This window comes from Nipponia nippon, unplaced genomic scaffold (genome assembly GCF_047370975.1).
Source record: "Nipponia nippon isolate SJK-2023a ecotype South Korea unplaced genomic scaffold, ASM4737097v1 scaffold_2, whole genome shotgun sequence".
Lineage (NCBI taxonomy): Eukaryota > Metazoa > Chordata > Aves > Pelecaniformes > Threskiornithidae > Nipponia > Nipponia nippon.
Window position 1 is genome coordinate 55,331,184 of NW_028262336.1, and position 144,179 is coordinate 55,475,362.

The 144,179-nt window shown below is 37.7% G+C and overlaps 1 protein-coding gene across 1 annotated transcript; it reads left to right on the forward strand.

Moving 5' to 3' along the window:
- The first annotated feature begins 25,810 nt into the window (after positions 1 to 25,810).
- PRKX (protein kinase cAMP-dependent X-linked catalytic subunit) lies at positions 25,811 to 87,474 on the forward strand. Its single transcript, XM_087758635.1, has 9 exons — positions 25,811 to 26,315; positions 56,366 to 56,534; positions 60,674 to 60,937; positions 67,434 to 67,553; positions 73,433 to 73,528; positions 77,499 to 77,556; positions 79,647 to 79,724; positions 82,752 to 82,900; positions 83,408 to 87,474. Exons 1-8 carry the CDS (start codon positions 26,129 to 26,131, stop codon positions 82,875 to 82,877), a joined length of 1,098 nt encoding a protein of 365 aa, XP_087614761.1. The 5' UTR covers positions 25,811 to 26,128; the 3' UTR covers positions 82,878 to 82,900; positions 83,408 to 87,474.
- Positions 87,475 to 144,179: the final 56,705 nt, after the last annotated feature.

The following is a 144,179-nucleotide window of genomic DNA, read 5'->3' on the forward strand; positions in this document are numbered from 1 at the left end:
GACCAGAGAGACCGGTCAGAATGACATTCATTTTTCTCTTGCCCACATAAAGCCAAGGGTAATCACTGCCAGATATACCCCATCCACCTTGCCTAGGTCTTACTGCCAGGGAAGGTGTATAATATAATTATGGACCTGTGCACATTGCTGTACTCTGTCAGATGCTTTTTTAAACTGCCATCTTCCAGATTCATGATTTATATTTAAAACATCTCTAGTCCCAGTGCTTTAAAACATAAAATGAGTGTGTAATCAATGCAGCGATGTCTCTCTGAGTTTGCAGTCTGGAACAATGGCTTGAAATGGCATAAATTGCCTCATACTTCCTGGCAGGATATTATTGCTGAAGTTTGGTGACAATTCTCTTAACATCAATTATTTCAATACTGATTCTACTAGATCACTACTAGGTAATCACCCACACTGGATGTACCTACAGCTTTTGGCAAATGGTTGCTGTGCAAGGTTAAAGACATTCACATCTTTTCGCTGCATGTTTAAAGTAATTCCCTACCTGGCCAGCAAAGTCAGGGAATGAAGAAATATGTCTCTTCCGAATCAAAATGTTCACTTGATACTGAAAACCAAACATTGTCTTATGCTGTTTTAGGTGCCCGAGGACCCAATTACCCTTTCTCTAACTACCAACCTTCAGTTTTCTTTTAGCTTCTCAAATGTCTTCTGTTGTTGAATTTAATTAAATTATATTTAATATAAATGTAATACTAGAGGAACAGATACCTATTCAACAGGACTGTGCAAGAAAGTGGAAAACAAGAAAGAAAGCACACTGAGTGACCCAGCTACTTAATTTCATGGTGCCTACCATACATTTCAAATCCAACGTGTGTCAGAAGTCATTGTTTATCTGTTGTATCTAAATTGTCAGTGATATCCACGGATAGATACTGCTCCAAGGAGAGATTATTGCTTGGTCCACAGACACATCTAAACCTTCCTCATCTCCCCAGAAAACTTTTCAGCTTTCTAATAAACAGCAATTACTGCACCATGCCATTAATGTGCCACAGTCACCTTTCTGTTTTCTGCCAAATTTATGACCACACTTTCCTCAAGAACAGCTGAATAGGTTACTCTATAATGTGTTACTGTGCCTGTGGGAGAAAAAAGCCAGAAACAGTTTTATTTACTAAAAACATATGCTGCCTTTTTCTTGAAGATCATTTGGTTTCATTTGGTTAGCATAAGGGAAAGAGGGGGAAAAGGAAGGAGCAAGCAATGTAGAATAAACTGTGCCCTATCCTCTGAAAGCAGCATTTGGCACACAAACTCACTAACAGTTTCTTAGTAGTGATAATTAGCAAGTCAGCTTCTGTCTGTTTGTCTGTCTGCTGTTCAGTTGTGTTTTGCTATCACAGTAGTTCCAGTCATCTTCTTTCTTCCCACACAGCAAATCTACCAGTAGATGAATTATTCTGGCACTATTTAATAATTCATTTTTTTTATTGTCCACAGGGTTTACATGTCATTATTTTTGTAACATGAGTGAAATTGCATTACACAAAGCATTTTTGAACATTTGCCCTGTCACATCCTTGGCAGCTCTTATGCTTGTGGAGGATGAGTTGAACAAAGTAGTTTATGAGCTAGATATAGGCACCACTAAATGAAGGACTCACTCACGATGGGAGCAAACTTTTGGGATTACAGTTACAGTCCTGGGGCAGCAGTATTCCCAGAGGGCAGAGGGACGTTCAGCTTAAAAAGGAGGGAAATGAGCCTTGGAAAGGATGACTTTATACATCTTCCAGAGACAAGTTCTTTTTTGCTAAACTGACTCTGATTTACCTGTACTGTCACAACAGTTCCAAAGATATGTGTCATGACAGCTTTTCGTCCACTTGTGTACAGAAGAAATGTTCAGAAAAAGGTAAAGTTGCATGCTGCAAATTTTGAGGCCTCCAGACACTGAGTCAGAGTCCTTCAAACTCTTCTTTTCCTCTTTTTCTCCTTTCCCCATGAGACACCTTCATCTTTTCACCAGGTTTCTTCCATCTTCCCTTCTTCATCTATACTCTCACTTTCTACTTGTTCTTACTAACATTTTAAGGAAATTTTCATTCAGTTGCTGCTACTTCTTCCTTCAGTCAACTCTATTTTTTTCAAATTTGGGGGGGGGGGGGGAATCTTGAGGGACTTTTTTCCCTAAATGTAAAAATAGATTGCTTCTCACTCCCATGATGTTAGGAGGGCAGGTCAAGGAAAATATAAAGGATAAAGAACACAATTGAATCAAAAATTCTGCTTTGCATTCATGAACTGTTTATAAGAATAAAATCTTGCCATTGGTTGTCTAATTACAAGCAAGATGCACATCCTAAGTGTGACTAGTAAAAACTCTATGACCACAGCAATAAAGCTGCAAGAACAATACAAATCAGGCAGCAAGGCACAACGACTCTGCCAGATAAAGTGTTTATAGCTTTCTTGAAAAGCTTTACTGTAGGTTGGTTTGGAACAGAGAGAAGGGAAATAGTGAAAAATATCAAAAGAGAAATAATAAAACTTTTTGTATTTAGAGAAAAATATTCTCATGTCACAATACCAAGGAGACAACGCACTGCAAAAGAAATCTGAAATCCTGACTGAAAAAATACATATATCATAAAAATGGAACTCTCTAGAACCATCATACTATCAAGCAGGGATGAACATAAACAGAAAAAGAAATAATCACAAATAGATGAAAAATCTTGGTATAAAATTGCCTAGAAATGAGGATGAGTATAACAAGCTCCAGTGAAACTTGGATGAGAAAGCAGCTTTTGAAAGCCAACTTTCCTCTTCAGGGTAAACAAAAACCAGTTAGATTGCAGAGAGATATTTACCCATGATAATTCATACTTTTCACAGGCAATTTTAGAATGCTGAATCAAGGCAAGGAACAGCCCAGACTAGAAGAACTCAATGGACAAAATCAAGCTCTTAGAAAAAAATCAAGGAACTAAATTAAGGTTACCTATGCCACCTTGATTCAGGCTTCCACTATATCCTCTGCATTAGCATGGATGTTATTACATGTTCCTTATTCTTTTGCTACATTCAGTGAGTAACTGCAGTACACAGAGTAGATGGTGTTTATTTAATAGAAAGCGAGACACTAATTTTTCAAAGGCTCCAGCTGCAGTGAAATTTAAACCACAGGTACTGTCATTACAATCATCTCCATTGTAAGAGCAGGCCCATGGAACCAGGTCCTGTGATCATGCAAATAAAGGTAATGCTATAGCATAAGAGGCAAGCTTCTGTCTGGCATTTCTTAATTTTGAGTAATCTGAAACTTTATATTTCCTTAATATGTCCTTCTCTGTACAAATTTTCTAAAATGTAAACTGAAGTAAAACAAAATAAAATAGAAAATATTGTATCATGGTGATGGTCTGTATAAGTTGTCAGTAAAATCAGGAACTTCAACAGAAGGTAGATGACACTCAAGGAGTATCTACTTCAACCCTAATTTCTGAATTTGGTTCTGAATGTGACTTTGGTCGCAGAGCCTTTTGCAGTTTTTACCCACTCTTTTCCATCTTCTCCAATTTGTACCACATCAGGTTTTTCCCCAGTTTTTTCCCTTTTCCATTCTTCTTGACTGCACAATGATGATTTTCCCCTTTCAGCACCTCACTCCCACAGTTTGTCCATCTTGTCTCAATACTTGACTAATAACCAGATTTGTCCCTGATGATCCCAACTGCCAAGCTTGGATTCCTCCCTCCTTGTCCCAGTTCTGCTGAGCTGTATATAGTGGCCTCCTCCTTCACTTCCAGCTGAGAGTGCAAGATTTTCCACCTCTATATTTGAGGCAGGCACTCAGAGAGATTTTCATAAAAATGATCCTCCAGTTCAGGCAAGAGGCCTCATTTAGAAGTCCCTCTCTCTTCATGAACTCTACAGGATTTTAAAACAAAATGGCTTTACAACTTGCAAGCCTAATTTTAGGTGGTACATACATCAACTATAGTGTCTGGGCAGTGACAGCAGTGTTGGGAGTTCCCTTATTTATCCTGGGATATAATCTTAAGTTTTTTACTGATGAAATCTAAGAAATCTACCCACTCATTGTATACAACAGTTCTTCAAAACCTAGAATGGCTGAATTTCAAAAGGGACAGCAAAATATGATGGAAAATTAGCACAGTGGGCTACCTCTGTTTTCATAAGCAAATGTTCAAAAAGAAGGAACATTCTGAATATTGCTATCATATCTGAACAATCAACCATACATACAGATTGAGTTGCTTGTAAGAAATAGATTTCACATCAATTTAAGGACACATCTTTTCTTCCTCCTTTCACAGCCTAGTACTAATGAGTGCGTTGCTTTTAAAGAGATTCAGTTATGTTATCATAAAAATAAATATCCCTAGTATTTTCTTCTACATAACAGAAGTTAATGGGAAACCTATTCTAGATAGGTATCTTAGTGTGATCATTCACAACATCTTATACATTAAGAGTACATTAATATATCACTACTTGCATAAAAACCTGCCACGGTGTGGCATTTTTGTATTTATTCAGAGCAAATCGACAATTTGTTTGGCATTACACTTTGCAGTTTTGTTTTCCATTAGTAATGCAATGTTTACTGTTGGTTTATGTTGGCTTTTCTTTCTTTTCATAAGAAGTGTTGTAATTGGAAATGTGTTTGGGTGACACCTATTTTTCAGGAGCAAAGTTCTAAAATATCTTGTAGTCAGGCAGCATCACTGGACACTCAGTGTCAGAACCATAAAAATTGCTAATAGGAAATTCCTGGGTAGCAGCTCCGACCCTCTCTAAAAGCAGACGACGGTCTGAATGGACTATTAAATCATTGTATTAATTATAAAACTGGTTATGTGCTGGTGGCTTCCATTGTACAAGGCTAGCTCTTGAGTGATGACATCTCTGTAATTCATGACTGACATTGACTTGATAGGAAGATGTGAGTAAAAGTTTCTTTTTACACTGAAAAAATTTAAGATGAGGAAGGCTCTAGCATTCACATTTTCCAAGCATTTTGTCGAAAGTCAGTGTCTCTTCAATATTTAAGGTAGGTGAGGTTTTTTTTTATTTAGAACATTATCTGATTACCAAAGGTATAGTTTCATTTGGATTTATTCATTTATTTATGTTAATTTCTGCATTTGCTCCCAATGATTCAAATAAGATTGGTAACATATCACTCACAAGAATAAAAGCTTATCAGAATGAGTCAATTATAATGAGAATAATAATTTGAATCTGAAAAAAGGCACTCAAGTGGAAATTATTTTATTTTAAATTGTTAGCATCAATCTGAACTCCTATAATGACAAAAATTTCAAATACCATGATGTAGCTGAGCTATGCGATTTCATACTACACACTCAGTGTATTTTCCATCTAATTATTTAGTTTCGGGGGATCATACACTAAATCCTGTGATCCAGTGATCCAGTACAAAAACTGGCAAGAGGTAAGGAGGCATAAATCTCACTCATGTATTCTGCCATTACATTTTCCATGTATTGAACCACATCCTTAACTTCCTAGTCAACACAGGGTCCAGCTGTAGGATACCAGTTTTATACCACTTTGTAGCTCCACTCTTAGCCGCAACCAACTCATTTAGGGCACAAAATCCTCTCCAAAGTCCAAGGTGCTACTGCCATTAATTTAAAAGAACGCTGGAAATGTCAGAATGGCATAAGAACAAAAAAGTTACTGAGTCAATCTCCCTCTACTGAGGCAGGCTAGACCATTCTTAATAGATGTTCACCTAGCCTCTCTTTCAAAGCCTCCAATAATAGAAATACTATTTTTACACTAGGAAGCTTGTTTCTGTTACTAATTATCCATGTGTTTTGAATATTATCTTTTTGCTTTTAACTTAAACCTCTCCTGTTGCAAATTCAGCCAGTGTTGTCCTTGTCCTCCAGTGGAGATGGAAGATAACTGAATACCACTATGTAACAGACTGTATACATTGGAGGATGTATCCTTTAAGAGTCCTATTTTTCTAGGCTAAGTTAACTCAGTGCTTTCAAATTCTCCTCAGAGATCACATTGTCTAAATCTTTTAGCATTTTTAGCTCTACTCTGAACTCATTCTAACTTGCCTACGTCTTGCATACAGAGTAATTCCTAAAATTAGACACATCACTTTAGCTGAGGCCTCACTAGACCTGGCAAAAGCAGGATAATTACTACCTGTGTTATGTATAACACAGCTGCTAATACCCCCCAGAATGAAATTTACATTTTTTTAACCACATCACACTGTTGATTTACATTTATTATGTTGCCATATGCTATAGCTCCAAAATTCTTTTCTGTAATTCTTCTGCCTAAGGAATGATTCCCCATTTTGTATTTGTGTAATTTATTAAATTTTTTTTATCCTGAAGTGCCTTAATATGCATTTTTTTTCTTTATTGGATTTCATCTTATAGACTTCAGATCACTTTTCTAACTTATCATATCATTAAATTCTCACTCTTTTTAGTATTGAGATATTTTGCTGTTGCAAAATTTAATCAGCTCTTTAGCAGAGTTATAACTTTCTACCCTGATAGTTACCCTTCTTTCATTCTATCTTCCCAAAACACCCTACCTAACAGCACTTTGAATTTGCTATCTCCTTTGTAGAAATATACTTCTGTCAGTCTTTATCCATCCTCTTCCTAGAATCCCAGATATATCATAACCACTTACGTCAACATGTCTTCTGTATGATTTTCAAGTGGTATTGTTTGGCTAGTTAGAATTATATCTAAAACTGCTAGTACTAACCATTTATTCAAATAAAAATATTGTGTCCACCTGACAAGTTATTATTCCTTGTCTGAAAAGCAAAATTAGTCTTGCAAAGATACAAACTTAATTAAAACCAGCTATTACAACCCTGTTATTTCAATGCATTACATAGCTACACAAAAATAGCCTCATCCACCTACTCCTTCTGTTTGGCAGTTTATAGTAAGTCTCTACCATTAAATTAACCTTATTCTTTTCCCCTTTCATCTTCACCCAAGTGTCAACCACACTGCCTCCTTCTGAACTTCAGAGCAGGTATGTGTACATTCTTGATCCACAGAGCAACAGTTCCCTCTGTTTCTCCTTCAGCATGGGCAGTTTTCACCCTGTATTTAAACTAGACATGAGCATTGTAACTATTTCACATAAACGTTGATTTATAACCTGAAGCCTCAAAACTTGTTTGGGTACTTTTCAGAGAAAACAAAGGATGACCCATTGTAGTGACCTGCATGTGTACCAGCTCAAGAACAATGTAGACTAGAAGTGCATATAAGGAGAAGCTGGCTGAGTAGGGATTAAAATGTATGAACATAAAAAGGCAGTATTTTATTAACACAACAAAATGCCGCACAACATAGCCAAGCGAGTAAACAAGAAAAATCTGTAACAGCCCTATAATTATCATGTAAACTGAGATTAATAATAGCAGAAATACTCATCCCATGCTCTTCTAATCAACAAATAGTAGATTACAGGGTAATTAGTACGGAATTTATATGTGATTATTAGGCTCTAGATTACATGGTGACTAATTATAGTAGCAATCTGAAGGCACGCTAATGACCATGGAATCATCTGGCAAAAAGTACATAAATTAAAGGTGTAGCATGTCCTAGAATTGTATACACAATCAAACATTGAAATAAACATAACAAAATATTTTTCATTATTTCTCCAAAATACTGAAAAATAAGTCATGCAAATAATATTTTTGAAAAACCACAAGGTAGGTTATCAGCACAGGATTTAGTAAAAAATATTATTCATGATTTATTGAATGACCACAACCATAAAAATATCTGTATCATTTTCACTAATTTTGAAAAAGGACAATTCAGAGAAAATTTGAAAGCCTAAAAAGTATGATGGACACATGGTATCTTTGTGACTGTCACTCCTAATTAATTCCAGTGAGCAATGCATAGGACAATCTCTGTTCTTTCAAATGAGAGAATGTCCTTAAAAACAAAGTGAATTCTTCCTGAAAATGTAAAAATAAAATTCACGAGATTTTCTGATTCAACCAAATATAAAACTGGCTTCCTATGTCCACACAGGGACACCAATAGTATGATTTTCTGATGTGGCAGGATATGCAGCAACAGTCTGGGGTGAAACTACCAGAGACTAAGCATTAATGAAACTTGGACATTAATTTAGGAGCCAAAAGTGGACTTTTGGTCTTAAGTTTAGACAGCCTTACAAAAATCCTCAGAAGAAATTACCATCAAGCACTATTTTTGTATGATTATTTTAAAACAATGATAATTTATTTCCTGGGAAAACCAGAAGAGTGGGTAAGTTCTGGGCAACAGAGGAGAACATTTGTACAGCCACTGCCATATCCACTCCTTCATTTATCGATGTCTGCTTTCTACTGCCATGCAAAACAATAACAATTATCTTTAAAATCGATAGAGGCTCTGAAATAAGCATGAAAAGAGAGCAAGAGAGGTAATGGAACAGAGCATACACTCAGCAGAATGCAATTAGAAGAATGGAAAAGTTAAACATTATTAAAAAGAATAAAGTGTGGGAGAAAAAACATCTAATGAGAAATAACATGGAAAGAGTGTGGACCATACTGTTGTAGCTGCCTAAACCAGCTTGACTTTTAACATCTAGTTATAAATGCTAAACAAGATCAAAAGACTTGTTCTGAAGTGAACAATTTAGCACAGCATGCTTCATTCTTATATTAATAAGGACTTGGGAACGTGCTAGAGAACGTTAAACTGTCCAGTGCTGCTTAGCCCTATGGAAGATGCTTCAGAAAGTCTTTCTTACACAAAGGCTGAATTCTGCTTATCAATTAGCAGTTCTCATAAACTGTGAAGAGCACTTATAGAATCAGGACATCATCATTTTATCTGTGAATCTTCCATTACTCAAGGCAGGAATTATTTCTGAAATGCTAGAACTCTCTGGTTTCTTTTGACAGTCAGCTTGGGAGGAGACCTGGCATGTACAGTTCTTCCCCCTACAGCGCAGAAGACTGCCTTCGTTGCCCCTTTGGCACCATCCAGCCTCCTTAAGCTGGTACAGAAATGGCATGGGCCTAGAAATCACACAAAGAAGAAGTGGTTATTGAATAGCCCATTTTCTGGAGCTAGTGATGCAGGGATCAAAAACAGAGGGCTGTTCTCAACCTCAAAAAAAAAAAGATTAGGAAGCCTGATGCTATTTCTTTTCATTTTGTGCTAACATTTTACACCTTCTCTGTAGGGCTTTTCTCCAGGGCCTTTTGCAGTGAAGTGACTGCAGTATTGCTGTGAAGAGCACAGTGAGGCCAGAGGTGGAAATGGATACCTTGGCCTGCAAGATGCAGTTAAAGCAGCAAACATTATAATGACTCATATAGCTTATATCATACTCTGTCAGCATGTTTCTCCTCTTCAGCTGAATTTTTATTTCCATATGGTACTCATTGATGTTTTCTTAAAAATGTTCCCATGCTAAGGTCACAACTACAGGGCCCAACAGCATTAATATATTCACCTGGTACAACATAGAAGCAGCATTGCTGCATTAGCTGTCATTGCACCTGAGTTAAAAAGCCCTGCCAGCTGGGTACTTGCATGACTTCACTGCTTACAAAGTGAGGATAACTATGGACTCTGGTCCACCCTTCACTTCACAGTAAAATTATATTCTAACTTTTTCCTGATTTGCTAACCTTTTTAAGGAAATCCAGCTGCTATATTTACCTTATGCTCATTAATCACCAATCATAGCAACAATTAATCAACCCATTAATCACTCAAAGGGAATTTTTGCGAAACAGATGTTGAAAAAAATTAAGGGTTCAGCTGATAAAATAAATATATGTGAAATGGATGAGAAGGGCAGAGAAGAACAACGGCATAGGAAATCTGCTACATATTTATATTCCTGCAAAATAAGTAAAAAATTGAATCATTAGAGATCAATACATTTTTAAAGACACGTATGCAAGACATCAACAGACAGAAGTGCAGCTATGAAAAGTGAAATAAATCTAAAACCGCAGTGGGGAAGACAGTTGTAAGTGAGAATGACTGAAATATGCCAGAAATTGTTACATGTTTTACAGAAATGAAAATCAGATAGAATGGAGGGTAAGTAAGTTTGTAGGCTACTAAACAACAAAAAGTAGCAAGAGCTCCAAAACAGATTGTTTGTATTCCAGAATGATGAAATAGATGAAAGATAGGGAGAAATACGGAGAAATAGGAATGGTAAATATGTCATGAGGAAGAACAAAACCTAACCTAAGTTAAGATGTATTTTAAAGTAGTGCAAGGTCTAGTCTTCAAACTAACAGCCATGACAGATTTCACATATTTTATATTATAAATGGTGAGACACAATTATAGAAGAAAGAAAAGAGATTGTTAAAGACAGGAAAAACAGAGATGTGAAATAATGGAAAAAGGAATGACAAAATGTCAAAAATCAGAAAAGATAACAGCACCTTGATAATAGCTGTTGAGAAATTCATGTGGGGACCTGTCCAATATTTATGGCAATGTGTTTCAAAGGAAGATAGTAAAGAACTATGAATGATAAAATGAAGTCAAGATTGGCAAGATCTTGGGCTGAATTTGGCTCTGATGAGACACTGCAGTAATAAGATTACAACAAAACAAATAGACATTAGAATGTCAGATTTCTTTTTCAACTGCATGAAGATGTGTTCTTCCCAAATACTTGTGAGGACAAGGCCAAGAGAAAAAAAAAGACAACAAAAGACATGTCTATGTTATAAAAAGTAGATAATGCACTATAGAAATGCAAAGGCAAAAGGAATACAAAAGAAATCACATCACTTGGAATCAAGTCATGGAGTATAGTGTCAAGGACTACAGTTTAAGATTCAACTGTGAATGCAGTGCAAAGAATGCTAGAAATCACTAAAGACTTTGTGTCTTTTCTGACTATTCTCAATTTTGATGAACCAGATTATTTCTTAGGTAAAACAACCATTTTCATAATTAAATGTAGATAAGCAAATGTAAGCTGTGGTTTTTTTGTTTTTTTTTTTAAGAACACCAGTCTTATAAAACAACTTTAATCATGGAATCATAGAATCATAGAATCATTAAGGTTGGAAAAGACCCTCAAGATCATCGAGTCCAACCGTCAACCTATCGCTGCCAAGTCCTTCACTATACCATGTCCTCGAGCACCACATCTATCCGTTCTTTAAATACCTCTAGGGATGGAGACTCAACCACTTCCCTGGGCAGCCTGTTCCAATGCTTGACCACCCTTTCGGTGAAGAAGGTTTTCCTAATATCTAACCTAAACCTCCCCTGGCGCAGCCTGAGGCCGTTTCCTCTTGTCCTATCAGTCGTTACTAGGGAGAAGAGACCGACCCCCACCTCACTACAACCTCCTTTCAGGTAGTTGTAGAGAGCAATAAGGTCTCCCCTCAACCTCCTCTTCTCCAGGCTAAACAACCCCAGCTCCCTCAGCCATTCCTCATAAGACTTGTGCTCCAGACTCTTCACCAACTTCGTTGCCCTTCTCTGGACATGCTCCAGCACCTCAATGTCCTTCTTGTAGTGAGGGGCCCAAAACTGAACACAGTACTCAAGGTGCGGCCTCACCAGTGCTGAGTACAGGGGCACTATCACCTCCCTGGTCCTGCTGGCCACACTATTCTTGATACAGGCCAGGATGCCATTGGCCCTCTTGGCCTCCTGAGCACACTTCTGGCTCATGTTCAGGTGGCTGTCAACCAACACCCCCAGGTCCTTTTCCGCCAAGCAGCTGTCCAGCCACTCCTCCCCCAGCCTGTAGCAATGCATGGGGTTGTTGTGACCGATTAGATGATATCTAATGCCTTTAGATGATATCTAGATTCAGGACGAAATACATGTGTTGTGACTCCACTATATTCTGTAGTGAGTAAATGGCAAGAAATAGTTTGACAAAAATACATCTGTGAGGTCATCATCTTATGTGGGTTTCTTCAGCTGCAGCACCATCGCACATGGCTCACATACATCCTCTGTTCCTGACTACCTTTTCCATTTTTCTGGGAGGTCTATTTTTGCAGCTGTGTGGTGACCCAAACCAAGGAACTGGTGAGGCTGAAAAAAGCCCTCTCTTTTTATTACATCAGTTTTCAGCCTGATGACTTTGCCAGGACAGTTCACTGTGTGGTTGTGCAACTGAGGGGACAAGCGGAAGGGGCTGGGGGAAAATGAAACAATCAGCTGAGGGCTGCTTAACTTGGCCTGAATCCCATTTTGCCCCAATGGCTGAGGTGATAAAGCACCTGCATTTCCATCCTGATTTTGTATACTACTAATCTGCGTATCAAAGGTAAAGTCTTAGCTTTGCCCACACCGCACTTGCCCTTGCCTCCTCTTGCCTCCACTAATTCATGGATGACTAATAGTTCCTCACTCAGTGCACTGGGCTCTGCAACTCTGGTTTCAGTATTATGTTAGTGTAGTTAGCAGTGCTCATTCTTTCTTCTTTTTATGCCACAGAAATAATCTAATCCTTCAGGGAGAAACAAAGAGAATTTTGCAGAGTGAAAATAAAAAACAGGTCATTCCCCTGCACTCACAGAAATGGAATTTTGTCCAGAAAGCTGTGTGCTATCTTGAATAAATGTGCCTGTTTTCCAAATTTAAACAGTGAAAAAACTCAATTTTAGATGAGATTTCTAAAAGAGAATGAAAGACACAGCATGGCATTTTATGTTGTAATTATATGCTTTTGAGAAAGTGCAAAGCATAACTGTCATAGAGGCACTCAAGTAATTATCAGATGTGTCTCTAGAAGAAAAATGTTAGACCTTTAAGCAAGGTTTGGTTTAAATTTGAAACATTTTGTTTCAAACTAAAATATGACAATACAAATTCTGATTCTAACCTAGTTTTAAAGTTCCCTGCATCAGGTAAATGAACTACTCAGAAAATGTCTGATTTTTATTAGCATAAACCTAGACAAAAACAGGAATACTGAAATAGACTGAAATAAGTGGTAGACTACTTTATGTTCATGTTTACATGTTACAAAATAAAAAACTAAAGAATAAAATAGTGAGTTAATAATTTGAGTTGTTTTTTGGAGGCAGCGTATAAAATTCTTGTAAAAGTTTTGATATGGACACTTCCTTATTGTAATGATATGAAACTTTGCTAAGTAAGGACAAATAGATACCATCAGAAATCTTTCTCTGGTATATAGCAAGAGGCCTTGAAGGGCTCCAGAGGTCATATGGTTTTCCCCATCTTAAAATAGTTCCCTACTTAGACCTTACCAGGGTTCACTGCAACGGAGGTATTCTCATGGCCTTGAATGATTGCCACAGCTTCAGCAGGACCACTTTTCAGAAGAGAGACAGACCTTCCTCTCATGTAAAGAATAATCTTTTCAGGATATTTATATCATTGCAGTTTTATTTTGAGATGTATAATGCATAATCACTTCTAATGACAACTTATGGTATTTCTGTAATATGGGGGAATGCAGTTCTTTAGATTGTACTAATGCGTGTGGACTAACAGAAAATATTTTAATTCTTTGGAAGGTCTTAGCACACAGGCTTACTTGTGTCATTGACTAAGACTTTACCTTTGATATGCAGATTAGTAGTATACAAAATCAGGATGGAAATGCAGGTGCCTTATCATTTGCTAGCCTTTTATTTCCACACTGCACTGTAGTGTAGTGCTCACTGTAGTGAACATTTGGCAAGAAATGATTTCATATTTTCAGCAAATGTATAAAAACACAAAAATGTACATTTCTAATATCATATTTCCTTTGCATCAATAGTTCCACTTTTGACACTTTTACTGCTTTGTGAAACTAAAATTTAGTACGTCTTCAGAAAAGAATAAATTGAGGTGCTAAAGAAATACTTGAAAGAGAATTTTTGAGTTTTCAGCAAACCTATGTCATGAGCTCACCTTTTCCCTCTGTCAAATCATTACCCACTGTCAGAAACCATCAGTGTGGTACTTTATTTTTATGAGGTATTCTTTGCTCTCTGCTTATTTCATGCTTTTGGATTAGCAGAAAACAATTTCACACTCAGTGAAATTAGTGTTACATGTAATAAGAATGTGTAGTTTGAAGCTTCATGCTGCTGAATTAGCCTGATTTGGTATAAATGGTTCCTAGAGACCCGTGCCTATAATTTAAATGGTTCAGTGAGATCAAAGGTAATTTGGAGAAACTGGAGAAAACATTTAAATTATAAGAGTTTCAATATAGTAAACCACTTACTGTTAAGTATGTGCTTAGGTTTTTGTTAGTCAACAAAGCACTTTTAAACATTTCTTGCATTCCTACTGACTTCAAATCATATATAAGCTTAAACAGAAATACACATATTTGCTTTCATGAAACAGGGCCAAACTGAGAAATAAATTTTAAATGTACTTATCCAAGAAAAGCTTAAAGATGCCATCTGATTCCATTAAAATTCATTAAAGATTTTATCCTTCTCAAAATCCCCGAGTATAGCTGGGGAGATTGAATTGTCAACCTTTGAAGCCTTACCTAAAGTTAAAACCTTTCTGTCAAAAAGCTTTAAATAAGTATCAACGTTGTCATATGATGTTCAGCAAATAATTACTGATTTTTAAGAAATAAAAATATCTATGACGTAATGAGATTAAGATACGCAATATGTATAATATTGCCAAATAAATGCTATTAGTGCTTTTCAAATTATCTAGTGATAATCACCTCTCACTGAATCTCAGAAATAATATCACCAATTATTCTTGCATCTCTTCCCAAACGTGCAAGTCATCTTTGTGCTATCTTTTTTTTCCCCATCAAATATTATCAATGAAATAATTTTGGTAGAACAGCAGACTACACTGTTGAAGATCTTGAATATTTATAGTGAACAGAATAGCTCTTAATGGTCAGGTAAGAGTTACTCCACCCCACATAACAGAGTAGAAGAGTACTGAATAAACCTGAAGAAACATTTGATGTCTCCATCTTCCAATTTAGCCTTGTTACTCTGCTATCATCTGTAACATCATCATAATATGACACTCACATATTCAGCTCTTGATTTCCTAACTTCTGAAAACCTGCCTGCATGTCCCTCTGTTAAAATCCTCGCTCATCCTACATGACATCCACTGAGGACATATGCTGGCACAGTCAGGTATTACCACTGACCAAAAAATGAGGTGGTCAGCTGTCCAGTCTAAAGAGCATATGCTCATTCAGAAACACTTTGCCAGGTGTTCCCCTAGTCCCCTGTACCCTAAAACTTGTACCTCTGCATTTTCAGAGAAGCACTTCTGTCTCTTCACCACTGTTTCTTTGTGAAATCCCTGTATCCCCTTACCTACTTTTCTTTCTGAATTACAGTAATTTTCTTCTTTTCAATATTCCCCAAGTTCCAGCTGTTCAAATTCAGATACTAAAAACAACTGATGAACCCAGCTAGCTCATCCCCAAAGAACATCATTCTTCTCCCATTAATTTTAAAGTCAGATTCATATCTGGAGTCTAAATCAACCAAAGCTTACATAAACTACAGGCAGAACAGATGCCTTGATATAAAAAAAGTCATGTGCTACCATATGTGCATTTATTGCCCATTCCACCTATGGGATTTGAAAATGACAGAGCTGGCCAGGGAAGTCATGTCATGAGCCATGGTATGTTCTGATCCAATTTCTCTCTTCAGCATTTTATATAGACTGGGCTTCTTAGTCCCCAGTGAAATGTAAATCTGCCATTCCCCGCTAGAAGTTCAGAAGTAAGCTGAAAAAGGAAACCCTGCCAACACTCTCCTTTGAGAGGCTGTCTCCAGGGCTTAGAAACCCTCTTCAGCCCTCCTCTTTGGCAGCTCCACCTGGAAGTGCTGCCCTGATTCCCACTACCCCTACCCACCCTGCTTTTCACTTAGTTTTCAAACTCTTTCTCCTTGGCCTGTATGTCTGCTATGATTTATTATTTACAGTTGTCATTTTTCACATACTATGCTTGTCTACAGTGAATTTGGGTATCCTTTTTAATGGAGAATATGAAAGAGATGAAGCCATCTGGCACAGTTTTCTATTCATTTTCGAGTAGTAACCTTCTCAGCTGTGTAAGTGTCATTGGGAGATATGAACCTTGTTCCAAGCAAAGAGACTGCTTGGCTGTCTGATGAAAGGGTGTGTAAAAACAGAAGTAGATAAGAAACCCAGAGTATATAAACACGAGGAGAATAGCTTCTTATAACATGAAAGCAGCACCACTGATAAAGTGGTTAAGGCAGTAAAGTGTCTGAAGAATAACAGTCACAAAAAAGGAGTAACCAAACAAAGATCAAATCCTTATCCCCATGCTACAGGGCCTACCAAGTAGTTAAATGCAGCCCAAGTTAAAAACAGAGTTAACAAAAAATATATTTTTAATAAAATACATATAGTTGGGTTTTTTTAGTAAAATAGGTTATGTAAATCTGTGTGGCTTCCATGACACGTGTAACATCCAGGGAAGAGAAAGAAGGAATATAGAACTGTTCAAAATGAAAACAATTTGATTAAATGCAAAAACATTGATTTCTAAAATAAGTGCAGAGGGAACATTATTATGTTTTTTGTTCTCTCTCCCACCTCAAATCCTACTTTTTCCCCTTCCATTTCTAGTTTAATAGGTTGCAGAGACACTCAGGAACATCCGAAAACAGAATAGCAACAAGAGCTAAACTTATATGTGGAAAAAAAGTGAGCACAGATATAATAGATAAAACAGATTACAGATACATTATGTTAAATATATTTTAAAAATTAATACATAATATTAATGGTGCACAAATAAAAAAAACATGCCATACCTTACACCATACCTAAAAGAAAAGTCATTGCCTTATTCTTCTGTATCCGTTTATGCATCGCAGTATCAGACCAAAAGGAATAGGGGTTCTGGGGGACTGCTGTGTCCTCTTCTGAAGCATGGCTAGAAATGGAGAAGCAGGATGTTCATCAGAGGCTGTGGACCCCAGTGTTTGCTTTGTGATGCCTGTCTGGAGCAGCTGGGGACTGTGAAGAGACAAGCCATGGCTGGCAACAAACCCTCACCATTCATTCCAACAGAAAACTAATGAGAAGTCTCTCTTCCTCTGTGGTGTGCTGATCAGCAGTCAGCTCCTTGCCTCAAATGGTGAGCCCAGTGAAATCAATGGCAAAATTCCTATTGTTTTCAACATGAGCAGGATTACCCATCACATTTATAAAGCACAGCAGCAGCAACAAAGGGTTATCTGCAGTCCCAGTACAATCTCCTAAACATCTCTTCTACCTGCAGTTTCCTTTACCTGCAAATATACCAAAACAGGAAAAAAGCCACAGCCAGAGCCAGTGAGAGCCTTCTGCACAAGGGGAACGTCCACGTGCATGTAAAAAGGTATCCACAGCATTTCAGACAAGCTTAAAGTATTACAAGAATTATCTATATTAATGGCAAGGAAAACACTTGGTATGTTTAAATGGTAATGTTTAAAATTGGATTACAAGTTACAATAATCTAAGTAATTTTGATACAACTTGAAGTTGTCATTTTTTTAGATAGATAGATAGACAGACAGACAGACAGATAAATACACATCACAGGAAATGTGAACAAGCACATAATACCTTTTGAGAAATTTACTAAAAAGGAGAGAGGGAAACATCAGAACTACAGACCCTTTTTCTGTAAGGTGAGGCTCCCAAAAATAATTTCTTTTTTTTACAAAATCATGTTATCTACTAATCTTGGAGATCCGTAAGTGCAAGATTCATGTTAATTTCCACTAGGTTTGAACCAGTGTCTAAACAACCATCTTTTAATACTTGAGGTGTGTCATTATTAACTAATCACAGCAAACAAACCAACCAACCCCAAGTGTATGTAGATTATACCTGATACAAAGCCTCTGTCATCACAAAAAATATCCCTGTGCCTATGAGGAGTAGATGGGTGGATGAAGAAAAATAATGATGGCAAAAGAGAGATAAAAATGTTGAGAAACTTTCCAAAATACTGGGTTTAAGCCTTGACAAAGTGAATTTGTTAATGATGAGAATAACTTCTCTGCGTCGTGATGGACATGATCTGATTCCTAGATATACTAAGCTCAAAGCTGGCAAAGAATGCTTCCATCTATTTTTAGCTGACTTAAAGCATTTCTTCTTCCTAAATGAATTTTTACTTTGATTCCACTGTCTTCCTCATTCTCCTCGGACTTGCAGGAAATTGCATTGACAGTGTGTCAGCTGAATGCAGTTACCTATCTCCTGAAATGCTATTAGCTTCAATTCCAGCTGTCGGATTTTACATTTAATTAAATAATCCTAATTTCATCTGTATAAAGTTTGTAAAATTACATCAGTCTGAAACCTGGATAACAGAATGGCTGTGTACCAAACCTTGGCTTTCTAAAAGTTCTCATCCTTAACAGAACTATGAACAAGCGATCCACTCCAGCTCTCCAGAGAAATGATCCATTGGCTTCCAACAAACACAAAGACTGGAAACAAGATCAAAAGACAGAGAGCAGCTGCTAAGTACAGTAGAGGAGTTATATAATTAGGTATTTTGCAAGATCAATGAACAATGGTCTGCTTACATGTTGCTGAACTCATCTACATTAATGTTCTTTATTGCCCAATGTTTGCTGCACTATATATTTGTTATGTTGACTATTTTGCAGATTTTATACTACACAAAAGCAATATACAAGGAAAAACAAATGCACCATAAATTTGCAAAAAATGTGAGAGCACTAAATGAATTCACTTGTGAAGCCCTTGTTGGTAAATTGTCCTTCTTTGGAATGAATGTGACCAGCTATGCAGTATATATGCTTGGACATAACCTAGGGTTTGCACAGATCTATAATGATCATATATTAGCTTGACTTTTCCAAAAAGCCACAATGTTTTTTTTTGCTGAAGTTCATCGTTAAACGGGCAAGATGCCTGAGTAAAATGTATTTTCCTTTTATATTTGAATATTTTATATTTGAAAATAGATTTCTCTTCAGTTTTGTTGCTTGAAAAGTTTAGGGTTTTTTGGTTTATGCTCCTGTTCATAAAAGCACATAAGTGCATGCACGACTTTAAGTATGTATGTAAACTCAGCTGTAGTCATTGAAACGTTGCACCTTGTGACTAATTCCATTGGCTTTAACAGAATCTAGGCACTTGCTTAAAACTAATAGAAATTAAGTAGGTGCCTAAATACTTTGTTTAATGAGTCTGCGATGACTCTCATGCATTGAACAGTTCATAAACTAAACTGTAAACAGAAGAATGAATCACAGCTATATCACTTTATATTTCTTTGGTAAAACATATATTTGATTAGCAGAAAAAGAGTTAAAAAATCATACATAAATTTTATTTCATTTGTAAGAGTACAAAAACTAATTCTAAGAAACCTAAAATCTATTTCTTCACCTTCAGTAGTTGTCAGATTGTAAGAGTCTCAGCAGAAATATTTTTAACGCTTTTCTATCTGCTTTAGCTCATGTTTCTATAAGGATATTAACTGATAGTGAAAGATAAAAGTATAAATCAGGCCAGCTTGAAGCGTTAAAGTGGTAAGTGTGCCATTACAGAATGAATTTACAGAATTTATAGTATTTTAATTAAATTAAATTAATGAATTACAGAACACCAGAGAACAGATTAAGAAAAGAATATATTGCTTCACAGCAGAAGATATTAGTTATGGATAATAAAGGCGTAATTAATGTTGCTGGATTCAACTGATAATGTCCTTTCTTTTCACAATTCTATTCCATTTTTAAAGATGTACCTATCACACATGCAAGCATTTTGGTTTCAAAAAATAAGTAACAAGACTTGCTTACATTTAGCCACAAATATAAGTATTTATAAAACATCTTTGCATAGTATCTGTAAAACTTTGGGGACTGTGGTGTCATCTTCATTTTAGAGATAAACTGCAAAGTTTTGTAGAGATTTGCCTAAACTTGGAGTAAGTAAGGGTCAGACTTTGTTTAGTCGCTTTTAAGTGTTACAGAAGTAACAGAGAGAATGCCAGCGTCTTGCCTGGAGCTAACTACATACTTCTTGATAGAGCCAGGCAGATACCTCCAGAATACAAGAAATCCTGCTAATCTAAATGAGGTGTCCATCTCTTTCCTCTGGTTTTATGGCCAGCCTCAATGCCACTGTGAAGTGATTGATTCATCCAGAACACTGAATGAAGATCTCTTTAAAAACCATTCACGGGAAACACTAACCTCAGCTGCAGCCACGTACATCCACGGAGCGTTCAAAGTGCTGATTTTTTCTTTCAAGGGGCAATGAGAGGGACAGAAAAGGCATAAGCAGAAGAAAGTGGAGGATAAAGCTGAACCATCTTGATGGAAACACAGCCTGCCTCAGAATTCCCCACAGCTGAGTGATTAGGGCACTGAATGAACCCTAAAAAACCTTGTGCACGGCAATGGTTTGGGAACTGATCTGGCTAAAAACCCCTAATAACTTTATTTAATAAATAAATCCCTGAACTAATCCCTGAACTGGCTCACCAGGGAGCTACCTAAATGTCAAATGCAAAAGCAAAGGCATGGGTGGGACTGCTGATGTGAGAGAGGGAGGAGGATGACAGAATTGTGGCAGCCTGGATTTGGATCAGCTTAGAACGAACCACACCTTTCGAAGCCTGAAGCCCACATAAATTGTGAGATGGGGAAAACCTGACACTAAATCAATGAACATACAATGGACTCTTAAGCCTGGCATCTTTCTCACTTTGATGCCTGTGATTAAAGGAAGATTTTAGCTGTTTCTTTTTCCTCACACAAGTCCTTAGTCTTGGATATGAAGATACCAACATGAAACCAAACAGGATTTCAAAAAATGTTGAAATAAAAGATTTATTCTGTTCATGCATTAGATGTGTGTGCCTTAGAAAAGACATTATATGCAATCTCACTTTAGAAGTCCTTTAACTATTCTAAATATAGGGGGAAAATGGTTTGGCACAGAAATTTTATATTTATCTAACTGAGGCTTAGTTCCCTGAGGTTGGTAGGTACAGATGGGTTTTATTATTCTGTTTGATTACCCTGAATGTTATAAAGTTTACGTAATGCATGTCTTGCTACAAAAAAAAAAATATTACAAAGCTCATACCAATTTAATAATTTGTGGAATTTATTATTTTACAGTAATCTTTGCAGAACTTTGATAAAGCTTGTAAAAACACACCACAGTTATATACCATAAATTGTATAAATAAATGTAACTTATACTATATTTAATTTCTATGACTTTTGCACCATTCCACAGAGCAGTGAATCAAACACCTCATCTCATGGGCACAGTAAAAAAGGAGTGTTTGTGAAGTAGGAATACACAATATGGGAGAATATGTCCTGCAGTTGCCTCCGGTAATTTAAAGGAAGGAGGCTGGAATGAAAACTCCTTTGATACAATTAAGATCAAAAATGCTGGATGTTCCATTTGCTGAGTGACTGCTATAACCAGCATGCTATCCTGAGTATTCAAAATGAGACACGCTAGTATGAATATATATAACTAGTTGGGGAAAAGAATGAACAAAAAGATGTCCTAGTGCATTGCTACTCTATTCTGTCTTCATCTGAAGAAAATATCACCATCTATCTTTGAAGAGCTTGACCCGCGCACTGGTATTTCAGTGTCTCCTATTAGATAAGACAGCATTCCTCCAACATTTTTTTCTAAAAAGGTGGCTGCGGACTTAACTTCGTGAGGGGAGCAGTTTTGCATATGTGTGAGATACGCTTTCAGAATGCTTAACAGAACAAGTTCCTCAGCAAACGTAGGCAAAGCATTGTCTTGTTTCCAGATCTCAGTCTAGTTTTGGCAGAAGCTAGGCACAAACTTGTTCAGACTGGGCAGAAGTCTAGACACCCTAGAAACGGCATTTCCATGTTTGAACTGGCTAAGTCCATGCACTTCCGAAGCGAGGCATCAACTCGGCCAGACTCGACAGAATCACAGTTTTGGATGTAAGCATCTACGTTATATTCTTGGTGCTTCAATTCTCATTTGGATTCAGACGCTATACTCATAATCATTTCAATGCTTTTAAAAAAACATCAAACATAATAATATTAAAATACAAGTGTGATAGTTGCTTTAGGAATGTGTAGATACAGTCACATGATGTGCGATTGTTCATTATACAAATGGTCTTATTTCCATACTATGAAGGAACTACTTCAGATGGGTGGAACAATTTCCCCCTTCCTTTGTCACAGGCAGGGATTTCTTGCACAAAAGGGTGCTGGTTTACTTCATAGAACTTGCCTGATCATGAGCTTCTTTAGCAAAACAAAACAAACGAAAAACACGTACCAGTACTAATTATCTTTACTAGTTATTCTTCCTCCTCAGAGTAGTCCCACATTTTTAGGCACCGTACCTAATGTGACAAAAGGAGAAGATGTGGAGCTATTTATTAGTAATAACCACCATTGAAGGACTTCTCCATTTCCTCCCTACCGGTTTGAACAGGTTCTTTAGCAAACTTGTTGTAGTAGTTTTACTATGACGGTGATGATAAAGATATGCTTTAATAAGATTTGTAAGGAAAATTATTTATTTGCAGGGAAGAAAAAAGCACGCTTTCAGGTAGACAAACGCAAACCTGCTCTCAGGCCACAGGAGAGCCTTTTTTGTCTGCAGTTATGGAGACATTAAAATGACTGATTGCTTTCTCAGAGAACCAAAAGACCAAGAGTTAGGTGCTTAAATCATATTCCATTTGCATGATATGTGTATCACAATGTCCCCTCAAAATGACAGAGAAATGATCTGTTATATCAATTCATAGATAGCCAGGTAGAAAGTCTGTAATTCTTTACATTAGTTTAAAATTGTTAACCAAAGGTTTCCTGCGGGGAAATAAAAAACTTGCAAACAAAAAGGAAGGAATGGGAGGTAGGTTAGTAATTTAGCACCTAAAGAATCATTGAACTACTGGTGTGGCTGTACGTGCAGCAAACTGAAGTCTGGCAAACGTACCGACATGAAAGGCAGCATGGAGTAACCAAATTGACACCTGGGACCCTTTTGGCCCCTCGAAATTCTGAGCTTAAAAACGAATATGAGTACACTGAACACTTTTTGCAACTGAATTGGAAGAAAAAAACCCTCACCTAAAATCATGAGTATTGAGAAAACTGCTTAAACTACTGTACTCTATATTTAAAAAAAAAAAAAAAAATCTCTTTTAGTAAGGCATTGACTGTCTTTGGAAAGAATCACCTGTAACATCTGGTACTTTTAAGGGAAAATGAAAACAGAGCTAACCCCTGGTGTAAGGACTTGCAAGGTAAAGGAATGGAAATGTAAGGCATTAAACCCTGCTTTAAGCTAAAGGAACCTGGCTGTAGGCATCTACTGCATGTGTGGGGAAAGTGAAAAAGATGAGAACTATGAATTATCGAGGGCAAGGGAAAGGCTAAGATTATTTAAAAAGTACCTGTGACTAAATGTTCACATATTAAGTTAAAATAATGGCAAAAATGAAAGACAAAAGGAGAACAGGGCTGCAGACTTTCCTATGAAGTGTGGCCAAATTGGGCAAGAAACTAAGTTTCAGATCCACTATTGCAACCCAGTGGCCAGCTCTACTTCCGCATGCAGTTTATGTAGTTATGAGTTTTGATTCTCAGCCTCATTGTATTTAGAGAGAACGGCATTTTCTTTCCCTGAAATATTGTGAATAATAATCAGAATCTGCAAGATAAATTCTAAGTAGGTTATACAGAGGTGGTAAAGCACACTAATAATATGTTGACATTCTAAATATAAACATTGCAATTATATTGCTACAACTACAGCTAGCGAATGCTTTGGATGCCAGTCTGGCAAGGTAGGAAGCTAACTTTAATCATAAGAAAAGAGACACTGCATTGAACGGAGCTAATCCCCTGCTTACGAACCTTCCTGAATCACAGCCTTTTTGAATGTATGCTGTCATACAGGCCACCAACTGCTGAAGCACGGCAGTAGGAGGCTCTTTAAAGAAAGTTTTAAGTTCCTGAACAGAAGTCATTTAATCACTAAGTAAAGTTTGTAGCATAAATAGAAATATCAGTTGAAAGTAATCAATACCTTCTGTAAAGTATTTTATGTGCTTTTTAACATCTGAGCAGTGAAAAAAGGCTGAAAACCAAAGTTACATTTTTGTATACACCGAGATTTCTTCAATGTATGACGGTTTATTTTTCACACTGTTATCTTAAACAAAATTTTCTGTTATTGTTAGGAGAGGTTTGTTGGCTTGCTCATCTTTTGACCAAGCAGGAACTAAATTTACAGCCTGCCAGAACATTTACAATATGCAGTTTAAGGAATCTTTAAAATATTCCATTCAAGGCATGAATCACGATAACTTTTTGTATACAATGTACAAAACATAATACAAAAGGAAATGAAGCAAAGTAGAAAGCAAAATAGAAGTGCCAAGCTTGCACTCCAAAGAGTACACACATAAAATTTGAAATTTTGTAGCTAAAGTGATGTCATCCTCCTTGACTGGTGATTCTTTTCATAGGCTGACAGGAAGCAGAGATGACCTAGCATTTTTCCGAATTAGTCATAACCCTTCACGTCAACAAGTTAAAAGATAAAAATACATGTTATATCCTCTGAGTATCGTGACTATAAACAAGACTGCAAGAATCTCTTAAAATTCAGGAAAGATGTACATAAATTTGTAATTCTTATATATAATTTATATGTTTATACTCATTTTTTGTATACACACACACAATTATTTCTCATTATTATTGAACTTACTCCACACAGAAACTAGTAGGCCTTATATATTCCCATGTTTTCACATTTAATAAAAAGGAGATGCAAAAGAGCACCTGTGTGACTTGATTTCCACATCAACTTTACAGATACCCTGCTTATTGGAGCAGAGGGTAGGAGCTGTGAACAGTGTAAAACTGGGCCAGGACAAGGCATGGAAAAAATTAGGGTTTCCTTCCCAATTTTGACACAAACGCTTCTCAGCAACTTGGCTCACACACTAATTTTCCCTGTCTTTCAGCATAATCGTCAACAGTTTCTTGGCCGCCGTGGAAGGAGCTATATTCAGTACTCGAGTGCTGCTACATTAGGTGCCTTCTCAGTTTAGCTCGGTGCAGCTCAGCTCACCCACCAGCCAGCCATCCCCAGTCACCTAAATATTTTGCAGGCTCAAGCAGGGAACACGGAGGGGCTGTGGCCGGCGCAATATCTACACCTACGTGAAAACGGAGTAAAATAACGCGTGAAAAACCCTTTGAAACGTGCGGGTCAGGGACACTCGCTAGCCCTGAAACAGCCGAGCTACTCCACACGTGCCCCCACGCATGGGCAACGACTGAGTCTTCCCAGAGCTGTCAGTGCGAAACCAGGTGGGCCAGGAAGCCGCTTTGCAAGGGCCCCATCAGTCATTTTTAACTTTCCCTGGGGAGCGGACGGGCCCTTCTCCCGTCCCCCGGCCGCCGCAGCACTGAGGGAGCGCGGGGGCAGGCGCGGCAGCCGCCGGTGCCCCCTCCATCCCCCGCCGCGCTGCCTCTCAGGCGGGACGCGGGGATGGGGAAGGACGAGCAAAGGGCACTGGCGTTACCAGACCCCCCCGGCCTGTGCCCGCGGCGGCGGGCGAGCTCCCCGCTCCCGCCGTGCGGCGGGGCCGCGCCTCCCTCCTTCCCACCCCCTCCCCCTCCCCCTCCCCTCCCCTCCCCTCCCCTCCCCTCCCCGCCGCGCCAGCCCTCTGCGGGACCGTGCCGCAGCGGCAGGAAGGCAAGCCCCGCCCCTCCGCCCCGCGTGTGGCGCGGCTCGGCTCGGCTCGGCACGGCACAGGGCGGCTCGGCCGGGCTCACCCTCGCCATTGTCTGCGCGGCGGTCCCTGCTGCGAGTGGCGGGCGGCGCGGCGGCTGGCCGCGATGCTGAAGGGCTCCGCGCCCCCTCAGAGGCGGCAGCGGCAACGGGCTCCAGCCCCGGGGAGCAGCCGCCCCGCCTGCTGAAGACTGAAACTTTGCGTCCCCGCCGCTCTCTCTCCTCCCCCTTGCCCTCGCCGGCCCGGCTCGCCCTTCTCCATGCGCTGAGCGGCCGCGGGGCGCCCGCTCGGCCCTATGGACGCCTTTAGCGCCGCCAAGGCCAAAATGGGGGCGAAGAGCGGCGGCGAGGCGGCGGCGGCGGCGGGGTTGGTCGCGCCTCAGCCCGCCGCGCCGGCCCCCAGCCCCGCCGGCCCCGGCTCTCCCGCCGCGCCCGAGCCCGCCGCCTACAAGCTGGAGGACCTGGAGACCCTGGCCACCGTGGGTGAGTGCGGGAAAGGGTGAGGCGGCGGGACCGGGGAGGAACAAAGGAGCTGCCCAGGTGCCTGCCTGCGGCCGTGCCCGGCGGGAGGAGGGCGGGCAGCGCTGCCCGCCCTCCTCCCGCCGGGCGCGGCCCCCGGAGATACCCCAACGGCCGTCAGCCCCCTTCCTCTCCCGGGCGCCCTCTTTTTTTTGGGCATCCCCCCCTTTCTTTCCCCCGCCGCGGCCCGGAGCCACGGCCGCTGGGCGCTGTGGGGCCGTTCTGAGGCAGCGGGGTTGGAGCGTCGGCCGTTTAACGGCCGGCAGGTGCCGTTGGGGGCGACCGGCGAGGAATCGACACAGGCAGGCAGACAAGCGCGGCGCTGGGGAGGGGGCGGGCGGCTGGTGTTCAGGCTGCTGGGCGGCTCAGGGCTGCCTGTGGTGGCTCTGCGGCGCTCAGGAGGACGCGCTGCAGCCTTCGTGTAGTTCGGGAGCGGCGCTCGGAGCCTGCGGGAGGCTGTTGGCATTGTCTGTCCCCGGCGTGGTTGTGCGGGAGCGCTGACGAGCCCCGCCGCTGCCGGTGTCATCGTCTCTGGCTGCCAGTGCAGCTGAACGAGCCCGTAACCGGGTTTGGCCTGTCTGTGAGGCGGGGGACAGTCACTGCTGAAGCCTAAAGTCCTTTTAGTGTAAAAACCTGATTTATCCGGTTTAACTTCATTTACCTGCATCGTGATAAAAAAATTCATCATTTAAATGTAGTTGTCGGGCCAGTGAAGAGATCAAACAGGTTAACTGAATGCAGCTAAGTATATTTCAGAACCCCAACGTGCTGTTGCCCTGAATATTGATGCAAAGATGCCTTGCGCGTGTAGAATTTTGGTGGAGGACAAGGTTGCGTCTCACATCTACTACACTTACTAAAAACTGCCAGTAATCAACGGCGTTGCAGAGTAAATGCCTGTGTTTAGTAAATTGGCATTTTAGACATCAGTGATGATGTTCGTTGTGTTCATATCCACTGTATCTGTCTGTGCATTGTGTTTGAACATACGTATGTGTAGTTACTTGCATTTTTGCACCTCTTTTGAAAGATTTTATGTTCAACTATATGGAAGTTTTATTCTTTTTTTCTTTTTGTTCTTTATTCTGTGAAATTATTTTGGATAGATTTATTCCAGTAAGTGCTGTAAATCTCAATTTCCCCTAAGCTCTCTTCAGCAAAAAAGGTGTGATTTAAACCCTTTCTTAGTGAAGTTGATGTTTTTAATAGGTCTTTAAAAATGGAGTTGGAGAGGCCTAAGAATGTTGTGATCAGTGAAGACTATGTTATCATCTCTTGAAGTGCATTGTTTTTTAAGATAATTTTTCTAACTTGAAATGTGAACTGGCATTTTATTGAGAAATTAATTGACATTATTAAGAGACTGCCTGAAATGTTTGTGATGCTTTTTTTCCACCAGAAGTGGTTGATCTGGTTTGTTACATCATGACAAGTTGCTGTGTATACAATTGTCATCACAGAGGATTATGACTTCAAGTGAAGCATAGAGTGCAGAAAAATAGTAATTTTTAAAGAAGGCATAATAGTCATGGAAATGTTCCTGAGGCCAATGAAGAAATGTAGAAGTAATCCTCTTGTCAATTCTAAACAGCATATCTTTTTAGGGTGTTCTTTAACGTGCTCCTTAGAGGTTAAGGAAGAGGAAAGTCATGATTCCACAAGGAATAGAGACTTAAAAAAAGAGAGCTTGCTTGATATGAAGACACAGAAGGGAATAAAATGTGGAAGGAGCAGATCGCTGCCTATCAGGGCACTGACAGAATACTTAAAACAGTCTCCCTTCCTTCTCTGTCTTCCCCAGCTTGATTCTCCTTCTCCTTCATCTTCCCAGACAGAGCTATAAAAAAAAAGAAGTTCTTTGCATCTCTTATGAACCATGGCATTGGTTGTTTAGTAGGGAGAAGGAAGGCAAAACACAAAACTTGAAGGGTATAAAAATGCGCACAGATCAATACATAAGGCCTTACCTTATCAAAGAAGCTGAGCTGGCTTACTGTAAGTTTGTTTTAAAATGAATTTATGACATGCCTATGTGCCTCAATAGAAGGCTGTGAGGAGGGAAGGGATCTAGCTCCTGACGAGGAAGTGATACAGCAGCCTCAAAGTGATACTGAAACTAAACACATTTATACCTGCCTCTGAGCGGCAGTTTGTAAAAGATGCAGTGCCCTGCCCCTGATGTCTGTAGTGCTTCTGAGATCTGAGCCAGTAACTGCATGAGGTTGCGCTTCTCTGTACGCATCTACTAACATGCTACATTGCATTCCTGAGTTGGATGGGCTGCAAGTTAAATCAGTGCAGAATACTGCAGAATACTATGTAGATGTGTCGTTTAGCTTGAAAAGCTCATTTTTGCTTGGCTTAAACCTTTTTTAATTAAGTTAGTTAAGTACAGTTTAGGTTTATATCACATGTACTGAAAGAGTATATCTACATTTTTTTTTAGCAGTGGTTTAAGTCAATATTACCCTATCCTCTGTTTTGATCTCCCTGCACAAATAGATGAGATTAATGTATTGTCGTCAGTTTCACTACAGCAATTTAAAGTCATCTGCAGATTGATTGCTGTGATAAGAATAGCCATTTTCTTTCTGCTGATGTTCTCAAAAGCTATGTGCCCTATCTGAGATACATGGAGATGTTTGTGGAGGGGAGGGGGATACCCAGAAATGGCGAGACAGGAAGTTCCGATATCTTCTCTACTAGCATCGTTGTCACTTATAGACATAATCAGGCTTAGAAAAAGTATGGTCTTGGAAACGATCAACTTAAGAAAGTGGCAAAATAGGGAGGTGAGCTCCATGCTCTTAGAGACATTTATGAGTGATATTGAAGGTAACAAAATGACATTGGTGTCTGTGAGATTGTGGCCATCCCTGACTTTAGGCACCTTCTCTTGGAGGATGGAATAAAGTTCATGTAAAAATAAAAAAAAATAATTGGAAGCAGTACCTGCTTTGAATATAATAGCTACTGTTTTAAATATCCTTCACAGTCTAAGACTATTAAAATCTCTCTGTTAACCCAACCACCATAATGCAGGCTGGATTGGATGTGTTCTCTGTGATTTCTGTTGGACACTGTGCCTGGTTTAGCAAAGAACTCGCTGTGACAGAAGAAAGAGCAAAAGGGGAGAAGAGTTTAGCATAATGATTGGGAGGACACTTATCTCCCCCAAACATCTCAGGACTCAGCCTTTGTTTTGGTGTTTGTGGGCCCTTTGATGAAAGGCATTGGGAGCAGAGACTAGAGTACAGGTATGGTTTTGGGGGAGGTGCCCTAATATTTAGTCGATAAAGCAAAGGTATGGGTTTGGGGAGGGCGCAGGAGTGGGGTGCATACTGGTTTCTGGAACTAAGAGAGGTTGAGCAGGAAGAATATTGCTTTGAGGGTACTTCCCGAGAGGTTGAAGATGTGGCTTTGAAACTTTGAGGTGTGGTTTTTTTTTTTTTAACTAGTCCTCTTATATGAAAGGTGAGCACTCTTGCTCTGAAGCTGTTGAAGGTGCTTGGTTGTCCACTTCTGTTTTGAATTAATTTTCCTTTCAAAGGAGGTTGAAATACGAATGTTTTCTCAGCATGCTCAGAAACTGCTGCTCAGACTAGGCTGAAATATTCTGTGAATCTCAGTTGAAGTTACATACTCAGCTGTGCCAAGACTGAGGTAGTTCTGTGCTGCACAGAAGCAAAAATTTATATGCCATGACCACCATGTTCATTGAAGCTTGACTGCTGAAAGTTCATGGCCCATCCATGCTTATCTGAACCCATTTCAAAATTTTGTAGGTCTGGTTGGTGGAAGAGAGCGACTATGAACATTAGTGGCATAGTTTCTGAATCATCCTTGTTTTTGATGAGCATGTAACAAGAGCAACCTTCCTATTCCAGTAGCCAGAGCAGCTGCAGTCAGACACCTGACATATATCCTGAAATGGAGATATTAAATTTGAAGTAATTCAGGTAAACTAGAATAATAAATACAAGAAAACCAGAAGATAGTTCTTCAGTTTTGGGTAGGTGAAGTTGGGAGAACAAATGTTATGTTCCTAAATGAAATGTATGGTAATAGGGAAGGGGGAAGGAGGAGAACTCCTGGAGGAGGAATATGACAAACTTATTCTTCCCCTCTCTCCTGCAAGGTCTGTTTCTTGCCTATTTTTCAAAGTGTAATGAATTCCATAGCAGGCTTTGTAAATGTAAATTGGGTTTTGTAAATCTATTCAATTGATTGAAATATTTTAATAATAGTGTTTTCATGCGAAAAGATTCTTTTAAACAACTGTTCCCATGAAGTGCTTTACACTAAACAAATGCAGAATAAAAAATTGGGCAAACCGGTATTTTAATTTTTATGAGCATGGGAAAATTTTAAGAAGTACATGGGAAAAGTGAGGCGCAACATATTTTTAAATACTTAATTCCACTGTGTTCACACATAAAATATGGTAGCCAAATATATTTCAAATGGCATTATATCAGCAGGACAGTGGGTACAGAACTGTAGTCTAATGCTGTAAGAAGATAGCTGCTCCTGTATAGGACATTACAGTAGTATTTTCCCCTGCGTATAGTCTTACGTAAAAAATTCTGCACCAGAATAGCCAAGGTCTTCTTCACTAGCAAAGAACACTGGTGGCTTGGTGGGGTTTTTTTTGTTGTTGCTTTAAAGGGGCTCAGATCAGTTCTGTTTCTTACCAAGTCTTATTTTTGGTTTCACTACTGAGGTCCTCACCTGTTTAAAATACTATATTCTAAGGGATGTGTAAGCATATTTTTCTTGTTTTGTTACCTTTTCTTGATACTGAAATGGTACATAATAATCCATGATTTCACTTGGCAATGTCCTTAAATACCACAAGTTTTGAAAGAAAACATGGTCTGAATGTTGTGACTGTAATGGTGACCTGAATTCACCATTACATTTGTACATCTTTGAGACTTTAGTCATAAAGCTAAGTGACTTAGATTTTGTTTTCACTCTCTGTCTGTGGAATGTCTTTCTTACTTCATTTTTCCCTCCCACAAGATCATACTTGTCCCAAAATAAATCCTTAGTATTGTTATAGCTGATGTTCTAGAGAGAAAATGACCAGGTGTGACTCAGCTTTCTTCTCTTGTTTTTCCTGTGATCCACTGCTGAGGTGAATTTCAGGAGCATAGTGTTCATTGTGGAGTAGGCAGCAACAGCTCCTTTCCCATGAGGTTCTTGTTCTCATTAGGCTGGAAAAAATGGATTGAAACAAATATGCTCTTTTACCTTTCGGAAAGGTCAGAAAAGTGAGAATATGTGGAAGAAGCCTGAACATGTGAAAACTGAAAGTTCACATTTCTGTTTTTCTGTCTTCAGTGTTTAAAATCAGTGTTCAGGTAAATGGCTAGGGTTTGCCTGTCACCTGTTTCTTTTGCCTTAATCTGATTTAGATATCTAACTGATTGCGGAAAGAAATTCAGTATTCTTTGTCCGATGTTGTGAACTTGACGTGATGTTATAGAATGAGCTTTGACACTCAAATATACTTCTTGAGGATAAATAATATGTTAAGTCCTATAAATAGCCCAGAGATGCCCAATGTACAAATATTAGAAGAAAGGAAAGGGGGGTGGAGTTTATGTACCACTTTCGTTTGCTATGAGGCATAGACATGTATACGGCAACAAGAGTGAATTTTTGTGAAGTAAAAGATGGGAACTTTGTGTTTACCTTGCAAGGGCTTGTCTGGGCAGAGGCCGTTCTTAACCAAATTAGTTTAGGTTAGACAATACAATTCTCTTATGGTTGATACTTATAAGTCTAAAACATCTTCAGCATTAGCTTGTACTACTTGGGAGTAGTTTAACACTATGTCTTTACTTGGGAAAGCATCCTCCCATTTCAACACAGTTTTAGAGGTTTTTTAGCAGTTTCAAAGATGCTGGTAAGTAAAATTTTGCTGAGTGCTGTGTGTTAGTGTGCATCTGGGATATTCAGGTAATAGGAAAGAGCAATTCTCAAAATTAGACTGTATTTCTGTTTTCCCACAGGAAGACTATCTTTCAAATAAATGAAAAAATGTTCATTTAAAAAAAGGGGGAGGGGAAGTATATGATACAACATTCTTTTAACTACTGTTTGCACTTCACGTTAGAGCAGTGGTTCAGTTTTTATTTGAAATACGTATTAATGCTTTATTATTATTATTATTATTATTTTAATACTGAAGGTGTATCAGAGATTTGCCCTTAGTACAGCCTCTTCTTTACTATAGAGATTGTAAATTTAGAGTGCTAAGGAAAGTCACCTGAGAGACAGGTGAGTAAGTTGTGAAAGTAGTTACCAAAACACATTATATTTGGAAAGTGAGTGGAATGTTACAGAATGAGAAAATATTCAGAAAACACTTATGTCAGTCTCATTATTGTATTTCCGTGGATAACTGTAGTCTTGCTTTGTTAACTTTGGTAAAAGATGATTTGCCTTTTGTATTATGTTTACCATTTGGGTAAATAATATATTTCAAGGGTAATGAAATAATTTCAGTTGTGATGGTAAAACTGTAAGTTGGCAAATTAAAGACTTCTTTCTTGAGCGGTTTCAGGGAATGTTGTTTGAAAAGATGTTACCTCTGAAACAGTGAGTGATGTTTGTCTTCTTCTTCTAACGGCTTAGAGGGACAGGGTGTAAAATAGATACAGTGTTTCTGCGAGCAGTTTTGCCCTGAACCCATTGATAATCTAAAAAAAAAAAATATTCTGAGAATACGGATTTATTGTTTTGGAAAGCTTCTTTGAACTTGAAGAAAACATCTTGTTCTACTCTGAAGAACATTCTGAAAATATCAAAATAGCGATCTCATTATGAGGGTTAACTTAAACTTTTGTTTTTACACAGTTTAAAGGCCACAGTCTTAATGAACTCTGAATTTTGTGTTTTTACAGTTCAATTTAAGCAACTTAACTGTTCTATATAAATACCTAAACTCTTTCACTGAAAGGCCAAAAGATGACTGGAGCAGGGAAAATAGTGTTGAAACTGTAAGTCCTAGCGTACTAGAAGTATTCAGAATGTACTGTTCTGGACATATCTACGTTGTAGAATATACAATTACAGTTCTTCTTTTTAGACATACCTAAACTAGATTTAAACTGTTTTCACTTCATTTCAATACAACTGCTAGTTGTATTGTTAGTAAAATAAGCTTGCCTGAGCTGCTGTGTAATGCTCATACTGAAGGATTTGTATTAATATCTGTACCTATTTTGAGGTAGTTTGAGGATGTTTGCATTGCAGAGTTGCTCTTCAAATGTGTGGATGCTCAAATTTTCTTTTGGTGAATTGTGACAGCTGCCCTGTCCAGCCTTAAATTGTGGTGATCTGTGGCATTTGTTCATGAAGACTTTCCACTCGGCTGCCCTCTGTCTTCGCTCCCGTCCCAGCTTAGAGCAGCTGATAGCTGGTCTATTAATTGATTGAGAGTAACTTCTGTATAAATGTGTTGTCATTTTTCTCCAGGGAATCAATTGGTCAGCTTCGATGCACTTCACCTCAGACAAATTGCTAGTGTGTGTGTTTTATTTATTTATTTATAACTGAAACACATTAGAATTAATGAAGGAAGCATCATTTCCACGTGACTAAACTGCACGGTATAACATATCTGTATAATACCAATGGCGATGGAATGTTAGGCTTGTCTGGTTGGGTTGATCTGGTCAGTAGAACCATTCCCGAAGTCCTGCTTTGACCTCAACTTTCTTAGTCTATTGGGGGAGCAAGGAAGTCCAGCTCAATTTGACCTACATAATACTTAAGTAGATCTGAACTGCACCTCTCAGGCGATTTGAGTACTTTGTGAAGTATCTGGATTTCTAGTCTTGTGACTCTCTTTATTTGTTGGGGAGTGTTTATTTAATACCAAAGTAAAAGTAGATTGGTTATATGGTTTTGTTTGGCTTGCAATGTATTTCATATCCCTTATGCCAACAAGTGTCTAAAACAGACTAATTTTTATGTAAAATCTTCTTTGCTCTTGTTTCTTTTCTGGATATTCAGTTTGAATATCACCTACAGCTTTCTCCATTGGATTATAAATTTTATATATGTATACACACATATGCATATATATTTAAAATTATATAAACTCATAAACCGTAAGTTCTACAATTCTACAGCTTGATGTAGGAAGAATGAGAATATGGAAGAGTTCTGCTCATTTTCTGTCAGCAGATACAGGACTTCTTAATTGCACTTAGCAGATCTTTGTTTCTACAAACTATTCATACAGTATCTACAGCATGTAGCTCTTTTTTTTTTCTTTTTTTTTTTTTTTCTTTTTTTAACTAGGATATTTTTTACTTCCCTAAAGGATTGATTCTGAGCTAATTTTTCAGGAAAGGTCACATATCTGGTATTTGTTAATTTGATTCTACCATGCAATTTGCAAGAATTCAGGTGTAATGATTTCTATTTTGTATTTATTGGAGTATGTGGGAAAGGCAACTCAAGGCAGAAGAACTATATAATCTAAACTATTATTAGCAGTTGTAACGTGTGATTTAGACATGCATCCGTTTTTCTTGTGTACACTTGGCATTGTCTTATGCATACTTCTAAAAAGTACTAAAGCTATCAATGTAGTACATTATTTTGCCTGGAAAATGTGACTATATAATCTCTGACATTGTCTAATGCAAGAGGAAAGCATGTGAAGCTGCCAAGGTTTGGGATTTTTGTTTTCCACATGATTCTTACAAAGGAGGTAATGGTTTGTTACCACAATGATATAAAGTGACCATTTAAGGTGCCCACTACGCTGTATTTTTTGAGTTTTGGTATGGTTCTTAGTTAAAATGTAGCTTCTTAGGCAGTGTTCTTGGCATTTGCTTAAGTGTTGTTCTGTTTGTATTGGGGAATGTGGGGACTTTGAGCAATCTGAAATATTTACGGTACTGACACTGCCATTATTGTTGAAGGTGCAGGGAGCTCTCTGGATTAAAGCAAAATGTCTATGTAGTATTGCTTTTTATGCCTCTTAGGTATTGTTTCAGTCAGTAAATTAAATGCTCCAAAATTGTTTAGGAAGATGTTAAAAGAGCTTTCCCTCCATAGACTCTTCAAAAACAGGCTAAACTGGGTGTAAGATTTTTACTTTGCAGATCTACTAATTAAGATGCACTGTAATAGCTATATGGATGGCGAATATAAAAAATAAGAAGCTGAGAGCTGACTGCATTAATGTGAAACTTCTGGGTGCTATAATAGCAGACTTCTCTAGCCACCTGCCCCAAAACTGATGACAGACTTCTAGCCTCAGACCTCTTCCTCCCAGCTTGGTATTGGCTTCTTACAGCTCCATGGGTGCAGATGATAGCCTGTACAGTTTTAATTTGTATGGCCTGCCAAAAATAACTTCAGAGTATGCATTGTAAAATTTTAGTTTGCTTTCAGGAAGATTAGAAGGTAACTCCTTGTTGTCCCTGGAGAAGGAACAATGAGGACAGCTGCTGGTCAGTTTCTAAACTGGGATTCTTTTCCCCTCTTTCATCAAAATGTTCCAGGTTGCCTGTCAGTATGCTGAACTTGTGTTCTGAAGCACTAAACTCTCCCTGACTTTTGTGACTTTCAAAGGCCTGTGAAGACTTCTGCAGTATGTCTTTATTTGACCCACCCAGTTGTCACACTCAGAAGTGATGGACATAGAAGTTATACTGAATTAACAACATTGTTCTTCCTCCTTTTTTAGTGACTGACATAGTTCAATCTACTCAAAATAAATTCATGCTAGCATCCATATATGTAGAAATTGCTCATTGATTAATATCTTTGTATGTCATTTGTGGTATAATAAATTTAAAAGTATTTCTAAAAGTTTCCCAATATTGCAACTTCATTCAAATTGTTCTGTTTAAAAGCTTTCTGCATGTCTTCTAGTAATTTCCCAGTGAGTAGCAGTAATTCCTTGGATCTGTTCATGGAAAATTTTCCTTGATTAATGTTGGTTTTGTTACTTTTTTTTTCTGCTAGAAAAGGCATCTGGGAAGAAGCTGGGAGAAAGACAGTATGTCCTACAAGACAGACCCATTAGAAGGAAAACAAAGTAACAGAAGAGATTTGGAAAGAATCTGAGAAAAAGAACTAACGCCAAAGTTAATGCAAAGTATTTTAAAAGACATGGAAACATATTTCCTCTTGGGGGAGAAAAAGGTGGTGTTTTAATTTTTTGGATTTCAGTTGTATACACTTCATCCTTCATCAGTTGAAAAGTAGAAACAAATTGGGGCACATCCATTTCTGGTGCTGTAAAGCCTGTGAAAGCTATCCCTTTTAAGTGTTCAATAAAATAAACTGTATCCTTTGTTCTAAATGTCTAAGTGGAGAGAGGTTCTAGAATTATCTCAACTCTTTTTGTCTGCAACACTTATTGTATGCTAAAGATTTATTTTGGTGGTGGTGATTTTTTGCTGCCTTTGTTGTTAGGTAGACCTAAATTTTTTCAATGCTCCTACTGCACTGTTGCGAGTTAGGCAGAGTACAGCCTTGTTGGCTTGATTTGGGCTAATTCTGGGGAAACAATGCTCTGGAAATCTATGATAGGACAATTTGAGTGGGTCATGTATATTTTGTGAAATAATAGTATTTGACATTTGAAATCTAAAAGATATTTTGGAATTTGACCACCCCCACCCCCCCCCCCAAAAAAAAAAAGTATAACATGATTTAATTTTGTGAGCAGAAGTTGAGCATAAGATGTGGCTAGGGTGTAATTCCATAAATATTCAACCTGACTGACATCAGAAGCAGATTAAGACATAGAATCTCAAAATCCTGTTTAGCAAGGACTTTTAATATTCTTTTAACATGAAATATGTATGAATTGTACTATACTGCAGGTTATGTTACTTATCAGTGAATTCTTTATTTGTTGAGAAAAGCTTGCGATACATGCTAATAGTAAATAGAGAAGCAACATTGTGAAATGGGAAATGCGGAAGACAGCTGGCTTTGTGTCTGATTAGCCAGTCCCTCAGCAATCTGTATTTTTTTCTGACAGGTCTGCAGGTAAACCCATCTAACTTAAAACTAAAACAGGAGTTGGTTGCATAGTTATTGATTTCATAGCTTAGATTATGCCTGTTTCACATTGCTTTTAAGAGTTTCCTAGGAGTGTACCTTGGTGATAAAAGCTTGCAATATAAATAATTTTGTCTTTGAATCTTGATCTTACATGTTTAATTGCAAGTGAAATGCTTTGACGCTATGTATTTGGAGACAAGGGTTCACACCTATGTCTTAATTTTAAACATTATTTTTTAATTTTACTGACTTTTTTTTTTTGCATGGTTGCTATTGGTATTTTAATAAAGATGGTTCTTAGTGAAATGGGGACTACCAAAGTGGATGAATAGTCAGAGAAGGCTGGCGGGCAGTTAACGGAGATGAATGCGTAGGTGAGGCTATACCTTTGGTTCAGAATGTTGGAATCCCTATTTAAAAATTATGTTGGAAAAAGAGAGTAGGGTAAGGGGACTTAATGCAGTTTTTGAGACACTCTTCCATTTTGTTTAGGTAGGTTTGAGTTTCCTCGATATTGTTTCTTTGCAGAGCAAAACAAGTAGAACAGAGTGAAAGTCGGGCTAGGAGCATGATTGGGTATTTTAAAGGATTGTATGTGAAGAAACAAATGTTACTACTGCTTGATTTGGTAGGTGTATCTGAAGTTGTAGTTGTTGCTAGTTAATACTGAGTGTGCAATGTTAGCAACTTTATGTGGAAATAAGCCAGCTATGGATTCACTGGTATCTGAATGTTGGGCACTCCTGCATGAAATATTGCCAGTTTATCTCCTGTAATAAAACACGTTGATAAACCTCTCTCTAATCTTCCCGTGTTTTGGCATCTAAAATATTTGTAGGAGGAAAAAAGTCTCTTACTGGCAATTGGATGTGACAGCTAAGGAGAGATTCAGAACTCAAGATACTCCCAGACCAGTTGTGATTTCTAGCCTAATTGGCTTTCATTTTTGATAGAGATGTTAGGAGCTGCATTGTTTGAGAGCAAACACAACTTTGTTGCTTGGCCTCCCTTGGTTCTCTGAAGTATGATTCTTGAAATAAAATTAAGCAATGATTGTAGTAATAGGGAAAAAAAATAACAAACCCAACCTAGAAATGCTAGGACACTTGTGGGAGGGGGAGAGCAGAGAGAAGGAAAAAAGCCGTACTGTTTGATCACTTTGCTTTGGAGATCCTTCCATAGCATAGTTGGTTTAGTTTTGTAAGCAAGAGAAATCCTTTTTTTGGGTGCAAACTATTGAATAATTTACCATTAAGTACAGTCATCTCTAAAGAGTTTTGCATGTCATACACAGACCTCATTTTAAAGACACAGAAACTCAGTAAACTCGACTTGACTAAAAAGGGCAGCACAGTGAAAATAGGTGCTTAGGGACTCTTTAAACATTGATGGCACTTAACTTGTGTACTGGCAAATCCTATTAAGGATAACATTTAATTCTTATGTCAAGAAGGAAGATATTTGTATTAGTCATTGGCACAGCTTTCTTCTGGTACCTCCTGAGGAGGTATATTTTGGATAGTGCAATGCTAGTTTCCTCTTCAATCAGTGATGTAGGAGGACCTCTTATATACGAAATAATAATTTCATCTGTCTCTGTTCTGTCTTGTGAGACTGTTACTTGTTCCTAGGAAATGTGCAAGCATCTGAAACAAACTGCAGTTCACTTCATAGAACATACCTAATATGCCTAATAATTTTTCTTGTTTGGCATATTTCATCTCTCTTCAGGGCAGAAGTATGCCTTTTATCTTTGCTGCTGAAAACTTAACATGCTTCAGCTTCTGTAAAAAGTGTTACTGGATGATAAACTAATAACCGTCAGGTACCAGTAACTTTCAGTTACAACTGATTTGGGTTATAAATGAACTGATGACCCGGCCCAGATAGACTGGTTTTGTGTTCACTTCTGATCCTTATATCTGACCCTGCCTTCTAAGTTTAGCACGTTGCTTGTGTGCTATTTCTTTAAGAGTAAGTCCTGAATTATAAATTATATTTAAACGCTTATTCTTTAAAATGAATAATTTAAAATGCATTTCTGTTGAAAGGTGTGCTCTGTCAACTATAATAGCGAATGAACCTCTTAGTAAGCAATGATGCTACAATTTTGGAGAAACAGAGTCTACAAGGGCATGTCAAGTACTCTTGGTGTGTGAACTACAGCTCATGAATTCAATTAGCTGTAATATAATCTCTCCTATCAAGGTGGTGTTGGATTTGCTATTCATTGCTCTCTCTACTGCAGACTGTGATCCTATTTTTAAATATGTCAGACTAGGTTCATATAATTAATTCTGAGATTTTATGGGGCAAGAGAATGGGAGAGAGTAGAAGTGAGAAACAACTATGGCAGTTAACAAAATAAATTAACCTGTGGCTGGGTAAATGGGGGGGGGTGTGTGTATATATTATATATTAATGTATCTACATCTATGGGTATGTGTTGCTAAGAAATTTGATGTATGATGAAGACATACATAGGATAGCACAGTGAAATAACAGAAAATCTAAAAGAAAATATTTATTCTTATGAGAAAAAGAGAACTTGATTTTATTGTCAAGATTTGGGTATTAATGACTAACTGCTTTTGAGTGACTGGAAGGTGAGAACACTGGGGACATAAAAAGGGCTCTGTACAGCTGACAAGCTCATAACTGTAACTGTGATATGATGGGTTGGAAATTGTGTTTCTATTAGTAAGGTCTATCTAGTATCTTCACTGTTATTACCGCTATATAATACACTTGGTACTCTTTATGACCATACAGAGCATTATGAGTTAAGATCTGGGAAATAACTCCTCAGGGCCTGTGGAATAGAGCAATTGATAAATCTTTAATGCTGAAAATTCGTTTTCATGCAGTATTCTAAATACACTATATATAAAAGTTAAACTCTTGTGTCTAGAGTAGCGAGTTTGTGAGAAGGGGTGTAAACAGGTAACACTAATCATGGACTGATCAGTTTTAGATCTCAAGGTTCTGATCTCCTGATGCTTTTGACCATCACAGATAATGGAGAGGGGTTTTGGGATTTTTGTTTTGTTTTCTTTCTAAAGCTTTGTTTTCCATTTGAGGCATTGTTTAGATTAGCCGGTCCACTTAGGATGGAGAGCTGTTCCTGTGTATTCAGTCAGTGTATTGGCCAAACAGTTGTCCTGAAATGCAGTTTTTAACATCTCAATTGACTTTTCTTGTGTACACAACTTAAGTGATTTGCTGCTCTACTACTTTGAGCTTAGTCACCATCAGGTTAGTGGGTGAATCCAATGAATTGTTAGGCTGAGATTCTGCAATTTGAGGTGAGTCTTGAACACTGGGTCATTAGTAAGGATGAGATTTTATCAGCCCAAACTCAATACCTGTGAAGAGTAATGTGGTCTTTTCTTCTCAATGCATTTAAAAACTGAACTAAATTTGTTTGTCAGTGTTTGAAGCGGTTTCAGATTTTATGGCAAGTTCTCAGATCTTATTGAAAGATTTGTGTAGGGTATGTGCTCACATATGTGCCTACTGTTTTCCTTCTTCTGCATTTATATGGATTATTGTCTGTGGTGGTGTTCAAATCCTGCAACATGAGGATGAGGTGACTTTTTTTTTTATTTTAATGGAGCCAGTCCTTGAATTGACGGATAATATTTAAGAAAGGCCTACTTGTAAATAAGTTAGATATCATAAGTTTAAAACAATTGCCATCAGAAATTACTCGAGATCTGTTATTTTGAAAGATTATATGCAATTTAAAGAGGCATATACTGTGCCATTAATGGGACTTAGTAGTGTTCTGTGACACAGGTTTTGATTTTCTTAGATTTAAGCTACACATACTGTTTTATATTGGGTAAGTAGGTCATTCTATAAAACTGGCTATCAAATAGTATAAAATCAGTCGGAAATCACTTACCTGCATTTTGATATAAATATTCCAAGAAGTAATGAGCTTAGCTCTTCTCCAGTGTTTATATTAGCTTGGAAATTTAGGAGTGAATATTGCGGCTTGGTAAGTGTAAATCAAGGTAAGCAAAATTGTGCTCATCTGTCCAAACAAAGCATTCTTTTGGGAATCTTAACAGCCTTGGCCTGTGTGTGATTGAAGCATATGTACTGTAGGATATTTTATTTCCCTGTGTCATTGGTGTTTAATTTTGAACCTTATCCTTCTCTTTGCTTTTCATGTGACTGTATGAAGAATTCTCAGTTTCATATTGTGACTCATGAATAATTTTGAATCTGATAAATTCTTTATTATATATTTACTTTTTAAATATTTTTGTTAAGGAGCAGCTAATAGTCATTGCCAATGGGATTTATTTCTGTAACCTTGTATGTCAAGCTTGCTTTTGGATGGGGAAAAATTTATTGTTTAGGGAGTTCACCTATATCATTGCCTGTTCGTGACATACTGCATCTTCCCACCTGTGTTTTCAGATGTATGAAATAAGCACACTATATTTAATGAAAATGGTGTTAAAATAAATATTGTACCTTAGATGATTTTATGCCTTTTTAAAAAAAAAAAAATTAAAAAAAAAGGAAAAACTGTACAGAAACAACGTCCAGCACAAAAATGCCATCTCGTATCAAAAAGTCTATCCTTACTGTTGCAAAATTAATTATATTGTTATAATATATGCCAAAGCCTCTGAAACTTACTTCAGTGTTGACTGTAGCGACCCACTCACCTCTTGACTTCCATTTTCTTGTACAGTTTGTTTCTTGAGAGTCACTTTGAAAATCAAGGTTGTTTCATGAAAGGAATGTATTTGTAGGTTGTTTGGGTGTACTCTTTCATAAATTCTCAAGTTTTCTCATCCTGGTTCATCTTTGTCCATTTAAATAATTTTCAATTATGTACAACCTTCTATTTAAAGTCTTATTCATTGGGTTGAATGTGTTTCTTGGGTATGATATTCAGAGGTATACTATTGGAGAGAGACTGGATCCCAGTTTGGAGACGGGAGGGAAAGAAAAGTGTGTATATAAAACTAAAAAGGGCAGTTGGCTTCTAACTGTGGAAACTTCGTAGAGTGGCTTTTCTTTCCTATTAAGAAGCTGTATAGTAAAAATAGAAAAAACGAATCTATCCATTCTGTTTTTCAGTCACATAGTAGGCTGAACTGAAGTTAGAAAACAGAGCAGAATTTTAATTGAGTTTAGACCTATGTTTCTGCATTATAGAGGAAAAAAACTGTGTAGTGGTATATACAATCCTGAATAGCGTGAAAAATTACAGACCACAGTCCTTTTCTGCTAGAGTATTTAAGTGTTTACACTAGACATAACTGTTAAAATAACACTGGCATGTCTTCAGTAACATTAGGTATTAATACAAAGAATATTTTCAGTCTTCTATCAGTAATGTAATTCCTGGGCACTGCAGAGATTTTCTTCTGAAATGTTTGCTTGATATTTGAGAATGGAATTTGGAGACTGGGATTTTGAAACTTAATATTTGTGTTACTGCACTTGTTCCAGTTCCATATCAGATATAACCTTATTTGGATATTCTAGACTTACTTCCTCTTTCTCACATAATAGCTCTTTATGTGGAGAATATTATGATGTCCATTCTAGTGCCAAACAACAGTGATTTCATCACCTTTCCTTGGACAGTGTTACACTATTTTTTTCTATGGTGTAGTATGAGAGAATTTGGAAAGGTAATGAACACGTGAAGTAAATTCTAGACACATAATGCATCTTTACTCTGTTGTGTCTCAGGAATATCAGTTGATACAGCCTTATGAATATAAACAAAGCCTTCCCTTTGAGGAATACTTTGTTCCACTCATGAATTCTCTCTGTATTAACCTTTAACCAAAAATAAATCCATTTGCAGTGCTTGTTCCAGATTGAAATAGTGTTTTAGGAGAAGATTCTTATTGGCTTGTAGCTTGATTTTGTTCTGTAAAACTTGATTTACGGAAGATAGACTACAGGGTCTCAGTGGCCCAGCACACTGTTCATAGCTTATAGATGCAAAGAAATTATTTGAGTCTTTCAAGAAGGTATTCATTTTGCTATAGTTACAACACTAAGTCCTTTGTGCATATTATAATAAAATCTTTAGTACTCAGTACAACCTGTTCAAAACAAAGATCAAACTAAATAAAGTTTTCTGAAAAGTGCTTAGTTGCATCAGAAATCTTTTTTTTCTGTTTTTGTCTGCATAACAGCTCAAGTGTAACGTAAACATAACGATAGTTTCAAGTACCTCCTAAGACTCTTTTGTGCTGTATAAACTTGAATAGCATACGTGAATTTACAGATTATGTGGGTAAATGCAAGCTTGCAAATTGGATGTGGTTTGAGCTGTGATTATTTGTAAAAACTGCATCTCTTCTTTCCTGTGTGTAATCTCTGTTTGTTAACTATATCAGTATTTAAAAAAATTGCTAGATGAATGAGCTGACTTTTTTTAGTAGCACATTCATGATGTTGTGCCGGTAAGTTTTATTTGGGTCAGTGTTGAAGGTTATAAAGTTGTATAGGTATCATGTGGCATAGTTTGTGAGACGTATGAAGAATTTAGTGAGTTGCTAACAATTCTTTTTTTAAACCTCCCAAATGTATAGTTCCTTATACAAATTAGCATATTCTGTATCAATAATTTCCATGTCATGAAGTCCCACGTGCACTTAGACCATGTAACTTCAGGGTCGGTTTCATCTGTCTGAATGTAGACCTATGCAGTGTAAATGACTATCAAACCTACACATGTAGAATCACTTTATGTAAGTGCCATATATAATCAGCAGAAGGAAATAAGTCCTTCTGGGTTCATAAATTGGATGTGTGAAACTGCTCAATTGAATATAGAAGTGCCCTTTTTTCCCTCTGTTTACTTGGAAAGGTTTCCACCTGGCTGGTCCAAAGGTAAGCTCTGTAATAAGCGAGGAAGTTCCAACTCAAGGTGTCTGGGGAGGCTCTTGGTTGTTTGCCGAAAAGATGGAGAAATTCTCTCTCAGCTTGTGTTTGGGGTAAAAACAAGCTGGTCAGATACTGCTTGTACATGGTTAGCCTGCAACTTTACTACTTCTGTTTTTTTGTATTGTGAAAAGACTTTTTATAAGTTCCCACCATAAATTGCAACAGGCCAAGAACAATGGCAGCCTTTCAGGACATATATCCATTGTATCTTTCAATGTCCAACCATAAAGAGATGATATGGGGCTACATGGTCCTCTGTGGTAATCTTCTATATTTGAAAGAAGAAAGAACTCTAGTTTGTCATTTTTCGAAAATATCAGTCTTAAGGTTTGAAGGTATAATGTGAAGAACGAACTTTCTGATGCTTCAAGGCCTTTAACTACTACTCAGTGGATAGGCTTTGTCTTCAATGTGAATGTCCAGAGGTTTGGCTTTTTTTTTTTTGTTATCCTGAGTTAGCTTTAGGTCAGTGAAATTTTAAAAATGAAAGTCAAAATTCTGAATGAAAAAAGGTTAAACTTAAAAAAACCTGGAAAAGTAGATATTGGCCACCACTGAACTTTAATTTCACTGCTAATTTGATAGAATTTGCTTTCTGAATATTAGTGTATCTGGATTTCAACCTGGCCTTTCTAGCTAAATTGCAATTTTGCTGGTATACATGTGCGTAAATAAATAATGCAAGTGTGTTTCCAGACTAGGGCCTTCTGTGCTTAATTCTGGGGTAACCCACAAAATAGCAGGGAATAGGTGATCTTGAACAGTTTTCTATTAGTTGCCTATTTAGCTATTGCCTGAAACATACAAGAGAACTAAAATGTGCTGAGTGCATTTAAATTAAGTCAAAGTCTTTGATCTGTCTCCATCCAGGAGCTCTTCAACATAATTTACTCTTCAATCTTATACTTTAAAAGCATTGTAGAAATACCATATTAAGTAGTGAATATATAATCTGTTTTAAAAGTATTTTAAAATGCAGTCTTTGTGCACTATGTGAAATGTCCCCCTTGATTTGTTTCTCCTTTAGCACTACTTTAGATGAAGATGGAAGTAAAATGTAATTAAAAGGAATGTATTATAAGAGATACCAGTCCCTCAAAGGCTTCTGTCCAGCACTGGTGAAGGAGGAAATCGTTCAAGTACAAACAATGTGGCTTTTATTACATTCATTCAGCAATAATAAACCTTTGTACTTTAACAAGATTTTTTTGTTTGCTTTTTAGAAGGACACAGTCAAGGATATGAGGCCTGATATTTTCTTTGCATTAATATGGGACTGAACTTGCATCAAGTAGTTCTTTTGGAGAAAACAAAGGAAAAAATCTGCAAAAGCTGAGTTTCGGGACAGACAAAAATATGCTGATTATGTAAAAGTCCTAGAAGTGTGTAGAAGCACATATTTATGGGTTGAAAAGGAAAGTGGCTAATCAGGTGTTAAATACCTACTAAGTACCCCTATTTAGCCTCACATAGTTCAGAGGAGACTGCTGTTCAAGTTTCGACCCATGCTGCTGCATGTATCTCTGGTCTTTGTGAGACTACATCCAACTTGTAACTTTTACGGAACAAAGCGGCTCTTTAAATCCTTTACAGATTATTGCATTTGTAAGTGTTTGTTTCTTAGTCATAAAAATGTTATTTTTATTTATTTTTCTTAGATGAGAACATGAGTTTTGGGCACAGCCATGTTTTGTAGTTGTTTGGCTGGTTCAACTTTATTTTAAGGTTTTCTGTTTCCTTTGGGTATAATTATAAGCTTTGTCCATACAGTAGTTTTGCAGCAACATATAGGACCTAGTATGTTAAACTGTGGCAATTGACAGAGCAAAAGCTACTGGAACAATCTATTAAGTACCTGAACTATGGTGTTATTTTCTACAGAGGTGCTGTTTTAAACTTTTAGGACCTTAATGACTGTTTCCTTTAGTTGAAGTTACTTGAAAAGGTTTTAAGTCTGTCCTTGACTTTGTGACACAGCAAATTTTTGTTGTTGTTGTTGTTTTGTTTTGTGGAAAACTGAACTAAATGACACAGAACTGGGAGGAGCCGTTGACACTCGAGGGCAGAGAGGCCCTGCAGAGAGACTGGACAAATTAGAGAGCTGGGCAATCACCAACCGTATGAAGTTTAACAAGGGCAAGTGCCAGATTTTGCACCTGGGACATGGCAACCCTGGATGTACATACAGACTGGGGAAGGAGAGGCTGGAGAGCAGCCCTGCAGAGAGGGATCTGGGGGTTCTGGTCAACGGCAAGTTGAACATGAGCCAACAGTGTGCCCTGGCAGGCAGGAGGACCAACCGTGTCATGGGGTGCATCAAGCACTGTATGGCTAGCCGGTCGAGGGAGGTGATTGTCCTGCTCTACTCTGTGGTGTGGCTGCAGTGCGGCCTCATCTTGAGTACTGTGTGCAGTTTTGGGCCCCACAGTGCAAAAAGGATACAAAGCTACTAGAGAGTGTCCAGAGGAGAGCCGCAAAGACGGTGAAGGGTTTAGAGGGGAAGCCGTATGAGGAGCGGCTGAAGTCACTTGGTCTGTTCGGCCTGGAGGAGACTGAGGGGAGACCTCATCACGGTCTACAGCTTCCTCACAAGGGAAGGAGGAGGGGCAGGTGCTGATCTCTTCTCCCTGGTGACCAGTGATAGGATCCGAGGGAATGGCAGGAGGATATGCCAGGGAAGGTTTAGGTTGGACATTAGGAAAAGGTTCTTCACCCAGAGGGTAGTGGAGCACTGGAACAAGCTCCCCCGGGAGGTAGTTATGGCGCCAAGCCTGACAACATTCAAGAAGCAATTGGACAATGCCCGCAGACATATGGTGTGAATTTTGGGGTTGTCCTATGCAGGGACAGGAGTTGGACTCTATGATCCTTGTGGGTCCTTTCAAACTCAGGATATTCTGTGATTCTAAATATCTCCATGCTGATTTTGACTAAAGCAACTAGCCAAATCAGTTTTGTAAATGCTTCCTGTAAACAGGGAAACTGAAGGTGAAGATAGAAGTGCTGACAAATAATGAGAGAGAAAGTTTTACTGTCCTCTTGTATAAAGATTTGATTGTGGGAATTAAACTTAGCAACAGAGCTGTTTTTTTCCAATTTAGTATGTCCCTGCATAGGTTTTACTCACCATCTTTCTTCTTACCTTCATTGGGAGAGGAAAAAAGTCAATGGGGAAGTACTTCTAGCTCTTCACCAGAATAGAATAAGTAAAAAATGGTGTATTAATGATTTACCAGAATTGATTCTTCATGCACTACCAGAGATAAACTGCAAGTTATTATTCTTCATAGAAAATTAGAGGTCAATCCCTTTTGGCTTAGACTGCTTATGGGACATTGAGTTCAAAATTTTGAATGTAGTACTAATCCCAACTCAAGAAGTAGGAGCCATGTATTCACAAGAGCAGACCCAAAATTAAACAGTATCTGAAGAAAGAAAGAGAGATCAGGATTCATTGTTTTGCATTATAATATAAAATGTTTCTGTCATAGCTTTTGGGTTTTTTTGTTGTTTTTTTGTTTTTTTTTAACCAATCAAAAGGAATCTTGCAGCCTAAAATCTGGGATTCGATGATACCTAGAGTAATACTAGACTCATATTTTCGGTTTTCTTTCTCTTTGCCTGAGTCTGGTTACTTTGTGAGGCATTCATGTATTATTTTGTTTGTTGTAAGCAAAAGTGTAATTTAATTAAAAATAGTAACTTTTAGCCTAAATGTCCATCAGTTTGGTTTAGGTTTCATTTTAAGGAAGCTATTTCATAGTGGTTTTAAACACTTAAAGAAAAAAATAATTAAAACAATTATAAAAGATTAACTTTGAGCACAAATTCATTTAGAAACAATCCTGAATTACTCTAAACTTAATGGGAATGTTGAGCACTACTTAATGAACAGGAGGTGGCTAGATGTTGAGTTTTGTATGTCTGGCTTTTGTTGTTTGAGAGGCTTTTGGGGGGAGGGGGGAAACACCACAAAAAAATCCTTCTCTTTAATACTTGCATTCCAAGAAGCTCTCGGTTAACATGCTTATTTTAATCTCTCCCTACTTGAAAGAAGCAATTCTGTGAATAGGATTTGAATGATGGTTTATAACTTTAAAAAGTCCAAAGGTGGCCTATCTTGCTAGTATACTTTCTAATTTACAGATTCTTTTCCAACTATTAAAAGGTGATGCTTTTTGATAATGCTTTAATTGCCTGAAAATCTTATCAGATGAAATATATAATTTAATGCTTTCTAGTGTTTTAACTTGGAATGTGTTGCTAGCCAGACAGGTACCCGATTCTTAGCTTAAACTGTACTTGTCTTTTAAAATGTGACAGACCAAGTCTTTTTTAAAATCGGGTCGATACAGATTGATATGCATTACTTTTAGGAGGGGTTTGGTATAATTTAAAATACACTGTTTCAACAGGCCTCCTAAATTCAGTTCAGCAAAAGTAGTATAGAGCTTAGTTTCTAGGTGAAAAAGGAGTACATCCTTAAAGGTTTCTATTTGAGCTGTTTTTATAAAATGCTTACATCTTTACAATGTTGCAGTTGAGGTCTATCAGCGCTTCATGGGCAATATTTAAATAGGTAAAAGTAGGAGTAATAATGACTTTACAATGTCCTATTTTCAATACGGAGGAAAAACTTTTCATCCACTCATCTGTTCATATTCTTTATATCAACATGTCATGAATCACAGGTAGCAGAAGGCATGGGAAGAGTTACAAAAATACCATTGAAGAATCAAGTGGGGAAATACCAGATTTATGAGAATTGTTCTGAAAATTGTGGATGTTGAAGTTTTGTGAAGGGACATGGACATGCATTTAAATTCAGTGTTCCAAGAGCTGTTTAGAAATAGAAAGTATTAAGGGTTATCTTAGCAGCAGCAGGCTGGTGACTTTCTGGTGTCATTTATTTATTGGTCCCTGGTATTTCAAAATAAATAAAGACTAGAGAGAGAGGAGAAACTTTGAAGGATTCTGCTTATTTTGTTTAAAGACACCCCAATAGTTACAGTATTTTTATAGAGACCCAATAAGTTGTGAGCCAAAAAAAAAAATTATCTGGAATTAGAAGGGAACTCCCATCATGGGTGTTCTGTTGAATGGCACTTTTTGGAAATCAGGAAGCTGTATCTGAACTATGTGAAAAACAGGAAGCTTGACTGATAGGTGTTGATTAGCCTGCTGATTGCAGTGTTCTTAATTCTTCAGGATTGTAATTCAGTATGATTTAAACGAGTCGGTCAACAACAAGAGTTGTTGACACAATTGCTTGGTATTCTCTGGCATATCAAATCTTGTGCGAAGTTGAAAAGAGACTATACCAAATTCCAGGTTGTTAAATGTAGTTTTAGTGGTGTGTTATTATAGGCTCCTTGTATACCAAGTAAGAAAGAACCTGAAAGTATGTCAGATCTTTGGAATCTGGAAGCAGCAAAGAAGTGGAAAATTTTTGCAGCAGCATGTTTGAGTCAAAAGCTAGGCTATACTTTGAACATGCATTGCTACTTTCTTTTCAGCTGAGCTGGGATAAAGAATTAATGATCCTGAGCTTTCAGTTGAAAAATGGGTTGACAAGGGATGAGCCTAGAATCCGAAACAGAAGTAAGAGAGAACCACTGGTATGCCACTGGCAATAAGTTTCTGGGACAGGTAGTCTGAAAAGTGATGATCTTGCCTGGAATGTAGTGGGCATATTTCTTGCTGGGTAGTATCTCACATTATTGCTAAGTAGAAAGACATTTTCTCTATCCAAGGAGTTCCTGGTGTAAACTGAATCATAGCACAATGGGTGAATGAACAAAGTCATAGAAGCAAGCTGCTCTGGCAGAGTTGCACGTGGTGAACACTACACGAGGCATCTCTATTTTATATGCTTTTGAGCTTTTTTGATCAGACTGTCTCCTCAGATATATGATCATTGAAGGATATACAAAAGCTTTGCAAAAAGTATTGTCTGACGTTTACTTCTTACATTCAGTAATATGAGATACACAGTTCTAGGCAGAACAATAGGCAGCCTGTAAAAACCTCCTCTAAATTTCTTTCTCTGGTGTGTTTTTCAGGTTTAGATCAGAACCCTGTAGAGTGGTATAGAAGTACAGATGCAGCAGTCTAAGAGTTACAGTGATCAATCCACAGCTTGTTCGTGGAATAGTGTGAAGACACTGAATTTGAGAACGTTGAGTGGTAGTCTGCAAGGCATTTTCAGTTAGCACTGGTCTATGGGTTTAAAAATAAAAAAAAAAGTGAACTTGGCTTCTGTGACGTCCAAAATCATCATCGTCTTCTATGTTGCCCTGTTCATGTGCCAACCACATCTTCTGTTGTAGAAGCCACAGTTGCTCATGTCGTGTGGTTTCCCCATATCTTTCTCTCAAGTGTTAATCTTCTCATTACCAGTCTGTTTGGGCAGGCTGGTTTCCTTTGCTGTGCCACTTCTTCCCCTTCTTTGTCAAGAATTACTGACAACCCCCACTCCTCCTTTTAAGACATGTACTTCTAGGCTGTTCAAGTTCCATCCTGAGATGAGACAGAGATTAAATGGCAGTCAAACTCAACATTTAATAGTGAGTTTGTAATCTGATACAGTTCACCTAGTTTATCTCTGATATTCAACAGAATTCAGCCTGTCATGCTTGGCTACCAACAAAGACTAATATGTGGTGCAGTAGGAAACATTTCTTCTAACTGTAAATAAAAGCAAATACATTTGATGCTTTTTGTAGGCATCTGTGGAAGTCAGGACCAACCCCGTTGGGACTCAGAAAGCAGCCCTCAGGGTTATGGATCTCACATGACCTAGTTTATTCTTCATTAAAACAGATGGTATCTATCTAAGCAAGGCAGACTTGGTTTTAAGAAAGAGCTGGGGATTAAAAGGATGGGAAGCTGGAACAGCTGGGCCTAATTAATGAGAGCAAATAAGAGGCAAACTGAGCATTACATTAGTCACCTACATCAATAGCAAAATAGTCACTACATGACTACTCACTCAGTTGGTTTAGCTGATCAAAAGTTACAGGATTGGTTTTCCTAGCATCAAAAGTATCTAAAATTGCGTCAGAAGTATTCCCACATTCTTTATTCTTTTTACCAGGCTTCAAAGAGAGTAAAATCCTGGAAGCTGTGTGTGGTGTTTTGGCATGGTGTTAGGGAATCCAGCTTGTCTTGTAAGGCTGAGAGTGCTCTTCTTGCATTTGATACCTAGGCCAAGCTGGTCCTCTGCAGTTTTTGGCCTCCTCCCTTTGTGCATGTTTAACATGAGAAGGTTACCTAATTGAGAAGATTGCTGGCATTCCTTCAAGTTCTGCAACCACACTGAATTTGCAAAGGAATCCAAAAATTTTGTTTCTGTTGTAAACAGATTATACTGGATTAGTGGTTAGCATTTTTCATGCTTGTTCTGTTTGCCCATTTAGTCCTGAAAATCTTGAATTGTGTTGTTGCATGTTGCAAATAGCACAGGCACTCTTCACTTGCTTTTGTTACTGGTGGCCGGAAACCTCCATTTGCTATATGTCTTAGCAGGGAGAAGGGGACTGTGCCAATAAACTACTATTACCTTCTAATAACAACTGTTTTCATGAGGTGTAATTTTCTGATGTAAGTGCATTTTTGCTCTAAAACCCTGGCATTGCATGCTATAATAGAGACAGGTAGGGATGTGCGTGTGTGCGTGCATGTGTGTGTGTGTAGCCATTGCTCTTCCTTCAGCAGGATAGTACTTGGTAGATCCCAGGACTCATCCAGAACAGTGCACAGTCCCTGAAGTTCTCTTGTTTTGAACTAAACATTAAATAAATGCCAGTAGAATATTGTGCAAATCTGTAAACACTGTACTTGCTTTAATTATTATGTGTAAGATGGACAAGTACAGAATATTTCTATTTTAAGGTAATCCTAGGGAATGTTTGCTTACTTGACAGGGGTTCACATTTAGCTGGTTAATGCAGCTGAGCTCTGAGGTGATCACGGAAAAAAACTGAACAATTCTTTCAGGGGGATTAACAGAAACTGTTCCATGAGCTTAGTGTCTCTTTCCTGGAGGGCAGGAGGCAGTGGTGCTTTGATAGAAGACTGGTAACTTTGCCTTTTGCTGCTTCCAAAAACATTTTCTCAAATGTATGGAGCTGGGCCTCCATCTTACACACTGCCACTTCGCTGCTTCAATTTTTTAGTTTTCTTTCCATAAATGTGAGGGGCAGAATTTCCACCTAGTCACAACAATAAGACCTGTTTTTATAAAACAGCTAGATTTTTCTTGACTGTGCTAAACAACGATAATACCTTGTTGCAACCTCCCACGTTGACCGTTGTGTCCCATCCCGTTCCTCTCTCCTCCCCCCCCATTTGCAAGGAAGAGAATTTTAAAAATCTTTGCAGAAATGGCTAAAAGCATGATCAGGAGATCCAGACCAAATGTTTGAAGTGAGATATTTGAATTGTAGTCATCTTTGTATGCAAACTTTATCTGGTTGTCTGAAGACTGGCTAAGCATTGAAAAAAAAGAAAAAAAAAAAAAGGCTGAACAATTAATCCTGTACGTGGCCGTGCAAAAGCATAAATTAAACCCCATTTGCATACTCGTATACAACTGTTCTTAAGTTTCAGCAAGTTCCCCTTCTCCTCCTTGTTAAGGGCCCCACATGGTTTTTTTCCGTGGTTGAAAAAAATGCATAGTACTCACCATGTTTGCTCTTCGCCTCTCTTTGCAGTGAGAGGAGTTTAACTGAACAGCTTAAATGGTGTAAGTAATTTCCAGAACGTCCCTTTTTTTTTTTTTTTTTTTTAGGGCTTTAAGAGAGCATATTGTTTGTCAAAAGTGCTGGAAGGGTGGTGGTTGTGTGTCTGGGTACTGTCACTGCCAACTGATGTAGGCCTAATGGATTTTCTGAGAAGACTTGAATGGGAGAAGATTCATATTATGAGAAGAGATGTCTGAAAACGTCTTGGTCTGTATTGTCGTCTTGATTTCCATAATTGCTTGAAACTGGGCTAAAGATCTTTGAAAAAAGACTGCCTGCAATCAGTTCAACAACAAAACTGGTTAGGGAGGTTGTATGTTCTAGCCTGTCTGTGTGGTCTTCTGATTTTCCCAGAGGCTCTCTAGATTAGGTGCTTGCCACTATTCTGGAATATCCTGCCAGGCTTTGCTGCTGCTGGCAGAGACATTTTTAAAGAGGCCGTGTTTCTAAAGTTAGAACTATTGCTAAATAAGTCCCCGACAGGTCCTTCTTTGAAAATAGATGGAACTTGTGATTGCTATTATTATTACTATGGATATTTTTGAGCAGCACCATTTGTAAAGTTAGACCAATAGCATAATGAAAAATTAAAGCATTCTAAAATAAAAATTTCTAGGACAAGTAGAACAAGTCATGAAACATAAGATCACTAAAGCCCTAGGGACAATTAGGTATGTGTTCACTTATGACTTTCGTGTTGAATATGTCTATGGAAGCCCTTTGTTCATTCAAGTATTTAAATGCATATAAAACCAGCATTTACTTACGGGGTTGGTAATGTTAATTTCCCCAAGTCCACGTTTAGAAGTCTTAAAAATGCAAGGTGATTTTTAGTTTCGGTGTGCAATACGAATATAGTTATTCTTGACAGTGGTTTTCCAGATACTCAGAACTTAAATTTCAGCTCCTAATTTTGAAATAACCTAAGTTTATTGAATGTATAGACAAAATATTAAGATGTAAATAATCAGTATTTTAAGTAGCTTGAACAGATGTCTCTACTTGGAAGCTTTTGGGCCTTTTTTTGTATGGGTTTTTTTACTGCAGAACCCCATCCCCATGAAATTGAGGTTGTTTACAGGTATAGTCATGTAATGTGACTGCATTGTTGAAGGATTTAATTGCACGATAAATTTTCTAGGGTAACCTGGTGGCTCACTTCACACTAACAGCAGGCTTTATCTGAGACCTGTTTACAGTTTTCATGGTTAAAGAGCTCTAACTCGGGACAGGTGGGAATGTAAAACTGCTTTCATAGAATCTTTTGTGCTTGGACAACTGTAATCCTTGGTGGGTTTGCGTAGTGAGAAGTTTTATCTCAAAAGCTGGTTTTGAAAGCTGTATTGGTAATGGAGCTGCAAGTTTCATAAAACTGGATTGCTGAAGTTGTTGGTTTCTAGTTTGAAATATGAGTATTTTGTTTTTAGTAAACATGGTGCTCTTAAACAACATTACAAGTGACTGGAAGGAATAACTGTTAAATAAAATGAATATGTTTTAAGTGAGAATACACATACAGAACACAAACACTTTTTTATAAATTCTCAAGTTCTTGAACCTACTGGAAGCAAAAACTCCCTTGTTTTTTCTCCCCTCCTCAAGTAATGCCATTTTGGAAGTTCATCTTTTGGTCTCTCCCCCCACCCCACCTCTCTCAAGAATCTATTTCCTTTCACGTACATACTTAGCTCCCTCTACTACATGTCTTAGAAAGTTGTCTTGTAGTATAGGTTGATCATAACTGGTCAGCACAATCTGAAATCAATGGACGTAACAGTTAATAATACTGAAACAGCTCTATGGGCTGCCTTCCTAGAGTGTGTGCAAAGAAGGGGATGATTGTGAGCTTAAGTATAAGATTTTTATTCTTTTGGAAGGTGTTTGTCAACAAGAGAGTGACCTTTTACAAGTTAGGCAATTTGTTTGAATGCCAAGCATCCTTTATAATGGCACATATTTCTGTCGGAGAATAGGATTAAAGCTATCTGGTGTACTGTTCTAATGGAATCTACATGGCATTGTGTAATGAGCGAAAAAACAATGAGCAACCACCCAACGAGCTGAACTGTGTGTTCGTCTTCAAATGTGTAACACTGTGCTGCAATACAAATAGCAAGTGTGGCTAAACGTGCTAGTTTTAACTTTCATTTCAAACTAAAAGAAATACTCAGTTCAGTTATGTATAATTGTCTTGAGTGCAATGCACTTAAAAGGAACTTTAATGACTACTGTATTGAATAGAGAAATGCATAATACATGATTTAAAAGACAGTATCTTTTTATTTTCCTTTTATATTTTTAAGAGTGAATTGAAAAAGGAATACATTAACTACAAAAAAAGAGTGCCTGAAATCTACTGTTTCCATGTAATATACTGATGCAGCACTATAAGGAGGTTTTTTTTTTAATTTGTTTTTAGAGAGGTCAGCAACTTCTAAGTATTTTTCCCATCACTCTCTTATCCTGCTGAATCACTTCACCTCTCTATGCACATTTAAGGGAATAATCTCCTCACCTGAATAATTGCAGACAGCTGTTCTCAGTCACTGAACCTTGGTAGATGAATATTTTGAATATTTTTTTGTTGTCGTCATTATTTTTGTATATTCTGTACTCTGTGTTACGAGTTCCTACATTTTAAACCCTGATAGATTTTTAGCTACCTTGTTTTAATAAATAATGTATGGAAAGTTAAGGAGTTTTTCATGTTGAGGAATTATTAAATCCATTACAATTGAACATTACATTCTTGGTCAGTGATGATTTTTTTTTTTTTCCTCTTATGCCACACACTGTGGGTATAATAAGCTGAATGCTACTTTTGAGTTTATCCCTCCCCTCCCCACCCAGTCTAAATGAAAAACAATCTCTGAAATTTAAGAGAGTGTTTCCCAGCCTTTCTTCTGCACTTGAAAACAGTTTTGCTTGTTCATTCATATTGGTTACATTTGAATCTTATATATTGTGTACTTTTTTTTTTTTTTATACTTCTCCCTTACCCTTTCTCAGGACCACTTCTCTTCATTGCAAGAAATGCTTCCAGTATCTATCCAAAGAGTGGCAGTATCACAATACCATTATTTTTATTAAATCAGTGTCACTAAAAATTGAGAAATCCCAAGAAAAAAATTGTGTGAAAACAGGTAAAAAATGTAATACTGATATATTGATGAAGGAAAAAAAAACAAACAAACCAGGAATTGAGTTCCTGTAGGTGTTAATTTAGTAAATTATCTTTGCTTTTTGTCTTTTTTACAATAAGTTGATGTTTCTTCTTTGACTTTTCAGGCACCGGTACTTTTGGGCGTGTTCATCTGGTGAAGGAAAAAATGGCCAAACGTTACTTTGCACTGAAAGTAATGAGCATTCCTGATGTCATTCGACTGAAGCAAGAGCAACATGTGCATAATGAGAAGTCAGTCTTGAAAGAGGTCAACCACCCATTTTTGATCAGATTGTAAGTTGTTGTATTTTTTAATTCATTTAACTCGTATATAAAGAGCAGTTAAAGTGTTCTGGAGTCTCGTTGCAAGTTCTTATGTACTTAATCAACACCAAGCATTTAATTTCTATTATGTAATCTAGACTAAAATAGACTTCAGACTAAAATATTTATTATAGAAGAATCAAGAATTTAAAATCAAGAGGCATAATTTAAACATTTAAGCAATAATTTATTATAAGCTTTACTGTGTCTCTTATGCTGCAGAAGAGAAATTTTCTTAAGTGAGGGGAAAATACTAATGAAGAAATGTTAGGATTGGCTCATCAAAATGACTTCTAGAATGATTCTTGATGTTAGAATGGCGAGAAAAGAAGTATTTCTACATATATATTTCCTGTAGATATCTAGATAAAGATATAATTAGATTTAAGTGTCTGCTTTTTGAAAACTTTTGTGACCTTTACTTTTGCAAACTTTATTTTTAAAGAGTTTAAATGACTGCAGCACTTCTTGGGCTTTGTTATTCCCATATTTGAGGTTAAGTGATGGAACCTATTGAGAAATATGATTTAAACACAGTTCATGAAGAATACTCTTTTTAGTGGAATTGTGATGATTCTACTAATCCATTTATTGAGGAGAGAAGGTGTCACACTTTTCTGTTCACAGTACCACAGTGCTTTTTGTTTTTCTGAGTCCGTATTTATTAATGAGATAACTAAACCTCTGGGTAATTGCGTGGTTAATTTCCATTTATATTTTCTCATGCAATGGATACAGGGCGATTGACCAAGATTTGTTTTGCATTTACCTGCCTTAATCAGTTTTACATAAAATTAGACAAAATTAGCCTTAGTTAATCTCTAGCTGCAGGGAGTGCTGCCTGCCCCTGTGGCTGAGAAAGTATCAGAGGGAAAAGAGGCAAAAGCATGGTAGTCATCCGAAAGATGGAAATAGTGCCGCAGAAGGAGGCTTTTTCCTTGGTATGCTGTTGCTTTTTGCAGCATCATGATGCTATTAGTTTCCAGCCAGCGTTCAGTTATTGTGCGTGTGGTGTGGTATCAGTAAGATGAGTTCTAGAGTATGTGGAGTTTGAGATGCATGCGGGAAAGCAAGATGGAGAGGCTGAGTACATCTGGTTAGACTGGTTAAAATATGAATGGAACAGAGGGAACAGGGTTTTATATGTATATCTATGTACATACATACATTCTTTAAAAAAACAAAACCAAAAAAACCCTACCAAAACCAACTGACCAAACAAAAAAAAAACAACTCAGTACATCTGTGCATCTAGAACAGTGCAGCAAATGTGGGAATAGAGAAACTTGGGTGAGAAGTCAGAGGAAGGGATGTGAGGGTTTGTGTCCATACAGAAGTGATCAAAAATCCAAACTGCTAAGTTTTTTCTTGGATTTCGTTCATACCTTATTTCCAAAATGTCAGATTTGAAACTTTCCAAAGGAAAGACACAATTCAAATGGAAGTTCACTTGTGTGCAAGGCAAACATTCTTCATGTCTTCTAGCTCTCTGCCTTTTCTGTTGACGTGTTCAATGAGATGCTGCATTGGCTATGCTCATGTAGTTGTCCATGTGCTGCCTTTGTCTCTTGGCAAAGGAGGCTCAGAGCAACCTAGATGAAATGAGGTAGTTAAATTTTAAGTCATGTTAATGTTTGTGTGTTTTAGGTTGCACAAGCATTTATGTGCGGTTATCAAAGGGGAAAAATTTTTCTGCTCCAGTGCCTTTGTCCTGTGTTAACTACATGGTCTGTTTTTTATATTTTCAATTAGCATCACTGCCTTAAACGTGGATAGTATCTTCCTCTGGTTGCAAAACAAAGAATATGTGCCAGTGCAGCATAATATGGTATTTTTTAGCACTTTATGTTGGAAAATTTTAAAGTAATGCTGTACATAATTTATTTCTGGTGTTCGTCCTTCCTATGTAATCCTATATATAAAAACTTTTATATATTTTTTTCTTGTTACTTTTAAGAAATTCTCTGCCTGTGTGTAAGGATGTCCTGAATCAGTTTTTCTGTAGATACTGAAGTTATTTATCTACTTATTTTTTAAACTGTTTTTTGGAAATACTTGTTTGGTGCTCTTGCAACAACTGGTCACTGGAGACTTCTAGGCAATCTTTACTGTCATTTTTGAGTGACATGTCATAACTGTGGGTGCAGCAGTTCATATTGTGCTGTAATTTTGACATGTATCTTTGATTTTTTTTCAAGAGAACAAGAATTAATAAAATTCAACCATGTCTTATAGTCTTATAAGCTAAATAGGTTATTTGTCTGTAAGAGTTCACAATGGCATCCAAAATTTATGTAGTGAAGCTGAATTTTAAAATTACCGGACACCATGCATATTATTTTAATCACAGCTTCTGCAATATTTCCCTTTTGTGTATTAAAATACCATTTAAGGCAATCTGTATTGCAAATACTAAAGTTCTTTTTTTTCATTACTTTTCATGTATACCAAATAATGTATTCATTTTTCTGTGGATAGACAATCCTTCAAGAGTCAGTTCTTGAAGAAATTAATTCCAGTAAAAAATACTGTGTTTTAATGGTCTAGGTATTCCATTTTTTTCTCTGTATTCATTATCAGATTTTGTTCTTCCTCTCCCCTGTACGGGTTTCTTTAAATATGTGGTTTGCTTAATTTTGCCCATTCCTGTTCCTCTTTCTTTGTTTATTGTAGGTGCAACTTTGCCTAACTCCTTCAAAATACATCTCAAGAGTGTTTTTACATAGTCAATAAAGATACTATGAACATCATCAATAGTCAATTAATGATGCCGATGACTTTGTGATAGGGAAGTAGTGTCATAAAAGCAAAAGGCAAGCCCTGGGCTCTGCTTTCTTCATCACTTCGAAGGAATGGAGGAGCTGTTGCTTATGTCTGATAGTGTTTCTTATTTTCTTGGTTGCTCTCAGTGCCAGTATCAAGAAATAAAATCTTACTGAGCAAAAGTCACTCATAGGTTTGGGAGTTCAGTTTGCTCTGCTAATCTTTCTTGAGACACTCTGCCTTAATTAGGAACCAGCTAATGGGGGGGGGGAGAAAAAGGTACTTGAGCTTTCTTTCTTGTGATACTGAAGAAGTAGTTACTAGAAGCTAAAGTAACTTCTATTCTTGTATCATTAAAGTTAGGTAGGGATACAGGGTTCTTTATCTGTTATCATAGTAATAGGGACAGCTGTTTGTTTTAAAAATGGTAGAATATTCTTCAAGACATTACCAGATACTTATTTTCTTCTTAACTGTTGAGTTACACCTGGGTGTGTGGTATATGAGTTCTTTAATGTGGGTAGAAAGGAAAACAGCTTAGTTTTGGGAAATGTGGAAGAGAAGATTCCTGTATTTTGTAATGAAGCATTTGAAAGCCACGTGGAATGGTTTTTTTTCTTCCTTAGGTGCTCTTTACTGCACTCTAGTAATGAATGTACCACAATAATAGTTCTTAAATTAAAGGCAACAGTCTGAGGAATGGTTAATTAGGTTAATTCTGAGGTACAGAAATTAATCTTGTTTTGCTGTCATTTTTGCTTTTCTATTGCTTTTGTTAAAGATACCGTAGAAGAGCAAGCATTGTGATTTGATGCTATCAAGTAACAAGTCACTTCAGTTGGGGTTGTATATTTCCGGGGAGGATGGGATAGGAGAGGGGAAGGAGAACTCTCTGGTGTCCTGTTTTTGAACATATTGTCCTAAACCTCTTTACAAAAGCAGATTCTGCTCACCTCCCATCACTTTGGCAATATCCAATTAAATAAAATGCAAGGTGTGTAACAATTGTCTGGTCTTGGCAGACTGGCAGTATACTAAGTCAGTTACTGGGTGCTTAGCAGAGACCAGTTTTGTACAATGCAGTGGAGTCTATCAATTAGATTTTCTTCCTTAGCCTGTGCTGTGCGCGTCCTGAACTATCTGTTTTACTTTCCAGATTAAGTCAGCTACTTGAATGTCTGTTACGTAATCCTGCTAGATTCTCAGGTTTTTAATATTTGCGGAATAGGAACCGTAAATTAATTATGTACATAGTTGGGGCAACAGAGATTATTTTACAGAAATTTACTTCTCAAGCAAATCAGAGAGATAATTTGTTTATTGAATAAATAATATTTTTATTACAGATTTTGGACCAACCATGATGAACGTTTTTTATACATGTTAATGGAATATGTGCCAGGAGGAGAACTTTTTAGTTACCTGCGCAACATGGGGCGTTTCAACAACAGCACAGGACTGTTTTACTCAACAGAAATTATTTGTGCAATAGAATACCTGCACTCCAAAGAAATAGTTTACAGAGACTTAAAACCTGAAAATATATTACTAGACAAAGAAGGACATATCAAGCTTACTGATTTTGGATTTGCTAAAAAGCTGGTGGATAGGTAAGTGGGTTTTTGTTATGGTTTAACATGCAAAATGTAATGACAGTTGGAAGAAAAAAAGTTTGATTTCAGAGCTCAGTGTTTCACCTAATATTCCATGTTGTTCACACATGTCAAATCCCTTAATATGAAGGAAATTATCATCTTAAAATGGCTGTATGGAAGCCAATATTACACCTTAGGTATAACTAGGAGCAATATCACAGATAAGCTACCATAGAAAAATATTCTATATGAGCACGTTTGTAGATTTGTCAGCAGTCATCTCGTATAAAGGGAGTTCAATGAAGTAAAATGAGCAAATATTAAGATGTGCACATCAATATATTAAATGGGACATTAATCTTCCATACAAGTTGAATTGCTAAATGTTTTGTACCCGCTGTTTCCTTCTGCTTTCCTTTTAAAGAGATTTTTGAAATGTGGGAATAACATTTTAAAACTGGATACTGTGTTTTCACTAGCCTGTTGCTAAAATGAAACTGAAAAAATCTAGACAGAAACAGTAAGGCCAGCTTCAGCAGAAGTATTTATTTAACTGTAACTTCTACAATACTGTCAGCCTTATGCCTGTTTTACTAGCGTATGTAAGCTTTTTGATAACGCAGAGTTTTTTTCCCCAGTGATTTCTCTGTTCTCTCTGTTTGAACTACCCTTCCAATATTATAATATATGTTCTTAAAAGGAAGGAAGAGCTGTCATCAGGATTGAAAATAAGGGAGGAAAAAACTAGCCTGCCATATCAGAAAAGCAGTGTTAAAACGTTTGGTATTATGCCCTAGGGCCACCCCTTGAGGGAAACCATATCTGATTGTTCTAGTTGAGGCAGCCTAGTAAGCAAGTTAGGCTTACATAGGCGCTCATCCTCTTCACTCATCTGTTTTACCTGTTTGATGTTGCTTTTGCAACAGTTTGCGGGGGGGAAGGAGGGGGGCGGCAGGGGCAGAATTCTACAAGACCAATTTGAGATGATGGTGGATCTGAGGGATCTACTTTTAAAGGATCTCTTACGAAGTACAAGTCAGATGGGACAGATCAAGTCATGTTACAGAGGTCATAAAGTTTGCTTCCCTATGGGTTACATGCTCCCAGTGCTGGGCCATCTTGGTACAAAAGAATGGTAGGCAACTAATAAGTACACTGGTTCTATTCACCCTTAAGGTCTAAAAGTCTGTTTTAAAAACAGTGTATTAATATCAGTATGTTTGTTTGAATTCAGTTTCCACTGGGCAAGCAGATAAGTCTACAGATGTTGACTTTTTTTTTTTTAATATTTTGTTTTTAAATCAAAATACCTTTTTACAGGAAGAGGTAATGCTACTTCCATGTAAAAAAGTAGGATGATCTCTTATAAAGACCTTTTCATACAAATTCTTACAACTTCTTTTTTACATGTAGATACTGCCACTTAGTGGTTATTCTTAATTTGGATTTTTGTGGGTTTCAGGCACAACAGAAGTAACCCTTGATTAAATAAGATGATAGTTCACATCAAAGTATATTTTTCAATCTGGAAGAAGAATCTATAAGAGTAAATTTGTTGAAATACATTGCGGGACATCAAAAGAAGTTACCACTACTTTTTTAGTTGCGTTTTCTGTGTCCTGTCTTGCTGGGGGTGGGGAGAGGTATGGGGGGGGGGGGGGTGAAGTTGATCAGTTTGTGTTGAACTGAACCGTAGAACACTATAGTAGTTTGATATTAGTACCTGCCTTACCTATAAATGTACAACAGGTAATATAAAATGCAGAACACAAAGTTGGAAGGAGCGAGGACTTTATCAGTTAGAGCATGGTAGTTAGCTATGCATGTCTGATTCCCTCTGCCCCCACCCCACTATATAGTGTTCACCCTACTATTTCCACAATGCTCTTTTGTCACTAAAAATACACAGTTGCCAGCAATTTATCCACTAAAGCACTCCAGTAGGTTATTTTGTTTCATAGACTATTTGACCTAAAGTATAGCATAGCATAGGAGATGTGTTGTCATTTTTATGCACGGCAAACATCTATACATGTGAATCTTACATGTACGTATGTGTATATATGTATACATATATACAGTGCATATGAATTGTGAAAATAAAATACCAAGTATATATGTTTTTCAAACAGCTGTGAGGAAGCGTGCCTCTTAGGACCAACAAACGTTTGACTAGAGAAACATGACGTAAAATAAAACATGGTCTGCAGAAGACCTTCAATACGAGTACACATTTCTTGATACATATTATTTCCTATGAATGATTCTGTAGTTGCTTAACTGAGATTTTTCTGTAAGCATTTTCCTTTCTTCCCACTATCGTGTGTGAAAGGGTGAAGTGTTCACCATGTCTGTCTACAATTAAGCTGCTCTTTAGAGAGAGTGGCTGGCTCGTAGCTCGTGTTCCCACTGTGGGAAGCAGCCTGCACATTTACCTTCTTATTAGTAAATTTTCTGAAGGGCTAGACTCCTAATATTTTTTGTAGAGAAAAAGGAAAAGGAGGAGGTTTTCTTGTCTCCTTCTGTTCCTTATTGATATGTCCTTCTGTTTATCCTTGTTCTTCCCTTTTTGGTTGTAGTGTACTTTTAAAAATTGTAAATTTTCCTCCAAAACAGTGTGTCTTTGCCTCAGCTGCTGTTTATTTCTTCTCTTTTCCACCTTGGTGTTCCTTAACTGAAGACTTAATAACGTTTTCAGTTTCTTGTAAGTACATTCACATAAAATAGATGTGCCACTACTTTAAAAAAGGGGCAGTGTCAAGAAAATAGGAGGGGCAGGGGGACTGGAATAAATTATTGTTAACTGAAGGATGTAGAAAAGATTTGCTTTGAACTTTATAGCCATTACATTTTTAGACCCTTCTTTTTCTAGAAAGCATACACCACTTTTCAGGTATAATATATCCATTAAACATGTTTCTGATCTTTCCTACTGGGTTTTTGTTGTTGTTTTTTGTTTTGGGTTTTTTTTCCCCTCTTGTGTTCTTTCAGAGAAACTGAAAACAAAAGTTCATGAGAATTTTATATTTTTTATGCACAGATTTCACTCAGTTTTATGGAAGTTTTAAGTAAACTTTTTTGAGGAATGTTATTCACTGTTAATTTTAGTTTGCTCAGTTTAAATTCCTTATTAAAAAAAAAAATAATCTTAAAGATTTTGGGGATACTTCTGCACTGTTGCTTAAACTGGATGTACCTCATGACTATTCTGCAGAGTAGACTTGAAGAGAAGGAAGAAAACAAAACAAAACAAGATGTAGCAAATCTTGTTTGTAAAGTGTATTGTGTGTCACTGTAGAAGCAAGAATGTCTTGCAGAACAAACTTCTGTGGGCTGTAAACAAAGCAGTCTCCATTGAGTATAATTATGGAGAAACTTCCAGAAGAGAACACCAAAAAGGGCATTGTTGTTAATCTGTGGCTCGTATGCTAGAAGCTTGTGAGGGACTACAGAGGTGGATGCTGAATAGCGTAGAACGCTAAAATATGTTAACCATCGAGACTTAACTTCTTCAAATAATACTATTAACAAGTCCTGTAGATATTATTTTATAGCTTATCTCTGTGACCAGAGCAGATTCTTTGTTTCATTTTTACGTTTTAAAATTACATGTTCAACCTTACCGCCTGTTGCTTACCTGTATTTCAGCATTCACCTTGAAAACCCAGAGCAGTGGAATTTTTGTAGCAGTTTGAAGGAAACAGTCTATTCTTGTTTTTCTGCTTTATAATTTATCTTCAAAAGGATAATCTGGAGTTTCAGATGAATATGCAACAGTCATGAAATAGTGATGAAAAGAAAAATACTTAAGACCATTTGAACATTTTATAGAATTTACTTGATGTGTTTTCCAAATATGAAATAGTTTCATGGCCAATAAAAGAGGAAATACAAGGCATGATCGTATGGCACAAATATACAGCTTGACAAAGAATTTGAGCTTCCTCCAAGTTTTTGTGTAGTTAGTAAACATAAATTTCTTGATTGAAATTAAGAGAAGTAGATGACCTGCTGGTGGTAACAAATTTTATTTCCTAGTGCAACTAGGGGACTTCAAGTTATGTTGGCCTCTCCTTAATTTGTAGTTTTCCTTTTACTTGAATAAAAAAGATCTTGTTACTAACCTCAAAGGTAATCAAGGGTCATTTTCATTACATTGTCAACAGCAAATTATGTGGGTCCTGGAAGTCATGGTCAAGTGTTAAGCTGATTTTTTTGTATCCTAAATGACCTTGATAAGGGATGAAAACCACCAAAATCTGCATCTTTGCTGAATTTCTGCATTTCTGGTGTTGGCAATTTTGGGGGAGGAAAGGATGACCACTGTGGGACATTGTTCTGCAGTGTCCTGGCTTGTCTATTAAAAAGAATGCGCTTGCCATGTCTGCTTTATTTGTACAGCCTTTCTTCCCAAATACAGTAAAACTGGTAGCTGCTTCATTTGCAGAGCTGATTAAATCAGTATGAGTAAAAATTCATACTGTGGATTGTAATATGGCTTTTTAAATTTGGGGGAGGGGGGATTATTTTGTTTTAAAAGACGACAAAGCTTTGTTGTGTTTTTTTTTTTTTTTTTTTTAATTACCTAGTCCTGATCTAGGCAACTGCTAGATGGCAGTAGTGTGTAAAGCAGTGGTGTATGTAAGAATTTTCTTGTGTGTGCTTGATTTGAAAAATGAGAGTTTCTATTTTCTAGCAATAAAAATTATGCCATCCTTTTATGATAAAAATTGAAGATGTATTCTTTACACTAATGAACGTAGTTTCAAGAACTGTAGAGCACTTGGGTGCATAGTGTGTCTAACAATCTGACAGTTTAGCTGGGGTAAATTAGCTTTTGCCATATTAAAATCAGGCCTAAAGAAATTCACTTCTGGGTATCATAAATCTTCATTTAAAGTCTTGACTGACTGTACAGCTCCTCTTCCTTGATCTTAAGTATTTTCATGAATCAAGGCTAAGGCCTAAAAAAAACCCCCAAAAAACCAAAACCAAACCAAAACAAAAAAAAACACAAAACAAAGGGGAGGAAAACACCTACAAGCTCTGTTTAAAATAATTCTGCAATCTCAGAAGATTGTATTATTAAATCTTTAAAAAAAAGTAAATTTTACGTATCATACATGCATCTTGAATATCCATTTATGGTTTGGAAAAAGAAGCTTTGTTAAGTTTAGCAGAACAGTGGTAGGACAAACTGTAGAAGTTGAAAGAGGTATGTATTACTTCTAAAAGTGATTGCTGTTCATCTTAATGATGAACCAGTTTGATTCACGCCTTGGAGAAGATTCTTCCTGCACTCACAAATAAAACAATTAGAGTTTCTTCTGCTGCAAGTTAGAAATTGTGTGCAGTGACTATTTTCTGTGTCATTTCTTACTAGAACTCTTCTTAAAATGCAATATGCTTTTTTTTTTTTTTTCCCTTATTGTCTGCTGTAGTTTCATCATCTCTTAAATTGATGAGCAATTTTTCAGAGTTTCCTCTGCTGACTTGCTATCAGGGCAGTGTAATTTCTTCAGAATGAAAGCACGCTTTTTTTCTCTAGCATGTATTTAAAACATAAGTCAAGGTAGTGAAACTAAGCAAATTCTGCATGAGTATTTTTACAAAGCAGATCTCACATTTCTGAAAGAAATCATTTCAGAATATTCTGTGTTTCAAATTGTAATTTGGTCTTTGTAAACATTAACTGCTTAGCTTCAATTCATTTCATGAATTTATAGAACTTGAAATAGACATTTCAATTAGGTAGCAATATAACACTTTTATATCCTGAACTTATATTAAGAAAGATGTGACTAAAATGACATTAAAATATATCAAAACCAGTATTACTTACATATCTCACACTTGCTTAACTACACCTTGTAAATATTTTAAATAATAAAAACCACAAAAAATTTTCCTTTTAATGGGTATTGTGGGAGTGATGACCGATTACATTTCAATACTATTTGAAAAACATTACTTAGATTGTAAAAGGAATGTTACTTATATCTGCAGCTATTTACTAATTTAAACTACTATTTTTTTATCTCCCCCTCTTCCCTTTGTTTTTTCTAAAAAAAAAAAAAATTTTTTACTTTTGCTGGAAAGTGGCAGTAAGCGTGCCTTTTGCTGGGCCCGTCAGTAGTCCATGAACTCCCAGGGTCTGCAGCTTACAGGATGAAAACCACTGTTAATTTCAAAGCAATGTATAACCTAATGGATAGGGTACCACACCAGCAGTCGGGAAACTCAGGGCACAGGTGTTTCCGGCAGCCAAGAAGTTTCTTAACTTCCATGTATCTCTGTTATGGGAGGATTGGAGAGCATCATCAAAGCGTCTTTTTAGATCTTGTAGAGGACTTTCTTTTTTCTCTTGTTCCTATGTACAATAAATACATAGGCATATATTGGGTACTTCCTATCTGTATGTTTTTTCTGTTACAGTTATTTCAGTTTCACTTCAGTCTAGTTTTGTTGTTTGTGTGTTTTTGTTCCCCCCCACACCTTCTTTTCCTCCCAGGACATGGACGCTCTGTGGCACCCCGGAGTACCTTGCACCAGAAGTTATACAAAGCAAAGGCCATGGAAGAGCTGTGGATTGGTGGGCCCTGGGAATTCTTATATTTGAGATGTTGTCAGGGTAAGTGATAATGATTACTATATCACAGCAATATTATATATATATATATATATATACAGGATTCTTTAATAGTTCTGTTTACAATATTTGGAAGAGCAAATTTGGGCTAAATTTATTATTGATATACCAGTTTCATTTCTGCCTCTGAAGAAAGGAATTGGGAAGCTGTACAAAAGAAGATACTTCACTGTTGTTACTGGAATTTTTTTTGGTTTTTGAGTTTGTTGGTTTTGTTTGGGGTTTTGTTGTTGTGTTTTTGTTTGTTTGTTTGGTGGTTTGGTTTTTTTTCATTTAAGGCTTTTTTAACAGTTGCTCTTTTCCTTCTCCATTTTGGAAATTCAGATTTTGTTGACGTTTAGATTTTTTATACATAAAATTGTTTATATTTAAAGAGTGAAGAAGAGGAGTACCAGTTTTCTTTGAAACTTCTGTAATTTTTAGCACAGTGAAATAATATTTGCAGTGGGAGCTATAGTCTGTAAAAATGCATAGTGTCAAGTAGGAAGACTTTTATTAGTACAGCTTGTATTACTACTGAGCACTGATTTTCTTTAAACGAAAGAAAAAAGAACAGGGAAAAGCTTAAAAGGTCTATTTGGAAATCAGTTTGCTCAAACACTACTTCTGATGTTTTAGCATTTGCTTGATAAGCAGTGTTTCCAAAAGATACAAATGAAAACTGGAGAGAGACTTTCTGCCATTAATACAACTGTCTTAATTTGCTCTGATTTAAAAAAAAAAAAAATACTGTTTTCAGTAAAATAAATAACTGATTTAGGGACAATGTGAAAATCTGCTTGTGTACTGAACAAGGCTTCCGTATGTTTTTCCTTGGTTTTTTTGTTTTGGCTATATCTTTTGAGGATACTTGCAAAAAACAAAAAAAAAAAAAAAAAAAGGGAATTTTGAAAGAAACTCATTTTGCCATGGTTGGTGCAGTAGAACAAATGCAGGTGAAAGCAAGGCTTTCATAGTTTCAGAAGAAACAAGGTATATTTCATCTGTTTTGGGTTCATAGTCATTAGAACTTCTTTTCGGTACCAGGCCCAGTGTGCTCTGTGCCTTCTCGCTCCTTGAGTGTGCGTCAGGTTGCCTCTATGGCCTTTCATTCTGGATCTGCAGCCTCATAGAGTGAAGTCAGAACAAAAATATCCTTGCATGGATTTATTCTTCCTTTTCTCTGTACAGTATTGTCAGCTCAGGGTAACTTTGGTGATTCTTCTGGTGTTTCGACAAGCTCGTCAGGTTGCCTGAGCAGACAGTTCCTCTGATGGATGATCACTTCAGAGCTCCAATCCATCACATGTGTTTGCTGTGAAGAAGTCTACCTAATAGCATCAAAACTTTATCCCAGGACAGCATTGCTGCCCACTGCTTGCTTTCTTAGTGTCCTGAAGGCTTGCATATGCATTTACTTTGAATCTCAAGGCAATTTCTGGACAGAAAAAGCATAAAAATGTACTAATAGTTCCCTTCTGACCCAGGTAGGCTTGGCTGACTGGTTTAATAAAAAGTTGTTATTTAGGCTGATCTGTGCAGAGGGCAGGCTTCATCTTTCTTCCACCCCTCGCTGTAAGGGTGAGCGGCCCAAGTTGGTAAAGGGAATCCTTCTCGGAGGGGTGAAAGGAGCAAGAGATTCCCAGCAGCCTTGTTGCCACTAATCGTAGTCCTAGACAGCACGAAGAGCGTAGATAAATGTGTCTGGTGCTGCAACATTAGCGCAGGTGCTGCCATCTCCCAGCTGTAGTCTGAGTGATTTACCTTCCTGCCGTGAGTTTCGGTGGGACCACTCTCTGTTTGGTCTGTGTGGTCTCAGTGTAAGTGGATATTGGGCGTTTTTCCTTTCTGTGCCTTACAGAGGTGTTGACAGGATTCTCTCTACTAGAGCAGTAATAGAAACATGGTTTCCAAAGTTAACATACTGACTACAGGTGATAGTCAAGCAAGATCTTATCTCTGGAGTCAGTGAGACCTCAAGACTGCAGGGCACTGAACTATGACTGATATATATTCTTCATAAAAGAAGAGAGCAGCTGCAGTCATTTCTATGCAGGATCATCTGTGTCCTGAAATTATCTGGCTCAAGTGATGAGATCTGGATTTCCCCAAGCTCAATATAAACACTTTGGCTATAGAGACTCTTAACCAATAGAGATAAATTACACATTTCTAAAAGGCAACTGAGATGTTATATAGGCTGCTTGACAGACCAGCTGTCTGCTGCAAGTGATGTTGAAATGGTTTTTACTACAGTATTTGTGTAGATACGCTCTTCATAATGATTGGATGCTGCTTTTTATTTTTTTTTAGTGTTCGGTGGAGTCCCTATCTAAAGCTGGGATAGGGACTTCACCCAAGTTTGGTTGGTTGGTTGGGGCAGGGGGGGGGCATAGATTGATACTACGTGATTAGGATTTTTAAGATTCTGGGATTTGAGGGGTTGAGAGGGGCAGGGCTTGGGGCTTCTGTGTGCTCTTAAGAGGGCAGGTTGTCACATAGGGCATGTGCTTTTAGCATTTTATCAGCTTTTCGCTGTTGATGGCCGTAGTGTTTTAAAACGCTTTTCCTCACCAACTCAAGATGTGGCTCAATATTTACTATCAAAGCTATAAATGCGAAAACAGTCCTACAAAACTTTATCCCTTGAAATTCAAAGAAGATTTAAGAAATAGGAAAATTATTTGAAGGTGAACAAAACCTGACTTCAAGACTAAGTTATTGTCTGCAAGTAAATTACTTAAGACATTTGGTAGTTATTTCCTGAAGTTACTCTCTCTGAACCCCAAAAGCAATTGAAAAGAATTGGTAGATATGTGTGTAAGGAAATGGTCTCTCTAAAAACAAACAAACAAAACCACACTTTCCTGTTCTGCAGTGTCTTATTTCTCTAACTTAGTCTCTAGAGGCCCATGGAATTCTAGTTCTGCACATAATAGATTTAAGGCAAGGTCCCATTTAGGTTTAAGATAGTAAAACATAGGAAGGGGAAAGAACAGGGAGAACCAGGGATGAGAAGAAATCTTTACAGAACAGATTAATAATATGGAGTTCATTGAGTTAATCTAAACAAGCTAAACAAGCTGTCACTAGAAACAGTTCAAAGATCTATTTGTTTTGCCTACATGTCTTCTGTTACAATCTACCGCAGAGGAAAACATACTTGCTATTTAATGTTAGATATGTTAGGTCATAATTGTACTGTCATCAGATGTATAGCTAACTGAATTTTCTCATCTAATGAGGGCTTCGTGTTTTCTGTTTCTGCTTTGGTGGTCATATGTGATGTGCTGGTCTATTGTTTTAGGTAGCTAATGGTTCCTGTCCGTGGTTTCATATTCCCAGACCTGTGTGTTTTCCCTTTAGGTTTTACAACTTCTCTTCTTCAGTGCTAAAACTATCTGTTATCTTTGAGACCAATGTCAGTGCCATTGTTATGCATCAGTTAGCAAAAGGAATGGTTTGCAGCTGTTGTCCCACGTACAGAGATTTTTTCTTTTTTAGCTTCTTTCTCTTTTCAGTCGGTGGAAAAAAGGCAGCTGTTTGTATTTGGGTTATGGTGTGAAGGCAGTCTGAAACTCAAGGGGGCTTTTGTTGATTTATTAGGTAGCTTCCAGCACAATACTTGAGTTGTTTGGTCTAAAATCTGTGCTGTGTTGCAGATTGACATTTGCAAGTAGTATCAAAGTCAAGTTATTAGGTTTGTCTGTAAGAAAACTATGTAATCTTTCAAAGCTATTCTCATTTTGCATACAGTTCAAGCAGTATTTAAGCAGTATTGCCATTAAATTATTCTATAGCCAAGAGTGATTTAAATTTCTCTCAAGAATTCCAGACATAGTAATTTTGGATTTTCCAAGTGGGAAAGCAAAGAGCAATTTAAACATATGTAACTATGTAAAAACATACACACACTTCTTTTTCTCCTTGATTTCATAGCTCAGTAGTGTACAGAATGTTTGGAGATAGAGGAAAAAAACCTGCATTTCATATCAGTCTGCTTACTGCAGCTGGTACCTTTGTAATACATTGTTGCAAAGTCTGATTCTAATTGCTTTATGCATTTATAGATGCTAATATGTAATAACAAATACAAAGTTAGAAATTGAGTGTACTGTTTGTCAATTTGCTTTGGAGAATGTGAAGGACATAATGTGGCCTGACTAAAAAAGAAACTATAAGATCGTCTCTCTGGTGTGGGAAAATTTTATGCACATTAGGTATCTATCATGTTTTCCTTGTTCTTTAGTGTCAAAGCAGGAATTTATAAAAATACAAATATTTTTTTTTTCCTGAGATTCTTATATTTTTCAGTTTCTTTACAGCTGAGACTATTCAGTTTTTCACAATGAAACTACTCTGGCTGTCTGAACACCAACAAATGTTCTTCAGTCTTTCCTTAACCAGATAGTTTTGTCATGCTTTTCTGTGCTTTGCAGTATTACTTTTTTTACCTTATGCATACAGACAGCTTCATTTAACTATTCTGATGGAACTTGGTTTTATCCGTGGCTGAAATTTAGAATATTTCAAAGGAAATGCTAATCCACTTGACCATCAGCTGAATAATGAAGAAATTGCTACTTCTGAAAGCTCCTACATAATGGAAATAATGTATAGTACTTTTTGAGGAATAAGCTAGTTTGAGTAACGTAAAATTAAGGAAAGAATGTGAAATGAAGAAACGTTATTTTCACACTTGTTTGTGCTACCAGTGATTTCTAAAGCCACCAGCACTGTATTTGTGTGTGTATGTACACAGTTAAATTCTCATAGAAAGTAATTATAAAATGTTACGGAGATGTGAAAATATTTTAAACATTGAACTGTAATAGTGGTTGGACGTTACTAATAACGGTTGATATTCAAAATCCCTTTTTTCTGTTCTGTAGGGGTTTTGAGACAGAAGCATAGTAAGAGGGATGCTTTGGTCATGTTACAGAAGTCAAAGTGGGACTGAGATTAGTGAATGAGTAGGTAGTTATTCCATTCCCCTAAAAGGTTTCCTGTGGTAACTTCTAAAAAGGTGACTGTCACTCTGAAAACCTGTTGGCACTTGGGCCAAGCTGCTTGTATCACTTGTACTGATGCACCCATACTCTGAGCTTCTTGCAGTAATCAGGGTATGTATTATACTAGTAAAGGAAGCACAACAGAAAACTCTCTCAGTTCTTACTGTAGCTGTAAAACAAGTAGTAGTCTCTTTGTTAGCTCATAACTTCACATGAAAAATTTTTTAGAAAATAGTAAATGTAGAATTTTAATTGCATCTTGATTTACTGATCATCTTGGGAAGATTATGAAATAAGTACTTTATCTGTCCAACACAGAAAGACAGTTCCACTTTGAGAGAATGTCAGGTTCTGAACAGTCTGTCTCTTTCAAACCTTCTCTAACAAAACATATACTTGAATTCAAGAACTGAACTGGACAATCTATTCATGTGAGGGTCCTTTGACACTTTAGATAGAAACTCGTGAATAAGGGTATGCCTGCAGTTACAGGACAAGATCAAAAATGGTAATGCTGTTTTGGAAAGTACACCCTTGGGTTTTATAGATAAAGGCAAAGCATTTTTTACTTTAACACTGCAAATTTGTCTCATAATTGATATTTTTACTATATTAATGTAACAAAAATCTCTATTGTGATACTTCAGTTTTAATTCTGTGTTCAGTGTGTTGCGTATAAAAATGTTTTCTGTTTTGCAATAGCAGCCTTAAGTTACACTTCAGCCTTAAGTTAGTATTTGATTGATGATGCCCTACCAAAAATAACTATATAATCAATGATTTCTAGGGGAATTACTATAGCATTGTATTGTTTATAAGATTTTTAGAAATCCTTTTTCTAACCTCTAAAAATTTGCTGTATTAAAATAGGTTTCCTCCATTTTTTGATGACAATCCATTTGGTATATATCAGAAGATTCTTGCTGGCAAAATAGATTTCCCGAGGCATTTGGATTTATACGTAAAGTAAGTCCATGACTCCAAACATTGTCTTTTATATACTAAACATCTCCTGAGCACTGATTCTAAAGGATCTTCACAGAAGACCAGATACCAGCTTCTGATTTTCTAAAACACTATGTTGGAAAATATTTTAAATTAAGTTTATTCTTGCAGTCCAAGTAAAATTATGGTTTTGGTAGACTTCAAGCTGGAGATACAGTTGTAAGACAGTATCTGCCTCTCTTACTTTCCTGCATATTTTGGAATATTAAATGCTTTTCCACCTTGCACAAAGCTCATTAGTACCAGGTTGGTGTGTGGAAGAAAGAAAAGAGAAATATGAGGAGATAATTTAAGATGAATAAAAATTAGGAGAGCAGGAAGTGAACACTGAACTGTTCCTTTGTATGCATATGTACCAGTTAAGTCACTCTCAGCATAACTACTTGAATGAACTTTCTGATAAGTTCCAGTGTAATATCGCCTTCCCTGATAGCAGGGCCCCAGTTCAATATGCAGTCTTATATATGCATGTGTGGGTTTTAGTCATAGTTCATATTGTTACAGATATGTTGCAGATGAAATGCTTTTTTCCCTATTTAGAAATTCTGTAATTGAAATAATTGTTGGTAAATATTAGAACAGAGGAAGTGCAATTTTGAACATGAAGTTTCTCCTCAGAAGCAGAGATGAGTGAATCAGTGAGTGAGGATAGGAAGCTGTTCTTACATGCCCAGGTTAATCATTCAAGGTGTTTTGAAGAAGTGCTTTTGAAGGTGCCACCTTAGAGATGGCACTTGCTTACTGTCACCGCTAGGTAAATAGATAAAATTAGTTTCTCACATAATATTGTGTGCACTAAAGTATAAGAGTGTGACCAGAAGATGAACAGCTCAAATTAGGTTATTATCACTAGCAACCTGTTTAACATGGTGAAAGCATTTAAAAGTAGAGATGCTGTTAGCTTCTATTTGTGCATGACATTCACAGACCAACACTGATTTCTACTATCCAGAAGACACCTGATGCTGTGAAGTTTCCAAGTTATGGTAGTAAGCATGCATATGCAGGTTTTGCTCTTCAGTCTAGATGTGACTGTCAATGAATTATAAGGATACATTAATCAACATAGTTGTTGATATGTCTCTTTCTCACTTTTTCTTATCCAGATGTTCTTTCAGTGTGTGCTTGGCAGCTCATTACCGTTACACTCCTGCCTTTAAGGGGTCTCATGGAGTTCTAGCTTGGGCTTTCCTCCTTTCACACCTTGGTTTTGGGTGATCTCATTCATTTGCGTGGCTTCACCTGCTTTCTGCAGTGAGTTGTTAGCATAATGTCTCTCTCTTGTTCCATCAACCCCTCTTCCTTTTTTTAAACCACAATATGCAGAACTGGATAGTCTTTGACATGTCTGCACCATTAGCTTAAAGCAAGTGCCAAGATTGTTTTGTCCTAAGAATACAGTCTACTTCTTACCTTATTTGTATCCCATTTGCTTTCTCTCTCTTCTTCCTTATCAGTTGATATCTCAGCAAGCATGAACGCTATCTTGGATCCTGTCACATCCAGGTTATGTCTGAAGTATTAGTGCGTACAGTGTTTATAACAATTGAACTTCAACTCTCTGCTCTTAGGCAGAAAACTATTTTCCTTTTTGAACTCTGAGAAAACTTTTCTACCTAGATATACTACATAACCTTACTGGCTGACATTTTTCTACCTGCCTACCCCCGATCACTCTCCTGCACTTTTTACCTTTTGAATTTATACCACTTTTGCTTTTCCTCATGCTGCATGATGTTCACTGTCTCTTACTGTGCTGTATAACTGCTGTGTGTCTTGTATAAGTGCTGTTCCTTCTGGCCTGAACTAGCATCTCTTCACATTGCTCTCTACCGTATCCCTTTTGTTAGCCTCCTTGCAATTTGATCAGATGTTTTCTCCAAGTCCTTCGTCCTGTGTACATGAAGTCCTTGACGCATTTGACCGTTAGTTCAGATCTCTTCTGAAGAGCAGCTTCTGCCATGATGGTGATAAATTAACCAACTAGAAATTCCAAAATAAGACTGTCAGCAGAGTTTTGTGTTACTTCATTTCTGATAAAACATAAGTATTAATTATGCTCCACCTATTTCTTTGGCCACTAATGAGTTTGTAAGTTATTTCTTTATATTTTTCTTTTTTTTTTGCTTTTGTAAACTTTCCTTTGCAAAGACAGTTTTGGAAAATACCAAGCAAAACATCAGTGCTACAGCAGTTTAATGATTATTGGTCTGGAAGACTTTGGTCTAGAATTTCACTCCCCAAATGCAGCAACGTATCTATTGGATTGACTTTAACATGATTATTTCTAAATCATTCCTTAGAAACTATGTAGTAAAGAAGCACTAAAATCTGTTACTTGATTCAGTTTAATGGATATTTGTTCTATTGAATGCAGCAAATGTCTTCATCTTTAGTGACAACACAGTATCACTGAGCAAGCTCATCCCTTAACTGTGCTTTTCTAAGATGAATTTTTGAAGAAAGCAAAGAATGATCCATTGAATGTTTTCTGGTTTGGCCATATAGCCTGTGAATCTAGTTCTGGGTTTCCGGATTTCTTTTCAGTCCCACTTGTGTTTTAAAGTCTAATTATAGACCAGAAGGTGACTGTAAAAGGAGTCAGTCACATGATTTAGTCTTAATACAAACATTGATTGGCTGGAATGATCATGAGAGATTTAAAATTGCTTTCTACCTTGACTTTTTTATTCTCCTTTTATCTGGCAATTGAATATTTTTCCAATTGAATTTTAGAACTATATTCCTGCGAAATACAACAGCTTTTCAAACAGTCTAGCACATTCACTCTCTGTTCATATATTCTTTGTGCATATGCTTTTGTGATTTCAAAGATAGGTGACAGAATACTGGTTTTTTTGTTTTGCGGTGGTAGGTGTTAGAGTTTTAGGGGTGGAGAGGGGCAGGTGTGTCATACGTTTGCATTCTTTTCTCTAAATAAAGTTGTTGTTTGTTGTTGTTGTTTGTTTGTTTTTTTTTAAAACCTTCTGCAAAGTTAAAAATTGGAATTCGCCACACTCTGTAGATACCCAGCATTTCATGCAGCATTGCATCTCTCGGGTCTATTTGAGGCTGTAGAAACAAGAAAGGTGGCTAAGCTTTTGTTCTTTCCTGTCATTGGTACTTTATGCAATGAGACCAGAATGCTATTATTCTAAAAATAAATAGTAGAATAATCTTTGAGGTTGAAAGTAACTGCTTATAGAAATGTGAAGCCAGATTTTTCTCTCAACTCATAAGTAATCAAGCTAACTCAATAAATTGTGACACTCACTTTGATTTATGTTGGAGTTTTTTGGTGCTTAATATTTAAAGTACTTTGTCTCTAAACTTATATTCATCTTTTAAAATGTTGATTTAGCTTTATGTAGAACTGTTCAATGAACTAGAATCTCAAGGGAGGCTTTTCATTTTCAATGAAATTAAAGCTTATAGATCCTACTAGTTTTAGGCAGATGACTAGCTCTTTCTTGTTTTCTCTGAATGTTTAGCTGCCACAGAATTTAAATGTCAATGTATAAAGTTGAGGGTGCAGCTTTATCTGTATTTTTTATATATATTAGAGTTGTGTTCTTCCAAATAGGTTTGAGATCCATTTTGAGATTTGGAATGCCCAGCAAAATACAAAAATACAAAGAAAGATATGGTAGTACTTGTGGGGCAGGGGAGGACAGAGAGAGAAAGTTTTTCTCCTTTGTTTCTTGAAAGAGTCTAAAAGGAATTTGCAGGAAATCTGCAAGTTCCTTTTAGAACAGGTTATTCTTTTTCATCATTCACTCTTAAGTGTCCTAAAATACGAAGGAAATGAACAGGTAAATTATACACAGTATTAGCTCGTCAAAGGGAAGTATGCTCATATTCTGTAACATTTGTATGACAGTCAAATATAAATTTCTTTTGTTTAACAGAGAACATGTTTTCTTTACTGCAGAGACCTTATTAAGAAGCTGCTTGTGGTTGACAGGACAAGACGATTAGGAAATATGAAGGTCAGTGTACAATGTTAGGTGTAATGCAGAACGTAGCACAAGGTTGAAATCTGTAGGAAAGATGAAGAACAGCTCTTCTGTGGCTTTTGTTTTTATAAGCATGAAATTGAGATATATTTTCCCATACATTACTTAGGTTGTGCAGTCCTAAATGCAAAGTTTAACTGTGTATTTCTGGAAATCATACTCCTTATTTGATTCTGCAGCTGTGCAGTGTAGCTATGGTTGGTAGTGCAGTGAGAAGTTAGCTGCATGTGAACTAACTCAGGTACTTTAACAAGCTAGCAAAAGCACCACACACAACTCAGTGTAGGTTAATTTACCATTCTGGCAGAGTAAATTAATCCTATATTCATTGACTTGTTATTGTTGTCGCAGTGTTGCAGATACCTAAATTAGCTTGTGCAATCTTTTAGTCCTTTAGAGACAGCTAAAATTTCCATTTCCCTGGGCAGGGGAGGTTAGAGGTTTGCTTTTTTGTACAAAGCACAATTTATGTTGCACATAGATGAAGAAGGTAAAAGATGTACAGTAATCCAGGTTCCTTGAACAGAGCATATTGATATAAGTATAGATGCTAGAACCTGCTGTCCAAAGTTCATTTTCAGAACCTTTTATGGCACAAGTTCATTTTCAGAATCTTTTATGGCGCAAACTTAAGATGGTAAGAAAAGCTAGGAAATAAAAGTTTTCCTAATACTTCAGAATTCTTTGCAGTGGTTGGTTTTTTGTTTTGTTTTTTTTTTGGGGGGGGGGGGAGGGGGGTGGCAGCAGGAGGATTAAGACCAAACTTTCGTAAGCTTAAAACTTAGAAAGTTATTGACCAGTGAAAACTTTTATGTCTTTTGAAGGAAAACAAAAACAGAAGCAAACCTGGGTTTATTCAAACCTGGGTTTTGGAAAATGTGTTTGGCTGGCTTTCATTTTTTTTAGTCTGTGGTTGTTTAGGTTTGTTTTGGGGTTTTTCCCTACAGTTGGCTAAAATGTCAAAATCAAAAATAGTTCTAATTAGAAGCGGCATTTGGGGTGGGTCAGTCTTAAGTCTGATCCTTTTCCATAATCATAGTTGGTTTAAAAATATTTAAATCCCAATGGGCATTTTCTGGTGAAGCATTCAATCAGATCTGTTTTTGAGGGAACTAGGTAATAAACTACTCTCTCCTTGTTGCCTCTTTGGATGTGAGCATGGATAGTCCCACTCCATATAAATCTGAAAAAAACAAATGTGTGGTATGCTTCATTCCATGGAGCTGCATGTGGTATGAGCTTGAGTGCTGTGCATTAAAACTGTGTTGTGATCAGGCCTGAGACAGAGAACCAGCTGGTTTTCCCCAGTGCTTAATGCCTTGAGCATGAGCCTGTGCTTGAACCAAACTTCATCCTGAGGGGGGAAGGGGGAGTAAAAAAAAAAAAAAGAAAAAAAAAAAGAAAAAGACATTTTCATTCTTTATGTACATAATCAAACCAGTCAGCCCAGAGAGAATAATCATTATAAGACAAATAAGCCTTTAACCATATATCTAAAATGAAAACAAGTGGCTTTATATTTATTTTTATATATATTTTTTATATATAGATTTTTATATACATATAGTGTATATATAGTTTTGTAACAGTGCTGAGAACCTCTTGTTGTTGGCACTAAACATCTGTAATATTTGGTAGAATTATGTTCCTAGACATTTTTATTTAAGACACCATCAACCCTCAGTTATTTTTTTTATTAGGTTAAGAATTAGAAAGTATGTCTGAATAAGAGGCATTCTCTAAAATGTTGGAGAAAACAAGTGAATAGAACTGCAGTGAATGGTTTTGTGGGTATTTTAAAGCCTAGTCTTGATCTCGCTTGTGTCAGAAGAATGCTGCTGCAAAAACAAATTGGATCTTATTGCTGGAACTCAGGATCTGCTAGGGAAATAACACTATGACTTTATCCTGCAGAATCTTTTAATGATTATCACCTGAGAAAAGGAAAAAGGTTTGACAGACCATTAGTCTGCCTTGATAGCACAGTTCTTATTATGAAATACGTGGTTTGGCATACATATAGCTTACTAAATTTTTCTTTTTTAAATTTTTTTTCTTTAAAGAATGGAGCGGATGATGTGAAGAGACATCGATGGTTCAGGTCTATAGATTGGGACGCTGTACCTCAAAGGAGACTAAAGGTATGTTCTGCAAAGTACTATATAGGACATCACAACAAGAGGTCATTGTTCATTTAAGCTGATCTGTTGAGGTTTGTTGCCTGTCACGTCTGTGTATTCATATGTGTGTAAGAGCATGTGTGTATATGAACACATCAATAACTGCATGTATTTTTGTTCTTTTACACTGCAGAATTAATTATATGAATGTCTGCTAGCATTTTTGTCTATATACAAAATACCTAAAAAAAATCCCTGCTTTGTTTTGCTGAAGTTGATTAGTTAATACAACATTTAATTTTCAGTTTTAGGGTTTTATAAGTAACGACTTGTTGTAGGTGTTTTTTTTCCTTGGAGGGATGTGGAGGATTGGTGGTTTGTTGGTTTGATTCCGTGCCCCCCGCCCTTGCCCTTATATCTGTGGAAGTATTTTACTCTGCGCTTTAAATTTTTGTGCCAAGTTCAATTCAGGTAAATGCTTTCATAAATGTAAAGCATATGGGAGCAGGAGGAATAGGAAAGGTGAGAGAGAAGGATTTATGTATGTAATTCTAACATACTTTTTAACAGCACTGAATTCTAGTATTATATGAGGGCAGATGTTTGCAAAAGCTATCAACACTGCAAAATGCTTTTTAAAGTTCTAACTAGTATGGTTTCTTACAGCAGTGATTTTCAGTAACATAGGTTGCTATACGCAGTCAGTCAAGTACTGATTAAATGTTTGGGTTTTGTTTTCTTTGCATTAGTTTCTTACAACGAATTTCTGGCTAGACATCTTAAATTGAGTTATTGCAGAATAGATAAGAGATGAAAATGTTCTTGATGTTTTCTTGTAGACAACATCCTAGTATAAAGCTGTAGGTGACTTTTTTCTTTAAAAAGAAGTTTACATTGTTTTAAATATGGGGGGTTTGGGGGTTTTCTGCTTTTTTTTTTTTTTAAGGATTACTACACACAGTTGATGTTTTATGTAGATCTATTGTAATGAAGTCACATTTTTCAAATTATTTACAGTAAATTCTGGTCACACAAATCTGCAAAGAACACAAACTGGATGATAATATGTTTTATAACTATTTCAACTCCTGAAGTTTATGACAACCTACTGTATTACCAAATAAATAACAAATAGTATTAAAAACTGAATGTTAGAGGTACAAATCAAAAGTCTTAGGTCCAAACATCCTTTATGTTGCATTTTTATTAAAAAAAAAAAAGTCACTGTGGCATTCAGATTATTATGAATCCAAAACTTGTTTCTTAATCTGTGTTCTGGTTACATTAAGCTCTTAGAAGACGAGATGCTGCTTAATTATACTTCAGAGCAAGGATGTGAATTGGATCAGAAATTTACTTTGTTATTTCTAGAGGCAGCCATATTCTTCAGAATTAGTTTTTACAGTCTCACTCTATTTCGTACTGATGAAGAGATTGAAAATATGGAATAATGGGTACAGTGCTGCGTTTTTCCTGTAAAAAGTGTGAATTGGCCTATTGTACAAATGAAGCATTGGCTCACAGCCCTGAAAAGTTCTTAAATATCAGTATTATACAAATAATAATAATGGCTGAGAGAAAATAATTTTGTTAATGTAAAATAGAGGATTTTCCTTTCTCTCTTTTTCTTAATTTTTCTCTTTTTGTGTGTCACTTCACAAAACTGGTTTTCCTGCCAAAATGTTTACAGGGGGGTGGGGGTACCAGTGGAGCAGATAGTTCTCTGGAGCAGAGCAGATTCTGCACGTTTTCTTAAGCATCTGGGCAGTATGCTGTGACTGCCACATTGCAAAAGCAGGACTTTGCTTTTGGCTGAAGTTTAGAAGTACCATCCCTCAGGACCCTTTCTGTCCCATTGAAAACCTACTGATGGCGTTGTTTCAAACTGAGAAGCCCAAAAGATCAGATAAGATCTCAGAGCTAGTGGAAGCCAGATTTTTATCTTTTTGAGGAGATGTAGAATAACATTTTGCTGTACCTTATAGTTTTGTCTGTGGTATGACTTTTACTAGACAGTTTGGTGATTGTCCGTAAGGCTTTCTCATCCTAAAGTGTTTTGTTGGACTCATGACGATAGTTAAGTTCTCTGTTACTGAGAAGGGGATAGAGAGGTGAATGTCCCTTGAGAGAAGAAAAGGGTTTTGCCCTATGTTAACCCCTGCAATTAGTTAAATATTCCAGAAAGGAGCTTTATCTTATAGCCTCTAGCCAGAAGGGCAGAGTAATCTCAATGCTAGATATAAGACAAGGAAAAGCTACAGGTACTGTGCAGCTGGTGGGCAGTCCTAGAAATCCAAAGGATCCTTTGAGGAAAGAAATAGAAAACAGATATTTCTCTTGGCACCTCCAAGTTTCCTTAAAAAGATCCATTTGTATTAAGATGCTTTTACAGACATCCTTGTGAAATGAGTTTTTACAGTGCAGCAATTTCTTTACCTGCTTGAATTTATTGCTAGGCTAGGAAAAAGCATCGTAGGTAGCGTGAGGCATACACATTAGTCATTTCAACCTCCTTAAAAACAATCAATCTACTTGAAAGCAATGAAGAGAAGAGAAGGCTTTTTTCTTCAATTAGAAAGCAGTTACCCACATTGCTATCAAGACTCTTTCTTAGTTGAAAGGAACCTAATGTGATTACACTCCTTTTTGCTCATAGGCCACAGAAGAGGGGAGGAGTAAGGAAGGAGAGTGACAGATTATGCTGTAACGGCATGTGCCTGGAAGCTTAGTTGTAGTAATCTTTTGCAGTAGTTACCTTCAGTGTGCAAAGCAGCTAGAACTTGAGCGCAAAATAAAATAGGTACCTGTATAATAAGTGTCTTTTAACCACAATATTTAACTGCAATATAGACAAAGCATTGGAACATGTCTGTGTTGCTGCAAGCTTCTCTCTCTCAAGCCATTCATTATTGATGAAAAAGGTGAACTTTTATAAATATGTACCGCTTCTGTTTAATCAGTCTTTTACAGAATTTCTGTGTTAATATGGTGGAGAGGAGCTCATTGAGGAAATGGTACTAACATTTTTGTTGTGCTTGTTCTGACTAGCCTCCCATAGTACCGAAAGTATCCAATGATGGGGATACTTCCAATTTTGAAGCTTACCCTGAAGATGACTGGAACAAGACGCCTCCGGTACCCCCTAAAGATCTAGAAATTTTCAAGAACTTCTGAATGCAACATCTACTCCGGGTGAGGTATGTCCAAATGTCAGGAGTCCTCTTCAAAATATTGCAGGTCTGTGAGCGAGAGCCGTATGCAGAAATTACATCTTCTGATTCATAACAGTGATTAATACTTCCTTACAACTTGTAAAAACAATATGAATCACAGTAATAGATAGCATAATTAAACTGTTGAAATAAAATATTGTAAAGCAGGCTTACAGAGTGACAAAGGTCATTTATCTTGGTGTTTTACAGTGAAGTTATTCGCATACAGATATTTAAGTCCTTCTGTCCTTAAAACTTTTAAATAGTGTGTTAAAGGAAATATCTAGATTGATTTGACAGATAAGGAAATGTGATTGTTCTTGAATGCAAGACTTATATTCAGAATGAAGACTTGAGTTAGAGGAATAAGATTGTCAGATTAATTCTGTACCCTGGATTCTGTCTTGTAACTGTGATAGGTTGATACTTGTTACTCAATTCACATGCTCCACATTGTATTTTGTGTTCCTTTTTCATTATTTTTTGTCTTAGAAACTGGAAGGAAATTCAAGTGCTGAGAGCAAGTCTGAAGAAAAATGGAGTTCATACATAAATGAAGACTTTCTTTGTGGATAAGAATGATACTGCATTCAGATATGTGTATTAGTATATGGTAAATATCTAAAGAGTTGGAGGCAGGCAAGAATAATTTTTTGCTGTAAACATTTGACATTAGTTTAGTAAATTGTAATATTGATAGTCTACTCTGAAGTAGACTCACTAAAATGGTATATTTTGGGATTATTTTTTTTTTTTTTAACTTATGGTTTAGTTAAGTTTCCTGCTATTCCCAGATCCTTTTTGCATAGTTAACTCATAGACTTAATTTTATAAGTTTATACTAAACTTGTGTAATTAAAAGCACAAATTAGTATATATGTATATAATGAAAACAATACAACTAAAGCACAGGAACTGTGCAAAGATGTAAATTTTTGTATTTTGCAGAGTCTATGATTTTTATTTTTCAAATAATGTTTTTTCAAGAAGTTCTCTAGGAATAAAAATATTAAAAGGATAAATGAGTTTTTCATCATCTTATATACATTTTATAATTCTTTGTAAAAAATAAAAATAATTAAGTTTTTAAAAATATTTGTACCTAAAATTTCCAATGCCTCACACTTGCAACCATAGTACTTGAAAGCAGAAAGACAAGGGCATGTTTTATTATTAAGATGCATCTTCATGTCTAATTTATGAAGTTCTGTTACAGTGATGTCTCTTCACAAACCAGGATATTGAGTGATTATACACTGCCTGAAATGAGATTCCTCACATGAAGACTCTCTGTAAACATGCAATTCAGTGCATACTGATAAAAGGGCTCTAACTGGCTCTTCCAGGAGTTGTTCTCTCTTGAGCTTGCTGTCTTCTCCAAATGTAAAGCATGAGCCATAACAGACTTTTTTGATTATTGAAATAGTTGTTGTTGAATGCCTGGCACTTCAGAATAGCAGAGGGAAGACTGAATATATATTAGAGCCTAATTTTTCTGCTTCTGCTTTTGGAAATGTCCTAAAATCTTTGCTGCCAGGAATTCCATATGTACAGAGTTCAAACCTTAGATGTAAGGAGTCCCTTTTTTTTTTTTTCTGTACTAACATCTTTCTAGCAGCTTGAGTACACTGTATTTAGGAAGTATTTGCAATACTGCTTTATTTTAAGTAGCACTAAATATCAGTATGTGCATATGTATGTATCTATGTATATGAATACACATAAACATGATGGTAGATTGTAGAGAAGCCAGGATCTTTTTTTAGGGTTTTTTTCATGTTCCATATTATGATACTTGTGTTAATGTAGCAGAAATGATTTTTGAAGTGCTTTGATTTCAAAAAGTAAATACGTTCTTCCAGGCATTGTGGTTTTAGATAACTTTTAGTGAAATTATGATATTTAGACCAAAAATATTTTTTTCGAAAGCACATCAGCTCACTGGAGTTCCACTACTATGACTGATGGCTCTACATAGAACTGTTTAAGTAGATCATAGAGACAGTTTCTCCAATGAACTGCTCTCCACATTTTTGATCTGAAATGCCATAAGAAATGTAGGCCAAAGATTCATTTTTCTGAACTAAATCCTGAATGCTTATGAAGGTAGACATTCTAGTAATTGCTAATGAAATTACCATGTTTATAATTTTATGACAGACCTACAGCTGGAGTCTCCTCGTGGAAAAGTGACCTCCATTTTCTTTTGTTTAGCTCTAAACAGTACAGAAGTGCTGTTGAGAACTTGCAATTTCTAGGGTATTAGATCTATTTCTTCATAAAGCAAGTCTAACTTTAAGAGACTGCATAACTTTTTGCAAAAATGCACAATGTGGAACAAAATCAGGGTATTTCAAAGTGGTAATTCTGGAATATCACAAAGTCATCTTGATGTTATGCAAGTGCGACAAGTTGATGGCCCCAGCTGCCACTCAATAAATGCTGTGTAGGAATGTATAATGAAATATAGGGAAATCCTTAGAAAATGATCATTTTAACCTGATAAAATACCTTATTCTCTTGAAAAAATTAATCTGGCCCACTGTATTTGTATCTGTGGTATTAGTTATTCCAAATGAATCGGACTAACTGAAGTACATAAAACACAGCTTACTTTGTCTAAGAGGAGCAAGCACAGTTCAGGGGTTTTCTTAATGTGTAAGCTTACAGTATTTTATGGAATCTGAGTACTACAAAACCAGTTTCTTATTTAAAAATGTACATACTGCAACAAGCTGAGTGTGCTAAATATCTTTTTTTTGTTTGTTTTTGTTTTCAAATTTAAAAACTGCACTGTGTTGAAGTCTTCAAAGCTGAGGAAATGAAGTTGCATTTGACTATTGTGCCACATTGGTGGTTAGAAGTTTTGAATGCTTGAACAACAGGAGATAGTGGATTTTCTTTTTACGGATTTTATCCATTGCTGGCAGTGGATGCACTGACATTCATGATAGAGACTAAAGAAACAAATACAGTCTTATTAATAATGCTAATCCATTGACTTTACATTGTTTCCAGAGCCATGTGTACATATGCCTAACTACTGACCTCGTCAACATGCTTTCTAGTACAAAACTACTGTCAAATTTTTTTTAATTAAAGTCCTTAACTAAAAAAAAAAAACTCAACCACAAACATTTTTGAAGCATTATTTTAAGTGATCAGTTATTTTCTCTACAGTCTTGGACTTAATGAGCTGTTATTACCTGCCCATTTTATTTATTTGCACAAGTAAGTCTGTTTTATTTTAAGTCTTTGCTGGGACTTCATGGCCCACTAATGTAGTTCTGTCTGAGTGCTCACGGAGAAGTCCCTGGGTACACACTGCACTAAGGACTCTGGATTTATGGTTTTTTTTAAGCGGACTAGAACACTTTTTTATTTTCTATTCAAGTATGGTATTCTTTGAAGTTCATTTTATTATGGTTGCTTCTGTTAACATGTGTTTTTGCGTATCGACTGTTGCTTAAGGACTGTTTTCTTGCAAGAGCCCATAGGCCTTTGGTATTCTGCTTCAGTGAACAAGAATGTTAAACATTAAAAAACAACCTTTATTTTTGAGTTTTTTATATATATATATTTTTAATTGCCCAATTTGAGGTTTTAAGTGATAAACGTGCATTGTAAACTCAATTGCCTTGTAACCAAATGATATAAAAGCTTCATGATTTCAATGGAGAACATGCTGTAGATTTTCCTGTAAATTAGCTTGATCAATGAATATGTGTGCTACTGAGCTTTAACTAATGTGATCTTCCACTGTAGAAAGTCATTGTTAATTGATCAAAATATAGGTACTAAACTATGTTTAAATGGATGAACAGGGATTTTGCAGTTTTGAAAGCAATTAAGATATGGCTGTTCCTCAGCCCATCTGCTTGCCATTCAGAAGAGTTGTGATGCAGTGCTTCCTATGCTATAGAATTATTTTTCAGCTTTCAATGACTGTAGCATGATTCCTTTTTGTACTGTACTGTGTACAGACTTCCCATGTTTTGCACTTTTCTATGGCAAACCTTGACTGCTTTATAAATACTGTTGTGTAGTAAGTAGTGATAGTGGTAGCAGGCATTTGTGCACTGCATAATCAGTTTGAACTGCTAGACTTGCGAGGTTAGCTTCGACTAACATTGTATGTTGCTGGTTGCTTGTTGTAGCTCACATGTATAAGTACTGTTCAAAGTTACAAAGTCAGCCCTCATTGCACAATGAAAATCACTGTGATCTGTACATAAACGCTAGTAAAATTTTATTGCTGTTTAATTTATGTAATAGCTGTCAAATCTGGATTCATTTAATAAACCTTTATATCTTTTTAAATGTTTAAAGCTAGTTTGCTTCCATTTGTGTTGGGAGGAAGTAGAGGTTCTTCATCCAAAAAAATGATGAAGGGGAGAGGAGTAGAAAAACAACTGTTCCTTCTTTTCAGGAGTTAAGTCTTTCCAGAGCAAGACACAAGTGGTGGAACATATTTCAATTGGCGTGGAAGAAGCACCAGAAAGTATATTTTCAAATTCATTTCAGATAGTGTACTGATAATGAAAAGTGTTAATTCAGACTTCTCATTAAACTTTGATTTTATGATACTAATTGCTTCGACATTTTCACAACTTAATGACCTGAACACTGTCTGGAACACTCATTTCAATATGTTTCTTTAGGCATCAAAAAATATTCTTATGATGTCAGGCACACCTAACTAAACCTTCATTTCATCTTCTATCAAGAACTTCAAAGTCTGTTTTTAACAAAATTTGATTAGCTGTTAGTGTTAAATTACTTCTCCTGGGTCAACTGTATTTTATTTCTTACCCACTGGATAGCTTAATCTTGCAGAGATAATTATGTAGGCATAGAACCAACTGGATACAGTTCGGACTAGTTAAGAGCTGTTTTTTTAACACAGAACTTTGTGCTTTCTTTCTGCCTGGATTAATTGTAAATTTTGTGCATTGACGTTTTTCTCTTGTAAACCATTATGTCATGTGCTTCAGGAAACTGTTAATGGAAGTGAAGGAACACTGCAGTGAGCCCTGGCAAGCTTTTAGTCAGGTCTTTGACATGAATCAAAAGAACTGTTCAGTTAAAACATAACATTTTTGAATGTTAGCGAGTGTCCAGGGTGTTTGTAAAGAATTTGGTTTGGCATCTTGTTCTTACCCCAGCCTTTTGCCATGTGGTAGAGTTTTTGTTCATTTGTTCTAGCCTGAATACTACATATTTTCTGACTGCACATATAGCTCTGGATCTTATCCAACAAAGGCCATTTTAAATGTGCTTTTTCACTCATGCAGGGCACGGCAGGTAAGTTTTGCTGGTGTGTAACTTTGCCTGGACCATACTCATATAGCATTACTCACTACTCCCAAATCTGCCTCACTTCCATGGTTCATTAGCTCTTTTTACTGCAAAACATTGTTAAAACAGCATTTCACAAGAACCCACCCTTCTGTGACCTACTCTTAACCAGTAACTGTGATATTATACAAAATGGTTGAAAGCAACTGGCCCTGTTGCAACTCTGGATCTTGCCCAGTGCTTTGTGAACTGGTATGTAATTCACCTATCGAGCTCTTCCTTGCGTGAACTGCTAGCTGCTACAATCTCAGCTTCAGAATTTAGACTTTTCACAGGCTCTTCTACTGTCCCAGTGGAAGAGTCTAGCTTTCCTTTCTCTCTTCCATTCCTCCTTTCCGTCTACCCTTCAAAAAAATGCCACACATTAATGTATGTCAAGCTTCATATTTATCCTTGAAACCAGAAATATTGTAAAATTTTACCAAGCTGAATTGTAAGAATTTCTTTCAAGGTATCAAAATACTTTTTTGAGTCTTATGGAGGAATATTCCAAAGTGTGACAACAGAAAATTTCAGTGGTAGGTAGGGCTGTTATACCAGCTTTGACTTATGGTATGATTTTGTCTGATTTGCTGCATTTGTTTCAGTGCTAATAAGAATGAGTTGTTGGGGCAGTTGAGAGCCAAGCATCTCGTACTGCATCTGTAACTTAGGACACTGGTCACTGAAGTCTCTGAGGGAAATTCCAAAACTGATAAGTAACCTGAAGCACAAAAATGTAGGCCTGTCTTACTTCTAGTATTTGAAACTCTAAGGTGCTGTACAGGTGCTGTCTCTACTGCAGTGATTTACTTAGTTTACAGGAGTATATCACAAATACCTTGAAAAGTGTAGTCTGTTTCAGCTTAAAAAATAAAACAACTTGAGATTGATTTTTTTATTTTATTTGTTCCTTCCTGTCTCCAGCATATTGTTCATATTCTGGACTGTGGTAATAAAGAAGCCAAATAGAAGAGAAAAAACTATTTTGGGAAGCCAAATAAGCTTGAATTGGACTTTAATCCAAGAAATTACTTAGTATGCCTGAACAGTATGTACTTGTACATGTACTTGCTCTATCACTAAAGGCTGTCAAGAAAATTGTGCCTGTTCTAGCTTTATGGTGGCTGCTAAGCGATAAACTGCTCTTCTTCCCAGTATTGTATAAAAAGAGATAGCTGTAGGAGCCAGAGTTTATTTCAACTTTAGTCAATCATTAGTCTAGTTTAGAGAATCCTTGAGACTAAAACCGCTTGGTTAGGGAAGGAGAAAAGTGCTTTACAGTCATCATCTTAATTTTCTGTTCTGCGCAAGTGTAAGCTGTGCAGAGGAGATGGTTGTGCTTTGAATGCTGCTCTTATTGTAAATCACATGAAGAAGACAGCAGCTTGCTTAGGCATGGAGTGTGTCAGGCTTCCTTCAGAGCCTAAACTCAAGTCGTCTTACCTTGAAGGACCAGGTCTTTTTTTCTTTCAGAAGCTTTGTGAGAGTGTAACTGAACAGTTTAGCAAATACTAAGACTGAGCCTTAGAAGAACTCTGAGCTTTTCAATGGCAGCTTTCTTTAAGTCCACATTTCTTCAGAAATTAAGCATTAGACAGCTCAATTTTTTATTTAGAATACAAAAAGAAAAGATTATCAGCTGTTCAGTGCTTCTGAAGTTTGGTGAACAACTGTCATAAATATGGAGTGTTTCAAATTGTGTGTGTAATATGTAGTACTTTCTCTGACCTGATTTTAATTTCTCAATTAAAAAGAAATTTTAAGTTAATTTAGGACCCTCTTCTAATCAAGGTGCTTGCAAAAGTATTTAACTGAACCAGGGCTGCTAGAATGTGTTACTATATTAAAACCTTCACATGTGGCATGTCTTTTCATTTCTACTGATTAACAGTTTCCTTTGAAGCACGCTGACAAAATTACTTAACATTCTGTTCTTAGTTTTTGGTCAAACTTTTACCCATTCTAGTAACACATTTTGCAAAAAATAAGCACAGGTAAGTAAACAGAAGCAGGTAAATTATTTCATCTTTGTGTTCATAAAACTGAGCTGTGAGTACATATGTACATGCATTATTGAGGAACAGCAAAGTTTTTGTTCCAGATTAATGCATTCGTGGTTTAAGCGTATTCAGATTTAGGATTCTTCTTACTGGCCTCTCTCTTAAAGCAGCATTGCAGTCCTGTGCCATGACACTTGCTTCCTCCTACCAGTTAGCCATCATCATCGTGAACTCAACTGATCTATGAGAAATGTTTCCCTGCTGTGAACTGAACTTTGGATCAAAAGCACTATTTCTACTTAGTTGATCTGAAAAGGAATTTCCAATAACTGAGTGTAGCTCAAGTCCTTCTATTCTTTCTGCAGGTATTTGCCACTGGGGAGCAAGACTATTGCAATATGCCATAAAATAACACAAAATTCAACCAGCACATTTTGAACTCATTTTAAAATCTTTACATAAAGCTCCTGTGACTCATGTAATCCCCAGCAAAAATTTGAAGATGCAAGAAGGGAAGTGTGGTGGTGGATCATTTAAGTAAGCGTTGTTAGAGACCGAGTCTGTTCTTTAATTTCACTGTCTGGCCATTGAGGAAAGAGAGATTTGTAATTTTTTTTTCCTAGGCAGGCCATGAGTACATGAGTGGCCATAGCTCTTCAGTCAGGTTTTCTTGTTGACCCTTGGTTTTAAGATAATGTCTTTTTGGATTGTGAAAATGTCTGTGAAGTCTGTTTGGAGGCTTTGTAGATTCTGCCAGTAATTAACAATTTTAAATTTTGTTTATACAGCTCATGATTATTTACATGCAAAATATGATAAGTTTGAAATTAATACGTTCATTTGTTTAAAATTTTAACACTGACTTGGCAGTCAAATAAAGAAATCCATGAATTCAATTTAAGAATGAGATATTTAAATATATCAAAGCTTTTACTAGGGTGCTAGATTTTACTAGGGTGCTTTCATTAAAAAATTGACGAGATGAGGTATGTTGGGGGTCACTTACCTCCTGAAAACAAATTGTTGGCTATTGTCATTCATTGATACTCTAAATGCCTTTTGTATGACTTTAAAGTGTAAGTCTTTGATAGAAGTGTAAAATCTGGTTTATTACCCCCAAAGTAGTGTTTACCTGGATGGAAAAGGAGCAGCTGAGTTAATAGTGTTAACTGTGTCGTCTTTTGTTTGTTTGTTTGTTTACATTCACAATTATTAATTATCTATATGAAACATTAAACGGCTTGAAGTTCAACATGTGACATGTCACAGTTTTTAAGCAAAGGAGGCATTAAAGCTTTAAAATACAGGGCTTTTTCACTGGTTTTGTTCCTGTATGTGTATTAAGCAAGGAAGATGTCAAAGGAAGAGTGAAGTTGCCAATACAAGCAAGTTTTCAGCTTCTGGGTTTTCTGCAGAGTAGATATCTTTTAGTAGGTAATAAGTTTACCAGAGGATGGGATTCATGCAGTAAAATAGCCTCCATTAAGGATAAGCCTAGGAAAAAAACTCCTGTTAGGCTTGTGGTGGTAGACAACAGTTGCGGAAGATTTTTCCAATTTGCAAGTATAAAATAAGAAGATTCAATGATCAGACAGTGGAGTGATGATTTTTGTCATTGCAATTCAAAAATAAAAACAAATAGACTTTCTTATCATGCCAGGGCCAAAATCAAGAACAGTACAGAAATTTATCCTCCTTATTTAACTTTGTTATGAGTCTGTGTTCTGGGGTTTTCTGATTTCAAACTGTCAACAATAAGAGTAATTAATACAATAAAAATGCAAATGAGGAGACATTGACCTCGTAATATCTTTAAGCTTCTAATGTATTCTGCACACTGAGTGGAGATTTCATTCTAGTTGAAATAATTCAGTCCATAACTTCTCTCTAAATCTCCTTGCTTAATCTTAGACTGGCATAGCTTCAAGCAGCTAAAAAGACAAAAGCTGCAAGAAGATTATAGAAACAGTCAATGACTTTTAGAACATATGTTGTCCAAAAGTTTGGGTTTTATTTTCTCTGCATAGGACCACAGTGTATGATGTATTGGAAGGAAAAATGCAAGCCACCTTGAAAATCAGGTTTGAGTTACAGTATATTTTCATATATTGCCAAAACGTTGTTGCATTTACTGGCTTCTTTTAGCTAGTTCCCTTTAAAGACATCCGTCGCTGTTTTTTCCTGTATTGTTTTGGAAGTGCTTGCTTCGTGTTCAAGCTTGTTTCCCTGTTGCCCTGAGGGTGACATTCAGTGGAGTTCACTTCTGTTTATTCTATCGAAAAAAAATCTCTGATCCTTTCTTCTCAAGGTGTTATGGGAGATAGCAGCAATAAATTACAGATTGAAACAATGCATTATTGTGAGTCACATAAAAGACTCTGAAGGAGAAGCAGACAAACAAAGGAGAGAGAAAAAGCCCTATCATGCTAGAGTCTTTAAAAGGATTTCCAGTAACACGATTAAGGGAAAAAAATATTTTCCACAAACTTCTCTAATATAAATGTAACACTGCATAACAAATGTTTACCTGTGGCAAGAAGGGGAAAAAAACCCAACTGTGTTGCATTTGTTTCATGGTATCGCCATAGCACATTTAGGCAGTGTTCCTTTCTTTGATTGGGGTCTTAATTTTTTTCAAATTGGAAAAGGGACTATGCAAAATAAAAATCTTCCATGCCTATTTCCTTTGATACGGTATCCTCTTACTTCTGTAAGAATAAAATCAAAACCAACTAAAAAAATTCCACCACCCATGAAGTAGTTGATTTAAGGCAGTTGCAGCTTCTAGGGGTGGCGAGAGTACTTGAAACTAAAGAATAGAAACATCTCAGGAATGGGAGAGGAAGTGTTACTTCCTTGGTTTTAAAAGTTTTCTATCTGAATCTCATACTCAGTGCCTTATGTTACACCAGAGGGACTCACGACTTCAAAGATCAAATTAGGTAAATTAATTTGAGGGAGGGAAGGAAATACTTAGGAAAAGTTTTGACTTTCACTTGACCATTTCACAGAATCACAGGATGGTTGAGGTTGGAAGTGACCTCCAAAGGTCACCTGGTCCAATCCCCCTGCTCATCCATGGCCACCTAGAGCCAAAACAATAAAACTCTATTTTACATTCATCCTAAGTGATGTTTTTGGAACTGTCCCCCAAAGTTAAGAAAATTCAATATATAATGCTTGGGTTTTTTTTTTTTTATTTTACTAAAAAAATTAAGCATTTATTTATACAGTTTTTCTCCATTTTAAAGTTTTCTAAATAGCCACCAAACTAATAAATTCATTATTCTCAGAACTTTAGTAGAATTGAAATAACGAGCTAAGGAATTTGTTCAGTTCCTTGTCTTCTCAAATGCTGTGGAAGGACTGTTTAACCTCTCCGGACTTAATGGAGGTCTGAAGTTGTGAAATGGATTATGTGTTGATGTCAACTGCTGCATGCAGGTTGGTTAAGACAAGGAAGTTCTTCTGTTTGAAGGTGGTGCTGATTTGCTGTCTCTATAGACAGCTTTGGATTTTCATTTGGAAGAAAACTGATTTTGTATGTCTACCAGCTCATGAAGGAAGGAATGTTACCTCATTGACTTCCATGTGTAGAAGTTTCCAGCAGTTCATAAACTTGTTTACCTCAAAGTGTTTTAAATGGCCGTGCCATTCAACCTCATTTCTCTCAAGTCTAGAAAGCTCGTGTGGCCTTTCTGTGGCTTGTGGAGGGGGTTGAAATCAGTGTAGGACCCAGCTCTTTGCAAACTGAGGGACAGAAGACTGGTGTGCTCACATGTTGCTGGATGTGCACTACATCCAAAGAATACTGGATGCTGCTCAAAATATGCCTCTGTCAGATAAAGAAGTTTCACCAGAAACTTATTTTCACCTAGCTCTTTCTATGGTGATGCGACAAGCTGGGAAATAATGAAGTCCTGTGACATTGTGCTTGCATTTCCACCAGATATGGTTGTCTGGATGATTCATAAACACTGAGGAGCTCCCGTACGGCTAGCTGGAGCATGGAAAGGGAGTACGTGGCCACAAAAAAAGCCCTTCCAGGAACCACGAGCCCAAGCATGATTGTGTTTGACTTGCCAGCCAGCTCTTTCATCACAAGCAGGGAGGAATGGAGCGTAGCAAGACCTCTCAGAAACGAAGACGTTACCTCAGGCAGGAAAGGCATTCAACGCAAAGGCTGGAGCAGCTACGTGTCTGTTCCTTGGGCTGGGTGACAGTTGTGCAATAGGTCTAAAGTCTAGGTAGTAGACTAAAGTAGGCCTACTGTCTGCACCCACCAAGCTTTGTTCAGGCACCCCAAATGTATAACTACCATATTGCTCATGCAAGGCTCCTCATGTCAACAAAATAATTCGCTTAATATTTTGGCTTTTACTAATACAGAGAGTACATCTCCTTCCTCCTCCACTGAGGATCGTGCTATGGGAATTGGCCTGGAATATGTTTAATTGAAAACAGAGGAAGACTGATGCCATTTCCAAGTAATGCCTTTCTTGTGATATACTCCTCATTTACTTAGCAATCATTTTATGTACATAAGGTAGAAATACCATCTATTTTTTTAATCACTCTCTTGAAGTACCATAAAGAAAAACATTCTAGACAAAGTCAAGAAGCGTTTGACCACTGTTAATTAATAGAACGTGAATTGTTCTTGTCCTTTTGGTGACATTGTTGAATGAATTACTGAGAATTGTTCTCCCTCTAAAAAAAAAATAAAATATGTTAAGGAATAAAATAACCACAGAAGTACTTTTATAGTATACTCTAGAGTCATAGTATTTATTTTTAAACAGTAGTAAATCATTCAATTGTTTCAACCAGGCTTAGTTCCAAACAGTTCTAAATTTGGAGTTAAAGAATTGATCTTGAGAAGACGTACAGGAAAACAAAACACTCTTCCTCTCTCGTTTCCTGTTTGAATTGATGGGAATTCGGGATCCTCTTTAGTTAACTTGGCAAGCATTACTCCCCCATGAACTGTCTTTTTAGTCAAGGATCGCAGAATGTCCTCTTCTTATATGAAAAGCATAAATTTATAGTCCAGTGTGTGTTGTAAAAAAGGGGTTTTTTCTTTAAAAATGAGCCACAACACTATTAAAAGCATTTTAATGGCTTTATACTACTGTGTACAGAAGTGATTCCACTTTCAGCTTGCTGTGTTTTGAATATATTATGTATTGCCTTCTAATACTGCTGATTGCAATCTTAGAAGTATAATACATAACAATAAAAGCACAGCAAGGCACAGTGAGATAACAAGGACATCAACTGGCATGCACCAAGTGCTCTGATTCCTCCTCATGGTCCTGAATCAAAAAGGAGTGATATAAATTAATCAGGAGATGGAGACTCTGCACCAAGAATTTAAGTAAATGGCCAAGGAGCTTCAAAATGTCCTTAGATGAAAGGAGATTGCATGGACCTCTGGAGGGACTGTGTCTCCGCTCGTGTGGGGCATCAAGGATTTCTTTGAGACATTAGGTGTGGACTTAGAGTATAAGGAGGCTCAAGGGTTTTGAGACTTCGGTCATGAGATTTTGTATTGTATCCTCGTGAGTCTACCAAACTTCATATTTTATAATTGAAATATGTATTTTGTGGTATTTATGTCTGCAAATACTAGTGATTCTGAAAGTGGCAGCATCATTAGGGTCAGTGAGCATGGTAGACATCACTCACAAAACATAGTCTATTTAACTGGAAGGCATCTAATGGGAGCATTTTCCAAAACAAAGGTAAATTTCTTTTTCATTCGTTTTTCTGGTATTTTCTAAGAATTTCTAACCTAGAGTGGCAATCATAGGTTTATTCAGATGAAAACTATGCAGCTGTTTGTTAACTGAGTAATCATTAAAGACTCCCTATTCAGGTAAATCAAGGTCATACAAGTAGCTCTGACATCTGATTTAAGAAGGCTGTGATGTTCACATGCTCTGCTATCCATTTAGGTAGCCATTACTCACTGAAAAATAGATTTGTCATCACATTAACAGCACCTGTAAACTTGGCTTATACTTGAATGTGGTAATGAGATTGAAAAGATTATTTCTTCTGTAATAGTTCAGGAGTTTCAAAGCCCTTCACAAAAACAAGATAATAAATTTCTTCCCATGTCTGTGAGTCCATCTCCCTTAAGCCGGTCACACTGGGTTAACGTCATAAAGTTTCTCTTTTAACTGAATGAAGCAACGATTAATAGCTTTGAATGTATAAATCGGGCATTTTGAAGAGAAAATGTATGGTGTTTAGGCTAGCATCAGAGTGCTGTGAAGAAAAAAAAAATCCAAACCTGAATCAAAATTTCTGTTTTTTGCTTTAAATAATCTCCCAGAGAAGTAGATGGGAGATAAATTAAGGACAAAGTGATTCAGTTCATAAGAATGCTTCAACACATGATTTCACAGACAAGAAAAACCTTTACTAATACACCAAAATATTTTTATATCCAAGTCCTATATGCGATCATTAAAAAGTGTGATTCAACAGGCTGGAAATGCGTCATCCTCATGTACAATGACAGTGCCATGATCCAGTAAAGAGCTTCTGCAGACTTTTTTCAATCTGAGCTTTCCACAATATCCTAGATATGTCCAAGTAGCGGGTAAAAATTCTCTTGAAGGCCTGCAGTATGCTGGATTTTTGCACGCTGTCAGACACTGTACCAAAGGGAGTCTGGCACCTTGAGTTACGTATTTCAGCCTGAGTCAAGGGCTTAGTACCTTCCAGGTGGTTGCCGAGCATCTGTCATGAGCAGTCGCTGTGAATGTGCTTCTGGAGTCAAATTAGTACTTAAAATTCTTCGATAATTTTATCTCTGCAAGCATCTGCCAGTGTTAATGAAATGGTGCTGCTCTCCACACCACTGGAAGGAGATGAAGGAGCTGATTCTGGGGAGGGTAAAACACTGCTGGTGATGGTGCAGTGTGGGGAGACATGACCAGAGGGACAGGGACCTGCTGGCCGATGCAAAGCAGTTACCTCCACCTGTCAGTACCTGCTAACTGCAAGTGCACAGCCCGAAAGGGCATTTTTAGTAGGTACATTTGTGGTGGAGGTGTAGAAGCATCCTGCTGTGCAAGGCGCAAACCCAAACACCCACGTGTCTCTTCTGTCTTTCAGCAGACCTATAACAGTAGTGTAAATATGCAAGCCAAAATAGGGAGAGGTCTTTTTCCATTGTATTTTAGTAAGAGAGTCTGTAAGCATGATCCAAGGGGAAAAAAAAGGGAAAAAAAAAAAAAAAACCAACCCCTGTGGTCTGGGGTTTGCACAAAGACGTTAAATAGCAGCCAGAAAGAGAAAGCAGAGCTTTGACAGCTAGCTAGGGGAAGAAGCGACATCTGAAAGAGCAATGGGGTAGGAAAGGGAAGCTGTCACAAAGCCAAAATGAATTAAAAAGGAGTGAGGCTGAAAGGACTCGAATGGAGATTTCATTTGCTTCTTCAGGGATGAAGAAGCAACCTCCCTAGAAAGGAAAAATATTTTTAAGTGTTTTTAGCATGTTGCTCCCTAGGAGTAGGCCTGTTCTTAGGGCGTAGGTCGGTCTGCAGACAAATCCCCTTCTTCTGAGGGGAGCTGGGGAGCGAGGGCAGACCCACCTCACCCCACCACGCTTTGCAGTGGTGTAATCCTGTTCACTTCAGCAGGCAGGGCTCCTGTTTCTGGTGGGTGCTTATATCAGTTTAGCAAAGTTAATTGCCCCGCTGGGAACCCCAGGCTGCTTTAACTTTAGAGGCTGCCAGTGTGCTGTTGTTTGTTCTCTCCTTGCAGTCCTCTGTCTTTTGGTCACTTTTAATGGATACTATTTTATTATATTGTGGATAACAAATAAACATGTAACTGTAGTTACGTATGTAATAATATAGCCTTCTCTCCTTCACTCTCACAGATTTTCTTGTGAAAACCAAGCCTACTTATTAGGTATCAGTTATCCATTGTGCAGCACCAGAACTGTAAGTTTGAGTTTGTCTTCTAGTATAAATAGATAGCTTAATCTCATTAGCTGTAGTAATTTTTTATACTGACACCCTATATTGCTACCTGTGCAGTGTCCCCTATGGGTAAATGTGTCTGCCTGGTACCTTTGTGTAGCAGTACATTCTTGTACTTAAGCGCCTTGATTGCCATGTGAGAATTTATGTTTTTCAGTACTCTTGGGATAAAATTATGTAGAAATACTGTAGTGGGAGGGAAGAGAAAATTATTTAGAGCTAGGGGTGCCGAATCTTTTTTTCTAGCCAGAGATGGAGAAAACGCGAGAAAAATTATAGTAGGGGGTAAGCAGGCAACTGGTTTTGCAGGCTAATTACTAATAACTAGCTTTTGCTGTTAGCTGAACAAAACCCTCTGGGAGTCCTTAGTTTCTGCTCTGTTTCTTACCTGCTGTCTCTCTGTATCCCTTTTCTGGCCTTCTGTCATGGTTTAACCCCAGCCAGCAACTAAACACCATGCAGCTGCTTGCTCACTCCCCCCCCAGCAGGATTGGGTGAAGAGAATCAGGAGGGTAAAAGTGAGAAAACTTGTAGGTTGAGATAAGAACAGTTTAATAATTTAAATAAAGTAGTAGTAGTAGTAGTAGTAATAGTAGTAGTAATAATAATTATAATAATAGAATATACAAAGCAAGTGATGCACGATGCAATTGCTCACCACCCACCAACCGATCCCAGCTTACAGAAGAACTGCTCTGCCTGCTTGTTTGCGGAATGACAGTCTGGTGACAGCAGTACAGGTCAGGAGGAGCGAAGCAAAGATCAGCATAAATTATAAGGCAATTATTTGAAAAATTTTAAAATGAGATTCGAAAATCCAATGGGATAAGCTTAGAAAGAGAGTATTCTAGAGTCTTACTGTATAAATGAACCCAGACCTTGTACTTGCTCTACATAAAGGTCTTTTTTTTTCAAGCATAAAATGTCATATCCTACCTAGAGCTGTATCCAAATCCTCTATGATCTTGGCAAATTAAAAAGAAAGATCCATTTTTTTAGGACCGTACAAAGTCAAAGAAGATCCCACTGGCATGAGAAAAGATAAGTGTGATTCCTGAGAGGGTATCTCTGATAAAAGACTCAACCTGCAGACGTGGAGCTGTGAATATCCTAGAGATTTCTGTGACTGAGGAAGGAGTCCTGATTCTCCAAAATGCTGTTCTGGCTGCTTGCAGGGCCAGCCCAGTTAAACCATTGTTTCTTGGCCTTAGGAGAAGTTCCAAAATGGGGCACGCAGTTACTCACATAGTAAGAATTACTGGAAGACTGTCAAACTGGCAAAAATTAGGTGTGTATCTGAAAAAGCAAATAAGTGCTCCTGCTAGAAATAGTAGGCATATTGCTGTCATGGGGCTGAATTTCCTCTCCTTTCTTGAGCTTAAACAGGCACACACAGACATGTTCACAAGGTGTCTCAGTCTGATTGGGAGTGAAAGCCTCAAATCCTCTTTTACAGATTGGCACAGGTAACCATGAAAGCACAGACTCCCAATGAAATGGTGCTACTGTTATCTTCTGTAAAATAGAGTGGTTACTTATCCAAAAAATTAAAACAGAAGTTCAGAGACCACGGTTTACTTTCTCAGCTTTGATTTCACAGAGCACCTGACCACGGTTCTTCTTGAAGTCATGTGATACAGGGGCAAGAATCTAGTATCAATAGATGAGAAAGAGTAAAAGCTCAGGGTTTTGGAGCCTGGTAGGGAGTCTTGGGCTCCACGCCTGCACCAGAGATTATTTCTACGCAATGTAAACCCGTCTAACTCAGAAACACATATCCCTGCTTTCTCAGCATCCTAACTACCTTTGTGAATTCCTGCTCTTGGTAACTTACTCTCTTTCTAGTCCTGAGCCTGTAGGCAGAAGACCTTGAAAACACTTCAGGTTCCTTTCTTTGCTTATTAAATTTCTTCTGTTCCTTTCTTTCCTGAGGAAGTTGAAAGGATAAGGAATAAATAATTAAAAACAGATTATTTATATAAGAAAATAACCAACATGCAAACAGCTCGAATAATTAAAGCTGCTAAGCCTTGGCAGCCTGGCTTACTGAGTTTCACTGTCATCGACCTAAGATCCCACTGAGTCTGCAAAGAGCAGTGCTCAGGGAAGGGGAGCTTCCCTGCCTCTCTGCTCTTCCGTGGTTAGCTTCCAAGGGGGACGGCTCCACACAAGCAGGATACCAGCACGGAGCCCCTTTCCTTGCTCTCCATATATTTTAAATTCTGTTCCAAAGCAGAGGCAAACAGCTGTGAGGTCAGTGCGAACCATTTACTCTAGGTCATATGTAGAAGGGTTCCTGTGTGCTTTCATGGTTGTGAACACAGTGATGATCTATTAGCATTTACATGCAATACAGTCATGGTACAGCTGCAAGTCATAGCAGTGCTGCAAGTGGTATAAATGAGGCTGGCCAAAGCTCCTATCGCTATACGTTCTCCAGCTCTGGGGTTTACACTTGCATTGTGTTACAAAGGCTTTGGCCAAACTCCTTTCTTCCCCGAGGAAGCTCAGAGCAGCTCCCTCACCCATCACAAAGTCCAAATCAGAATCAAATTTCTGGACAATGAGGTGGACTCCTGGCCCCAGGCCCAGCTGCTATGTCTGGCTGGGGAAGCATATAACCGCCTTGAAAACTACCCTGAACACGCTGTGGAGTAAGACAGAGAGGAAAATGGCTTTTGCCCGTCCTAAACACTCACAGCAGTAAGGGGAGATGGACGTGCCAGAGCTGGCTGGGGCTCCTGATGGTGCCTAGGTTAAAGGAAATGTAGCTCTCCTCCCACTCCTCAAATATCTGCTCCATTGATTTGGTCTGATTTTCCTCTAGCATGAGAAATTTAGGGGGTGGAAGCTGAGATCATTTTCTGATAAAGCAAAAACATCTGTTAACCTTGAGTGCTGTCATGTCTCCATCCAGCAGCCAAGAAACCTCCATTTCTGCTCTGTATTATCACTGGGCGATACTTTGATCAGCAGGAAAAGTCTAGGGAAATCAGATTTATGGAGAACAGAGCTTTGCTGGTGTGAATCAGAAGGGTGGCTGCTCTCACTCAGCAGTGAGATCCCTTGAAATGCAGGTCCTCCCCTTCACTTGCTCAGTGAATTAATTGTGCATGGTCAGTCCTGCACAGAGGACTTGGAAGGGGAAGGAATTTGTGGTAAATCAATAGCCAGGAAATGGACCAGCAGAGGATGCAGCTGGCAAACCAATGTCTTCTCAGAGTTATTTTAAATAACAATTTTGGAGTGGGGTGGGACTGGTGTGTATGGTGATCCTGGCTGTCACTGCGTGGGAGTTCTGCATTGTGAAAGAGAACATTTGACTAAACAAAACCCTTGTTTTTTCCGTACAAAATTGTCCATGCAATCCTATATATACATAGGGATTCAAACTGGGAGTTAGTTATCTTGAACAAATACCAAAAAAGAAAAATCTTAATTTAGGATGTCTGCGACTGTACTATCAGGTGGCACTATCTCAGACATAATCGGTGGACTGTCTCAGGACTGAGACAATCAGTACCATGATGTCCTTTCCCTGCATGTGAGAATGGCAGACAGTCTTAAAGCTGGCTTTGATATTTAATTTTTCATACCTCTGTTCCTGAATCTTACCTCTAAATAGCCTGAGATGGTATTCATTTTTCTGAAACTTGTGGTCCAGGACATTGATACTTCCTCGAATATCTCTAATCAGAAACATTTGGAACTGATATCTGTTTATGTACATTTGGTTACTGAGAAAGTAGATCAGAGAGACAATATCTAGTAAATTATTTTGATTAAATCCTAGATACTGTGTTCTGAACAGAAAATCGAAGCATTTTGCAGTGAGGTCTCCAATATCTAACAAATCGCCGATGATGTAAGTAGGATTTTCTGCCTAGTATTGCTATGGTTATACAGTTGTCACTCTTTCAAGGTTCTTTAAATACTTCTCGACAGCAATGCTAACAGCTGTGGGTTCAGGAATGCAGAATGCAGTTATTATTCAGGAGATCTGACTGAATTTGGACACTTTCCTTGCAATTTACTGTAATAATGTGACTGCAGGAGGTGCTGTTAAAGATATTAAGGGTCAATGAGAGGGAATGTAATTCTATCATGCTGACAGTTCTTTCACTTTCCATGCATAAAGTATTAAGTGTTAAAACTCTTGGACTGATTAGTAAAAAATCAAGATTAGTGTCTTATCATACTGTAAAGAGAAGGCAATGTGGCCATTGTTAGCAAAAAAATGAACGCTCATAAACTATAAACAGCTATAATCCTTTTGTGGAAAGGACTAGGATAACGGAATATGACATTTGGCTTTGTTAATGAAAAAAGCCTTATGAAATAAAACAATACTCAGATGTTTGATCACTTCAGGGTGACATCATATAGGCGCTAGCTGCTTCCTCGTATCCTCACCGTATGCCTTCTATGCAGAGCTTGCTGTGGAGGGGGGCAGCTGGAAACAGCTGCTTTGCCTCAAATATTCCAGATAGCAGCTTCTCAAAACAATCTGCTGGTGAACAGGGAACTTGTTGTGACTAAGTCATTTTTAGTGGATGTTTCATCTATTTGTCTCATTTTCAAAGCTCTGCTTCCTTCAGGATTTTCTAGTGCAAGAGTCATGAAAGACAGCTAATGTTAATGTTGTTTGCATTATGGATTATTGTTACTTTTTCCCTAACATACAGTTTTACAATCTGTATATGTGTGTTTGTCAGTTTTGTGCTGTGTTCAATGCAGATGGGTTGACTCTGTGACCAGGGCTCTTGGATGTGAGTCATGCGAATAATTAATAACAGGGCCACCCACCCGGAAATCTCAGTGTCCTGGATATTACAAATGACAGTCATGAGGGAAAACTGATGTGCAGAATGAAATTGCTTGCTGAGGGTCACTCAATTAAATGTTTAATTTAAGCCTGCCATCCAAGACTCCTGACCTCCAAAGCCTTTTTCTTCTCTAACTGATCCCTTGGTAATACCACATGACACAGGAACACAGCAGAAATAAAGGCAGCTTCTGTTCACATACATCTACGTTAAAATGCAAAGCAAGAAATATGATGGAGTTCAGTCACCAAAGACTTCAGGACAGCTGGGATAACTCTTGACAACCTTCTAAGAATGCATTCTGCAGTGGTTAAGAGGAACCCATTTCACATCCTGCCACCTACGTCAAAGGCCATATCTGGAACGTGGATGAAGAAAAGTGTTGCAGATTGCATGGTAGTGAAGACAAATTCATTGCACTTACAGGCTGTCTGAAAACATAACTCAAAAGAATGAGGTAAACGCACACTGGTCTTTTCTCTCACTCACAGAAGAGCAAACACAAACCTGTAGTATTTCTTGATTTTCTTTTGACTATGTATGTATTTGAGTAGAAGTATTATCAAGAACAACATTTGAGTTTAATGCAAATATGGTTGGTTTTTTTAACAGCAGTGAAGTTACACAGCTTCAGAATTCTTAAGACCATTTTCTGAATGTTTTTTAGCATCCACCTGCCATTGGTTTTTGGATATATTGATTAGTGAGTACTCCATCAACTCCCCACGGCATTTTACTTACAGTATTTTCTACAAACCACATGATGAAAAAGTATGTTATTTGGATGAAATAATGAAACTGACCTTACTTGATTTTCTTGTATAATGCTGCCAAAGTCCATAAAAGTAACAATGATAAATATAAACTCAGAATTTCTTAGCCAAGATTTTCTAAGGAAAAAGTATCAAATTCCACAGGCAATATATTCAGCTGTGTAATTGCTGTGTAGGGACTCTGAGATAGAGCAGGTGGCTGGGAACAGAAAAGTTTCAACTTGCCTCATTGGGGTGTGTGTTTACACAGTGAACTACTCTTGAATTTTACATAAAAATTGTACAAGAGGCCAAAGACACCCCCAGAGTCCATATATGAAGGTGTAAAACTGCAACATAGCATAAAACAGAGCAAGAGAGAGATTTTTTCCAAAAATATAAATCTCTAGTCCTAAAACCAGAATACCTTCCAAAAATACTAAATTGCAACAATAGCTTTAGCCATTTCCCTGTTTACCTCCTAAAAAGCACTATTCAGTCATTAAAATCAATATGCCAATTAATATATCCACACAAACCTCTGCTCTTTTCTGGTATTTGCATGCCAGACACTTAAACCTGATTTAGCTGCTTCCTTTGAGACTGTCTGCATAGGAAGAAAACAGGAGTTGTAGGAAGCAACCCACTCATGAACTATCAGGTTTCACTGAAACTGCTGTGTGGGATTAAGCAGAGAGATTTCAGAAAAGGAGAATGGAAAAATCTATGCATCTTTGAGTCCTGAGGCAACGTCTGACAGTTAATTCAGGCATTCTTAGACCCATATATGCACTGCTGTATCATCTGAGAACCAAGAATTCGCTGCCTAGCTGGAGCTGCAGAATCTCCTGGCTGCTGAGAGGACGTGAGGATTGCTGGTATTCCCAGCTGACTTGATAACAGCAGCACTGGTGCCTTCTGCTATTGCCTTGGTTTCACAATAAATACGTAGGTGGTGGGTGGGTATTTCCAGTCGGCAGTGTCTACACATGGTGTTTAGCAATAGTCGTAGCTGTAAAAATAACGAAGCCAGACTTCCCGACAGCTCTCTTCCCCTTATGCTGGAGGCAAGAAAGGCAAAACACATTGCCTGCACTTCCTACACCCTGAACATAATTTTAAGGACTTTCTTTTAAGGACTTTCTTTTTTAATCTCACACATCTTAGTTTCCTTTCACCTTCCCTCTCCATCCAGAAAATGCTAGATGCATAGTAAAATCTTTAGACAAAGCCACAGGTGATGGCAAGTCTGGAAATAAATAACTATTGAAGTCCTAGTAAAGTGCTCTTTGGCCTTTATCACTGCAAGGACAGCCTCATCTCAAGGGGAGTTTTCCCCACCTTGTCCATGACTTTCAGCTCAGCATCAATTTCTAGTAGCAGGTAACATATACTTAAAAGATAACATTTTTCTGCTGATCATAGCAGAGAAGCCTCAAAACGTGGAGTGTGGGTCTGTTGTGGTTGGACCTGTTTTCAGATCCAGGAATGCTAGGTGCAGAGAGAAAAGGTTTACTCGATCAAGCTGCACATCTCTCTGCCAGGGCAGGCATGTTCCCCACAGCACATTTTCTAGTGTTAAGTCTAATTTTAAATGTGGTTTCTACCACTTCCTTATGCTAGCCTTTCATACTTAGAGTTGATCTCATTGTCAGGCAGTTTTTCCATATGTTCAAGTGTTTGCTTTCTCAATTCCATCCTATTACTCCTAATAAACTCCCTCATAACGTGTTTAATAACTTCTCTTCTTACTACCTCCAACTATATGCAAACGATTATACGTTTCCCTGTAGTCAGAGCTTAATCAGCTTGCACATGCTGAACACATTAGGACCTTCCAAGGTTTTGTGTGCAGAATGGCTGGCCCTGTGTCACCAGGTTTTTCTGAAAGAGGCCAGTCCCATGCACATGCTGGTGACCTGGGAGCCTTAGTCAGAGCTGCTGAAGAGTGCTCCAGCGGGAGAGTGACCAGGGGACATCTGTCTGGGAAGGAAGGGGAGCAGGGAGAAAGAGAAAGGGGGACTTTATTCCCTTCTATCACCTAGAGAAGAGCCTGGGCACAGGTGGCAGCTCTGCATTTATCAGATATACACATTTCTAGCAATACAAGAGATGAGAACCTTCTACTGAATGAGAAACCAGTCTGAGCATCTCTCCTTCTTCCTGACAGCAGGGAGAGGAACAGAAGGAATAACTTCTCAGCTCACTATTTCATGACACACTTCCTCCCTCTCTTCCCCCTTCCTGGTGCCTAATCTTTGTTTATCATTGCACATATATTTTAGGCTTCTGGCACCTCAAAGATATGTGTGTTCAGCTCGAATTCGGCCGAGTGCAATGTGACCTGGTGGACAGTCCTGTGGGACCAAGGGGTTCTTCCTCCCAGCTCTGGAGATGAAACAGGTAATAGGTATGGAAACAGTGAGAGGGAAGAGGATGTTTGGATAAGGTAACTATTAATCCACTAAAGAAAAACAATAAGGATCCCTCATGCTAAATTTAGATGGAGATAGACAATGCTTTACTATATTATTGTTTTGGAGAGATTAGAATAGCAGAACTTATTCATCCCATTACGTACACATTTTCCTAGCCAACTTGCATCTACTTACCATGAAGGAATTTACATCAGCACCATGTACTTCTGACATGCACAAAACTCTCCTTCAGCTGCCACCTTATCTTGTAGGCATGTAAATTCCACTGCCAAACCAATGTAGGTACATTTAGTCCATGACTGTCCCAGCAGGACACAGTAATCAGTATGGTTTTAGAATCATTGAATCATAGAATCATTTAGGTTTGAAAAGACCCTTAAGATCATCGAGTCCAACCATTAACCTAACACTGCCAAGTCCACCACTAAACCATGTCCCTAAGCACCACATCTACATGTCTTTTAAATACCTCCAGGGATGGGGACTCAACCACTTCCCTGGGCAGCCTGCACCAGTGCTTGATAACCCTTTCAGTAAAGAAATTTTTTCCTAATATCCAATCTAAACCTCCCCTGGCACAACTTGAGGACATTTCCTCTTGTCCTATTGCTTGTTACTTGGGAAAAGAGACCGACCCCCACCTTGCTACAACCTCCTTTCAGATAGTTGTAGAGAGCAATAAGGTCTCCCCTGAGCCTCCTTTTCTCCAGGCTGAACAACCCCAGCTCCCTCAGCTGCTCCTCATAAGACTTGTGCTCTAGACCCTTCACAAGCTTCGTTGCCCTTCTTTGGACACATTCCAGCACCTCGATGTCCTTCTTGTAGTGAGGGGCCCAAAACTGAACACAGTATTTGAGGTGCGGCCTCACCAGTGCCGAGTACAGGGTCACTTCCCTAGTCCTGCTGGCCACACTATTTCTGATACAAGCCAGCATGCCATTGGCGCTCTTGGCCACCTGGGCACACTGCTGGCTCATGTTCAGGCGGCTGTCCATCAACACTCCCAGGTATTGTTGTCCAAGGGACTGGTTTTACAGCTGTGTTCTGAGTATCTAGACTAAATAAGGCTGCACCCGAAGTAGTGGCTCCTCACTTTCCCAGTATTTCAGTGGAGAGAAAATTCACCCTGTTTGTGCAGGATCCAGGTCAGTTTCTTATTTGCTTGTCAAGATTTAAAGCAACATCACCTCCTCTCCAGTGGATGTACCACTGAGGAAAGTCCTCTCCTGCTGACTAATTAATGCTACTTACACTATGTATAAAATGCTTTAATACTCAAGCAAATGGGGAATGGAACCCAGCTTATCTGTTTTTATGGGAGAAAGCTGGTCCGTAAGGTTATCCTTCTTTATGACTTCCCATGTGAATGCTGAACCAGTAGACCATTAGATATCAGGGATGCTAGTTCCTTCATTTTGTGTAAAAAAGGTTTATTTCAGGCAGTTAATTCCAAAAAAAGAGATCCCAGAGATAGCTGGGACAGGTGCCCTATTCATTGGAACAAACATTGAATGTTTGGGAGAACATGATGTCCCAATGGGCCAACTCTTTAGTGTTGGTATTTACTATTAGGTGGCTCAGGTAGCTCATCATCCAGGGCTGTATAGATGTCCTGCTTAGGTGTCTGTGCATTTCATAGGAGCGCTCTTTGCCGGGGATATGGATTTTGACTTTGCAACCTGATCCAAAAAATAAATCAGTAACTGCTCTCCTGTCTCCCAGTTGAACATCCTAATCAGTGTGGTATAGATTAACAGTTTTACTGTATCTCTCCATGCTTCCTCTTAGAGTAAGTTTTAAGTGATTTTTATGCACAGCTTCACTGGGGAGCCTGAGGCATGCTCCCACCCCAGCTTCATGGGAACTTTGGGTCTGAATCCCTCCAGGTAGAAGGAGACTTTCAATGCTTCCACACTGAGTGATTAATTCTGTCCAGGAACGTGCGCAACAGAAGCTTTCTTTCTTTATATCCTCCATGGGCCATGCTTAATGAAAAACTGTGCCTGGACTCACCTTTAGCAGAGGCTTCTCATTTTTAAGGGGTTTTCCTCATAGTAAAATGCACCTAAGTATCAGAAAGCAGGATTGAAGATGCCCTTCTACTTAGCATTTTCCTGTAAATGCTTTCCTGCTCATAGGACTGGATTTTTTAAATAATTGTATTTGAATCTATCTAATTTTTCCCTTGAGCTACAGAGGGAGGCCTCAGTGATTTGTTCCCTGTTCCAATGTGAAGCGAAGCACCAAAGACTATCTGACCTGCCCATAGATATTGGGCATTTCCATCTCTGCTGGTTCACCGTAGAGAACCCAGTTTTATTTTATATGTATCAAATCTAAATTTATGTCAAGGAATATAAATAATCTATATCCCTATTTTTGTTCTCCTAATATAAATGTGTAAAAAATGAAAGCAGCTGAAGTTAAATAAAACTTTATTTTGGCAGATGTTTGTTTCATAGCTCACCAATTTACCTGTCCGGTTGCCCTGTATTTTAGATCACTGTGTCCTCGGTAAGGACCATGCCTTCTTTTTGGTTTCTAGCACACTGGAAGTTGGTAGCATATTTTTAAGTAGTAATTATAGTAAAGGGATAAATTAAGAAACATAATCAACAAATAGGTGAAAAGGGCTATCTAGATATCTTTGTTTTAAAAACACTTCCATTCATGACATCTTCCTGGATGGTTTTTCTAGCATAACACTGAGTAAAATGAAAATAAATTATAACCACTTGCATTGTTTTAAAGCCCAGAATGTGACTTAGAAAAACCATGTGGGATCACAATGGAAATGGTTTATTACCAAAGAAGCTGAAGTATCACCAGACTTAATCCACCATCAGCCTGCCAGTAAAATTATGCCTTGCATCTATTTACTACTCTGCCCTTCCAGTTCTGCATGTTAATACATACAGAAACTTTCTTTTCAAAGATTAAAGAAATGTTGAGCTTGCATTAATTGGAGAGATTTTGTCCTATTGGAGAGAATAATAACAACCATACCCATTTCAAGGGTACTACACACAAAAGCCTTGTGATAGGATTGAAATGCTCTGAGGGTGGAGGAAACGTCTGGAAGTTGTTCAATGCAGCCTGGACTTCTTTTTTTCATTTGAAACGAAGGCTGAGCTGTTCAGTCATGAATGAGAACAATAGTGGCTTTTAAAGGAATGCAGTCGGGAAGGTTGGCTTTTATTGGCAGTTTGTGCAAGGTCTGTGCTTCCAGAGTGCTGTCAGATGCAAGTTTGGAGTGACTGAGGAGCTGGACCAGCTCTTTTGTGTTGCGTAAATGCAGATTTGGTCTTGGGGCGCGCAGACCATGATAGTGGCACCAGCCCAGCAATAATCGAAGACAGACAGGAAAGAGAAGAGAGTCTCCTCTGAAAAGGGCACTATAAAAATTGAATTATAAACCAGAATGTGCAGATTCCACTTGGCTGGATGGAAAAGCCCACTGTTTCTCTGTTGTTGCAGTAAGGTTTTAATTTAAGGTAGGTTCTGGTTATAAATTTTATGGCAACCACATCTGGATGGTTTCTTAACACTTAGGTAAATGACTAAAGGTATGGCTTTCCCAAGATTTCAGAAGGAAAGTTTGGTATAGTATTTTCTCTTGGCAGATTTGAAGCTTCTGTGAAACCAAGAATTAAAAAGAAATCTTTAGCAATTCATCGACTTTTACTGACCAAAAATAAGGTTAAATCTGTTCAATCATTTAATGTCTCTTTTAATGGAAAGTCACAAATGTGTAGGAAGGAACAAATAGTTCCCAGAATAGGGAAGCAAAAAGCATTCGCCAGGTCAAAGCACACTCAGATGCACTGCAGTAATATCCTGAAGAAGGAAGCCTGGCAGGCAGAATTGTTAGCATTTTATTATTATTTATATTACCATTGCCCCCAAGTGCCCCCAGCACTCCATTGTGCTGGAGTTGCTCAGGCCTGTCCCAGAGCACTTGTGACCTGCTCCACCAACCTTTTTTCCAAAATCATGTTCTGCAAGAAGGGCACTGTAAAAACTATGAAATGCAAATTAAAGATATCGTTACCAGACTCTTCCATATAATTTTTTTTAAAATAGAAATGATAACTATGATGAATATACAGTGAAAGGGAATAAAGGTAGTCAGTACAGGCAAATCAAGCCTATTCAAAAGGGGTTATTTCTGAACAGAAGGGATGTTTAAGTGATCTGCGTACATTACAAGGTATTGTGAATTTCCTTTCTCATCTTGCCATTTTCTTCTGGGACTTAAACTCCATATTCAGTAAGCTATTCTTTTCGAGTGATGATCTTCTTCCAAAGTATACTTTGATGTTATAGGACTTTTCGCACAGTGAATACAGAAGTGTTATTTCAGATTGTAATATTGAGGACATATTCCAGATGTACCGTCCCATTTCCACCACATATGTGTGCACTGAACTATCTTTCTCTCCTAACATGACAGCTTTATCTCAGAACAAGTTTCTGAAACTCCCACTTACCTTGTAAATTCCTTAGATGCAGTTATATGATGTTTAGTTTTATGTAAAGAACCAGACATATATTGCAGGATTTAAAAATTCCTTTTATCCCATTGGGTTGAACACATTAAATAACATGAAGAAATCCAAAATACCTGTCCTTTATTGTAGTATTTCTAGAATCCTGGCATATGCAAGAATATACTTGTCAGAGGAGAAAAAAATGTATCTGTGGTTATATTACATTTGGTAAACAGAATAGCTTATTAAATCATTTTCTTGGTTCTTAAGCTGGAAAAGTTCAATAAAATTAAATCCTTTTATTAATCATGTTTATTTTCCTTGCAATACAGCTACAAATCCTGGTTAGACCCTACTCTGCTATGTTTCATATAAAGGTAGGCTCACCCTAGAGACCCCACAGCCTACACTCATAATGCACAGATGAGCAAGCCACATAAAGGGAGCATGTAAATATGGAAAAATTAATGGAGAAAACAAAGAGAATACACAGAGGAGGCCAATTCTCCACAAGCATTAGCTTTAAGTCCTTTCTTGTCATTATCTATTATTGATAGATTCAATCACAGGTTACAGACCAGTAATTTGTTTTGACATTTTTATAATTCGATACCTGACGTTTGTCTGATGTTGGCTGAATGGGAGCCTGTAATGCATAAAGGCTCCAAAAGGCTCCAAAATCTTACAAGGGGCGCATTACAGTATGAGGATTTTTATCATTGCTTTCACTAGATTCTCTGCATCTGTGGTCTGGTTGCCAAGTGGGATTATTTAACTCATTCCAAGCTTAAACTGTCTGAGACAAGCAAGGGCTTCTTGCCTAGGGACTTCCATGGTGTTCAGAAAAGCTGGGCTCTGGCCCTGACCAAGGGCTGAATTTCTAGTTTAGTCAAACATATCACATTATTACACAGATTACCTGTCACTCATAGTACCTCACCAGGTTTCTCTACACACGGCCACCAAGCATTTGTGCGAAGATGCAATACTGTCTTACACAAATTCCTCTCTTTTAAAAACGTTTCTGAATTGGAGAAAACTTTGCATAGGCTTTCTAAAAATTTGAATTTTAGAGCACATAAAGTCATGTGCCTCTCATAATTCCACCCACTCCAAAAAAGCCATTAACTGCAGCATTGTATACTGTTTTTCTACAAAAGTTGTGCCGAGTTCCCTCTTGATCTAGTTTGTATTTCTTCTGTACATTGCTGGCTCTGATAATTTGATTTACACTGTTTCAGGTTGTCCACATCTACAGATATTTCACTTAATTTATTGAATAGTTCTCCCACTAGTGCCTGCTTTAGGCAACATAAGAGGAAAAAAAAGAAGTTTTGGGAATACAGGAATAGAAAAGAAGGAGAATGCCTCGAAAAAAACAGTTGTTTAGGATTGTGAGGAAGAAAGGGTCGAGCAAAACACAAAACCAAAATCAAAGAGGAGTAAAGAATCTTTTAGTAAAATTTGTGATTAGCAAATAACCTGATTTATGGTGCCTTGACTCAAGAACTGCTGACAATATTAACAAAAATCACTAGTAACATTACCTTTTTTTCAATTCCCTTTTGAATTGCTGTCCAATTCTTTAAAAAAATGCACTGTCACCCTTTGAAACCTTGTGTGCATAAATTGCGTGTGAGAACTGCAGCAGGATACAGCACTTCCCCAAACACTTTTTCCTTCCCTTCCCTTCCCTTCCCTTCCCTTCCCTTCCCTTCCCTTCCCTTCCCTTCCCTTCCCTTCCCTTCCCTTCCCTTCCCTTCCCTTCCCTTCCCTTCCCTTCCCTTCCCTTCCCTTCCCTTCCCTTCCCTTCCCTTCCCTTCCCTTCCCTTCCCTTCCCTTCCCTTCCCTTCCCTTCCCTTCCCTTCCCTTCCCTTCCCTTCCCTTCCCTTCCCTTCCCTTCCCTTCCCTTCCCTTCCCTTCCCTTCCCTTCCCTTCCCTTTTTTCCTGCCTTTGCCTTTTTTTAGAGAGGTCTGTCCTTAACATGTATCAAATACCCGCTCTAAATCAAAAGATCAAACATGAAAGGGAAAAAAAGTCAGAAAAATCAGAGAAGGAAAAAGAGAGAGAGAGAAGGGCTGAAGTCTCCCAGCCCCAGGATATACTTTTTATGAAAATTATACCTGAGTGAGGCTGTGACCTCATTGACATGCTTCATAGGCTTGGTCCTCTGATCCTGGGGATCTCTTGGAGATGTTGATGTACTTTCCTACAGAAATCAGACTCCTGGGAAATGGTGCATACCTGTATCTTTTTCCAGAATGGAGCTAAGGTACCTCCCCATACCTGCGAATTGAGGAGAACTGTACTTACCATTATACCAGTTAAGAAATGAAAACTGCATTTATTATTAAACAAACATTTTGGCTCTTTATTGAGCCCAGAAGATGCAGATGTCTCGAAAGTTTTGCTTGTTTTTACAGAAATCAAAGAGAAAGTCTCTTTTCACATGAAAAATATAAATAAATTCAAATAACCCAAATTGTAACCTCCGCCACTAAAGTCAGGAATGTTATGTAATGCATTAAAAATGAAAACCTTTATCCAACAGAGATCAATATTTTATATGAACATTAAAATAGGTGTGGTTTTACTACTTTCCACTGCTTTAATAATACAATAGACCCCCAAGCATAATGGAGAAGGGTAAGTCACATGATGTCTGCTTTATATTGCTGAAATAGTTACCAAGAATAGTAATGAATGTGATCTCAGTGGATGCATTATAAAGCATATTATAATGAATTTTCCCTTTTGAATAGCCGGTTGGCAGATGAACATCGTTACGTAAAGGGAAAAGCTAGGGGAATGAACGTAAAACAGTGTCCGTTGTTAGGATATTGTTGCTAGCAATATGTTCTTGCCTGTTTTATATGAAGCCTTCCAGAAAACAGTATTTTAGTAGAATGCAATGTACTGCTTTACCTTCTGATGTCCCTTCCTTGAAACTTGGGAAATGGGAAAGAGAGGAAACAAGGCCTTCAAAAGAATAACAAATGGAGTGAGAACCTTTACAATCTTCAAAATCCAGTGATTGTCATACAGTTGCCTCTGAGGATTAAGGATTTTGTTGATTTTCTGAGAGAGTTCCCTGGGGAGTTGCTCTAAGAGCTTCCACCCAGGATCTCTGAACTGTCATGCTGCAGTAATTCTCCTCTTTTATTTATGACCATCTTTCTGGAAAAGCAGTCTTCATTTTCTAATTGTCTTAGGTTTTTTTTTAAGAAAAATTACTCCTTGTGAATTCAGTTACAACTACTGAAATAAGGGGTGGGGAAGGCTGCTGTATTAAAAATAAATGTTAGTGAAGACTATTTTCCATTTGCACAAGAGTTGTTGATCTGTGTTCAATGACCAAGTTCTCTGCTCTTGTAAATGTGCTGAACTTCACTGAAGACACTGAAGTGCTCCCAGTTAAAATCACTCAAAAATTAACCTTTCCTGAAACTCACATCTTTAAGGATGGAAATAAAATCAAGAGCACTGGTCAAGGCTGATTCGACTTGAGAGCTTTCTTAGGCCTTCTTGAGATACTCTGAAGGAAATCCATCATTAAGCCCATGATTATTGGGAAAATTATAGTCACGTCTGCATTACTTAGGGTGGGATCATATGGGTTTTGGATTACCCATGCAGAGACCCTTCACTTCACATGCCTACATGAAAGAACACAGCTTCCAAAGCACTGCTGTGGTGTGTGGATTCCCCAGCTCAGGCCAGCTCCAGCTCAGAGCTTCTTCACGCCACAGCTGATGCAACCACCTATGTCTTGTCTCTTTCCCTGTTCTTCTAGGCCAGATTATATTTGCTTTGTACTACTTGTGGGTTTGTATTATCCAGGTTACCTGTGGCAATGGGATATTAGGATATTTGAGCAGATAGTCTCTAGCAATCCCATGTCTACCTTAGTTTCTCCTGAAAGCACACCATGTTCCTATGGCACAGGCAGAACAACTGTTTTCCCAAAAATATAGGCCACTGCCAGCTCTGTAGGCCTGCATTTGGTAGGACTCAGGGCAGATGTTTGTAGAAACACAGAAACACTAGTGCTTTTCTTTGAAAAGCTGTATTGCAGTTTCAGCTGCCCTTACTATGCGTGTGGTTAGGGGCCAACAGCATCTCTACTGATAACAGATTAAATAGAATTGTACTGATGTTTTTATTCTTTGGGGCAAACTGAAGTTTTGTATTCCAGGTTGAAAAAGTGTGTGGCTAGACAGACTTTATGCCAGTTTTGCCATTTGGTACTGACTTATTTTAAAATTATTTTTACTGACAGTGATGATCAGTGAACAGAATATCTTGTTTTATAGACTGTCTCTTAGGATGTTTATATACTGACTTTCTTCTTCAGCATCACATGCTTTATACCCTGAAGAAGTGTTTTGTTTTCAAATGATTTATTTCAGGAGACAGAGATATTTTTTTGATTCTGAAAATTTTAAACTGAGGTTTTTCTTTTCTCTTTCTTTGTTTTTAAAAGGTTCAATATCTCAGAAAGTATATGGGAGAAAGGATAAAGGATATGGATGTTGGAGTTTTTCCTTAACTTATTGCTAAGAGTAGGGAAGTAGGCCAAAATAAAACGAGAACAGAGCTTACCATTTTTTCTACCAGCCCAGGACCACCATAGCAGTGTGAGAAAACAGGTATGATTCAGAGGTAGCACTTTGGACGGACAATAAATAGAAGACTAGATTAAAGCATACAACCGATATTGCTAGGTTTCTCACTAATTCTTCACAGACATAATTCCAAAGCCCCAAAAGTCAAGCAGAAGACAAGAGAGAGAGAGACACTGGTTGGCATTCATCCCAGGGACACAGCTATATGTAACTGGATTTCAGTAGTCTTCCTTTCCTGAAAATTGAGGATATAAAAGCAAAAAGCCTTTTTCCGTCCTAGAACCTTTTGCAAACATTTTAGCAATCTAAAAGTTATCTGTTTTCATCTATTCTGGGTAGAGCTGTGTGAAGTATTACATACACATAAGCTAAAATCTTTAAAACACAATTAAAGTTTGTATGAAGTATTTTATTAAAAAGATCTTTGGACACAATAATTTCATTAAGGATGCAGAAGCAAACTTGCTACAGATGTATATGTCTAAACCTTCTTGGTTTCCATACAATTCGGTTGTTCTGTTTGTTTTAGTATTTGAAAAAACAAATCTTTCATTGCCAAATGATAGTTTTAACCTCTTTTAATATGGCATCGTCTTCTCCTGACTGACTTTTTTCCCTTTTCCTGTATCCTGCAAATGCATGACTACTGTAAATTGTTTCTTGACAAATACAGTGAGTGCAGTGAAAGTAGATGATGTGTTATCTCTTGAAAAGGTGTTTAAAAACACCCTGAAGCTTCTGGAAAAACTGAAGGCAGCTGGTTTGATCTTAAACTGGACAGTATAAGTTTTCCTGGAAGACTTAGGCCCGCTGATGAATTATCTGTCTGGAAAAGATATCAGCATTGATTCTTATGAAAATTAAGCTGTCTTTCTTTTTACAGTTTTGAATATTTTCACATGAAATGGTCTGTTAAATATGGAGAAATGGCAATACCCACTTAACCAGTGACTACAAGTTTTGCCAAGTGGGTTGAGCCTTAAAACTCTGGGAACCCCTATCCATATACACAGCTGATATATGAAAATCATGTGCCCGTACCAAATCCTCTTACAAAAACACAGAGAACTCACACAGATCATTTTTCTTAGTGAGGTTGGCTTGTTTCAACAGTTCTTTGTGTGAGTCTACACTTCCAGGGATCTGGAATTTGTCTGGGAAGTAAGAGAAAGCTACTAAGATATAAACTGATTGCCTTATTGCACCACCAGTGCTGAGGCCAAAGTCTTATTAGACGCACCACATCTTTCTAGCAACTTTCCTCCACAAATTCTAAATGATCAAGATACTAATTTTCTGTTGCTTGCTTTCATGTTTCTTTTATAGTTTTATAATGCATTTTTCCACTCTTTTTTCTACTAAATCCTACTTCTTCCCCTTCTAATAAAGAACGGTAGTAGGATTTTTTTTATTTTATTTTTACTGAAAAGCAAAAGATAGAAACGGGACAGGTTTTTCAAACATAAATTCACATGACTGTATCTACAGATGTAAAAGGATGATCTACAAGACAATATATTAAAGTGATATTGTTGGTTTTTTACTTGGCTAAGATTTGAGCTTAGGATTCTTGGGTTCTCCTGTAGTAAATGAAGACATCACTAACACCCAAAACACAGTAAGGAACTGAAAGGCTTCGACAGCTTTGCATTTAGTGGGGGAACCTCTGGAAAGATTTCCATATGGATTTTGCCTCTATATGAAAAAAAAAAAAGGATAAAACAACAAAAAAAAAAAAGCAAAAAATACACTTCCAGAAATCTGGGGTCTGTGCTTATGTTTGCAACTCAGGCCCATTTCTATGACAAGGTGATGTCATGAACTTGACTTGTGAAAAAAAGGTTAATTTGTTTTTAGGATAGTAAATGTTTCAGGTTTTACTTAAAAAAAAAAAAAAAAGAGGTGAGATTACAGAATTATGAGTGATTTTTTCCTGGGATAAACTATAGAGACAACCTTTTATTTCTTTATTTAAAAAAAAAAAAAAGAAAAAGAAATAAAGAAAGGAAAAAAAAAAGAAAAAAAACACCTCAGACCACAGAATGGATTTTTTAGTCACATGCTTTCCCTTTACTAAACTTCTGAATAGAAACTCCATGGACATGAACAGGAGAAATATGGAAACTCAGAAACTCTTCACTACCTTGCAAAAGAAAGAAATAGAAGCAAAGAAAAAGAACACACCAGAAGCCAGCAGTCACACTGTCTTTTCCAATACTCTTCTCCTTCAGTCTCGGGACCAAGTCCAAATCTGTTAAAGAACTTGTTCAGTAAACACCCTTTGCAGAGTTGATTGGTGCAGATCTCCATCCATGAACAGCAGGGTTACTTTCCCAGCTCAGACTGTATCTAGTGTGAGTGTGAAACAGTTAAAGTAAACCTCTAATGAGCAACATGAATTTAAAGTATCTTCCTTGTCTTTTAATGACATGTTGGCTTACTGATTTCTTTTCCAATCTGGATTCAGGTTTGGATTCAGTGCCTGGACTGAGGAAAATTGCAGCAGCAGCAGTTGTTCATTTATGTTTTCTTTCTTGTTCCTCCTTTTTATTTGTGATCATTCCGTGCCCCTTCCTCTCCCTACTGCAGTTTTAAGTGCAGAGTTAATTGTTTCAAATGGACAAATAGATTACTTGACTTGATTAACCTTTTTTTTTTTCCTAAGTCTTGCTTTATTTATGAACTTTCTGGTTGTTGTTTTTACTTTCTACTTCAGAAGCCTCAAGTTAGTTTTGCCTCAGACTCTGGCAGTTAATTATAATTAATTATTTCATTATTTTTATTCAGTATCTTTCTGGAACAAATTAAAATGCATTTACTTCTTACAAACCACAGTTTTCTCTGAAGTCTGTTATGTGATGATGGCTTGGAACAAGGGGACCCAGCAGAGGTCTGTCTTGCTGGCAGAGGTCTGACAGATCAGTATTTTGTAAGACGACCTTTTATATAAAATCGCAAGCTGTTCCAGCTGGCTTTTTTGACTATGTCTATACAGAAAGGCAAAGGAGAGGGTCTGAGAACAGGCGTGCGATTTCCAAACCTTGCGCATACTACTGCTGAGCACTTGGCCGTAGCTGCATCTCAGTTTCCCTGCTACTTTTTTTATCTGCCAATGATTATTGCAGATCACTCGCATGCCTCTACAGGCCACATGAATAATATAGTGAGCTTTTGGAGTAGATCACTGAGGGAAGCTAAGGAATTTGTAGCTTTTAAGAACAAGTTAGGTATGATAAGAGTGAAGTAGCAGCTTGAGGAGGCAGATGGATCTCAGTATCACCTGAAGCTCTCTCCAGCACTGCCTATTATTCTTTCATGATTCGTCTGGCTATATGACGGCATGCTAGAGGTATTGGAGCCTGGCTTCTGCAAGGAGGACAAAGTGCGTTTTTAGGGTAGGCTGTCAGTTCACCAAGCGATGAACTTGATGAACCTGGATTAAATTTAACAAAAAAAATCCCTGTAAGCAGACCCTAGGAATTCCAGTTCCCTACAGATAAGAGTATCTGTCAGGAAAAGCCGGAGTTGCACATTGTACAAACTCATGGGTTGTTAGGCTAGATTAGGCCTAGGCAGTGCTTGGATGAGATTTAACCTAGAAGAAAGCTTAGAAAGATGGTGTCACTTCTTCAGAACTGGCTTCTGTTTTCAAACATCTTCTGTGTTGTTATAGGACCATCTGACATATTTGGCATATTACACCTTACAGACTGTGCAATAAAAAATCGACTAAACAGAAATAATGAGATTACCTTCGAAAAGAGTAGATGTTAAATATATGTATTTTTAATGGAAAATATTTCAGAAATATTTTATGGTGTTTTTTTAGAAGAAGAAAGTGATTTTCATTGTTCATTGCTCAGTCCCACAGAGTGATAGAAAGAAGTTATTACTACTCTGTGGAGGTGCTGTGTAGCACCAATTGTGGCATATCAATACACAAGGCTCATAAAATCATTTGCAGCTTTCAGACTAATATCTCAGGAGAGGTTTTGTCTTCATTTTTGATTTTTAAGAAACCCTGCATTGCTAAGAGCTAGGGGCAAGAATGAGAGAGACACCTATGCCCCCTAAAGGTCATAAAAAGGTTATTTTGAGAAGAAATAACGTTTATTCTGTTCTTGTGAATATTAACACTCAAAAATGTCATATGTAAATGAAACACATAATTGCTTAGGTTGCATAATGATGAACACAGTGTAAAAACATAGATACATTTCGAGCAGTTAAGCCATATAGTAAAACAGGTGTGTTTTATCTATCAGCATGTTTGAAACCCCAACTGTATGCATTTGTTATAGCAGAGGTAGATGTTGGATTAATGTAATTTTATATGTACATGTAAATGGCATATATCTACATACACACACATATGTATATACCTGTCTAAAAATGTAACCTATGTGCTTTCTTCCCAAATTGGATTCTACTGAACTTAAATTAAATAATGCCAATTCAGACTTTCCCCTTACGTTAAATTCTGAAATTCCAGTCTCATTCTGAAGATGCTGAATTTGAATTTTCATCAGCACAATCCTCCCAAGCCTTCACTGGCAACTCTGCAAAAGCATATCGTATTTTGGGGGTTCACTGTTTATGAAGTGAGATCTTTGGATGAGAAGTATTGTAATACACAAGAACTGTTTGCCACAGATGTTGCTTGCCTGTAGCAGCAGCTACTGTGGTCTTGGCCAGCACGTAGTTTTCAGAACTGGTGAAGCTGACTGTATGCAACAGTAGTCCATTTTACTACTTCAGTAATTGTGAAGGTGATATATCCAGCATAGATAAGAGTGGGGTTCATAGCATTTTCCTTGCACTCCAACTTGTGGTGGACGATAGCAATTACAATTTTCTTCCCAACATCATTTGTATTACAAACTATTTAACACAGACTGTGATTTGGTGCTATCTGGGTAGGCTATGGCCCACAGCTACCTGAGGCAATGTCCTTCCGTTAAAATTCGTAAAAATGACATTGTCTCAGAAATGTATCTGGCACTAATTCTCTTAAAATGCCTGATAAAGATTTATATGTATAAACTGTAGTCTAATACAGCATAGGTGTTAATGATACTTGGAGAAAATTACAAAGAAATAGTTAATAGAAAATCCCTCCAGACGTATTTCAAATAAGCATGTTGGATTGATGTTCATATGATTCTCCATTAATGCACACCTGGAATAGTCATTACACTACTCAGCAGGAAGTTCACTGTGCTCCCATTGTGATTAAGTGGTGTCTGACACCTTCTGCTTGTCCTTTTATGTCACGGTTCCATAAGGTGGAAGGCAGGGAAGAAACAGGCTTCGTGTTTCATTTACAAATAGTGTTATGGAAGACTTAACAGTATGTCCAAGGAAAAAAACCCAAACCAAACCATCTCCATTAGAATAGATATAAACCATCACAACCTCAACATATATGTTTGTTTAAGTGATATTTGCCTTTTTTTCCTGTTTTTAAGCCATTGGTTTTGTATTTTCAGTTGTAAGGCAAACAATAGTTACAGAGGACAGGTTGTGGAAGTTACAAAGCCTGGTCATGGATTTGCTCACAGAAACTGGGTAAATTGGTCAACAAAGGTTTTTTTTTTTTTTTGATAAGTACTTTCTAATGTTTACCTTTTTAAACATGTAAGAACAGTGGAAACCTGATTTGCATAGAGTTGTTCAGTGTTTCAGGATTTATAGCTCTGTGTTATTGGACACTTATATGTGGACGCTTGCAAGAACAGAATTCATGTACGAGCAGGCACACCCAGACACTTTGGAGCAAGCTATTTTCTGAGCAAGCTCACTAGAAATGATTGAATTTCCATTCAGGGATGCCAGAAACACTTTCTGCTTTTCCTAAATACTGTAAGAGACCAGTTTTGAGTTATATGCCTCAGTATGCAATAGAAATATATTTTGCCAGTAAGTTTCTGAATCAATTTCAATCTTTTATTTGGAAGATATGAAGCTGTAGTGCAATAAGCAGTGTTAATTTCATGCAAGGTATGTCCAAAACCTGACTTCTTGTGTTCCTTAAAAAAGTTTGGATACCATCCCTGGCACTGTTTCTGCAAATAATTCTAGGTAGCTACACCAGGGACCGTGATAATACCACTAGTTTTCTGAAATTGTTATGTAATTTACTGACTTTCCTCATGATGTGGTACAGGGTGACATAGTGTATGTAAGAATCTGAAATACGTTTATATCCAGAAAAGGCATATATTTCAGAATAACTAGAGAATTTCTCTATTGTAACAGCCAACTGATGATCACCGGAGTGTTCAGGGCTTAGGAATTTGACCATGAGTTTCTTTGGGAGGATGTTTTTATGGAGATACAGACTATGGACAGACATTAGGGCTGATTCTAGGAGAATATTGGTCTACAAAGATAATTGATTGTATATGTACCAAGCAAATTTCAGAAGGGAAGAGATTTCATCTTGTAAGTGATGTAACTGAGCAGATATAAACAGACTTCTCAAGTTTCTTTTCTCCAAAAATTCAAGACCCATTTGCCCATTTGTGCAAGTGGGAGGTGGGAAGGAGAGTGGGGGATCGCAGGAGAGATGTGGCAGCAGATGTCCTCCACATGGGATTCTGTGGGCAGCCAGGCCCACATCATGGCACTGGGAGCTCTCTTCTGCTCTCAGACCAGCAGCAAACAAAGCAGCTGCCTGGTACGGCACTACCATGGCCACCAGTGGGCTTCCAGAGGCAAAATTAGGGCACTTGTGTCTTGAAGTAAAGAGTTCCGACAGACATGCAGCCACTGTGAAAGACACAGCCCTCACACACTTACTAGGGGCTAATTTTTGTCACCTTGGCAAGGTCTGTTGAAGTTCTAAGATTCATGAGTTGCCATTTGGTTTATCTTTTGTCTTCTAAAGGTAAAGGTCCAAATATGTTCTACTGAAGATCCCAGTTCATTCTCTTCTTCTGCTTTCTTTTTGGGCTAAACAAACCCACTCCTTCTTCACCTTTTCTCGGAGTTTACCAAGGAAAACCAAACCAAATCAAACCAGAAAACCCCTGGGAAAAAATGACATATTTCAGGGCCTGAAATGAATGGGACATCTGTAGTGACACAAACATAATTAATTGTAAGTACGTAGCACAAAAAAGTGGCAAATCATGCCTCAGAAGTATGATGTGTTTTACCAGGAACCAAGAACCAGGCAGCTTATTTCTTTTGAACAAGAGAAAGCTTCTGGTAGTTTAAGGCTAAAATGATTAAATGATTCTTCAGAATCTTATTGTACATAAAATTACCAAGTGTAGTTACTAGAAATTTGTATGATCCAATTTTACAGCTTTGGAGAGCATTAAACTTTGATTAGTGGACCTGTTAGGAGGACTGTGACCAATGAAGCCTTGCTGGTCTGTAGTAGCATTCATGTCTCCAAATCTGGAGAGAGTAAGTAGTAATAATAAATTTTCATCAGGTCTTAGATAAGTAGAATACAACATAGTCGGGTAAGACAGAAGTAGAACTTGGTTTGTGATTTCTGTTGACTAATCCCAGTTAATCAGCTCTCCACCCCCTTAAGAAGATCCAAATCTAGAAGTAGGGACCTTGATGAATTAAAGCCTTGCCTTAGAGGTTATACAGACAACAGCTTTTTATATTAAAAAGTCAGATCATCTGGTTTATTTATAGTGGGAAAAATATATGAGTTGTTAACCTTGTTTGTAAAACATTTAAATTTCCCGTCTTTCTGTATATACTGATGTAGCAAGGTCAAACATACTGTAGGAGAGATACGTGGAAGAGGAAGTTAGCAGCAGATAACAGAAGGGCCCTTTTTTCAAGGAAGAACTTGGAGGAGTGTTTGGCACAAGATCAATAGGAGAGGGCTCCATGCATGGAAGACCAAATTGTTAAGACTGAAAGTAAAAAAAAAGAAGGAAGAGAGGAAGCTCAGCCTGTCCGGGTATAAAGGATCCACAAGGTTTAGGGTATGAATCCAGATCTGGGATGTTTGTAGACCACAATGGTATGAAACCTGGAAGAAGAAATTACTGAGGGCTAACATGCAACTTTCTGGGATTATTCTGATTGTGTTCTAGGATTTATTATAGAATCATAGAATGGTTTGGGTTGGAAGGGACCTTTAAAGATCATCCAGCCCAACCCCCCCTGCAATGAGCAGGGACATCTTCACCTAGATCAGGTTCCTCAGAGCTCCATCCAACCTGACCTTGAATGTTTCCAAGGATGGGGCATCTACCACCTCTCTGGGCAACCTGTTCCAGTGTTTCACCACCCTCATCCTAAAAAATTTTTTCCTTATATCTAGTCTAAATCTACCCTCTTTTAGCTTAAAACCTTTACCTGTTGTCCTACTGCAACAGGTCCTGCTAAAAAGTTTGTCCCCATCTTTCTTGTAGGCTCCCTTTAAGTATTGAAAGGCTGCAATAAAGTCTCCCCGGAGCCTTCTCTTCTCCAGGCTGAACAACCCCAGCTCTCTCAGCCTTTCCTCATAGGAGAGGTGTTCCGTCCCTCTGACTTATATGCCATTGCCATTAGCAACTGTCTGCTGATAACACCAGCTTTCAGAAATATGTGAGATTGCCCATTCCCAGTAGCTCAGGGTTCAGTAAAAAGACAGTAAAAGGATTTGCCATGTAGCAAGCAGCAAGAGTGACCGTCCATCAGCGTCTCTGCAGATGAGACTTTCCCAGTGGAAGACCTCATTCCCTTGTTTGTTGTTTCACAATTATTTATAATATGTTAAATGTCACTGAAATCATTCTACCATGAAATTAAATATTTAGTTATTTCCATGCTGCCACTCTGAAGTTGTGGGAATGGTTACTGGAACTAGCAAGATAACCAAAGATGATTTTACCTGCTAAATATTCAGTAAGAAAGCATTTCTGACATACCACAGCATATACCAACCCATTTTAGATATAGTCAATTACAAAAACACCAGTATTTTAGACAAATGATGGAATTTTCTGAATATATTAAATGCCTACTTACTTGTAAAGCATTGTAACTCTGTCAATTCAGGACATACCACATCATTTTCAGAGCGTTAATTGGTTTTCATCAAGCTGCAGGAAGCAATAAGGAATCTCTTTCAAAGCCTAGGAAGCAGGACATTTTCAAATTGTTATTTGCAATAATAATGTTCAACAAAAGGGTTCAATTTGGACAAAGGTCAGCCAGTTGTATTTGTTTCACTGTTTTGCTGTCCAGTGTTATAATAATCATACAGTTCAGTTATGTTGTTTATTACCTTCTTGGGAATCTCTCAAGAACTTCTAAACAAAAATTATTGTCAGTCATCCTTAAAAAAAAAAAAAAAAAAAAAGAGAGATCTTGTAACGTAATCTGCATGTGTGTGTTCTTTCTATGGAGATCCCTGACACATGAAGTATTCAGCGTTAGGGGAAATGAAAGTGGCTTTCTGCAGTTGCTGATAATCAGCCCTGAGCAGAGTTAAGTCCAGACGAAAGCACAGCTTAAATCCTCATAGTTAGTTACTCTCCAGCCAGAGACCACTGCCCGGCATAATGATGCAGAGGGCACTGCTAGGCACTCTGCTTCTGCAGCAGAGAGTTCACATCCACCCAGCATATGACTTGGCCTGAGTCTCAGCCCCGTGTGATGCCTCGTAGCCCTAAGAGGTATTCTATGATTTTTTTAGTCCAGGGTGCATAAAATGCAAAAGACTTGTGTTGTAGACAGAGTGGTATAGCCAACATGATAGCATGAGTGAAACACAAGATGTATGCTCAAGTGTGCTCAATCATGAGAATGATAGTTTTTGTTGCCTCTGCTTTTGAGACCAAAACCTTAATCTGAGGAGATGTGCTGTAACATGTCCAGCAGTGCTCATCCACGCAGAACAGCATAAAAATCCTACTTAGGCTGGCAGAAGAGGTAAAGGAGAGCCTGGTATGCTTCAGTATTATCAAATTTAAAAAGAAAGAATAATCTACACCCAGAAGGAGAAAACTGAAAATCTTTATGTCAAATTAATTACTTGTTTTTCACTAGCTAAACTAAGATTACACAGTGATGCATCAATAGAATATCAATTACTTTTCAGCCTACCAGGGTGTCAGCTTCATGCAAGTAACAGGTTTGTGGGTATTTATTAATATGTCCATAGACTAACTGCCTCTGTAGTCTACTCCTGTAGGGTTCAAATCCTGTTTGCTTGTGAATGATCAAAATTGCTGAATAATAGCCAAATTATTGAACACACTCACTGATGTACTGTTCAGCTTATCCCTAAGAAGATCTCTCTAACTGGTCAGATGAACCCTTCCCTAGGAGCACCCATTTCCCTTTGTTGATATCCATGGTTTCCCCAAGTGACTAGCTCCTCTATAAAAGACTCTTCTGTAGATATCTTAAACGGGCCAAGGTAAATGACACTTTCACACAGTAAGGTTTTATCCCAGTTTTAGGGGAATATTTATATTCCAACAACACTAAAAAGGTTAGTGGTGCTGTGATTCAGGCACTTTGACCTAGTTGTGTTACAGTGCTGATACGGCTTTAGAAATCCGTGACTGTCATCATGTCCTAACTCCACAGTGGACTGCAGGGGCTATGAGAGTCAGCGTTGCTTTGGCTGCCTTTCTGACACCAATTCTGGCATCCAGGGTGAATTTCAGTAACTATCAGGTTCATCAGAAAGGATGGGGAACACTCCCACACTCCCACAGAAGATAGTCTGGGCTTTTGGTCCCACTCGTGGGAGCTGAGAAGAGTCAGACTGAATCCTTTCAGGCAGAGGGGGAAGGTGACGCTCAGTCTCCTACCTGCTTCTTTGACTTCCCACAGTTACCAAAGAGTTTACCTTTGGTAAGACTATATTTCTATTATTGGCAGCTTTCCTTCCAGAAGATTAACGATGTCTGGCGCTTACGTACAATTACAAATATACAGAGCTAATAAATATGTCATTTAGCCTAACATAATATATTTGAAATAAACCATCCCAAGAAGTATTTTTTAAAATATGGCAGCTGTCATATTTTTGTCTGAGGACAGGAGCCACTAGAGGCCACCATACACCTCAGAAAAATGAGGTTTCTTTCCCAGGGGAAAATCGTAAAACACATTCCACTTGTACATAACTGACTTCACCTTTCCCATGAAATTTATTTGTGAAATTTGCAAAGAAAGGGTTTTCCTGTAACTAGGTTTTCTTTTCTAGCTCATTCATTCCCAGTGGCACAGTTGTGCACATGTTCATGATAACAGACTGAAGGTTGGGAAGCACTAAATGACCATCTCACTTCAGGAAAGGTGCTTTCTCTGTGAATTACTCCTGGACAAAATGAACTGTGTTCAACATTAGATTTAAAAATTATGAATCTAGCAAAGTCATCTGCTTTGTGTTTTCAAATAGGTGCTTTTGAGACAAGACCATAAAATTTGACAAAGAATCATTTATGCCAAAACTGTAATTGAAGTTACAATGCATTGCATTTACCTTCATTGGAGCTAGTTCTTCACTTGAGGTCTTTAGGATTTTCAAGGAAAATGTTCTGTTCAATCACTCAGCTAACTACTTATAATACATACAACTTCTGCAGGAATCACAGTAAAAATAACATTTAGAAAAGTTATCTTGTTTCTTTGGCAGAGACTGCATATACATAATTTTCCACTTACACCCCTTCTCTTTATCCACACATTAATCCCAGTTGAGTAGTAATTGACAATACAGAACATCCTGTAAGACTGAGTCCTTTGTTAGTGTTAGAAACAGGAGAACCCTGGAATCCTGCGTGGAAAGAGTTTGTTTTAACCAGTAGACCATTTAGATATATTATATGTATATATATATATTAGATTGATAGATAGATACACACAGCTATCTGGATACTTGGGCAGATGTTCAGTCCATATGTGTATTGATGATAGGATTCCGCTGGACACAGCAAAACTGTCTGTATAGATTCCCACAACCTAGCCAGTAATCATGGTTACCTTCATAGTTGTTCACATGATTCATGTGAGAAATTTAAAGCTATATTAGCAAATTTCTAATATAAACTACTAGAATTCCGATTCCAACTAAAATCTTTTTTGATTTTTCTTGTTTCCATTTGGGATATTCTGTAGAGAATACTGGGTTTTCCCTTCTCAAAATGCTTACATTTAGGGCAAGTTCTTAGCCACAGTGGAAGGATTAAAAATACCAATTTATACCCATTAATATTTCTCAATTAAGATCATATGGCATTCACTGGAGTCATAATGAGATTCCTATTAAAATGAGGGTGAATCTTGCACTTTTACATTTCTTCCCTTTTATACGCAAAAATAGTTCTTTAGCTGAAAGCAGCCTTTCCTCCTTCTAGTTATTCATGGATCTCTGTGTTCAACCAGCTGAAGAGCTTCTGCTGCTTTGCAGAACCTAACGGCCTTCAGCTGCCAGTGCCTTTCTGGAGCAGCCTGACACAAAGAAGAGTTTATTGAGGAGACTAAAACGTGCTGTTATGCTATAATTTATCCTTGCAGCGCATATCAGTTTCAAACCTGTGGGCTGCTCCTTTGACAATGCAAGACAGTCAAAGAAGGTGTTAAATTTTGTTTAATATTTATTGCTTTTGTCTTCATTTGAGAACAATTTAAAGCATGAAGTTATTGAGAAATTTAAACTCGTATTGAAGTTCTTAGCCATTGAGGCTTTGTTAAGTCACTGATGATCGCTGTAATGCAGCATCCTCATGTTCATGATCTGTGCTCTTGCAGGTAAAATTCAATGGTCAAATAAATGAAAACAGACTGCCTCTAAGAAGAGGGGGTGATTCATGAGAAGGATAGTGATCAAATGTTATTCCTGCGTGTTCTTTATTTTCTGAAAAGTCAGAAGCTTAGTGTAAGACGATAGCATCAGAATAAGAAGTATTAAACTGTTGCCCAGTCTGATACCCCAGGACAATTAGAGACTGGCGAATTCCGGCATAAGATACTGATCAAGACATAAATCATAAGTGGGGGTAGCAGAAGCATTTTTGATTTATTACAGAGTAAACCCTGCTCTTCAGTGGGATAGTACCATCTGTCACAAATGGTGTCCTGGATTTTCAAAGGATCGCCTGGATATTAGGCATCAGCTTCTTGAGACCATTCAGCAGGATTTGATGATTGTACTCCCTTAAGAGCTAAATGTTGCTTGCATATTGGAAAGTGAATATGCATGAGGGAAAAGATGTGGGGAAAGAGCTCAGTATCAGTTATTCCATTCACACATGTGGACGTGCATTCTCATTCCTTTGCTCTCAAACATAGCGCGTACTAGAAATTTTGCTGCTGTTTTCCCTAATTACTAAACTGTAAATGATAATCAGCAACATAATACAGCCATGGTGGTGCCAAATTTCAAGCTGAGCAGTATCTCGCTGTCAAGGGGATACTGCCTTGAGCAACAATTATGACTCGTGTTTTATGTCTTCTTCAGAAGAAAAATGCTGCTAATTTATGGGCCCATTGGGAAGGGAATGTCAGTGGCTCCAGGACACAGTGGCCACATCTAAAACTCATTTTGTTTGCTTTTTGCTGGTGTTTTTGTTTTCAGTGCAAATAGCTTTGATCATAAATCCATATCCAACTTTTTTTTTTAAAATGGATTACATAATGTGTGTCAGAGTTCACCTAATAAACAGTAGGGATGAAAAATGTTTTGTCTCCTCATGGTTTAGCTTTGGAAAATGTATTTTTAATTTTTGTTTCAGACAACTGCTTACTTATACAAAGATGCCATTTTCTGAGGCCTAAAAGTATTACAGAATTCAGTGAAATTTCAGCAACAAGTTTTCTTCTGGAGATGAGTCAGAAAATCAAAAGATTTCATTTCAGACCTCATAGCATATCTAGAGTTTTTAGACCTCTTGCAATGTTTCCATGATTTATTCATAGTATTTATGTTTAAAAATAATGAATCTATAATTTTAGAAAGTTTTTGAAGCATTTTAAAAAAAATCAAACTTGATTCTGAAATTAAGCTAAATTAAGCTGACATGTTTGTTTGCTTTTCATTGTTCAAAGGGAAAGAAACACATGGATTTTGTATGATATTAAAGTAGGGGTCCCTCCCACTCCCCAGTTAAGCAAATAACTGAAAATGTTCTCACTACCATAGTTTTATTTGTAACTTTTCCAATGGCACCTTCCTTCTCTTGGTTTTTTGACTCAGCTACCTGCAGACTGCTTTTTGAGAAGACCTCTCCTCACGATATCATTTCTCAGTGAATCTTTCATTTCTCCTTCACGTGAATGTATAACTTCTGTTAAAGTCAGCAGGACTTTTTCTTTCTCTCCCCTCTACTTTCCAGAAACCGCTCAGCTCACTTACTTCCCTGTTATACCCCCATTTCCTAGACTGACCCTTTAATTTACCTGTCTGTTTTTACCTCCTTCAGTTCTTCTGGACCACTGTTACATGTTTCTGTTAGTTTTGCTCTTTCTTATCCCCACAACTTGCCCAGATTCGGTGTGAGGATCAATGCATTGTTTTGCATCTGTGCTCCCAGTAACTAACTCTTCGGCACAGTGTTCCACCGTGCACTGCCTCCCTGCTTCCCCTCTCGGCCCCCTCCCTTCCCCCTCCACTGTCAGGGCTGCTCCTGATGGGCAAATGACCCCCTGACCCACGTGCAACAAGCTGGAACTCCTTTTTTCACAATCCTAGCAAAACATTCCTCTTTCGTGATTCCCAGAGGAAGTGAATGAGTTATAATAATGGAGGGAAGGGAGAAAAAGCTGCCAGTTGTTTCCACCTCTGGATATTTTGGTTGCAAGGAGAGGGGTTACTGTATTATTGGGAAAGGATGCTGTGCTATTCTGAGATCTCAAAACAGGAGGAGGATAAACAATATAGTTTTTTATTTCCGTGTTTACAGATATGAGAGACAAGCTGTCTCATTGGTCCTCTGGACTCAGAAACCGATTAACAAAATCTGCCTTCATTTGGGGGTTGAGGTTGTGCTTTGGACTAGAATAAAATGCACACTGATCTTTCTGCGGGTCAGTTACCTGTTTTGCTTGCAACTGCACCTCAAACACATATGCAGGGTCTCTGCAGTGCAGGGGGCATGTTGCCATCGCTTCTCCCCTCTCACAGGTTGCCTGCAGTCTGCCCAGATGCCTTTCCCCATCGGAAGCAGGGAACCATGCGACTCTGAGAGCCTCACCCAGCTGGGACCCCCCTGGCCCCAGCCCCGACACCGACAGCCAGGCTGGGGCCGCCTGTCCTGGGGCTGCCCGGGACTCCCAGCTGCTACGGAGGGGCTACAGGGCACTAGGGTCTTCTTCAGAGACCAGCGCTCCTCAGCCCCTCGGGAAGCCTCTGTATTTTGCCATTAACGAGCTCAGAGGACCATTAACGAGCTGGTAACGCTGTTTCTAGGCCCATGTGGGTGGACATTTATAGCACTCAAAGCAAAAGAAAGCTGGGTAGTGACGTGTGTACTACAGGTAAGTGCTAACAGGATGTCTTACTGTAACAATTAGACACGGAGTTTCATCTCTGTTTGAACATCACTTCCCAATTTCAGACAGGGATGAGGCCCTGAAAGGTAACTGTTTTGCTTTATATTTTGTAGAGCAGATGAATCTGAGATGTAAATCAGCCGTGTCCTCCCATTTAGTAAGGTAAAAAGTTCAGCATTTTTCTCTCTTTTTCCATTCAGCCCTGCACAGATCAAAAATTTAATTTATCAGTTATGTATCATTACGGACAGCCTCGAAGCCAGGTTTATTCAATGGCTGTCAGAGCGGCATGCTGTTATTTACACCTACTGCACTGCAAATGGTGTACCCCCTGTCAGAGAGCCTGCTGACAGAGGATGGGCAGCTGGGACACATCAGGTACTGCTGTCATGTCCAAGCAGCCAGTAACACGACCTCTCCCAGGAGAAATAGGTACTGTAGTGTTATTTGATTCAGGAGGCCAAGACTGCTTTGGCTGTTTCTGCATTAAAAAAGAAATAAATCGTGGGGTTCTTTCAAATGTCTGCAGGTCTCTGAAAAAGAAGTTATCAGATAGACAAAGAAAAGATTAAATATCCTAATGCAAAAAGCATGAAGGTAGGACAGTGAGACAAAGTAACACAGTAATGCTCTTTTCTTTTTTTCCCCCCTACTATGATACTATGGTTATAGTCATCGTGGCTATGATGATTGCTTACAGCATCTGCTTTACATTGAATGAAAGCTCACGTCAGAAAGAACCGTTTAAAATTAGCACTAAGATATTGTATATTTCAATAGCATTGAATAAATAAAAATACAAAGGACAGAAAAAATGGCACATTGACAAATAACAACTCCATTCACCCATGTCTTAGATGTTGACACCCCAAATTGAAAATGAATGTTGCTGCCTTGAAGAGTGCTGAACTAATGAAATTATGCCGTTGAACACCATGTTCACATAACAAACTGTTGAGATAGCATGATCTTGTTATCACTTGGGGAGAGAACTGTGATTCCTATGCATTTTATCTGACAAACAGGATGTATTATGTCAAGCTATGTACATTCATCAGTGCCGAAGGATTATACCCATTTATACCAGACTGTTTACAGCTGGTTAATTTTAATACGATAGAGTGACATGAAACTTCCCTTCTCAATTAAGTTTGGTGTGTGGTTAGAGATTAAATAAAAAGGTGTTCCCAACCTTAGTTTTGCTCTGGAGATGATTTTACGCTAACAAATTTCACACATTGCATGTTGTACCTAATTAGTGTTTATTTTCCCTGGGTTAGAGTAACATTTTCTGTTAATGTATTTAACAGCACCAGTTACTAGCATTATGCAGGGGGTGTCCATATTACTTAAAGACTACCCATACATGAATGCAAACTACTTAAACGGGACCACTTTCTGCCTTAAACTATATTGAAGCAGGAAAACACAGGTAGTGCACAGGGGAAAGAATTAGACCCTGAGATTCGCCATTTGATCCATGTATAAAAAACATGGTGCATGTGTATGATTGGCAAGGGCTTCAGTAATCCTAGACTTGTTGCCCTGGTTCTGACACCTCCATGGTTATGAACTTCACATGTGGTATGTGCTTCATAAAACAATTCTGCCATTGTTAAACTTCCTTGCAAAGACAATGAACAAATTTATTGGACTACACACGCTGTGCATGAAAATTCAATCTCTAAGGATTATTTTTTTGTTTGCCAGAACCTGAGCTATTTCCAGTGCATTTGAGGACTTTCCATAATTGGAAAACATCTAACTGTGGGTGTGGGATAAATAGGGAGAGAAAAAAAAAGGCTATAACTGTTAAAATTTCCACTAATAGGATTGAAAGCTGGGAGTAAATGTGCCTGGGATGGCAAAAGGCATTTCATAGAACATTGCATATCCAGAATCAGCTATTCTGTTTTTTTACATGTAGCAGGTTTGTGGCACATATGGGACAACATCCCTTTGTATGCATAACAGATATAAACATACTTATCATAACAGGAGGAACACTTCAATAGATGTCATAAGCCTTATTTCACATTTAAAATTTCAAGGGTTGTTGCTGTTTTCAGTTGCTGATATAACCTTACTGACTGCATCTTTCAAAAGTTCTGGCATACTGCAAGTCACTGCGCAAAAAGAGCATTGAGAAAATATGGTGATATAGAAAGCAAAGGAATACTGCATGACCTCCTGTTTTCAGGCTACACTTTGGAAGCATGAGCTACCGCTCTTACTCCATTTGATGTGGAAATATCTTTATGGGTGAACTCTTCAAAATCAATGCAACTTCCTTTCTACTAATTTACTATTTGGCTTCTGTAATTGTTCTCATAACAACAATAATGCAAAGTCCTCATATCTTCGATTTTTCTTTAGGAAAAGGATCGTTATTCCAGTTTTACATATGGAGGGACAAAGAGAAGGAAGTCCAAATGCCAGGTCAGTAACATAAGCAAGCAAAATACTGTTTTCATTGCAGTTGTGCAACTCCACTGATTTGATGAGAACAAATTAAAATTGTAAATCAAGATGTAATGTGATTGTGCCTTTATCTGGGGATTCAAATTCTTAGGAGAACTTTGTTTCAGGTCCCAGCTAATTAAATTTTAGGCACTAAAGACTGAGATGGTAATGCAAGAAAAACACGATCCACAGCCACCTAGCACAGAAGTCACCTGAAATCATTAAGCGTCTTCCTCTTTGGCCTAAAAATTCCCTTGTAGCTGTATTTCTGCTGATGCAGTTACTCAGGACTGTCCCAGCCTGAGCACCCAGATGTCCACTTCCCCTCTGCACCATATGGGGATCAGGGAGGGTGGCAGAGCTGCCCCTGACCTTCTGTGCAGCGCCTGGCAGTTCAAGCACACAGTGAAGAAAGGGAAGCCTTGGGACCCGCTCCTTGACCTCAGTACTATTTCTATTCGTTTCTTGTCTGTTTCCAGCTCATGCCTGGATTCTGTCTCTGTTCTCAGAACCATTCACACATTTTTACATTGAACAGACATTGGAATTAAACAATTTTTTTTTTCCATTTTCTGACCCCCAGACTTAAATACCAGTGGTTAGGTCTTCTTTCCTAAAAGAAGCAAAATGTGAATTTGTCATTTCTTTAGCTGAGGAAGGGATTGAATCCTGGCTCACCACTTTATAAATAAGTGCTCTGACCAAGAGGCTGTTATTAAAGGTGGAGGGCAACACTTCCTATTGCTTTAGCATCAGTATCTTAGAAAAGAGATCACCAGCCTTTTCAACTAATATTTTATAGGTGTCTGCACTCAAAGTTTCTAAATCCTGATTAGGCAGAATAGCCTCTCTTGGTCCCCAAGTCACACATTCAAACACTGGAGAAGGATATGATTTCAGTCTTATCTTCTGCACAGTGTTTGTCAAGAGGTGTAGGTAGTCCCCTATCCACTTTTGTTTTGTGGAGCTGCTACTATAAGTCTTACCCTTTATGAATCCTCAAGGTTTAATTCTGAGTTGTCACTTCAGAGTGGTGTCAAGCCACCTAAAAGCTAGTGTCAGGCTGGTAGGAATGGGTAAGCCCTTAAGACTAATGTAACTAGGAAAAAGGTGGGCAATCTGATCTGGCTAGGCAGAGAGAGAGTGACTCTCAGGCAATAAGGGGCATAGAGAACTGAAGCTTTCCAGCATTGCTGCAGAGCCTTGGAAGAAGATCCTGGCAAGAACTAAAACATGCACATTAACAGTTAGATTTAATGACATGAAAAAGAGCCACAAAAACTAATTGTTTGATCTTGACTATTATCCCAGCATTATAGAAGAAGAAGGTTGGACAAGATTTGCAGAGGTTGTATGGTAAGTCTAATTTTTTCCTCTTATCCCTCAGAAGAATCTGTACATATGCTTGTCTAATCTGCTTGTAAAGGCATCGAGTAATTGAAACAATACAACCCCTCATACATTTTATTCTTTTTATCTCTCCTTATTTCTAGGAATTTCTTCCTAGCGGCTAACCTGAATCTCTTTGTAGCTGAAATCCATGTCATCTTGCTTTTGTTCATGAACCCAGAAAACAGATTTTTTTCCTTGCTTCTTTACAGAGTAATGTGAAACAGTTTTTACTTTCTTGGGGACTATTATGATGTCCTCCCTCAGTTTTCTGTTCTCTAGTCAAAACAAGCCCATTTTCTATCTTGCTCTAAATCAGATTTTCTAATTCTCAGATCAGTCTCTTTTGTCTTCCTCAAGTGTTGTGTCTAAAACGGAACACATTATTCTAGCTAAGGCTGTAGTAATGCTGAATTGACTGAAGAATTAACATTTCTTATTTTTGTTTATATATCTCAACGTCCTGTGTGCCTCTCTTACAACAGCATGATATGGTTGACTTGTGTTAGCTCCACATATATGTCAAGATTCTTTCACAAAGAACTGCTAACAGCTTATTTTACAGCTGTGTTTCTGCTGTTGATTATTCCTTCATGAGTGTAAAATCTTGTATTTGTTCTTATTGTGCCCCATTTTTTCAGACGATTTCTCCAGTCTGTCAAAATAAATTCCTAATCTTGTCTTCTGGTTATTTTATCATCCCACTCTCTCTTTGAATAGTCTGTAAATTTTACAAGCCTTTCTTTTGTATATCACCTAGGTTCCCAAAGAAATATTAAAGAGGACTAGAACCAGAAACAAACCATTATCTATTATATACCCTTCTATTTTACTGGACTTGAAGTTATTGATATTTATTAATAGTAAAATGACTAACTAGAATGATAGCTTGAAATCTACAAGTGAGGAGGCTTGAGGTATATTGCATGCCCAGGAAAAAATTAAATCTCTGGAAAGTCAGACTTCATTTGAAATTGAAGAAGCAGGGAGAGTTCTCTGAGGAATTCCTGTCTGATCCTAAATTAATGAGAACCATGTTAACTGTGGCACTTTGCCAGATTTAATTATCACAGATCAGATAGGAATTGGAATTAAAGATCCAAAATTACAGATAGGACTTCTGGAAGATGTAGACTTAAGCACAGGCAAGGTTTATGTCAGTCTGCATTAATCTGCAGAAACCACTTAAGATAGGCTGAAAGTATGAGAAGGAAAGCAAGATGTGGGTACACCAGGCAATTGAGCGGTGGAACAGGCAACTGGAAAAAAGATTCTATAGAGTAGAAATACTCAGATCAAACAGTAAGAAGTCGCAAAAACAAAGTGCACGAGAGATGAGAACATGCAGGCTCAAATGATGTCCAGAATTTGGAAAACACTGTAAGAACACTGAGAAGTGTAACCACTTTAGAAAAATTCACAAGACAGAGTGAAGAGGTGAGTGGAGTATGACAGTCCAGAAGACAGCGAAGAAAAACAGCATAGAAACCCTGAGTGGTAGTCATCTCATCTTTCTTCAGTAGTCTAAAAAGTGAATTATATCTTCTAAGCTAGATGCCTAGGCTCCCTCTGTAATCAGTGGTAAGAAATAGACTTCTCCATAAGAAAGGAAGTTAAATAACCCTGCAACCTGGGACATAGGCAATTGGGGGACAGGGAGCTGCGGAGCTGAGTAAAATCATATATAAAATGGAGAAGATGCATAAGGAATAATTATCCTTGTTAGTAGTTTTCAAATAATAACAGAATTTGGTAACAAGGGCAGAAAGGGATGAGAAATGCAACTGTTTGTCAACATTTAAATTCGGAAGCAGCTGAAGCGGAAAACAATTCATAAATGTGCTGCTACAGTGTCCAGAGGAAGCTGCAAATGATGGTCAGAGGAGTCTAGTTGTGCCTACAGCCCAGAGAAAAAGGTAACTGCAAGCTGGGAGGACAAGAATCACACAGTAAGTATCACAACATGCTTGTTCACTCTTCTTGAAGCATTTAGTTGGAAATGTCATACAGTACAAGATGGAGCTTTGACCAAATCCACTGTGGTTGTGCTGGTGTCTGGAGACTCAAGAATGCAATAGTAAGTGAAATAAACTTACAAGTGTTTTGGGAGATCAATAGGAGTGTGCATCCCCCCAGGAGCTTATGCAAATTGCTATTTGTAATTACATGATTTTAAGTTATGAAGGAAGTTATAGGACACGCATAACCCTTAACACTTCCACAGGCAGGAGGTGGACAAACTGAGGTGGTTGGATAGAAAGCATGTATCAGCCCAAGAAGTGAGATCAAGAAAACTGGTCCCATTGTAAAATACCATTCCCACTTGAAGCCTTGCTTAAACTTTCCTTCTTTTAGGATCTCAAATGACACATTGGCCGTTAACATAAATAAACTGGCACATTCTTCAGTGTTCAGCTGACAAGCACCTCAATCTAGCTGAAACTTAAGCTAAAAAGTAGAACTACTGAGTCAGCACCTTATGTTTGTCCGAATTAAGGATCATTTCAGTATTACACAGCATAAAATCAGTCTAAAACATCAACTAAGCTAACAGGACTGTTAAGTTCTGGGTCCACCAGGACTGTTGATGCTATGGAAATTAGCACATTTCATTCTGTGAGCTGCCTTTCCACTTGATACCAATATACCTCAGTTTTCATCATATGTGAAGGGTTTTGCCTCTGTGTATGTGAAGTTATTTTTAAATAACTGCTTATTTTTGAAAGTGAGAAATATTTATTCAGTTCCAATGTACTATTCTGGTGATTTCCTTTCTAAAATACCAAATGAATCAAAACAAATACAAGAAAATCAGTGGATATTCTACTAGGCTAATAAAAAGCAATTCACTTGGAAACAGTTGGCAGGCTGTTACTTCCCATGTCTTACTGGAGGAGGTGTAGGCAGGCTGAAGCAGGGAAAAGTCAGACTTTTCCATTGTTCAATGGATGAAGTATAGTTGACACAGTGTCTTCATGGAGATGAAGGTAACAGTCATTTCTTCTGAATCATGCATGAAAACATATAAGACTTTGAAGCAGGTGTAGTTCGTATAAATAGGATTTATGTGTATACGTGGTCTGGAACTTGACTTTTAATAATGAAGTGTTGAGCCACCACACAGTGCCATTATTAATGCTACTCCATCTAAAAATATTTGTGTTATTTATTTTGATGTTTAACAAAAGAAACACATCCAAGACACTCTACTATTGGAAAATGAAAGGCAGTTTAGCTTTATTTTTATTTTAAAAATGTTTTTTACTAAGAGGTATTGTGGACTCTGCTGGACAGGCTTAGGGAAAAGATGTTAAAGAAAAAGTTAAATTGTATGAAATTTAGGAGGAGCTGTGAATGAAGAGTGAAAATAGGATGCAAATTAATTCTGCCCTAAAATGTCCTGTGATGATGAGGAAATACAGTTTGCTCAAGGGTTTCACACTCTCTCATATAAATCCCTGCATAAGCATATGGGAGAATCAGTGGCATGATCAGGCTTTGTGCAATGCCACAGGTCACACAGCCAAAATCTATTTTATTGTTGCATGGTGGGTCATATTATCCAATATATGGAACACTGTTGTTTTTTACTGTTACTACATATCCATATTAGCTTAATGCCTTGGAAAACAATCACAAGCTAAACTGCAAACTGTATAAAGGAATAAAATGTACTGTTTACTGAGCTTAGTTTGGCACTATGTTGCCATTTTATCAGTCTTGACTACCATTTCACATCAGGACCACAACACTGGCCAACAAAACCAATGTTTAATTATCTATTCTACGGGAGCATAAACACCCAGTTTCACTGGATATTCATTGTCTACCAGTGAATTCAAGTGGTAACCATGTGTTAAATTTTAATGAGTATCATATAATTTACTCATCTTGATTATTATAGCTTTCACTCAGCTACGATGGAAAAATAAGTATTTTTTTCTTGTGGGGGCAGGGCTCGTAAAATGTGTTGTGCATTTGTGGTATTACACTAGAGCCTGAAACGGAAAATATTCATCCACTTGGGCAACTTTACTCACTTAAGCAGCTTTATGATTATAGTACTATGATAGAAAAAGCCTTGAAATGCTTAAGTAATTAAACTATTCTGTAACTAACTGCCATGTTTCTTTTCCAGGGTAATACACAGACTGCAAAGACAGTCTTCTTCAGAGGATGCCTGAGGAAAGAGTTTGTAACTTGGTCACTAAATGTGTCCTAGAACTAAAAAAAAAATAAATTAAATACTGCATTGGACTTACAGGACTTGAAGGCACATGCAAGTATTTGTTGAAGAGTTGGGGCATTACAAAGGGTTATTACACTTAATCACAACAGCTCTTTTTTCAGAAAATATAACTAACTTTCAAATAACCACCTTTATTTCAGTTGAATATGGGAAAAGCTGATCAGAGAAAAAAATCTACAAAACCCACTGAAAGGATGTGACCTTGTTTCCTTGGAAACTGGAATAAAACAACTGAAACTTTATAGGACTTGCATGGAAAAGATTGCAAAATAAGTAGAAATCTGTTTGCTGCAATTTATCTCTGAAAACATCTGGTCTTTCTTGTTAAACGTGATTAGTGGTACTTGAATCAAATTTAAGTACTTCATCAAATTATCATTGTTTAAGTTGATGGCAACAATACTAATTATATGTATGAAGCAAGACTGATATTCTTCAGTAGTATTTATCTTCAATATTTAGTGTTTGTCATCCTTATGATTAAAGAAGGCAGTGGTGCATCAGGATAGTTGAATCAAGACTGGCATGGGTATATATACTCTAGTTATGCCACACAGGAGCTGTTTGGGGATTCAGAATTCATCTTTCTGGACCACTAATAACTTTTGCTATTGAAACCTCTCAGGCCATTCAGCCACAGGCTGGCCATAGCAGTGTCTTGCAATCTGCTGAGGAACAGTTGCTACCTTGTGGACAAATGTCTGTGAAATAATGTTCAATCTCATAATATTCCAGTCTACAATACCAGGGTAAAAGCTTTGACATGGAGGCAGAATGAGATCATGTAGGGACCGCACGCATTTTGCTCGCTTGACTTCGTAGAAATGAGAGATGACTTCTCCATCCGCATTTTCTCAAAGATGACTTGGAGGTCATTTCCACTCATCTCTCCCTTCCAGATGCTGTTTTATGCATAATATTGCTTTTCCTCCAATGGAAATCTAGTCCAAATCCTGTCATAAAACTAGCAAATCAGTCCTGTTCAGTGTGGCTTATCATCAGCCTGTAAGTGTTTGTGTATAGGAATTTCTTTTTTCCTTTTGGCAGTCTTAACCACAATGAAATAGGAGTCTGAAGAGATTAACTAACTCGTCTGCAGCTTGACAGTGACTGCTAATATGGGGTACAGGGCTACCAGATAATTTTCTGCATAATACATTGGAAATGGGATATGCACATCAGCCTTACAAAGAAGTGGAATAGGGTTCTCCCAAACTTTATTCCGGCATCACAGCCCGCAGCTATTCAGAAGCATCAGAAACTGTATGGGAAAGGCCTCGTGGAGTTCTGCAGGCTAAGCTTGCACACTTGGCTTTCATTAGATCAGTGAAACTACACAGAAACTGAACCTTTGCACTTGATGAAGTCTATCTATCACATGCCCAAAAGATGTTGACGAGTGATCGGCTATCAGACTTCTCTCCTTTCAGCTTTTGATAACATCTTCACCATTCAGTTTCTGAGACAACCTTGGTAACTAGAGTGCTGCAGGAAAGTAAATGCATTCTCTCAGTCAGGAGGTGCCATTTTCTTTGCAGATTTCTAAAAGGACGGCATATGTGCCAGGTTCCCAGGCCAGACATCTTTCACAGGTACATAAGCTCATTGATGCTCAGATCTCGTGAGCTATTTGGTTTTTGCCAAATCTCATCTACTTTTGCAAGCTCAGAAACGATCAGGCTCCTCAAGAAGGCTACAGGTCAACAATCATGTTTATTCTGAAGATATTAAATATTTTAGGTCTAGCAGTTTGCCTTAATTAGCATTGCTAAGTATAACCAAAGGCCTGGGTTGTGTTTCATTTTTTCCTGTTACTTTCTAATTTTTAAATATCATTTCAGTATGTATAACTGGTGAAGAAATTACCTCCTTCACTTCAAGAGGCATATTGAAACTCAATTTATTTTTTACACAAGTCAAGTAATGCTATATTTACAGTTCTGCAAAATTAAATTATTTAGATAACAATATTTTAGAATTACAAATTACTTGCAGATACATTGCTATGTCAAAATGAATCATTACTCCATCTGAGAATATTGAAATTGTACTTAAACAATTCTAAGATAATGTTATACATTGCAATATAATCAAAGATAATATTGAATTTTGACAGTAATTTGTACTTGTGTTCTATTTTTATCCTTTCACCTTCACAATGTTACAAGAAATGTTAAAAAAGGGGAAAATACTTTCAAGGACTATTTTCCCATCAATAGCAAAACAAGTTGGATTAGGTCCTATGGCAAAATTTTTATCCCGTGAAATGTTCTGTGGTTAAAGAGTAGAAACACATGGTAATTCTGAGGATTCATAGACTGATAGAATTCAAGGTCAAAAAGTACTGTTTGTGGTCACTACATACAATGCTGTATCACTGAAACTAAGACTAATAACATCTTTTGGGAGTAATGAATATTGCAGATAGAATTATGGTTTAATGAAGAAAATATTGAGTATTTCACAGAAAAATCAGAGATTAAAACATTTAGTTTTGATTAAATTGTTTTCTGGAGGGTAAAACAAGAAAAGCGAATTACATGGTTATTGTTCACATATATTCATATTTTGCATAATCTTATTTACGTACTTATTCATAGGTAACTGAGATCCAGTATAAAAATTTTGCCATTGAATTCTTCAAGCTTTACATCAAGTTATTAGATAAAGTAAGTATTTAGTTTCTTAGTTATTTTTTTAAAACTATTTCCCGAAACTCTTCACTCAGAAATCTGCACAGCCAGCTGAGCGACGGCCTGGTACGTGCTATGTTATGACATAGATTTCTGTCAAAGCAACCACACTGTTTGGAGATTTGCAGGCACTGTGTTTCAATGTTGACTTGGTTACTGTGTTGACTCATGTCTCAATTCCTCAAAACCTTATATGGTCAAATAATACTGCATGTGAACCATTAAAAAATAAGTGTTGCCATACTTTGCTGAAGACCTGGAACAATGAAAAAAAAAATCATTCTTCATTCTTCCCTCATTTTCCCTCATTATTGCCTCATCTCCCACTAGGTGCTGAAAAACAGTACTACAGAGGGGCAGCTTTTTGTTGAAAGAAAGAAAAAGTTATCTTTGGTGGAACTGCACCAGATAATCCAGGAGAAGATGCTATAAGCCAGCGACACTTAGAAGAGCGAAAACTTCAGTTCCAGGCCAGGATTGACTGAGTTTATTTAATCCTGGCAGCCGAACTGTCTAAGAGGAGGATCTCAAACTTAAAGTAGGACACAGAACTGACATGCAACTTGCATAGTGTGTTATGAAAGCATGTAGAAGAAATATTAAAAAGAAGTTATTGTGCCAGTAACAGTTTGGTTGTGGACAGTTGACACGGATGAGGAAAAAAAATCACCATTTCACAAATGTGTCAAATTCCATTTTTCTCCCTTTGAAAGCATCTCTAAAGGCTGCATATCAATTCGCAGTTAAAATTTAAAAAACAAAGTTGTGTAATTTTTTGGCCTTGTTTTTTATACAGATTATGAACAAAGAGGGGGGTTGAGATCTTTATATACCCTTACACTATGGGAGAGCTCAAAACTCAATCCCAGTCTGCTAAGTCTGTACCTGAAATGCATTGCAGTCTTTCCTGTTCTGCATTCTGGGACATTGCCACTCCTGGACAATTAAGTGGCCAGAACAGAAGGAGAGAGAGAGAAAAGTACTTGGGCCCTGATTCACAGAAGTGTTTTGAAATCTAACTGGGATTTAGACACCCACCTGAAGTGAATGAAAAATCATGGTGCCTGAATACCATCAGCTCTCCACTGTCTGTGGGCAATGTATTTTGGCTCCAGATAATCTATGCCTTATGTCCATGATGGCTAGCCAAAGTCTATCAATATTGATTGTATCATCAGGCATAATGGCCCTTTCATGTGGCTACATTGCCACTGAATCCCAAAAGCGGTATAGCCAAGGCAGTGCAGCACTGAAACAAATCTACTGAGCTTTGCTGAGCCTCTGCCAGCCTACATAAAACCAGACTTCACTGTAGTGTGGCCATAGTATAGAAAGAGCTGAGCTTAATTCTGGTGGACCTAGCTCAGATCCTGAGCAGTGGTATTACTCAGACTGTCCCACTTCATCTTGGTTTAGGAAGAGAAGGCAGCAGTAAGCAGAGATCTAACCTGTGCTTGCACGGTGAGGCGCTATGCTCCACAGACCCCCAGCAGTCCCAACTCCTGAGTCCAGATTCCGACCATGCACTGACAGCTATGTGTCAGGAGGTGATCTTGGTGTGAACTATCCCTCTATGTTCCTGGCTCCTTGGTACAGCTGTCTAATTCTGCAGAAAAAACCCCTGCTCCCCAAGAGCCCTGCTCTAGTAGCCCAGGGATGCAGAACACAGGGGCTGTGCAGGCTAACCCTTTGTGGATCTGGGAATAAGTAACTTGGCTCTGCACAGTCTGCAATTTGCCACATGTGTCTGAACTACTGAGATAAGGAAATTAAATTTAAAATTGTATCAGAGACATAGTCCATCCTATGGGTGAGGAGAGGTACTGGAAAATAATAATCAGTGAAAAACTTTTTTTTGTGAGGGACAGACATGTTACGAACAATTCCTTCCAAAGCAGTAAGAGGAAACTCCATCTAGCTATCATATACAAGCAGCCATTTTCAAGTCATGCTTTTAAGCAGAAATAGGAGTGCTATAAAGCTCAGATCCATTTTTTTCCAAATAGAGAAAGGTGGTAGTGCTCCAGTTCGGAACCATCCCTACCTCTTCCATACGATTTCTGCATATTAGAATAATTTATCAAAATCTGTGGAGAAAGAAGTTGAGTCTGTTTTTCTTCATTGGGCTTGTGAGTGTTTTTCAGATGGTGATCAAAACAAACCATATCCTGCCCCTGTGGAAAATACATTTATACTCAAGATATGCAAAACAGGATATGACAAAATTCTGGAGAAAAAGTACAGCACTGCTGATACATGAGGTTCTGGTATAAATCATTCCTCAGCTCTGGGATTCTTGTTGGAAGCTGCTCAGATAGATGATTTGATGCTTCTGAACTCTAAAGGAATAAATGGAAAGGAGAACAAAAAGACACTGATTTACAGTGAAAATGAAGTCATGTATTTACACTGAAGGACTCAAGTCCTCACCAGGATCTGTAATTGCAATGTATAATCTACTTTGGGTTTATATCCAGCAAGTGACAGAATTATGATATAGTTGTTTCATCAGAGCTTTCCAGTTTGGTCAT

Coding starts and splice junctions, on each gene's coding strand:
- PRKX (XM_087758635.1), top strand. CDS start 26,129: ATGGACGCCTTTAGCGCCGCCAAGGCCAAAATGGGGGCGAAGAGCGGC. Junction 26,316..56,365: donor GGAGACCCTGGCCACCGTGG/GTGAGTGCGGGA, acceptor TTGACTTTTCAG/GCACCGGTACTTTTGGGCGT. Junction 79,725..82,751: donor TACCTCAAAGGAGACTAAAG/GTATGTTCTGCA, acceptor TGTTCTGACTAG/CCTCCCATAGTACCGAAAGT.